The sequence below is a fragment of the Temnothorax longispinosus genome, chromosome 8 (genome assembly GCF_030848805.1).
Source record: "Temnothorax longispinosus isolate EJ_2023e chromosome 8, Tlon_JGU_v1, whole genome shotgun sequence".
NCBI lineage: Eukaryota > Metazoa > Arthropoda > Insecta > Hymenoptera > Formicidae > Temnothorax > Temnothorax longispinosus.
The window spans coordinates 18393730-18537908 of record NC_092365.1 but is presented as its reverse complement, the minus strand read 5'-3'; the positions used below and the strand labels follow the sequence as shown (position 1 = coordinate 18537908).

Here is a 144179-nt window from a genome sequence, read left to right as displayed (position 1 = left end):
TTTGCGCGCGATTAATTCGCGTTTTAATCGCATTTACATTGCCGTTTCAATGTAAAAAAAAGCAACTATATTATTCCACTGCTGCAAAAACGCTATTTTCAAAAATATTGCAGCAATGCACGGTACCATTCAGGGATTCATCAAAGATAAAAAAGATTCCTACGGTATTTAAAGGATTAAAAAAAATAGTTTTATCTTCGACAATTTCCAATATGTATCGAGTACCCTTAACTTCAACAACGGTGACTATGAAAAAGCACGTAAAAATTATATTCGTTTGTTTTTACAAATTTTTTTGTTTTTATATAAATCTATCAAAAATCGAAACGAAACGAAACTGAACGAATATCCCTTGCTTTCTTCTTTGACCTACTTCGACAATCGTACTCGCGAACGTACGTCGAAAGGGGTGAGAGAGCAAATTCGAACGACGGCGCGCAGAGGATCGAGGATGACGAAACAGGAATAAAGGCCAGCGACGACTGAGCGAAAAGCGAGAGAGCGCGGGATGAAGTCAATTACATTATGCATATGACCGGTGGAAGGTAATACAAGAAGCAATCGGCCGGCGATGGAGGCATGCCACCGCTAAATTAACTGCCTACCTAGTTGTGCGCGATGCAATAATGTATTATAGCCGCGGTACTACCACCGGCCCTCTCTCCCCATGACCTCCCCCTTTCGCGCATTCCGACGTGTGCTTCGCCCGTATGTGCACGTCCAACCCTCCATCGACTGTCTCGGATTGGAATTAACATCCCTTCTTTTCTTCTCTATAATTTCTGTTAGACATTAGCGGTGTGCTATCTGCTAATTTTAAGCAACGTTGCATTTTATCGAGCAATTTTTAATTCTATTGCGTATATCTTTGCCTTCGTTATATTTCAAAATAATTCATGGAAGCTGATTTTCGAGCCCTGCGCTTTAAACGAAAACCTATCGCGAATGATTAACGCAACGAACCGTAATAACGAGTTGACTGCTTTATAGCGGAGGGACGTTTATGCCTTTGCGTCTATTTATACTCCAGAACGAAGTGCCGAGAGGCTCTTTATCCGCTTTTAATGAAGACCTCGGCCTCAGTATTTCTTTTAGGCATATGATATTTATGTCACCTAATTATTTACAATAATTTAATTAGGATAAAAGTTTTAATAAGAACGTTTAATAAGAACGCAATTTCAAGCATCAAGATTAACTAGCGTTCGTCTCGAATAATTAAAGCCTCTTTTGGTATTTATGTTAATCTACATTTATGGAATTTATATATCCGGCGTTTACAGAGGGACTGAGAATCGCTAACTAGAGTTGATGAACTAAGGCGGCCGGATTAACTAATCCGAACTTTCAGTGTGATTAAAATATCACTTGAGTTGACAAGATCTCGGGGCAATCCACTTCGCTTGGCAGCTGCAAAAAAAGATTGATAATCTCGAGAAGGGTATAACTAAATAATGGATATAACTATCGACTGCACCTCGGGGAACACGCCTCGGCTGATGTGATGTGGTCAGGTGCGCGTGCAATGTATCCCGCGCTGTTTTATAGTGCAATTCCGCGGTGGGTGCACCGGTGGGGCTCGAATAAGGTTTTAGCGCCTTCGTAATACCCAGTAAAGCTTCTAGTTTATCGCGCGTTTTACACGCCGCGGCAAGCTCGCTCGAATCTCCGGCGGAAGAGTGGAAATTGTGTGTCTCGTGAAGGGTGGAACGAGGGAGAATGGGCGCGCCGCGCCGTTGGCTTCCGTGAAAGTCGGATGAAGGCACGCGAGGACGAGCCTTGTCGGAGAATTACCTAATACCGATCGCTAGATCCTTTAACCTGGGAGATGCGCGTAAATGAAATTTTGCGAGAAAGGCCGGGCTTGGTTTAACGAAACCGGCGTGCTACGCGATAACCGCGTGTTTCCCATAAAAATTTATAGAGTACCGTTTAATTACTTCCTCGTCTTAGGTAATCTCAAAGCTCTAAAAATCAAATTTTTTTCACTCGTAAATATGGATAAGAAAAAATGAGATAAATGATCTTTATATATAAATTATAATTGATTTGTGAAATGTGCATTTTGAGAATTTATATATAATCCTAGCTGACGGGAGCCGAGTTAACGTTTGATCGAGGTGATTGACTTCTTTAATATTCGAAATGGCGATTGATGATATGAAAACGCCAAGTCGAATTGTTCCGGAAAAGTCGCGGGTTCGCGGTGTGAAGCAGAAACATGAGTATGAATAACGAGAGAACGGAGCTCATTGTGTATCGGAGAGCTGATATTATCGGATAACGATACGTGACAGAGCTCACGGGAGAAGGACGGAAACACACTGTTATCGAGGAGATTTATAAATATCTGCTGCTTGATCGCGAGTTAGAACGGCGACGTTGCGAAAACTTCACGTCTCCGCGACAGTGTTCTAAAAGCGCAGAACATATTTTCGCGTTTATACCTGAAGTACATATCACGTAAGCAAAAATTAGAAATGTCAAAGAGACAACTCTCGTATAGCGTTTGGCTTATCATTAATTCGCGACCAAGCAGAGCACGTCTGACAAAACTCGACATGCCTTACGACAGCGAAGCTAAGATTGCGCGAGAGTATTTGTATTCAGATTCGCCGCAATCTAATGGCACTTGACAAATAAGTGTATGTCACTTACCTACAATGTAGGTAAGTAATTTAATCCGCGTGAAGGAATAAACGGTATTGAAAAAATGTCACTCCTACAATAACTATGTTATCGATCTTTTATTATTGGAAAGGGTATTATACACCGAGACACAGCGTTATGCTAACGGAACGCGATTTTACGTGAATAGACGCGCGGCGCAAAGTACACGAAACCGAGCTTAACTCTTTATCTCGATGCGAGTGCTGTACGACCAGAGCGACGAAGCGTGAAAAAGGCTCGCGCGAGCGGATCTCTCGTGAGAGCGAGGCCGCCTGGTCGCCTTATCGCTACCACGGCGGCTTTTCGTTTCGCGCGTGAAACGCCTAACGGATACAGTGCTCTTAAGAGCCGGTCACACAGAGATACGCTCGTCGATCTCGCCGCGCTGAGACCGAATGTCCGAAACTAATCGAACCGAAAATCTCGATCGACAGAACGATATTAATGCCAATGTATCAATTTGCGCTGCGCTCACATTGTTCGCGGCGAGACGAAGCGAACCGGATTAAAAATGAATCTGCAATCGCACGACAAAACGCGCGACTAATTGAAATTGAGGTATTATCGGGCGTCGAGGTATTATCTCCAACGTCTGCGACGAGTAACTTTCAATTGCTCGCGCATGGTCGCGAGGTACAGAGATCGGATTGTCTTACGATACAATATCCCGCGAGAATAACTTAATCGAGCCACAGAAACGTTGCCCTTTTATAACAATTTAATATATTTTGTGAATTGAGTTTTTATTTAAGCTTTCAGAAAATCTAAATTTTTAGAAATTTAGATTTTCGTTTGGAACATATAAAATTGCGTAAATCGGATTTTAAAATTAGCCACGTTTTGTAAAGTCAAGGTGCAATAATATCTTCACACGGTTCTAATAATACACTTTGCGCCTTAAAATAATTAATATACATTGTGTTACATTGTTTTTTTTTTCTCGGACCAGGAATAAGAAAATCAATTACTACGGGCTTAACTCTATCCTAATGAAGTTAAGCCAGCAAAGATCCACCCGCAAGGTCGCCGGGGTGGAAGTTTCTCCGATAGGACGCTCGTAATCAGATCTCGGAGTGCCTTTAATTCCATTATCCTGTATTAATTGCAAAACCGATAGCGGGAGTGTCCTCGCGGTACCATTAAACTCGCGACGCTCGAAATTAAATTGTCTGGCAGCACGGCGGACCGTATATCCCCCGACGTGTCGTATATGTACAAGCTAGCGAAACAAGACGGCGGACCTACCGGTCGCGGCTAACTAACGTATTCATCCCTTAAGAGTGTCCGTGCAACGCCGATGACCTTGAGATAGCGGGATAATTTCCTTCGGCTCCTGGACGGACGAGAGAGCTCTACCGCAAGGCGTGTGTAGTGCGAAAATCAAACGGGTCGACGCCATTTTTCTGACGTGACCTAAAACCGGCTCGCGACAACCGCAACCGCAACAACTGGGGTATATATCTAATGTACATGCGACCGCCGATAAGCAGTCCGCACTGTTTTTCTCTCGTTAATACAGAATTGTAAGATCGGTAACGGGAACGGTGCACGCCATCCCGGCCGAGGACGCGGGCGCAAAATCGACGATCGCGTATCGACGCGACAAATTGCGAGTGTATCGTTAATGGAACGCCGTGTGAAAACGATGACCGCAAGATTAAGGCCGGGATCCTTTTCATAGCCTGGCTCCTTTGCCACGCTCCGCTCGCAGCGCGAGACAAACCAACGGCTGGCTAGCGCGCGATTCCCGTAATAACTTTCGACCGGATTACGCGCGAGATCGCGAGATAAGGCAAGGGCAAATAGAAACTGACCGTCTACCGGCCAGTATATATTTCAGCGACGCGGAACGAGAAATCAATGTCGCTGTGGTCTGTGAGATAAAAAGATGAATATTTATATCTATGTGTAGAAATATTAATTTACTTCTCTTAAACATCTGCATGTAGCTATGCATCAAATGTGCTTAATCTATATATAAAGTTGCTTTCAAACTCGTTCTTGTTCTTCTTCGGGTATACGTCGCAATACGACGTCAGATACGTGTCTAGAATTTCACATAATCACAGTAATTGAGTTTAGAGTAAAACAGAACGTGCTGTCATACGAATTTGGGCGGAAAATTTTGCGGCTTGCTCTGAAAGATGCATGCCTCGTTATTTAATTTAACGGCTCGTTAAATATATCTGGATAATTTGATGCAAGTTTTGAAAATAGTTGGCCGGAGTTTACACAATACCGAGGAACCCGACCGACCAATTTTCTCAACCTGCAACAATGCGGCGGTAGCTCTTTGTTGTAAAACGGCGCGGCGTCGTGACCAGGTAGAGAGATCCTAAGACTTTACTACCACACACTTACTTACAACGGCGCCCAACTGAACGGTACTTTACCGCGTTAATTTTGCATGCCGTTAGTACGGCAGACAAAGTAGTTCACATTGCACCGAATGTAGCCCGGCTTCTTCCTCTTTTTATCATTCTTCTTCTTTTTTTTTAACCCGAGCACGACAGTTTCCCACCCTCCCGTGACTCCCGAGCGAATACCGAACGGATAGAAGAACACTCCAACGACAAAGTGGACAATTAACCCCGAAGAGAAGGTCGAGGAGGGGCATCGCCGACAGATCGCAACCGCCTTCGTGGCCTGGCAGGACAGGCGAACATCACGAAGATCCTCCCCCTTACCAACCTCCCCCTCCCCCGGCCATTTTTGTTGCACCGCTAAGGTGAGAGCGCTGTCCACGGGTAACACGATAGAGGGTGGGCTTATGGAGATCAAAACCCCGTATCGGATTCCTTATGTCTCGCAAATGGCCGCCTTGGATGGTGTTAGTTACAAGCATCAGCCATCTTTGGAGCCCTTCACGTGCTTCCTTCCCGGACCTCCTCAAAGTCCATCGGCGAAAAGCGCTGCTTCTTCGCCACGGTGACTGTCTGTTAAAAATTTAATATCCACCGATAATGCCGGAACATCTTTACTGGCGCAAAGAAGACGCTTGGATTATCACTGACGCGTGCGTCAGACTTACGCAACGGGAGAATATGGAACACTTGAAACAACCTCTTAGTCTTAAGTTGTGGCGGCCGACCTCGTTGATATGTGATTTCGATTGCAAACAAGAATAACAGAGATCAGTCTAAAAGCGGAGCACGCTAAAGATATCTCCTTGATACGCGTCTGGGAAGGGTTATGCAAACATTGCACGAGCTTCCTAGATTCTATAAGTCCAAAGGAATGAGAGGCATGCACATTGCCGTCGAGGTGATGATACTAATAATTAATACACGCGCACGTACACGCAAGGGAATCTCTTCTCCGTCCCTCTCTTTCTCTGTTTCTCTTTCTCCTTTCTCGTCTTTTTGTTTTGCTTTCGTATTTCTCGTGTCTTCTCGCACTCGGTTCCTTCAGTCGCGAGTCGGAAGATATAGCCAGTGAGACAGCAACTCCGTTGATGGCCAGAGTCCAAAGGCAAGAATACCGCTTTAATGAATTACGGGATGTACAGTAGTTATAACGTACCGTCCACATACCACTTGGGTTCGACGCGGCCAATCCTCGAAGGAAGGACGCCCCTTCGGTTTTGCTTGCGTGAGAGAAAATACTGTTCATTACCAATACGAACATTACGAACTTCGCTCCGCGTCGTTTGCATCGGTAATCGAATACGGGTACGGTACACCGTGAGACGTACCATATGGGCGAGTACAAACCTTCAGGAATTTCTAAAAAATATATCATTACTGCCACGTCGAGCCCGCTCGCGTAATTGATGACCTACATTGATAATAGAACAACAATCTTTTTTTTTTATCGTGAGATCTAATATAACTATTCTTAATGGACAAGCAAAAGTATCGCTAACGTTTTTATCTCCCGCCGTTGAAAACTCGTTAAAGATAAATCGATACCTAAGTGCATCTTGTAACCGTACGACTAGCGCGACGTTTAAGACGGCAAGAACGAAGGCACGAGGTATATAAGAAGCGTTCGACGGGAATGAAAGCGCACGTAGGGAACGACCGCGTCTGCCGTTACAGGATCAATTGACGTCGTCTCTATATATTCCACGTCTGCAGCGCAATAATTAATACACGAGGCAATGTCGGAGCCTCATCCCACGCCGCCCTTCGCGGCACAGAGGAGCCGGCCGCGCCGCGGAGTCCAAACGGCAAGAATACCGCTTTAATGAATTACGAGACGTAAGTCAGTAGTTATATCGCGTGGTGGGTACCGTCTATAATACCACTATAGGGGCCGCAAGAGACCGGGGCCGATACCGGGAGAGCGCGCGGGCGCCGGGTTACGAGCGAGAGCGAGATTGATTTCGCAATCGGAATCCAAGAATAGCGGCGCTGTAAAATGGACGGCCGCGTGCACGCGCGTAGCGTACTACCGGTTTTCAGACGTAAATCAAGAATAGCGAAGTGTAATCCTGGCGTAATTTCGCGGCGAGCCTGTATTACGATGCGGGAGATTGTAAACGGGTTTATTAGTTCCGGACCGAAACGCCGAAAACCCCCGTAACTCTGCGCGACGTGCTTTAATGGTGCCCGACAGTGGCGAGAGCCAACACGATCGAGTAGCGGGCTTATTAAACGCGTTTTACGATTTCATTTAAGCGCATGAACGGAGAATTGAACGGTCCCTCGGATTTTGCACTGGCTATTTAGTTTGTCGTTCTCGGTCCAATCTTAAATCAGGTACCATTAAGACATATCTGAATTTATTCCATGATATTTAAATCATGCATACACACACACAAATAATACGATTGTGCTTGGGCTTTATTAAACTTTTCAAAGTTTATATTTTGAAAATTCTTTACATATTGTATAAAAAAATATGTCAAAATCTTCGTGATTCGGGCATAATAAATCATAAATAGCGAAGGAGGCAATAAATGAAGAGACAATAATAATTAAAAAATACTAAGTCTATCGGAATGCCAGATATAGAATCGTTGAAATTAAAGTTAAGTGAATATGATATAGGAAGATAATCTTTAAATGCATAGACATAAGAGGACTGCAGTTATATACAATACGTTGTTACGCGCCAGTAAATTCTGACTTCCAACAGCGCTACTAGAATATAGTGTGTCTATATATTCGTACGAGAAATTCCGGAGCTAGGATCAGGGCTCAATCTTTTTTCTAGGAACGAACCGAGTACCGGCACCACGCGAAAGGGCTTAATGAAGACGCGTTTCCGTGAAACTCGAACTACCGACTACGGGGATTATACGAGACGTACTTCTCTTCTCGCCGGTAACTCGAACCTTGCTTCGTGAATAGGATTAATAAAACCTTATAGGGGAACCGTTTCCACGGAGATCTTAGGAAATGGTTCGCGGTAACTTTTCATTAATTTACGCCCCTCGTAGATTAGGAAAGTAATCCGCGGCGTAACTTCTCCCGAAATTCTGCGCCGCAGCATCCGACAATGTCAAACTTGACGCTAATATCCTCAGCCGCCGTCTTGTAAAAATGCTTCGTGAATATGTTCAAGATGAAATAATTTTTATCTCCTATCAGATACTAGAATTTGCTTCGAAATCGTTGGACAGATCAAGCTTTTATATTAATAAGTTTCGTATTTTATTAAAAGTATTGGTAAAACGACATTAATAATCAAGTTAGAGCACTAATTAAATCTCGAATCTTTATAATCTTCAAAAATGAATTTTTTAATTATTCTTCTATGTTGCACTCTATTGCATTAATTCCATATATCAAGTGTGACGTGAAACCGGCGATAGCCAGCGAAAGTACGTCTATAATACGCGCGTAATCAATGCGGTATCCTGGCTGGCGGTGTCACTCAAGCGTTTCACTGCAGCGAACCATTTTTTTTTCCACTTTTTCGCGTGTCCACGAATGCACTGCATCGCGTCGTAGTCCCCCAAGGCTTCAAAGGACTGGGCTGATGCCAGGGACAAGGGCGCGAATGTAGTCAAATCACATCAAGCTCGCGCCGGTTGACGTGTATATACCGAGGGGAGAAAGGGTAGAGTGTCGCAGGAAGACGGAGAAACCTTCCGTACCCTCCTTAGCCACCCTGTTTTAGTCCCCTCCTACGCGATTCTCACGAGGTGTGTATTCTGTCTCGAAGCCTTCCATGTGTGCCTCGGCTCCTGCCTTTTCCTTTCCCTCATCCCGGGCTCGCTCATCCTGGCGCGCACCGCCGCACTTCCGGTAGGCGTGTAAAATATATCGCGCTTTGTTCCCCGACCCCCGCTTCTTAGGCGACTTGCCGGTGGCGCTTTCGACCCATCGAAGCACAGAATGAACTGCGGGTAGACCCACTGTGCGAAATTGGAAGCCGTATATCTCTATGTAGATGTGGTACAGCCCGTATTCTCGCACCGCAGATTTAGCGCTAAATGAGTCTGTCAAACTGTCGCGTTAATATTGCATACGCTAATCATATTAGAGAAACAAAGTTTGGTGTTAAATAATATTTTATGCTAAATATGACGTGAAGATTTAAAACGGATGCGATAATATCTGAGAATAATTAGACTAAATAGCTTTTTTTGTGGCTATATACACACGGAAGTAAATATATTCAATAGCCGCTTGCTGTTGCATCGCTAAACATTTTTTATCGGTTTTTATATTGCCATCAACGATGATAAAGCGTTAATATCTTCGTGAGAAAACTCGTCGGCGGACGGCGAGGATAAAAATTGCTGCGCACGATGCAAAATAATTCTGTTTAAAAACAAGCGTGAATGACTATTGGATGAACGAGGAAGCTATTGACAGCTGGCGTTTTTTGACCAATAGAACGCGCATTTTACATCGGCGCGATCCATACTCGTCGTAATCATATTGAGCAGCCGGCACAGAACGCGCCCGCATGCGATGGGTTGATGGGTATGTAAACGCTTACTTCCCGGCGCGGCGCGGCGTGGCGGCGAGTCGCAAGGGTGTACGTCTCTCGGAAATCGCAAGAAACCGCTCTAGGAGATTTACACACGTGGGTCTTCTCTCCTCTCTTTCCGGCCGCGGCACGACGAGCGAGTCATTACTCAGCAGAAGGAGGGACAATGTATACCCGGCGAGTAAGAAATTGTTTTCACGCACCGACTCCTCCACCACGCCGATGCGATGTCGGGGACTTTCAATCGGGAGAGCGGGCCGCCGATGATTTTTGTCTCGCACTCGTTAGCGACACGCGTGCATTAATTAATCGCGAACAATCCCTATGCTTTGCACCCCCGTCCTGTCTCACGCTTTTTCAATCCGCTCGCTTCTTCCTCGTTTGTTCACAATCTCATCAGCGAATCACGGTCTGTCGCGCGATACAATTTTTCATATCCGCCCCTTCTCTCACGTGCATAAAGTGTATAACGAGACGACGCGAGAACACAAGGGTGACGATGACGATGCGTGCACGTATGCATGTGAATATACATATATGGTGTATTATAAGATCTGGAAATACCACTATCACATCCGTAATTTTGGTAGCGTCATATACAAATCGACTTCGTAGAATAAAAGTTATTTTCTTTTTTTATGCTTCTTACATATTCTTTGGATCTATATTTTCCGTGTATAAAAGATATTATTACTGAATATTGTTTGTGAAACACTAAAATACAATAGACAATATAAAAATACAAATATATATATGTTAGGTGAACATCTTTTACTATACATTTTTAATATATATATAAATAAGTGATAGGCATTTATGCTTCTTGTCATATGTGAAAACTTTCTTTACTCTAATCTTTGAAATTTTTTTATTAAGATAGGTATTTAAGCAAGTATTAAGTCATCAAAATATCTGAAATCGAAGATTACTGGAAAAAATAACTTGAATTTCTTCTGAGGTACATTATCTTTGAAATTTATCAGAGAACTCTGGTATTGATTTTCATTTTTTACGATACACCCTGTATGCGTTCATGTGCAAGTACATACGCATGATATGTATACGCACATGTGTACATACTTGCAGGGGGAAAGGTAAGAACGTCGGAGGGGAACACCATGTGTTCTTTCGAGTCTCGTAAGAAGAACGCGGGCCAATGATTGGTCGACGGCACCCTTTGCACGCCCACGTGCGTATGCATTACGCGGTGTGAAGGGGTTACTGTACTCACGGGGAGCATGCATCCCCACGAGAGTGAAGGAAAAGTCATTCGACTCCCCTTTCCTTCTCTCTTTGTTTATCCCGATCATTAAAATGGCCGCCGTCACGACGTTCTCTCATTGGCCCAGAGCTCCCTTCTTTCTGCGCCCTTAAAACTCTCCCTTTTCCTCGCTTTCTCTTTTCCTCCCTCTCTCTCTCTGTCTCTCTTTTCACATATCGTATTCATTGTTGATGTGAGGCGCCATGTATATCCACTTTCTCGAGAAGCCTTCTTTTCTTTTTGTGCACGAAACGAAATTTTAGGCTGCACCCAAGAACAATCGAAAAATTTTATACCCTTCCATCCCTTACTCTCTTTCGTAAAGATTCTTTTTAATTAAGATAGATTTAATCCTTCGCTTTAAAACTATACATGGTTTTTATCACTATTATACATATGATATTTCTTGTGTCTTTATCTAATTTTCATCTATTTCTGTGTCTTTATCCCTAAAGAAAATTATTTGTGGATTTTTACTAAACTTATATAGTTGATCTTTGCCGACCTGCCGATCTTACCGGCTCTACCATAGCTGTCATATGAAGAGATGTATTTTTTACTTCTCAAATTTCTTCCTCGGTGCCTACGATTTTCTTGCCTAACACGAATTCTCATACTCCTCGCTTGCTCGGGGCCGCATTCCGAAATCTGGAGCAAGCGCGACGAGGCGCCCGCCGGTGCCGCCTTTATTTGCTCATTTCCCTGGAGCGGCGGCGGCGGCGGCGACTGTGTCGTCCTCGGTAGCAGATGGAAGAGACAGAGGTACAAGAGACGCGGGGAGGATAGAGGAGAGGTGATGGACTGTCACCGATGGTAATACATCGTCGCCTTCGCCTGGCCTCTTATAGACGGGTGGACACGGGAGGGACACGAAGGACGAGTTCACGCAAACACGTGTTACGAACAACAGGTCCGTATGTCTCTACATCCTCGCTATCTCCTTGCCCTTCTCGTCTCGTCTCTCCTGCTCGTTTCCACTCAGTTTCTCCTCCGGCTGAGACGCAGCATCCGTCTGGCAGGACTGGCAGGTAGCTCGTTCGTTCCGTTCTGCTCGGTTCCCTGCTTCGAATCGCTCGAGAGAGAGAGAGAGAGAGAGAGAGAGAGGGAGAGAGAGAGAGGAGTAAGAAAGAGAAATAGAGAGAAGAGAACAGCCGCGGGGCCCTCGGCGGACTACAAACGAGCCGTATTCGCCAAATCCAGCTAACTCGAACCGAACTGAATCGAAGGAATCCGTCTGCCGGCAGCTCTCTTTCTCTCTTCTCCTCTTTACTCCTATAGCCTCTTTCGCTTCTCCTTGAGTGACCGTTTCCTCCGCAGCTCCGCGTTCGCCGTTTCCACCACCCACTGAACACCTCGGCGGGTATCCGTCTAGGAACTCAACGAAAATTAGCGAGGGAGAAAAAAAAGGACGTTCGCTGCCGTGGAATTCCTCTTTCGATTCTGCGGAGACATATACACGCGCAACAGAGCGCGAGGAAATAAGCGGCTCCTATAGAACATGAGGCAATTTTTTAGCACTCGCTGACGCGCAAAAACGGTATCTCGGACGTCCGAATATTTTTAAACACTTTAATACAACCGCACGAATAATGAACGTTAAAATTGGACGGTAAAATCTCTATCTTTCTTTGATACAAAGAAAAAATTGCAATTTTTTATCATATAGCTAATTATGAAAATTATTCTGTTTATAAACTGAGTTATTTTGATTTATTGAAATAACGGAAGAATGATGAAATATTACCATGAAAACGTCACCTTCTGAGTATCTAGTTTATTTATTTGTTAGTTATGAATTTCAATCCGAAGAATATGCGTGTGTATACGGGCTCGACTTAATACACACATCTATTCGTAATAAATGATGGAACGGATGAAGTCGAGGAAAAAGAACGGCGAAAAAGTAGGTTAATCTTAATCGAAGAAATTCGTCCTGCGCATCTTTCTGCCACGTTTCTCCCATCTCTCTTTTTCGAGTCGAGGTCATACCGTTTGGCCTAACGACGCGATTACAAATTAGTTAGGAATGATGAGCGCGTGTCTTTCTATTTCGGCCGATAATAAATTCATATTTGGAATTAATTAACGGGTGATTTAATTATGGCTATTCTTAATTTCTAATCTACCTGGCGACCGTTAATCCTAATAACTCGGGACTCGGGCCCCGATGAATTATACGGAATATTTCGCCGAGACCTGATCCGGGAGTGTTGATCCATACCGGTCGTGCGCTAACTTCTCGCCTGCAATTAAAACGCCTTCGCTGAAACGATAGTTTTTAGAATGGCATAATGTAGATATATTTCACGTCACACCACATATTAACTCTTAACAGACTCGTGTGCCGAGTGTTGACACGCTTAGCGCGTAATTTATCGCCTTATTACGCATTCCTGTGTATAAGAAAAAGAAATGATAATTATATCATTCAAATCTTGAAATATGATACGCGTAATTTTGACAGAGCAGCATTTGCATTAATTGAATTAATGACTAACCGCTTGAATGTAGATCCACTATACAACGTAACATTCATATTTATTCGTAAATTGACGAAATCACTTGAACGTACAGAATTCATTTCGACTGTACAGTGCCATTGTCAATGAAACACCTCTACTTTCATTCATACAAGTAGTAGTGCTAATATATTATCTAAGTATATTACAATACCGTTAATGATACTCATTTCACGTGCACCGCGGGCACTCGAACGCATTCAAAACCCATAAACTAAGCAGAGACAAAACCCGCGTAATTTATCGCGACAGTACCGGCACCTAATTCGCAACACCTTCGTTCGTGGCAGGACTAACGAGAAGATTTACGTTTAAAGTGCCGTCCCGCGGAAATGTACCGGTCGACTACAAATTATATCGATCTGAAATATCGCGTATGCGAAAGACATCCCGGAATTATTATCCGTCGGTGGAGCGAGCGCCAGAGAGGCCGCGGATAATTAAAATCAATAGGACCGATTCTCGACTTGTCATTTCGTGATTTCTAATCGGCCCATAGCAGCGTCGACGGGGCTCCCGACGAAGGCGTGCGATGGTGATAAAGAACCTTCTCTCGTGCCCTTGCCTCTCTTCGCCAACTCTCCCTCTTTCGTGCCACGAAGCCGTCTGCTAGCCGCCCGCTTGCCCAATAAATCCGTAATTTATCGCGCGAGCTACGAAACTCGCTAATAAATCCCTATAGAGAAGGCGGCCCTCCAACGCGCCACGAGAGAAAGTCCCGACGTCCACGAAGCATTGAACTTAGGGCGAAGGAAAGGAGTTGCAGGCTGCATTCGTTGGTACACAATTGTGTTCGAGCATCCATATTTCGAGTGTTTGAAATATATACATGCCGAACGTAAATGCGACTCGATTTAAGGGGACAATCGTGACCGTTTTATTTTTTCGTGAAGACTTTTCAAAGTTGCTGTAAAAAAAAAAGATTATCTTGAAATCATAAAATAAAAGTCACTATCATATTATATTAGAAATTAATTTATCTCGATTTCCAATTTTTAAATAATTTAAATTTAATTTACTTAAATTTGTTGGACCGATTTGATCAAGCTTGTGAATGCAAATAAAGAAAATTCTTTGAAGTTGTTGTAAAGATAATTGTAAAACCATAGAAAAAAAGTTATTATCATGTTATATCACATTAGAAATTTATTCTCGATTCTTATAAACCTCTTTGGTGAATCAATTCGAGCAGGGTGAGACTAGACAAAAAAAGGCTAAGTTCCTAAATCCCTTCGTGAAAGCATAATAAGAAAATAGGCACGACGTCAGCGATATCATATAGTGTCCCCGAACGCTGATATACGATCGTACTTATAACTCTCGTTTATCAACCGTAGACACCTCTTCTAGCTGAAATGAAACGCGGATAACGTTTAGATATGTAATATCTCCCCGTTTAATATCACGAGAATAAGACCGTCATATGACGGACTTATCAGAACGAGGCGCATGTGTGTATTTCACATCTCTTTTTCTCTCGTTAACTTATTGAAAGATAGTTTTAAAAGAAACATAATTTCATTTTTTGTCGATTATGTTATTACATCTTTTTCAAACGTTTTTATCTGCACGACAAAGTTGGATGATTGTTCTTCATAATTGGATCAATTTAGGTTGATTAGAACTATAACAGCGACACCATTTTAAAACCAACACTTAACATCTTTAATCTTCGAGTGGTTATGAAGAAAGTACGATAAACTTTTTGCGTTTTCCCATAGATTCTCTAAATCGTTCATCCAGAAATGAGGTAACGAGGATCGATTTCGAGATCACTCGCACGATCATCGCGTAGCTCTCTGCAATGAGGAAAGAAAGTAGCGCAAACTCTTGCATTTTCCCGCGTATCCGTCGGTGCGGATCGCTGCAAATCGATTCTTGTCTCCAACATGAATGCAAACCGTATCTTTCGTCGTCGTAGCAAACTCTCACTCTCCTCATACATTCTGTTCCGTCATTCTTTCCGTTCGCACAGAGTATACCGTTAAGTTTTACTGCAACGAGATCTAGCGTCAAATTCAATTTATCGCCGGCCGATCGACGCTGCCAAAGAGAGTTATATGCGAAATAAAAGTACACACTTGAAATAATCACAAATGAGCGAGATTGCAACGCAGAGGTTATCTCCCTTGCTCTGAAACAAAAAATCACTCTTTATTCGCAACGTTATCTCTGAGAAGAACGCATATGGCTACAGATAGAGTAACTGTAAGTTATAACGGCGCTCGGAACAGACATTTAATGAGAAACGTAGGAAACCTGAATCTCCAAGTTACATATGTATTTGTTTGTTAAATTTATTATGGCGCTATAAAGTACTTTGGTAAATTATTTTAATTGGAAAAGAAAATGTCATAATCACCGACGTAAATTACATTTCATAAATAATCATGGCATTCGCCGAATCGCCAGAATTCTCGGTACAATTAGATTTAAGAGATTTAGGCAAGTGAGGAAATTATTCGCAATTATCTCTATTGTATCGTGACGGAAGAAGGAATTTAATATTTCTCAAATTGCCCATAATTCGAAGCAATTCCCATAGCAGGGGAAGAACCTGCCGAGTTCTATCGCGCACTTAACGCACCCGCGCCCGCGCCGCCGCGCCGAGACAGGAAGCATGACAAACGAGAAACACCGGAACGGCGATTTCCATCTGGAATGTGGCCGTTCGTGCATCCTCGACTTTAACGTCGAGACTTCGCCGTTTGAAACGGAGGAACCTGCCATTTGTGTTATTATTGTGCGCCGCGCGCGATATCCCAGACAAGAAAGAACGAGGCTACGTGTGGATCGTTAGATATGCGTGCTGCAGATCGTGCTTAATAGTCGCGCCATAAAATTAGTGAAATTAGTATACGGATAGAGAGCGGATAGAGAAGAGAGCGCGTACAGGGGTGAAGGAGGGGTAGTGACACGGAATTCCTGAAAGGGAACCACACCGAAAAATGCCGTTCGCTTCGGCCCGAGACTCACAACGGCTCGTTAATTCCGTCTCATTACCATCTGGCGAATCGACAGCAAATTCGCGGTTCCACCCCGGTGTGTATTATAATTTGAATCCGACGCGCATATATCCCGGGCCCATATACGCCGGCTGAAATCGAGTGAAACGCCGCGTTTTTTAAATGCACCTGCGAGCAACGGAAACGAAACTGAAAGCGAGCATCGCCGAACGTGCAGTTATACTTTTCGATCTCTTAGGAAATAATAGAGAGCTACTCGGCGGAGTGCCGTTAATCTCGATCTTTAAATGGGAACAGAACGGTTTCGAGCGTCGGAGCACATCGCGCCAGGTCGAAAAACGCCAGGAGAGCGCTGTAGAGCTCCAGTGGCCCCGTCGGGGTACCCGGGGGCGCCCGTACCGATAGCCGGCGATTTTCAGTCGTCAAAATATACGTCTATGCCGTTTTCGTCCGCTGGCCGTGGTATCCCATTCGAGACATCGATACCACAGTCGTTGCGCGGGCCGATATACCTGTTGCTGCCAATGCAGCAACAACCCTTCAGCCGCCTGTGTGCCCCGGCCCCGGCCCCGGCCTCGGCCCTTCCTTCCGTTCTTTCTCCGCTCACCGCTTGCGTGCCCGCGGGCCCACGCGATTAGACCTAGGCCCGAGATTAGAGCGTGCCACGCCATAGTCGTCTCTTTCTTTACTCGCCATTTGTTTCGTCCGTTTCGTTTGTTTCGTCGTGGCGAAACGGGGCGCAGACTTAAACGGGGACTCACGGATTCGAATGTCTATTATGGGATAGCGGGAGGCCACCGAAAGAGAGGAGTCGTTCTCGAGAGCGATCCGTGAGAATCGGCTTGGCGCGTTGCGTTTTCGGATCGCGGCGAGCGAGCGAAAGAGCTGTGGTTCTCTTTCGGAAATTATTCTTCGAGAGGGAGTCATTAGACGCGGGGCAATTCTTCTCGAATTCCTAATAACACGGAGCTACTGCTCCAACGATGGTAGCAGTGGAAACGACCGCTTAACGGTATTCGCGAAAGTAGTGCCACTGGATTTATTATCGGGGAGTAGACGAGAGAGAGAGAGAGAGAACTCGTGACCAATAACTGCGAGTGATTTGTAAGAGAGCGCTGTCGTTTGATGAAAGAAATATATAATTATGTTCGTGTAGTTTCACACAAATTATAGGTTGCGCGGAAAACCGTTTTATATTTTTTCCTCTTTAAAGTTTTCGTTTAATTTCTGGTATGTAATTATATGCTAGCAATATATACAAATCCATATTCGCCACTTTATGATACAGCAATCTTTATATAAGTTGCAATATAATATGTAAAATGTTGAAAAAATCTCTTTTGCCAGTTATATAATTCAAAATATTAAAATTTGCACATTACGTTAAAAACAATGATATGAAAAATATTATTAAAAATAATAATATTTTAAAATGAGCAAAAAATTGCTTTCGTAAGTCTTAGGATTATTAAACATATAATTTTCTGACGTCTATTCGCTCATAAAAGTCTTGAGAGATTTTTCTATTTTGATAAGAGCAGAAATTATGAATATTGCTTGAATATACATAAAATGCCTTACCAAAAACCAATATTACTTTTTTTCAATATAATTACCTCAATTTTTTTAGATATTAATTTTTTGCACATTTTACATAAATTTTACTATAAAGTTTCTGGTAGAGAGCCACGTAAACGTACGTCACTAGAAAATAAACAAAGTCGATACTAAGAAATTCTTTGCAGAGAATTACCGACAGCTATGCAAATTACTGTACCCGACAATTAATTACGTTCAACTTGTGTATAAAAATTCGTCAACAAATTGCGCGCTGCATACGGCGAAGAAATATAATTGAACGTTGCGTAATTGGAACTTAGTGGCAATCATTAAGGCAATTTCTACTGCACATGCACATAACAATGTACAACCATGATTATGATCGAGGTGCGGGTGCGACAGCGAGGCAGAAAGAGAGAAAGAGGGGGACAAAAGAATACGGTGAGGGAGAGAGAGAGAAGGAGACGCCCGCGTGATTAGTGTCAACGAGCCGGTGAAGGGAAATTTCTAATTGCATACATGCCGCACGACGTACGAGCGTGAAAAGATATTCCGACGTCGGAAACGTATGTACACAGCCGAGTGCGCAGCGATAGTTAAACCGACAATTATCCACGATCGTGGGCTACGTGGGAAGGGACACGTGGGTTACCCCGACAGCGATTAAAGACAAAGCTGCTCCTATATCTCTTATATCGATGGCACGAAGTCGTTCTTTTCGAATTCTGCGATCCTCCAATCCCGCCGGTATCACGCGATCGTCTCGGATGAGAAACGCCAACGTCGTGATGTATTGCGTGTCGCGTTTAACTACCGAATGAAGATCGCAAAACTTGACTGAAGATTACTAATGTTGCTTAATGATTCTTACATGCGTATAAATGCCACGTTCAATTTATAACGCTGCGCCTGCATGAGATTCGCGAATTAATCATGGAACGAATAAATGATGAGACACTGGCACGCTATGTTGATACCTATCGATTATAGTTATCTTTAAATTTCGTGTAATCTTTTAAAAGTTCAAAGGAACAAGGAGTATGCAGGATTGAAAATCTTAAAAATAATTCTAAGAAAGATTGGGGAAGGTGTGGAAGAGAAATACTTCTGTAAGTGCTTAAAATACTGCTGTAAGACGAAAGGAAATACCAAGAAGGAGAGAATGGTCTCGAGGCCGAATCGGTCTGCATTATTAAAAACGGACGTGTAATTATCGGCTAAAAATGTCCATGTGGAAGCGAGTCTTTACATCACGTATAAGTGTGCATGCCACCCGCTCGGCGCGAGTTACGTCGCGCGCGCGCGCGCAAGGAAAAAACGGCGGGCGCATTCACGTATTGACAGACAGCCGTATTATTATATCATTTCAGGAAGAAGTAAATGCCGGGTTTATCCGCTGGAACGGAAGATACGTTTTAAACTGAACGCTCGCGCGTTCTCGGATGTCATTACGCGAATCATAGTTAAACTCAACGCCGTGGAATCTCGCCGTATCGTGCGAGCGTCCGTAACCATAGGTTTAGCTCTTTGAAATCAATGACTAATCTTGTACACGCACGTCGTCGGTTAGTATCTTGTCACGTAACAATGGCCGAAGCGATGAAAATGATCGTTGAACGAGACGACGCAGACGTCCGTGCGTTAGCGTGATATTATCTGATTTTTTATAACAGATCAGGCAGGAAAGCTTGAAAAGCGCTTACAATCCGTTGCATTCACTCGGCTATACACTCGTGCTAAATAGCACGATCTTCATTCAATGCAATTCGTTAGCGCGGCATTGAAGCAGTATTTAAATTTATATTATTCTCTATTAATTTTCGTTGTTAGACGACGTAATAAATTTTATGTATTTTAACAAATATTTTATTATGAACGGGTTAATATAGTCTCGCTCGGCTTACTTTTCTAAAACATTTTGATTTGTTGATACGTTGCATTTGATTTGTCGTAGGATGATAACCGTACGGCAATATGTCACGTTAAACATAACTCGAGGTTTCATTGAACATCAGTACGCGGCGAAGAGCATCTGGCAATCATTAAGAGTGTTACGAGTTTACATTGGCAGAATACGCGTATCAAATGTATATGTGATGGCAAACTCATTAATCGTCATACGTTGGCAAACGATACCCGCGCGCACACCAATATATCTTAATAATTAATAACCGTCGCGCACATTATTATTAACAGATGGCACTTATGAATATTGACTTCAATATTCAATATTAGATATATGTATTAGATATCGATGTATTAATCTCACTTTCTTTTATATTTTTTATGAAAATCCAACTTGAATGATACAAAGAATAAGATTTTTATCGGGCTTTGCTTCCTTATTCATCGAGTTCTCTAATTTCGAAACACTCGTAATTAAAAAATCCCAGTTATTTCAATGCATAAGGAGTCACCCTTTTTAATTCGTCCTGTAGAATTTATAATTGGATGGAAACATGACAGCACTCTCTGCTTTCTACTTCACTACTGAAAAGTTTCGAGGATTTACGACGTCGTACAAAGGGAGTAATCCAACAGTAGTGCAAGAGATATTAAACGTTCCTGGCTATCCTCGTCTTTACTGGCTTCGAATACAGCCTGGTTATCTGGTCACAGAGTAGGGTATTATAGGTCGCGTTCCTATAATATAAATATCAAAGTTATGGCTTTACTACTGCACGGACTCTAACCGACACGCATAAACCAATTCCACTAACATTTCGGCATATATCTTGATCTGTCTGACGGCGAAAGCGGAATTATTAATGGAACTATTTCCTCACAACGTAGGCGTATCCTTTAACAAGCTTATCCCGCGCCATTTTTCATTGTTACATTGCGATAAGAGTAGGCGCACATGCGCCCGGTTATGTCACTATTTAATTAAAAACAGTATGGAATAAGTTCAATAATTTTGTAATTTTAACCCTAGCTAGCCGCACTTATTTTCGAGTTCCTTAATTCGCCACACTCCGGTCCGTGAGACCGCGCGATTTACAATTAGTCATTTTCATTCTAATTAATATTCTGAAGCTTGTAAATACAGGAATTGTAAATACAGAGTCTGAATAAGACGTTTATGATAATATCAGGTCAAGAAAATGATTTGAGTTTATAAACAGAACTTATTATTATAAAGATAAAATAGAAAATTATGTTATTATATGAAAACCAGAAAATCGAAAAATGTTTGCTGAATCCAAGTATAGCGAGTTAGGGTTAATAATACAAGTTGGAATTTCATATTTCAAGAATGACAAATTTTCTTCGACGAGAAATCTTTTATTTTTCATACTGACATTTTGCAACTATTTGTGCCACAGTATCTCTTTTAATTACAAATATTGGTCAGTATGAATTTCGAAAATTAAGGTCGCAGACATTTAAATATAATTTAATAATGACTTTATCGAATATGAAAGAGAAAAGTAATTACAGTGATAGGTAAACACAGTTCAGCATATAACACATAGATAAGTAATATCTAGAGAGAAAGATAGATGCGATATTACGTTACATATAGTATCCATGTTAAATTAAATTTTCTACATTATGATGTATGCAATGATAATAACGTCAATCATATCCGACATATACGACAATATAATCAACATCTCGTTATCGCGAGGTGCATTATCGGTTCGCGAGCGAACAAATATCGTAATCAGGCTTCGGCTACGTGGCGGCGAAACGCATTACTCGCCGCGTATTGACAAATCAGCCGTACGTCCGGACGTATCTGCCGATCTGACCGGTCTCGAAAGTGTAATTATTAATAACTGTCCGATCTCGATGCTACGGGCCAGTTCGCCGTCGGGTAGGCGTTACTTACAACCGGCGAGACGACATTATCGATTAATTATCGATATTGTTACGCGAACGTGCCGCAAAGTCGCGGATTGCACGGACCGAATTCCTATCTTGAAACTGAGCCGTGAAAAGTAGAGCGCGGCAGCTAGCTTTCTTTAGGTCGATCGAATCTGAGATTTTAAGATTAAGATTAGAATATAAGGGTTTTTTACGTGTAAACGGCACGTTGTACACTAATAATATTTATTACTTACCGTGAAAACGAATAATTTTACCCAAGAAGATTAGGAAAATTAATAATGACATCTAATCAAACGAGTTGGAAGAACAATCGGCAATTCGACCTCGATTACGATTGAGTCACGGTTTAATCATGCGTATCGTGGGAAGGGGAGGATTAATTAAGAAAATTTGCATAATTGTAATCGCAGCTCATTAGCAAAATGCCACGAATCAGTACGATTCACCGATTACGTGCTTCGAAAGCGGTAGCAACAATCAGGATGAAAACAGATCGCCGATTTCGAAAACCTTCGATAGTAATCGAATCTTGCCAGTCGTTTAAACGAGTCATCGGGCTCGATCGTCGATCATGAAAACGTAATCACTCGACGACGTTACCGGGTTACGTGTACAAGCGCGCCTGATTATTTACTCATAGAAAATTCATCGCCGGGACTAATTGCGATTAATGCCACGAGATTAAGATCAGTGGAGATCAGAGGAGATCAAAGTAATGCAATTGCAGCGAGAAACGACAGCGAAACTGCAAGCCAACAACTTGGTATTGCGCGAATGTATCGCTAAACTAAAATTCGCTTCGTGTTGTATTCCTCTGATCGACTTCTGATCACCAGACTTCATCAAATGAAAAATTAATTTGTAATTGTCTAATAAGTCATTGCATAATGGAACTAAGAAACTTCAAATAAAAAAAGTTTACAATAATGCAAGCTAAAATATCTTTCGTAGTTGAAGAGATTTGCCAAAAACCACTGAAAATGGAATCAACCTGATGATATCGCGAATGAACAAGTCGCGAGCGATGTGCACTTTGCATGTAGTATACATATATATAGCGAACGTACACGAAATTATTCTACTTTCCTGAAGTTTTCAGACGAGCGTTCCGACCGGCGTGCGCCACAAACGCGGAGATAAGAGAGTAAAAATAAAATAATAACGAAGATTGAAAATACAGCGAGTGCCGAGCAAGTATCGCAAGTAGAACAAACCACCCGCACGCCGAGAGAAGAAGCGAACAAAGGCTCGTTGTGTGAGGTGTGGGAAGAGGCGGTGGGGTGGGAGGGGTTATTGTTGCTGTTATGGTTTGCACGTTCGTGACTACAATACCCGGGTCCGTGGAAAAGGCGCGCGAGAGGAGGCTGCCAATCGGGCAGATTCAGGCAGTTCCTGGTAACTTTCTCCTCTTCGGCTCTCCGCGCGGCGAAACTCGGCTAGCGCGCCCGAGTCATGATCTCTTATGTAGATCCACTTCTTCCTCTTCGTCCTCTCCTCCTTCACCTCCACCATCTCTACCCGGCGTTCCTGTGCAGTCGCTTTTGCTCCGGAATCGCTCTCTTACTTCATCATCTCGTTGCAATGTATATATACCCGCGATCTTTGGAGACACGCTTTCTCACATTTCTCTGTGTCGACGTTTCGAAGTCGGTGTCTTCGAACCGTCATAAATCTAAGCGGACCGGAACACTATTCTGTGCTCTATTCTATAGTATAGGCAGTTACATGTAATAATAATTTGTATCTATAGATTTTCACGTACAATTAATTCTCGTAAAATAATTTCAGATAAAATATAGGGAAAATTATTAAAGTTTTTTAAATATTCGAAAAATTATAGTTATTAACATTCTAAATTAATTAATTGTAATTAAAATTTTACGACTCGGGCTGGGAGCATAAAGCATTTTGTAGGCCAACAAAAGTTATTCATGCTTCCTGTACAAATAGGCGAGTGTGATTTAGATAGTACGGCTTTGAAGTACAGGCGTTTCCACTTATTACGTGTACTATACGTTTAGCAAATGACAGCGGGATACAATATGACGGTTTATTCTGCTCCGCTGAGATACAATGCTTCAGGTTTGCCCGCTACGCCACAGGGAAACCGGTATATGCAACCGGGCCGCGCGATGCACGGTTTCTCGCAAACAGTTTCCCCCGACACGACATCCATCATCTTTGCCGATATTAGTGTTCCACCGTGGAGATAGCGGATCGGTACCGGGCGTAGGAGAGCACGACGCCCGGCGGGCTCTCGCGCGAAATCGCGCCAGCTATTAACTCGCTATTACCGCTCTCTCGCTCTCTCTCTCTTTTTCTCTCTCTCTGTCTTCTCTTTCTTCCTCAGTACGGTATCCGCCCGCCGGTGTACTCGCGGAGCCCTCGTTAAGAATCGCGGAATATAATTTAAGACGACGAGCCGCAGCCTTTGTGCCCCCGTAGCAATAACTCCGGCGCCTCGGAAACGCCGCGACGTCGCGGCGCGACGGGGAAAGATCTTTATTTATGCGTTATTTAATAAGCGTTTACTTTACGCGCGCGCGCGAGCGCGGGAATACTTACTTTCTTTGGACGCTGGACGGAAGAAAAAGAGGCGCGTGCGAGAGGCGCTAAGGACGTGGCGATTAAAGCGAAATTACGAATGGACGAATGAGCATCCTCGATGCGCGTTGCCGCGCGACGATTTGGCGAACGCCGTTGACTTCGCGGGGCTAATGAAGCTTTTCCCCGTTAATAGAGGATAACGTATGCGCCTATAAAACTATCAGCGACGCTTAGCCATCCGCGCCGTGTCGCCGCCCAGCGCGCGACTCGTTTTCGCCGTTGCTCAACGCGCAGTCGGCGACGACGGCGACCTAAATAATTACAGATACCGGGTGCGCACAATCGACGTTCTGACGCCTATAAGTACACCCGCCTACGTCGACCGCGAGACGTCTACGAGGGGCCACGATTTTGCACTCATCGACTTGCATACGCTTCTAATCGTCTGGATCTCTATGTTTGCTCCGCCGCGCCGCGGTGGCTTCGGGACATTCTCTTGTTACACCGCTTGCATGGCATGCATGCATTAAACCGAAGGACAAAGTATACTAATCAGATATGCTAAAGCCGATCATAGCAATCCGCGTGGTGTGTAAGCTAATAATTGCCGGATCGTCCGTATGATCCTCCGCGCTTAAATTAGCTCTGTAAAAGTGGATTTTGAAAGCGAGCCGCCGCGGCCGCAGCCGTGATTCGCCGAGAAGAAATTACTTATAAGTGCGGGCACAAATGAGCTTTTAAATTACAGACAATACTTATAGATATAATTCACTCTAGAGTGAACCGCGTGTTTGCAAATTCCACAATTGGCTTCTGTAATAACGCTCTCCGGCACAACACGCACAACGAAATTGCGAAAGAAGACATTTCGCTTGTTTCTCTCACCTCGTTACCTCGCGGACCATTCGGCGCTGAAATTTTCGTGGCAAGTTTGCGTTTTAGAGTCATTCACGGCTATTCGCGAGTAGGATAGCGGTGCCTGTAAATGGCATAATTACGCAATCACAATCTCGCGCGAGCGAGCGAGCTCGGATAACGTTGTAAACGAGCGAAACGCGAAATGCTCGGCGCGAATGGCGTCGGCGGCGGCGTATCGGTATAGTAATACTAGAGGTTTAGCCCACGCTCTCGGTTTATCTACCTACCTCGTGTACGATCGGATCATGATCTCGCAGCGCGCGCTTGATCCCCCCGGTCGCACGACTCGAGTGATATCATTGCGGCGTTAAGGAGTGAGTCATTTCCTATTGGCATTAAGAGCGACAATCGAGCGTCGCGTTTAAGCGCGTCGCTGCCTGCGGATAGTTGCCTGGTCCCTCTCTCTCTCTCTCTCTCCCCTTTCTCTTCCTCAAAACACTAACTGGATGGACGGTCGTGCTCGGGCCGGAGGAGAGTTGACCCGATTACGCAATCCCCTTGTTATACGAGGATGTATATACGTAATAACGAGAGAATCTGGTTAGCGCGGCATCGCGACAAATCCGCGGTGCTTTGTTTCTCCCCCCAAGTGGGTGGCAAATCCGCGACGCTCCCGCATCGTGACGGGGGAAAGTGCTCATTAACTCTTAACGAAACGTTAATTGGATGCGGTGTGTCTCGCTTAATTCGTGCAAGTTATTATATACCTTGATGTTAATTCGACGATCTCGCGAATTAATTTCAATTCCGTTTATTAAATCGACGTGACAATGGAACGGCAACATGACTCTGAATTTATTTTAATTGCATGTTTTAAATTGACGCTTCTTTTATTTCCCGATTTTTTTAAAATTTGATCTTTCTGCATAAAATATACTTTCACAACATTTTAATAATTATTAACAAATTTGTAAATTATTACATTATGAAAAAAAAAAACACTTCTATTATTTATAAATCGTTGTTTATAATGCGTTGATAAGAATAAGCTGCTTGAACTTAACGCGATGAAGTAAATTCCATTTTCGAAGAAAACCGCCTCGTGATGATCGAAAACTTTTTTTTTTGCGTACGAGCGAGTACGTGCCTGGACAACGAAATTCGGAATTAACCGAACCGACGGAGCCAATGCAACACTGAAAATGTCCAATCCTCAAGAAATGGCCGCCCCGAGGACACGGGTCACATTGTTCCGTGGTGTACATCCTTTTCAATCCGTTGGACACGTCTGCTTGGTACATGCGGTTACGTACCGACGCGGACGCGAGGAGAATCGCGAATTTTACACCGAAAACAAATCACCGAGGCCCAGTCGTTTGATGTTCGACGGTGCTACGTCCTTCGAGATTCGTCCTCACTGGCACGTTCGTCCTGACATATTCGTCCCCTGACCATGGATGTCCGGCACTTCCTTTTTGTTTTATCGACGATTATTCGTAGCGATAAAAAATTTGTCTAGGTATAGTATTATATCAAAGTCTTTTAGACACATTGGCATGATCATTGATTTAATTTGCGCAAGTATACTTATAGCGTTATGAAATAAAAGGGATCTCTGGACTTTGCTAATCCTAGGCGGTAATAACTCGCAACTTCAACTACTCCAATGAATATACTAGTCGTATCAAATCGGGGCAATTATCTACTTGTCCACTTTAAGCGCTTTAGCCGTATGAAAGAAGGTTCGTCGTAATGTAACCGGCAAGGTCGGTACGCGAAGAGATATTCCTGCGGGTCTTCGTTTGGCGCGTCTTTAGCGTCACTCGAGCGCGATTGCCTGCAGCTCGCAAAATGGACTCGCATTATTTCATCGTAAACGTAGCTCGAAAAATCATTCGCGGAAGCAACCGGTTCCTCCCTCGTCGGTCGGCGAAAAGTCGTAAATGTCCAAGGGAACACACGGGACACACGAGCCAATTTAACGTTTCTGTCAGCGGTGCAGAACTCGCGCGGGACTGTATTCGCGAGTGCAGTTCATACCGGTTAATGCGCCCATTTTACATAGACCGAGCACAACGCGCGGTTGCGTAACACCGGGAGATAACCCACAATGATTACGGAACGCGATCATGCATATGCAGGTCGTACGCTGACTTGAGAAAATTTTACTTGTCCGTTGAAGTTCCTGAAGACCAATAGTCCGTCGAATTAATCGAGCACACTTCGCGTATCGCATCTCTAATCGAAAAAGACCGCAATAATGCCATTCATTAATTCAAAACGCTATGAATATCTTTAGTGAGTTGTTTTCCATATTTGTTCATTAAAAAAAAAAACAGAAATGTCAAACCAGAAATATTGACATATTCTTTTATATAGCTACAGGCTTTATCACGTTCGCAATTACGTTAGGAATAGATGACTTTATTCCGTCCGCAGACATGTCCCGCATATTAAAAAGCGGAAATCCGTCAGTTGGATTTCCGTCAGTTGCTTTTAGGCGTCTTTTACGACAGCAAAATCGTTGCTCGAGAATTGCATTTCAACAGGACGTGTGCGTCGGGACACGTATGCTCCGAGCATCTGGCATAGACTTCGCTCTCGAGTATCTAATAACAGATCCGCCGCTAATTGCTTTTCGAAATGATTTATCGCGAGCGGCTTGTTGATTTAACTTCTTCTCCCGTGTAATCCGACATCGTCGACAACACCGATCGCCGATATATTTAACGATTCCGACGAAGAATTTCTTCGTGACTTCATTCGGCGGAGAGCGAAGCACGATCGTCAGCTCTGCCGATCGACAGCTCGATTAAAGAGCGAAATAACCCTCGATCGAGCGCCTTCTCTCTCTATCTCTCTCTCTTTTTCGCGCATGCATGAGCGATTACCGCGCGAAACTAATTCATATCGCGTATACCGGTCCGATCCGATCCGACCGCGGAATCTGGAGCAACGGGGCTAAGTGTCGACCAATAAATCGAAGCATTACCGATACCGCCACATTGGAGAAAGTGTTCGACATTCAGCACGTCCGCCGACATGCAGCATTACGCCACTATTATGCGGCGGTAGGTGTACATGTACATGCATTAGGGAACAGATACACGTGTATGTGTGTCCGCATACGAGAGACAAAGGCACGGGCATCTCGATGCATTAAGCCGAACTAAGCTAATTAAGGCTAAGTCGCGCGGTGGTGTGCGAGCGCGATATTGCATTCGTGCCATGCCGTGAGTGTCCGTGTAAAAAGCGCGAAGAGTGCGACGGTGTGCTGCAGCGGCATTAGCTTCGGTACATACTCGTTGCTCTTTATGGAATCCCGAGCAGGGGTCGCGCGCGTAAATTCCGCGATTATTATCTTTGAAGTCGAATCTTTCTACACGTCGATCGCGCGCGCTAATTTCCCGACGACGTTTCGTGGGAATAGAAACCTTGTGCTGTCAACATTTATATATATATATATTTTTATACGATAATATATTTTTTGTACATTAATTTTTTTGCATCGCGCCTCTCGTCGTTAAAATATTGTTAAATAGAGAGATAATTTTCAATATATATACCGGAATTTCTTAAATACACATAAGTACATACACATATATGAAATGAATGAAAGATTCGAATATGTAATTCAATTCTCATTCGTTAAAAATTTCTGCTAAAGGTGTAAATGTCTAGGAAAGGTGTCGTCTTTACCTTTCGTAATGAGTGACGATATGGTGAATATTTACATTTGAAATTTTCTTTTACGGTACCCGTTATGACGAGAAGAAATTTAATTTTGAAATATCTTGCATAAATATGTAATATAAATTCTTTTCAAGGATGGTGGAATATTTTATTAGCGATTGCGAAATTGTTCGTAACTTTATACGGTAGACGTTAAGAGTTTACTCATCGATCTTGCCAGTTTCTATCCCCACTTGGTTACAGTCGCTGCAATCGTTACTGACTAGACAAGAGAAAAATTTATACGCGACTTGAACACATAATTCAGGATAAATCATATCGAAGGCCAAGGCGTACAATGGGTGAGCAGCTCGTATGGGCTAGTCGTTATACAAATAAATATCTAAAACACGAGGGCTATTTCATGAGGGTTGCGCACCCCCCTAGTCGCAAACATAAACGCGGCTTGCACTGTTACAATTTCCAAGCCGCATATGGTTTAATTTATTGCCGTGAAATTATCGTCTTTACGCGACGCGCATACCAGTTAAAAGAGGAATATTTTTTAATAAATTCTACAATCGAGATGTAAAACATTAATTTATTTTCTCCAAAATTTAGATAGCAAAACAGCTATGAAAATTATAATTTAATTGAAAATAGTTGAGAAGAGTATTCTGGAACAATATTAGTGGAATAATTTTAGTAAAAATAATATTAGTAGAGTAAGAGTTAAAGTAAACGTTTCAGATATCGATCTGCAAATTTGCACTTCTCGAGACGCGACTCGCCACCGTTTATAGCAGATGAAATTGTATGTTGGATCCTCTCGTAGAAACTCGTGCGAGAGAATGAAGAGAGTCTCTTCCGTAACGTATATACGTGATGTGCACCTGTCATGCGCACGGTATAATATTCCACGTCCACACGAACGGGCGGGATAGAATCGAATATTCGGCCACGAACAAATGGGGCGTTGAATTCGCGCGAGTATGGGTATCGCATTACGTCATGCAATATGTCAGCATAAGAACATAGTCGAAAATATCGTTAGGTTTGATCGAAACACATTTGAAGAAGGTATACAATATGTTATCGTCAATCTTCTGGCAGCACCACAATAATATTTCTTTTGTACGTTTATTTTTATTTAGCGGCGGATCTCCTCTCTGCAAATCCTTGGAATAATAATTTATTTCGAAGAGATGACTCGAGATAGAAATTTACTTCGTGCCACGTGCGCTCCCATAATTTCCTGCCTGCCGTAAAATAAATACGAACGATAATGAAGGGATAGCTAGAATACGCGGGATAATATCGTCGACATTTTCATTTCCGTTTTTTTTTTTTCTTTTTTTTCGAGAACTTTAGAAAGAACGCGGGAATAACGGCGAATCCGTACCCGCGCGATGGGCGTTCGTTAGAGAATATTTCCAGAGTCGGAAATAACGGAACGGGGAAACGATGGAACCGCGAAAAAAATGTCTGCGCGGAACGGGATGGGACTTGTTCCAAATTATTGCCCGCGATTTCTTATTCTCTTCGAATTGTGGCATGAAGAATAAAAGTGGAAAGAAAACGAGAAAAGGTCTTAAATATAACTACACCGACCGCGCGTTAAAAGAAGCTAACCGTCATAATTCTTAAGTACGACAAAAACACCGGGGCGCCAAATGCCGACTTATTTGAAGTTCACTTCACAAAATTAACTCGTTCTAAATTTATCACGTTTTACAGATATTGACAATTGTTCGAGATAAAATTGTCTGATGTTGCATTTTCAATAAATCGCAAGTGAACCAAATTAATTAGCGTTGACGTTCATAAATTACAACTTCAGCTGTCCTAAAAAATATTATATTACAATAATAAGCATGTTTTTATATTTACTACAATTTGATACTCTTAAAGTTGCTTTCTAGTCTGAGATATCATAATTTATCAAACGTGCTCCATACTTCTCGGTCAAGGCTGCAAGGTTCAGATTATCAAGCGATCGTTCAAGGGCGGCTCAAACGAGCACCATTCAGTCTTAAATGCGGCTATTACAGATGACAAGGAATAAAAAGACCGCACCACCATAATCCGGGGCTAAAGTGAAAACCGCGAGAAAAAACGGAGTATCGATCATCATCGTTTGGGGCGCGTCTTGACGCGCACACACGCACGCGCGTGTCCGCTGCATTCAGCGCGATGCATCTCATGCCACAATTAATGTTACCTCGGCGAGCAAAGAGGATTATTAGACGAGAGTGATGAATGACCAGCGCAGACAGGGGCGTATCGCACGACGTGGGGGATGCCGGTGGTTAGGGTTTACTTTTGGGTTACGGACGGGTGGTTGTTTGGAACGTCGCGGCGAGAGGGAGAGAGGCAGGAAGGGGTGGCGGAAGAGAGAAAGAGAGAGAGAGAGAGAGAGAGAAAGATAGAAGAGATGGGGGGACGAAAGGAGGAGAGTCCTACGGTGAGATATTGGAGAATGATTTCATGCCTGCATTCCTCGGACCCCGTGAGCAACGAAGGAGAGATGCGCGCGGGACCCATCTGGAATAATAGAATACCATTTGCCATTGTGTTCCTTTCTGTCTCTCTTTTTCTCGGTCCGGCGATGGGTACAAACGCGCGTATCGGTTACCCGCCCGTGTATGCGTGCGTGGTTACAAACGCGCGTGCTCGCCGTATGTGAAACGGGGGAGAGACGGAGAAAGGAGAGGTATATGGAGACAAGAGAGCGCGCACACCTTCGTTCCCGTAATGCGGTACACCTATGGCAGCCGGGACCATTATGCTTTCTGCCCATCGGCACCGTACGCCCGGGACTTTATGCGACCCGCGCATACGTATTCCATCCGCGTGCATTATGCTACTTCTTCGATTCTCGTGGAAAGCGTCGTCCAACGGCACGCCGCGGCGACAAAGAGTTGTGAAAGAGATTCCGTGGTTCGCCGGCACGAATACGCCGCGCCGTACCGTGACGCATCGCCGTTCGATGAATGTACGCGGCTCTTGTGGCATAATTTGTCGAGCATTTAAATGCGTAATGACGTAATGTAAGCACGTACACGACGGAGGTCCACTCGCGGGATAGAGGAAGCGACGCGACGGCCTGATTCGTGACGCGAACGCGAGTCGCGGTGGAAAAAGTGACTTTACCTGCACGTGTCGGGTGCGCGTGTTTCTTAAGAATGATTAGGATCCATTAGTGGTTAGATAAAATGAGATAACCGCTTTTTAATGTTCGCGAGGATCGCCTAAATGTTCAACGCAAGAATTTCTTTTTCTCTCTTCCTCTATCTACTCTTTCTACTTCTTACTTTAAAATTGTAGGTGATTGCAAACGTTTTAAAGTACAAACGTATCCTTGAAACATTTGTAAAATTATACGCCTGCACATGTATTGCAAACGGGAAAAAAATGTGTCGTAATGAATGCTGGAAACGAAGGGGGTTAATTATAACTTGCACGCTGACTTCTCAATAAAACAGACTTAACGAGCGAGTACACTCGCTCGGAAACGTAAATATTATGCGATATTTTGTATGCATCTATAAAATAATGCCCGAGACTTAGGAAGGCTGTAAAACTTGATTAGTGAGGTCTCGCGCAAGCGCCTCTAGACGCCGCTCGATTTCACGCAGGTGTCTCGTGCGCTCGCTGGTTTATTTCGGGGATTACATGAGGGAAGAGGGCTAGGGTCCCTCTAGATGGATGTATAATAATGGGGTAGTTTCTTAAGATTCCAGACACGGCCGAAACAATAAAGGATGACGGGACGAGCCATTGTCTCGGCGTCTGCACATCGCTGGTTCCCAATGCCGGAACGAAATCGCAGTCGCGCAGCGCGTAGAAAAATATCGCCAATCATCCTGCACTGTTCTTTCATTTACTCGAGTTCGCCAAAATATCAGCAATTAAAATCTTAGATTACTTTCTCCAGATATATCTTCGCGTTTCTTACATAAATATCTAACGTGTTATATTTTATATGGAAGGAAGTGATTTCCTTTTACGTAAGAGTCCCGATCGAAGATTCGTTGCTATTATAACAAGCGGGAGCGCGATCGAGATATCGCAGCGGAAAGAGACGACAGCGATGCGCGCGGATATCGCTTACGCAATTCGCGTGGCGGAGTTCGCTTCGGCCCGCGCTGACACGCGAGGAAGAATAGCGCGTGCAGGCCGGGAAACGATGGCGATGATAAAAGGGAAGCGTAAAAATCGATTTCTATTCTCGCTGGGCGCATTGTGCCGTCGTTGACAAGTTGACGGGCATGAGCGTTGGCTAATGGCTAATGGATCCTTCGGGCATCGCGGCTCGCGCGCTGAAGCGTTTTTCTCGCGCGGGGTCCACAGGTGCCGGGGCGCTCGTTCAGCGCCCCGGTCGATCGATCGATCGACCAACCGACCGACCGACCGACCGATCGAAGCGCATCTCGTCCCGCCTCATCCTCTCTCGTACCTTTGTATTTTGCTCGCGGAAAGGCCACAGGCCGATACGAGGCGATATCGTCAGCGCGATTGACGAAGGTGAGAAGAGGCCCGGCGAGAGAAGAAGCGTTTACCCGCGCGCTTCGGGACGCCTCGAATCAGGATCGACGAGGATCGATGTAACGTGTCCAATCATAGTTCAAGGCAGGGTCAGGAAGAAGAGGCCTCGGATCCTCTCGCGCGAGGAGCGCCGTAATGAAGCGAAATGGATTGGGGCCCCCGATCGGCTCGTGAGAGTGCGTGTATACGCACTCGCCGACTCACACGCGCGTTCCTCCCGGAGCGGCGCGGCGTAAACGTACGCGCCGATATGAATTTGGCGAACGACGATAAATAATGATGATCGATGGCCGTTGAGAATTTCGTATTGTGCGAGTAAAGATCGCGATTACCTCGCAAATTAGGCGTAGCCGGGCTTACGGTTCCCGGGACTTATTAACATATGATAATCCGTTCCGCGCGCGGATCGTTTCGCAGGATCAGCGACCTATCGGCGCGAGTGGGATAATAATCTACGAGCTTATATCTATACGGTCAACTACGTAACAACCGTTTCTACCAGGCGTTACGAAAGAAATTGTTATCTCGCGAAGTATCTCGGATTAGTCTATTACGTCAGAACTGTTCTCCGATCGTCACTTTTACACGTGCTTCAATATGATTGCGATAGTAGATTTTCTTGTAATCATCGAGCTGGCGAGCTTCCCCGAGCGTGACTCATCCCCGCTCTTTCACGTGTGATTGTTCTCGCCCGAGCGAACACAAATTCAAGACACGCCATTCTCAAGTTTTCGTCAAATCCGGATGAGCGCGCTCGACAATCCTGCACCTGCCCGTCTTAAACGTTCGTGCGCGCTCATTTTCGGACAATCTGACGATTAATAGGTCCTCGAGAGAAGAAAACTTTTGAAAGACGCCGCTGCTATTCATAAAACGCGAAGGATTTTACCCGTAATATCCATAATTCAAAAATGATGATTGTAAAATGACTTTCCATTAAGATACGAACGACTAGCTGACGTACAAACTTATTATCTGACAGTTTGATAAATGTCGAGATGCGTGTTTGTGTTGATGACTCCCCAAGACCGATTCAGGTAAACCGCTTGCTGTCATAACTTTTCCGTAGCGCGCGGCGCGCGGCGTGCCGTTTTTCCAAGGAATCGGCACCTGTCTTCCGGAATGCGTCTGCGGTTTCTCGCTCGAACGATCGAACGGGGAGCCCGCGAGAGGGAAGGAAGCTCTCTCTCTGTGAAAAGTGCTCGAACCGGTAATATGTACACAGGATTTGGCTTTTTCCCGGTCTTCCTTTCTCGGCTCCTCGACGGCGGTAAGGTCGACGGTAACCAATATTTGCGAAGCACTTTCATTTTCGTGATGCGTTGCTCGAGACATACGTATACACATTTCTGGTCAGCTTTACACACTACCGCTTTACCCACTACCTTACATCCATTTAATACCTCCATTGTGCCGTGCTCTCATGTGAGGCTGCTTTGCACACGGTACGGAAAAAGACACGGTCCGAGGAGAGCGAGAACCTGAACGGGAAGAAGAAAGAAAGAAAGAGATACGAATGAAGAAGAGTGAGTGCACGGGTAAGATGTGTAACAAACGGATCGCGGGTCAACGATCAAGGACCGGGCCGGGTTTGTTTGAGGACGATTTAAAGATCTCCCTGCGCGAAGCGTGACTCGACTTTATTAAAGCCGTCCCTAAAGCTTGCTCTTTTTTATTTACTTCGCTTTGCTTCCCTTTATTAGTTTCTTTTTCGTCGTCATTTGGAAAATACATTGCACATCGTGTCCCCTGTCTTTCATGTAGACTTAACTTCGAACGAATTCAAAGTACCTACACACATTTGAGATAACATCAGTTCGTAATTTTTCACGTTTGAAGAATGTTAACGACATACAGGGAGAGAATACATAAAGTAGATTCAAATGATAGATCGAAGCTTTACGGGCACACACATAAACGCGCCTGTTTAATCGTCCGTGACAGGGGAGAAAAATCAACGCTTCAAATAATCGTTCGCCACGTCCGTTTTGTTTCTATTCCTCGAATTATCACGGTTTGCTGCTGCTATTATTTCGACTTCGCGAGCGAGAGCATATGGCTATTATTAATCCAACTAGCAAGTAGCTTAATAGTAGTCATTTATTCAATTAACGAACGAATGTAAATCAGCCGGCGATTTAAGTATGCATAAAGGTAACTGCAATTTTCAAGGAAACTATTGCGTGAGAGTAATCCACGCGCTATCTAATCATTGTTAAACGTTTCGCGATAAACCAATGAAATGTCATGTCGCCAGTATTGCGTGTGCGTGCCGCTCTCGTTTGCTAAATCGCTGTCATTCGCGCCGGCGGAAAATTAATCTGAGGAACGCCGGCTTAACGAGGACCATCCCTTATCTCAGGTTTCGGCGATGACCGCGTTAATTATGAAACAAAAAGAACCGGGGCGGAGGGAGTGGAGGAAAGCGTAATGCAAAACAGGCTCACGGCCTCGTATTCCTATCGTGCAATGTGTATTAACGATTCGACGCTTTAGTGGGAGGACGGACGGCAACGTCCCGGCGCGGCGCCATGGGCCCCCGATAGAATTTGAAGCATTACATTAGTCCGACTAATGACCGACATGACTGTCCGTGGGCCGGTAGATACCGGTTCTTCGACATCTCCGAGAGGGAGCATGCCCCGGAGATCGTTGCACACGAGAGAGCAATACGGGGGGGGACGATGATCGCCTCTCCGCGTTGAGGGCGCCACGTACTCGAGTGCATCCGCGGATGCACGTTCGTATGCACGCACGAACACGTCGCGAGTCCTGGTATCGAAGCACAATGGATCTAATTTTCCTATGGAAATTATCGATCTTTTAAAGGGAAAGAGAAATGCGAGCTCTGTTTAGAACGAGTTTAGAATTAGATCGGTCTATTTCCGCGTCCTGATCTTCAAGTTCTTGAAAAAAAATCGCGAGAATTTACGTTACAATTTTAAACCAATGCAAAATTAGAAATAAATCGCGACATTAAGGACGGATAAAACAGGAGATAAAATAACGATACAGAAAATTGTTCCAACATTTCCAAAATTTATTTCAAGCTTCTTCCCCTCAGTCAGCTGAGATATTTCATGCTACATGATACATAAACGATAAGGGATCTCTTTTCAAATGTTTGTCTAGCAGGAGATGACTTCAGATTTGTCAGAGAACCCTGCCTCCCTGATAATCCCACGTTTAGACTTAGCAGGGTTTACCAGGGTTTACCATTCCGGAGCGGCGTCTGTCTCTCGCACGGAAAACGGAACGAAAAGGAGGCGCGACGGAATTAGGAGGAGACGCGAGATCGTAACAGGAAACGCGAGCGAGCGCCGATCGTAAGTCAAGGGAAGCACTCTCGCTCTTAAAAGCCCGCGGAGCGTCGCGTCACATCGCGACACGTGCGCGCTAATTCATAGCTCGCGAGAGAAGAGCGAACCCGTGTCGCGCGTCCTTTCTCTCGCGGCTTAATCGTCCCGATTATATTCCCGAGGCCGGAAATTTCGGACGGCGGTAACGAGGCTTAAGGGACGCCGATGTAATATCAGCGTGGCAGAAGCCGTCGTTGCCGAGATAGTCGTTGCCGTCGCGTCGCCGAAATTAAATTCCTGCTGAGTTTTACGCGAGCCCGTCGACCGCCGGGGCGGGGGATTCATCACGGTGGTTGCTTTTCTTAATGAGTGTCAAAACTGCCCTCTCTCTCTCTCTCGCCTCCTTCCCCCCCGGGGGATCGTCGGTCGGAGCGACGTTTGAGCTCCCGTCGGAGAGCCGAAATAGCGGCCGGCGTTGACGGTGGTGCTTGTTTGATCTGCTTTGTGTCAGTCGCGTGTCCGGATGAACCGATGAAGCAATAAGCCGAAAAAAAATATTGAAACGAAACTCTTTGAGAGAAACCCGGATGAAAACCCCATGAAGTTTTCCGTGCGTATTATTCCATTCGGAAAGATCACAAAAAGGCGCCGGATTAGAGACAACCGAAACGTCATTCTCTACCTGCGAGGAAAAATGACACGTTCATACGAGTATACGTCATGTAAAACGCGTTTGTCCCTTTTATTTTTTGAAAGGATAACAAACATTATCCCAGTTTCAATGAAAACTTCAGTCTCACTACAGATTTTTGAGATCACATTCCGCGTACTTTCTGAAATCAAGCGCGACGCTCGTAAAATCGCACCTTCACTCCGGCGCGGCGCGGCTTCGAAGCGGAGTCAGAGATAAGTCTGAAATAAAGAAGAAAAACTTCTATGTGTCACTGTGTAACCGCAACGTCTCGTCCGCACCGACCGCGGCGAGCCGGGCTCTCGCTTCTACGTGCCGGTGTGAGGGGGAGAGCGATTCTACCGATTCTACCTTACGCCAACGTCTCGCGAGCGAGAACGAGAAGCGTAATGCCGGCGCGTATTCTCGCGGAGGATCGCGGAGCCGCGCGCGGCGCGAGTCGCGGGTCGCGGGGTGGCGCACGGAGCGACGCGCGAACTTCGGCCGGCTTCGGGCGGCTTCGCGCGCGTCCGCCGGCGCTCGGCGCGTCCCCACCCCGCGGCCGCCGTCAGCCGAGTCGGCCGACGCGAGACGAACGCTCGGCCGACAGACGCGTCCGCGACACCGAGCTGCGTGGTGACCGTTAACGCTCAGTCCGCCAAAACCGAGCCGGAGTCTCGCCGAGGGGGTATCATCAACTCTCTCTCTCTCTCGGCCGTGTGCTCGCGCGTGCATATTCCAACTTCGACCTGCTCGGATCGCGGCCGGGCCCCCGCCGCGAGTCGTTGCCGTATCGCGGATTCTCGAAATCTCTCTCTCGCGCGCGCGCGTGACTCGTAATTGGACGGATTTCCTTCCGCCGTCCGGGGGTTTCGTGGGAGAATAGTCGGGAGTGTGCGATTCTCGCGACTCTTCGGGAAGTGCGATTCCCGACTCCGCGCCAGTACGAGGATACTCGAGGAGTGTTTGCGTGGCCCCCCGAGGGGGATAATACACCGTGAGATTTTCCAGTGTGTGTGTGTGCTACAGTGAGAGAGGATTTACCTGTGGTTGTACTTGGAGTACTTGCACCTGCGATCGACGACGCGCGGTCTCCCTCGCGTCTCGCGCGATCTCGCGACGGATAATGTGGAGGTACGAGACGGTGCGCTTGAAAAGTGTAACGGTCGCGAACCCGCTGGTCTAGCCGCGCCGTCGCGGAATTACTCGTTGTTTTTTTTTTTCGCACGCTCCGCGCATTCCTCTCTCGACTTGCACCGAGGGAAAACTCGCTGGATTCGAACATGCGAAGCGCCGCCGTCGCGTGCAATCGCTGACCGGATCGTGTGATCGACGGCGAGCCGACGGGTAGCCTCGCTGCGCCGAGAAGGCATCGCCGTCTCGCGCGTTCGTTGGCGACGGGCCACGCTACGACGGATCGCGGCAGTATCGCGCGTCGCCGTTTCCGAGGAGAGAATCCCGGAGAGAAAAGAGAGAGCGAGAACTGAACCAATGAACTACCTGGCGAGCCGCAGCGCTCCCGACGAGAGAAACACGGGCTGGCCCCATGGGACCGGCGCTATTTCGGACACCATCGACAACGACGGCGCGCCAAGAGACGCGGATCGAGTCTGATCGTTCCGATCTTGAGAGACGCGAGGGTCGCGACTTCATCAAATAGATATCGGATCTTCCCCCCCTCGAGGGCCGAGGATCGTTGAGGCTCGTCTCTCACTCCGGATTCTCCGGGACTCGCCAGGGGCCCCCGCGATGACGGCGTGAAGCGACCGACGGCGGGGATCGCGTCCGAGAAAGGTGCGTGGGACAAGGGAGGATCAACGTCGCCGGGATTAAGGGATAGCGATAGGAGGCTGGTGGTGGAGAGGAGGAATACCGGGCACAGTGTGGAGTGTGGATGTGGTGGAGGTGCGACGGAAGTGGTGGAAGAAGTAGGTGGTTGTGGACGACTGCAACGAGGTCGCGGGCGAAAGTGCAACGGGTGCTGTTGTGCCTCGCGGCGGCTCGCGGTTGGTGCCGGTGGTGGTCGTTGGCCGAGTACGGGCGCCTGAGCGACGGTGCCAGCCCGTCGTCGTCCACCGTCGTTGTTACCATGGTTTCCACGTCCTTCGTTACCCTGGTGTTCTTCGTCTGCCTGCAAACGGTGCTACTGTCGACTGTGAGCAACTGCGCCAAGACGATCAGCATGTACTGGAACACCACGAATTCCATGTAAGTGGTGCGCGCCCGAGTTGTGATTTGCGTCGATTTTCTCGACGGTGATTTTTTCTCTCGACGCCACGACGGCGATCCGAAAATCGATCACGTAACGTCCGAATATGTATAATCCTTTTCGAATGAGAAAGGAGAAGTTTGGATTACGAAGATCCGCGAAAAGTGAGGAATATTTGGCGAGGGACTGCGTGATCGATCGCGCGAAGACCGCTCGGCGGCTAATTTATAACGAATTAAGTCTTGAACTGAATTCCTTATCCGTGCGAGCAATCAATAGGTTTGTTTTTTTTATTGCTGCACTGGACCGCGCTAAAACTTCCCTTCTCGCTTTTATCAAATTTCAAAACATACGTCTATTTCACTTGTAAGTATAGAGAGTAAACACTACGGTGTGGTACAGTTCAGCTATAAAAAAAACAGACCTTGTGTTTCTTCGAAAATGCTGCCTCGCAAAAATCGCTGCTTTTTGTACCTTACGTAAAAAGTCTTGGAAACTCCGTCGGGATGAAATATAAACATAAATCCTCGCGAAATGGGGCAACCGCGGTTAAATCCCACTTTAAATTGCAATTTAGTTACGCTGCAAATGTTCGCTTGAAACATTAAAGACCGTCAGGAATTTTAAGTAATTCCAAGTGCGATCGTTCGCTTCTCCGATTCTAAATACGGAGTAAAGGATCAGATAGCGTTACATATATGCGGCCGGAATATTGGTCGCGTTTCGTAATCCGCGATATTTCCATAAAGGACACGTCGCGCGTCCGTGCGAACGGATTTGGGACGGGAATTCGATTTTACTCCCCGCGGTATACTCCCTCGTGCCTCTCGCGCGCGTTCCAAAATTTTTTCCCGTGAATCCCGTGACAGCATCAGGTCTTTTCCCCGGATGCACCAACATTTTTCTCCGCTGCGTCACAGTGTCTTCTATTGTCGTTAACGAGTCGCACGAGCGAACCGTATCGGCGCGCGTGCCAAGACGTTTAAAAGTCGCCGGGGTGTGTTTGCAAGCGAGCGTTTTGCCGGTCGAATCGATTTCTCACGGCGGAACCGACGACGACGACGTCGTCGTCGTCGTCGTTGTTGTCGTTTCGAATAACAACCATCCTCTCCCGTTTCCACGCTGGGTCTCGCCTCTTCTCTCTCCACTTCCGGCGAGCTTTTATCGCGCCGGGCGTGGTATCGCGTCTGCCAAAATTGCAGCAGCGCCGTGCCGGTGTGTGTGTATGTGTGTACGTGTACGTACGACTTTAATGCGCCGCGCCGGCGAATTGGCCGATCCCCCTCTCGCCCCTCTTCCGACCATGGCGTTTCCCCGTGACGTCCAAATTGCAGGCGATCGCGGAGAAAAAGAGAGGCGGAAGCGACGTGTCAGAAACTGCGCCGGGATTATGGCAGGCGCAATATTGTGGCCGATGCCGCGGTCGCGCGAGCGTGTTTGCGCGGAATCGGCTCGATGCAGATCGCAGGAAAGTTTTCGGTGATGTAACGGCGGCGGTAGGCAATCCCGCGATTGACGAAAGAGAGGTTTTAATTCTGTTTTGCCGAAAGTCGGAGCTTCTTCGATATTAAAAAATTCCGGCGGGCGAAAGTTGGATATTTCCGGAACTCTGAAAATTTTCTGAGCTGCAAGCGCGGAAGAGTTAGCGAGTTGTAAAACTGTAAAATTTTCAAGTTGAGGACACGCCTGAACGATCTCGGACCGTAGAATATCTCGGCATTGTCGCAGCTCCCGAGAATTCTCGAAACGTTGAGAGATTTTGCAGGTCGACGTTAGAGCAAATCATCTCCCTTAATCCCGGTTTCCTTAAAGAATATCGCTTGGCTCGACGCGCTAATGCCTTCCATAGTGCGACACATCGCGGCGTGCAGCCTCTTTAGCGGTAATTGATCGATAAGAACAGTCGAACACGACTCTCGTCTAAACCGAGAGTGGCGGCGCGCAAAGGTGCAACGAATCGCAAATGCATCCGCGTACGTGTGTGTGTATGTGCGTACGCGCGTGCACGTGCAACATTGTGACCGACTTCGTATAGCTGGACCCCTGCGCGTTTGCTTGCATAACTACGCAGTAAGGTTAACCGCTGCAATCTCGTAACGTTTTTTTTTTCTCCTCCTCGTCGGTCGCTGCATAAGGAAACACACGACCTTATACGTGGGTACCTCGTTACCTCCCCCCGATGATTTCTTTCGCCCGGCGTGAAGCGGGGCCTGCGTAATTCGCGAGAGAGACTTTTTGCCCCCCCTCTCTCCCGTCTCGCGGACGACGGGAGACGTATGTCCTCCCCTGCTCCATTCGCTCGTGCTACTCGTATTTCGCGTCTCGCAAACCCGCCGCCGTCAGTCGCTTAACGAGGGCAACGTCTACATTTTTGCGGCGCGGAAAGAAGCCGTCCGATTTCCTTCCCGGCTTCGGCTCACCTTCGATTAACGATCGCAATTAACGTCGATTGATGTTCGATCGTTCCGACCACTGCTCTTAACATTGAATCTCGCTCTCTCGCTTCTTGTTTTCCTTATATCACATCTGATCTAAAAATCTCTCTCTTTCTCATACACGCTTTAATTGTCGAGCGAGTCGCGCGCCCGTTTTCTTGCATTATTCTCGATCGTGATTGCTAACTCGCGTTGCGAAATCGCCGATCGCCGTCGATGGTTTGACGTCTGTCGTTTGATCGCTCGCCTAGGCAGATTAATTTTTATTTTGGCCGCGTGCCTTTCGATTGCATATACCTTAAACGAAACAGGAGCGTTCGCGTTCCAGCGTGTTAAGGTCGGTTGCCGATGGCGCAGCGAAATCCGGGTGTTCTATTCTTCGCTTGCGAGGTCTCTCGGCAACGTCTACCTGACTTTGACGTTCGCGCATGCATTACGAGCCAGTTACGGAGCTACGGAACCCCGCGAGCGAGCGAGCGAGCGAATGCGTGAGTCAGGGAGTGAGGCCGAGCTCTCGGGTACGTGCGAAAATCCATTTTGCGCAGGAGAGGGACGCTGTCAGGCCGTCCTCTTGCTCGTGGGACGGTACGAAGGGGCAGTAAAAAAAGCGTGCACCTCCTTCGCGAGACCGGGGGGAGAAGAAAAAAGAACCCGGGCGCGCGCGCGACGAGAGGGGGATACGTGACAAGGCGCAAAAAAGGTGCCCGGGCAAAACGGGAGGCCGTAAATCTTGGCCTCTTATTGGGAAATCGAAATTCGTTTTAAGAAAGCTGTCGGCTGGCGGGCGCTGCGAGCGAAAAAGAGAGACGGCCGATGGCCGCTTGATTATCATAAATCTGCTTCCGCGATGATCGCAGCGACTATCGGACGAAGCGTAAGCTCCGGACGTTTACTGCCTCCTCGGGAATGCTTCTCGAAAAGGATTGCTCCTCCGTAGGCTTCGTACGGTTTTAAAAGAAAAAAAAAGAAGACGGAAGAAGGAAAAGGGAGAAAAAAGAAAGAGAGAGAAAAAACGCTGGATACGTGCGCGTTGCGCAAACGGTGACAGCGTCCATTACGAAAGTCACGTCTCGTGCTCCGTTTTTTAAATCGCTGCGCGAGATAGGCAGGCGAGATCTCTCTTCGAGTTATGCGTGGTGCGAAGTTAACACGTGCATCTCTCCTCGCGTGTTGTTTTCCACATGAACACGGCCGAAAACACGAGCGATGGTGAGAGAGAAGTCGCGATGCGTCGCCATTGGAGACTTCAATGCCAGCAGTGAGATCAGCGTTGCTAGATTATTGAACTCTCTGCCTCTTTTCTGTCTGCCTTTCTCTCTTTCATCGACGTCGCGGATAATTCCATCGGGTTCAAAGTAACGGGGCAAGAACCAACAATCCCTCGGTGCTATTAAGTCTGTCCTTTTTTTGCCGCATTTTCTTGCAGTCTCTTCGGTTCTTCCCTTTTTTCTCTCCTTTTAAAGTTTGAAAAACGCTTGTTTTTGCTCGTGCTTCTGTAGTATCTATAGCGCCGCAATCAGGTACAAAATGCGAGCAATTTCGCTATTGTAAAGAAATCGATCTCGCACAAAGCGTACTTTTTTTTCTATAGAGAAACTGCTTCTTTTCCTTTGTCGAGCATTGATTTGTTGCTACGTTGTTTTATTCTGTCGCGACGAAACAGAGATATCCGTGACAACAGCTGTGACAATATCGCCCCATTTTTTTTTTTAACGATAAGTTAGCATAGATATAATCGATATCTTCATACGAGTATCAAGTATCAAATTTCACGTCGAGCGACAGGCTCGTTTCCAATATTAGTTTTTTGCTCGATTATTACGTCCGATACGTCAGATCTCAACGACGTCACTATAAGCGATCTTAATGAATGGCGAATGTTGGCTCGATACCAAGCGGCCGCGCCGGGGGATACCCAGAACTCGCGACCGCGGCCTATTCGTCATATCGTCAGGGATTGCCAGCGTCAGGGATATGCTGAGTAGGTGGATCTAAAAATGCGTCATTGTGTGGCAGAGAGAGAGAGAGAGAGAGAGAGAGAGAGAGAGAGCGGCGGCCGGTCGCGCGTCATTCGAAGAATTCGTGCGGTAAATTCTGCGGGTGCACGCGTTCTCCGGCGCGACTCCGTTCCTTTCTGCGAACGCTGCGTGCCGTATCTCTCGTGCCGTCTGTTTAGATAACACCTCGAAAGGTACTCGATACATTGAACAGCGTTGTTAAAGCGTGGACGAAACTGACGTTCGACTGAATTCCTTATCGTACGCGGTGTTGGATTTCCGCCGCGCGGTTTCTCGACGCTCGAGGATTCAAAACTGCGCTAAAATAATAATCGCCTTCGCGGAAAATATTAATTTCCCGCGGCTACCCGTTACACTTTAGCACGAGCCGGCGCGCGGGTCCCGTTATTAAATTGCCGGTGGTGCGGCGCACGGTGAGAAGCTCGTTTTTGAAAGCCGCAGAAGCTTCCTATTATCCGCCCTCGTGTCTTGGGTACCGTGATGCCGTGGTGCTTTACAGCACTGAGTATTAAAGCAACATCGATTTACAGCCACCGCAAATCAGCGGTTTCCCCGAGGAAACTAGTACCCTCCGTTCCTGAAGATTGAGAATTCGCTGGTCGATTCGTGGAAATAACCCATCGCCGGGGCGCACTACCGTCATAGCGAATCACGCGGAAACCCGACGGATGTTTTCAGTCACGCCGAGCCGTAACGGCAGCACGTAGGCGTAAAAATGCTCATATAGGAATCTTAATCGCCGCCGTTACACGAGTGTTGCTTGTCGTTGTAAATTTTAGACGTAAATTCTAGCCGTAAACATCGCATGTCGATTGCGTGAAGCAACAATATCCCTATTGGGTATAATTCAATCGTTTCGGTTTACATGTTTAATAAATTAAACGAAGACGTGAACCGTAAACCATAGATTAGAAAACTTATGGTTACCGTTCAACGGAAAAAGTAATATGTGCATATCAAATTGTATTCATTAATTTTTAAATATCTCCCAAGAATTTCTCGTTGCTCGTCAACACGAAATACATATTACAAAGGCGGCCAAGGTGTACGACGGCTGAGAGATTGGTGTTTTCTCATTTGAACTTTGACCAGAACTTGACGCCGCCAGTCACCTTTCCTCGATGCTTATTAGCAAAAGCGGGTCAGCTAGGATACTCGCTAGCGAACTCGAGAAGAAGGTCGGATGCAGCGTGCGGATGCTGCGCATGTCGCCGCCGGTAGCTATCGCGCCGCAGGCTATGATTACGCGAGCGGTGTGAAATCCTGTACACTTATAGAGGCGCGCGAGCACGCGTCCTTTAAATCGGCGGTTTCCCCGAGCAAAATAGCACCTATCCTCCGTCTCGAAAATTGAAAATTCCTAGGAATCCACGACGATAATCGGCGGCTCGGCTGAATGACCGACGAAATGGCACACCGCGTTTGCGTTTCGTAGCGAGCTACGCAGGAAACGAACGGAGAAATGTCTATTACGCATTGAGAAATAAAAATTTAATTTGGACGATCCGCGCTGTAATTAGAGTGATTACGAAGCGACTCGAAGCCCACGCGACCGCGCGCGAGAAAGAAAGAGAGAGAGAGAAGCGAGAACGGCCGGCGCGCCAGCTTAACGACCCGCAAATTAATTATTCATCATTAAAGCCTAACGGGCTGTCACGTCAAGCCGAGGAAAACGAGAAGCGAGACGCCATGGCGACATTTACGAGTGCGCGGACAGCGCGTAAATATCTCCGTGAACTTGCGAGACACCTTCTTCCTGTCTTATACGTATACTATGTCCTTCGTGCTCTCACGGATCGAGCTGCAAGCAATATATGCTTGCGGACACGATTAGCCATTATAAACTCGTTTAGAGACTTATTTATCTGTGTAATATTTTTTTTAGACATGTATAACTACTGATACGCTACCGGGATTCAATGCAAATCTTGCTTGCTCCATTATAAAAATAGCAACGATATAATCGTAATTTATTAAAACTGTCCCTTATAAACATAATTTAAACATTTTACGCAATACTTATATGTTAGAAATAAGAAAATTTCTCTCTAGAACTTGTAATTATAACTATAAATCAGTGTAAATTACTTTCTAGCCGGCTCGATTTGTCAAAGTAAATTTATATATCGCAAACTCTACTGTCACGTTGACAGTATTTTGTGGCTTGCAAGTGAAAGGGCATACTCTATATTTGAACGTATACCTTTCTATTTTCAAGATCTACTTCCAAGCTATTGACGTTACCGTTAGTTCCCGATCGCTCGATACTCATTCCCGAAGCGATGCAAAAGCGAGTCGAGAATCGAGCGAGTGCGGTGCAATGAGCGTGTTTTCCAGTAATTCAGGAAACTGGTTCCGCGCGTTCGCAGCAGCCAATGTCCACAGCCAATTCCGCGCGACGCTTTATGAACCCGGTTTATACGGGCAAAAAGAAAGTTCTGGCGCGACAGCCACACCCGCTAATCGTCACTCTATATATTGGAGTAATTCGAGTAACGCGTTCCGACGCCACTTCCTGCCTCGAACATGACGAGTCGGGGAGTCGCTCGAGTGCGAACCGCGCGTTATACGGAAAACCGTCGCCTATTACCGGGACCTTATTACTTTTATCGTTAATTATGACGGCGGTAGAGTCTGGAAACTGGAAACCCCCGACACACAGGGCGGAGCGACCGACGATACGGCGCGGTCTCTCCGCAGAAGCGAAAAAGCCAACCATCGCGACGTAATCGAAAGAATGTCGTCGCAGCTGCAGCTGCTTCCTGTCAGGGAGGAGCTGCTGCCGTGACCCACGCGAGTCAGGGAAGGCGAAGGGTTCGCACCCTCGCACCCCCGTGTGTCCCGGACAGACCCCGGCGCGCTTACACGGCTTACAGGATACTTTACGCGTCGAACCAGGACGGGCGGCGACTGTAATCCATAAAACACGCGGTCGCTCACCCGCTAGCAGAATTTACGCCGTGCCTAATTTCGTGTCGCGCCACATTGCACGAGGAGGACGTTACTGTATATATCCGTTTCTGCCGCTGCTCAAGGGTGGCGTGAATAAATAACGTTCCGGACGTCTGACCTGACGTAAGGGCTACGGTGGTGTCGCTTGCGGTTCGAGATACAATGGGATATAATTACGTTAAATGTAAACCTCCCCTCTCTTCCACCATCTCTCTCTCTCGAGGGCGTCGACGTCTCCCCTATCACAAAATTAATTGAGTTATTAAATATTATGATTGCGTTTTCGCAACTGCGATTAGATATAATTAATGTCTTCTCTCCCTCGTCTTCGTCTCATCTTTTATAAATTAATGGATATTATCTTGATATTTCGCACGATTAGAATTGAACTTTAAGTATTGCGTAAATGGTAACCGTGATCCTTGGAATGCCAACATCTCATAAAATTAATTAACTAATTACAATATTATAGTTTTCGAAACTGCATCTCGGCATAATCATCACGCACGAATTGTGTTTATTAAAACAGAAGATAATTATTACGCATAAATATATAACGTAATTTTTAAAATGTAAGAAGACACTGACTATATCTGTGGGAAAGGTAGCGGACCCGACAGTGTTCAGAACGTTAATTTGCGAATCGCGATTTTTCACAATTATGACTATGTCGGAAACGGGTGACAACGTCGAGTATCGGGTACTGGTACGACATCAATAACGAGCGGGACATACGTCGGGTTATAAATTCTCGCCGTAATGCTAAAAACCACGCACCGTTCTCTCCGCGAGATACGAGACGCACGTTCGGGATTATTAACGGTTACATCGACGGACGATCTCCGGTAACCGAAACCTTCGCGGGCTCAGCGGGTGACGCGGTCCCCGGGGAAAAAAACTATATCGCCGAGACTCCGGTGTACCGTAACGATCATTATTACGCCGATTAATTCACGCCCACGTGCGTACGTACATATGTACGTGCGCCGACGTCGTACGTAGACGCCGCCGCGTTATCCGCGTTCGGCACGCGATTCCATCCACGGGAACGTCATTAATAGCTACTTGGATATCGCCGCGCACTTAAAATAATTGCGGGCCTGGCGCGCGCACGCCGATGCACCTCGAGTCTGCGAAGCACACGAGTGCGCGCGCGTATATGTACGTGAGCGGCGCGGGATAATTTCATTCCCACGGGAACCCGCGAGAAGACGCTCGTCGGCGTCCGTTGGCCTAATTAGCGATCGCGGTCGACGAATCTACTTTCCGCACGATGCGTGCAGAATACATACTACCTGAACGCGTTACTCATGAGAATTTTAATGCTGCAATAATTCGGCTACTAGGTGCATAACTAACTAACTCTGGTAATTGTTGTGAGGAAATTATAGACGGCAATTAGCTTATTTTCCGATGTGTTCTGTGCGAGTGACCTGTAATCTCAGCTATGTACCGACAAGGATATCTCTGCAACAGATTTATTAATTTTTAAATTTATAATATTTTAATGTATCATTATATATATGCATTACGCATTGCCACATACGGAGTTTTTCGCGCGATCGAAACGTCTAATCAGAATTTTTAGTATGACGAGCAAAACGGAGTGTGCGAGCGCAATCGCCGAGTCGAGCGATGAAAGATCGCCCTTCGTCCTCTTCCCCTTATGATTGCCATGGCATAGCACGTAGTGAAAAGCGAGTCCTCGCCCCGGCGGCACGGCGATCCGTTCCCTCTTTCTTTCGAGGCGCGAGTCGTGCGCGAAGAGCGAAGAGCCGTGCTAGCGCGACACAATGGCGATTTCCGCTCCGTCACACCCGGAAGACTCGGTGATTTCTAAAGCTCGGTGTGTCGGCGAGAGTGTCGTGGCAAGGGACTCGTGTGCTCTCGTCTAGCGAAGCGACATATCGCGTGAAGTACGAGGGTGGACACGGACTGGAGAGAATGCGCGAAGTGCGTATAAGTGTATGTTTCGCACGCGAAACCGTGGAGGAGATTGCACCTTGGAGTCTCCACGTCCAGATGAAGGGTAACAGAGAGGAACACGCGCGTGTGCGTAACTGTCCTTGATTTCCGTGCGCGATATTCTCTCGAGTTATCCTCATCGTCTCAGGATGAAAAGTTGTGAATGTGCTAAGATTCTAATTAGCGACTTTTAATCCTTCGAGAGAATTAGTGCTTTTTGATTCTCTTCACGGATACTGTGCAAATTAAAGACATTTATTTACCGTAGCTTACGAGAAAATTGCAATCGATAAATAAATCAAGAATCGCAACAGTTTTTAGTTAACCGCGATTAAAGGCAGCTTTGTCGTATTTTCTACGCTTGAAACTTTCCGGCTTCGTATTGCTTCTAAACCGTCCGATTGAAACGCGTGCCCTTCTCTCGTTTTCTTTTATCCTTTACCCTTTTTTTCTCGTCCTCGTTCTACGCTTCCTCGTTTTGTCCTTCTTCCATGTCACCTCCAATCCGAAAGCACTCGCCAAGAGAGACCCAAGGGGCGAGCGGGCTCTCTCGAATCGAATCTCTTATTGTCGACTCGGTAATTCGAGAAGGATCGAAATAACCCATTATACCGTAATGAGCGGCACTTTCACGGTCGTCCCGCGCGCCCGTGAACCTGCACGCATATATATGCGTGCGTTGGCCACGTACCGTCACCGTGGTACACTTGGCGCGGTATAAGTTCGGCGAGCGCCGCTGATCGAGATACGCATATTAAATAGCCTTTAACCGTTCGCGTTATATTACATTTATTCAACCTCGCTCGAAGAAATTACGTGGAAATTGAAGCGGGCGAATTGGCGCAACGCGAGTTTTTTAATTTAAAAACCAATTCTAATCCCATTTAGCCGTTATTGCGCTATATAATTCGCGATTGTTACCGACGTCGATTTTTTTAGAATCGCGCCAGCCACCGTTATATTTCTCTTAAATAAATCTCGTCTTTAATTCCCTTGGTGAGAACTTGTTACGAACGTCGGTGCATATCGGGCCCGCCAAATTATCCCGCAGAGAAACGACATTCGTTCGGCCGAGTTATACGGATGAGGCGGTTCCCCGGGTAGACCGCGAGACTCGAGACTCTTTCGGGTTGCGGCGCGGCGCAAGGTGCGATCTCTCTTCGGCTTCGGCGTAATTGAGGTATACACGCGGCCCCCGCGCGCCCGTTGCTTTTTGTCGCCCCGGGGAACTACTTTCTGTATCTGGAAGATTAGTCTTCGCGCGGCGACGGCAACGGCGGGCGGCCCGGCCGCGCCGCGCCGCAGCCGCAGCAACGTGACTCTCGGTCCGGAGCCAGGCGCGTTGCATTGTGAGAGTATGAATGACGTCGCAATTATTGCGGCTGCACTTTGTTGCCGCCGCGGAAGGCGGAGGGCCTCGAAACGTGGAAGCGTTTAATGAGATAATTTGCGCCCCGAGTGCAGTCCGCGTTGCGCCGCGCCGACTGCGCTGAAATTTCGCCGCGCCCCGAAGTCTTTAATATTTACGCGTCCCGTATTTACGCGCGATGTTCTCGTTGCAAAACGCAGAGAGAGAGAGAGAGAGAGAGAGAGTTACAAAAAATTGGTAAAATCAGAAAAAGGAAAAAAGTTAAAGAAATTGAAAACGTAGGAAAATACCAGATATAATATCTACATAATTAATACTTTGGTATTAATACAAATGCAAGTGTTATATTACAGTAATCTTGCGGTACGATAATTTATGTTTCCAAATCTTTTCAAAAATTAACGTGCGCTAAGATCTTTTAAAACACACAGCTCATGCATCATAAAATTCATAAATATACCGCTATAATCTCTAATTAAAGCAGACAATACTTGCCGCTTCTTTTCGTTATTGCCTATTAAATTAGTGGCATTATAAATTCCTTTATTCGTCCAGGGACTCTCGAGTAAAAACGACCGGAAGTCTTCTTCGACGCGCGGCGCGTAACTTCGCGCCGTTCCGAAACGACCGGGACGGACCTCCGTAGACCGCTCAGATACAAGGCACAGAGAAAGCTCACATTAAGCGAGTTATAAAACGCAAAATATTTTAATGCGATGCAAAGTGAGGCGTTGTCGCCGCGTCGCGTCTCACGCGTTGTTTCCGAAGAGTGCTCCGCACGATGGGAACATAATACTCCTCCAGAGAAATCTTCAGCTTCCCTTCCTGGAGCTACACGCGGCGCCATCTCTGAGGGCAGCCGGAGACCACGGCTGTTCGCGTTTATGACCCGTTCAAGGACCGACGGAATCGCCGGCCGTTGCACCGAAACCACTTTCGAGCAGCGTTTACTGTTATATTACCGAGGCCTATCTCTTGCGCTTAGGCAAACTGGACACGTGCCTAGGCGCGTTCTTAGATTACAGTGTTAATTTTTTAGAGTAAAGAAACATGTCAGAGAGAGGAGGAATCTCATCGTGTAATACCTATTTGCATGGGGGCCCGAGCGTAGAGATAGACGCTGCGGACCGTCAGCGAGGCCTCTTTGTCTCAATTCGAGCCCAACTTCTATGACTAATGCTATCTCTCCCTTACATTATCTCTCGCGTGACTAATATTATCTATAATCGAACAATGGCATTAAACAATTTTTGACTGCGATATCTTCTTGAAATTTAGGGTTGAAGTGCAGGCCTTTTAGCTACCTTTTTTTTTATCAGGATCCATATAATGGAAGGCGCGTCCATTACAATGCAAACTTCCGGTTGTTTGCAATCCTTTCATCTCGCTACGCGGTCCATTGCATCTTTCGTGATCGCTTAATCTTCCGAAAACAAGTAATAGAATTACCCCGTCTTATCTAGCAGCGCGCGCACGCGGCGTCTGCATTTAATCTTTCTCAAGTACCCGCTAATGGCGCCGCCGTGAGATATAAATTCGTATCCTGCCTTTCCGGGCAGGTGTAGTGAAATCGGAAAATCACCCTCTAATGGATCGACATATTGACACAAGTTTGTTTGCTCCGCCGTGTTTTTACAAGAGTTATTATTACAGGCGCCATGCGTCCAACCGTTGTCGCTGTAAATCTTACGGGCGGGTACGCTAATGTAACATAATCTTCAGATAATGAAAGAACAAGGGGAATGCAGAAACAAAGAATACCTGGACTGACTGGCTACCTGGCTTGCCTCGACGATCCTCGATCGGCCTATCTTTCGGCTCTTTTAGATACGGTCTTCTAAAATATTTACGAACGATATAGATCACCACGAGATGTCGCGACAAAGAAAAGCAAGATATGATAAAGTGTTTAGTTTCTATCTGTTGTTGTCAATACCGTTGCTACACTCTGCAGTTGGTTTAGCTTATCACCAATTGAAGCGCCGAAAATGACGTGGCTGGAAAATGCAAGGAATAAATAAAGACGAACGAGATAGAAATTGAAAACTATAACTCAACTCTAAACAATCTGCATTAACTTGTTCCATTACCACGCAACATTATTGTCGTAGTAGCGTTTTAGCTCGTCACGAGTAAACGTCTGCTCGTTGGAGCGTGTTCGTCTAATGCGAAGCGAATCGTGGAAGCTCCCAAAACACACGGGTGGAAAGAAGGAGAGCATCTGGATGGATGGAACGCACTACCTGTTCCGAACGCGACCGCAGGCCGTTTCTCTCTTCGGGATCTCCCCCTATACATATATCTACGCATATATTCCTTTTTTAATTTCGGGCTTTTCGAGACGGTGCAGGATTAATGGGCCCCGCGATATACGGAAAGCGAGAAGGGCGATCGTAGCCGGGGCCGTAGCCCGGTCTCGCAACACCCCGTCCCCGTCCACCCCGGGTTGCTGGGTTCCACGAAGCAGGAATGCCATAATCTAGATAACCCGGCATAATAGAATATCCCAGAGCCGGACGGACTGGTCGCTTTCTACCTCGTTGCACCTTCACCTTTTCTCTCCCTTCCCCGTCATCGTCCTCCCATCTGGCCCTGGCTCTCGTCCTGCTTTTCCACGATGGTCGTCAACGACGACGGTCCCTCCTCCTCCTCCACCTTCCCTTCCTCTGTCTTTATCGTACCTTGACGACGAAGATGAACCATTCTCCCGTACTTGACAAGAGATGAGGAATGCGTCGACCAAGCGGATCGATTGTGTACGTCCCGCAGCCGGGACATGTGTTTTCCACCGGTCTACCGACCACCGAAACAAGGAAAACTCCTGTCGTTACGGGATACTGCTGCGGGAGGGAGCGATCCTATCGGGTTTCTTCTTGGATCAGGAGACAGCTTGTTTACGCGGGTAGAAAAATTTCATGAATGCCGCCGTAGCCGAACGTAGTCCGTGAGTCGTTATATTTTCTTGTTCACAATTTTACGAAACATTGTCCGTTAAATCGGAAAAGCTTTTCGGTTATTATCCATGCGGTCCATGTAAACAGTGTAATTGCCGCAGTTACAAATGTATATATAGGTATAAACGGGAAACTAACTTTGTAGAATGTACCACGGTAACGTAGAGAAACTTGCCGTCTCCTTGTTCATAATACAGATCAACGTCACCATTGACAGCCATGATTTAAAACGTTTCAAAGGCGTTCGAACCAAACAAAGAAGAGCTCATCGCTTATACTCCCGCTGTGCTGGAAAAAATTCGTTAGTCTCACGGGTATTTCTGACAGGGCGGAACAATTTGTGACAAGTTTTTAAGAAATTGGAATTTGGACATTTCTTAAAGTTTCTTAAAATTTCAACCTCATGGGATACCGGTCGTTCTGACACATGCGTCGCTAACAAAAAACTACAGTCCGTTCTAGAAAAATTTGAAAAGAAACTAAATATCGATTCTCCGTGAAATAGCGTACTTTATAGTTCGTTGAAAAGAGCTGTGACCTTTCTGCGCAAAAAAAACTCACAACGCTTAGGTCACCGCGTTGTTTTCGCGATACGAGCGAAAGAGAGCCTTACGTTTACGGGAAGTTCGTGGAAGATCGTCGTCGCCGCGAGAGAGGAATTTGTGAAGAGAATTAAAATTTTCACATTCAATGGGAACATTGCCGGGTCCCCCTTTTCCTCTCCAGAATTAAAGAGCGAGGAGTGGAATCTCGCGGCAGTTCGTGTCTCGTCGCGCCGCCGCGTCGTGCCACGATCGTTTGCTTTTACGTTTATGTCGCCGTTGCGAAATCTCGTTTCCAATTGTCTTCCACGTCGGATGGGCGATACGGATCGCCGCTCGGTACGGCTCTATTTAGATGGACCCGACCTCCGTCCCCGTCTTTCGTATCTCGAGGCACACGGAGAGATCAAAGTCTCCCCGGACGCGTTATCGGGAGAAAGCCGATGGTAATGAAGCGCTTCCGCGGAGGTAGGAGGGTCTTCTCACGGTGATTAGTCGGTGTAGCGAGTCGCGCCGTGGCCTCGGTGGCTCCTAGATCCGGGGTTCGAGTTACTTGGGCCATCGTTCGCGTAACGTTAGACCGAGTCTCGATCTGCACGTTGTCTGACTTCCGCTAATGCTGATAGAGCATCGCCAGCTTGCCGTTCGTCGGATCCGTTACCAGATGAATTACTGCGCGCTAAATCATTCTCGCAATGACGGACACCTGGTCGGATATACGTGTGAGAGAATTGTTCGTAAACTCCCAAGCGTTACAGAATCACGTTGTTGTTGCACGGATAAAAACAGTTCCTCGTATTTCATCTCGCGCATGACTCTGAATCACAAAATGACATAGGTAGATAAACTCTTTATTCTTAGACATCTTGAGTCGTATATATAATTAAAATATAACATTACATAGTTAGAAAGTATAATAAAGACGTTTTAAAATCGTCAATTTTCTGGAATTGAGCGATTCGTATCAATTATCTTAGAATAATGTTTTTATTTTAATCCAACGGAACGGCAGTATTTAATATGCTGAGAAAAACGTTACAGATCAGTCTGACCAGCGTCTCGATTAACTTTCTTTCGATTTTCTTCATTCAAGCGCGTAACGCATGTTAAAAGGTTCGCTTGTGAGCGTGACGGAAAAGGGTTACGCTCCTGCACGGACCAAGCGGACTATTCCCTTCAGGGCAATCGTGAATGGTCTACCGTGTTGGAAGCGCTTCTCTCCCGCCGTTTGCCATCAAGGGATGGAGAAACCCTCAAGATACAGCCCACGATCATTTGTAATATTTAATTACGGGCGGACCTGGGAGAACCTGCCCGGGCTAGTTTAGATTAAGTCTCCGAGTTTTGTGGCCTCCACCAACTTCCCGCTTCGCTTGTGTAGACTTTGTTCCACCGGTTCCACGAATCGCCCGAAATCTCGAAATCTGTCCACAACGTGCCCGTTCTCGATACCAACATTATTTGGCAAGAATTGTAACCAGTGTAAATTTCCACGCGCTCCGATTTCGAAAGCGTTACACGCGATAAATCGCGACCGCTGGCGTAAATTACATTTGTCCGTATCTCCAGGATCGAAAATTAATCCGATCGAGATTACAGCGGCGTCAAGCCGTGATTTTCACGTACCGCTACGCTTTCGGCAGGATTTATGCGGCGATCAACTACTAATCGAATGACGCGATTAACGGCGGCGAGCGCCGCCGCGGTAACGTCCACGCGTTGCGCGTCGGCTTATTACAGGAGACGGCCGTCTCTGTAATTTACCCCTCTGTTTTTCCACGAGCTGGGTACGAATAGTTTTAATGCCGCGCGTAGCGCTGTAATTTAATCCTCCTCTATCTCACCATTTATCTGCCTAATGTAACACCGCGCGTTGCCTTAATAACTTCCTCGCGCGCGCGCGCTCGAGAAGCTGACGAAATTTGGAAGGCTGCGGCGTGCCATCTCGAAGATACGATCCGAGAGCGGGCAGAAGTGCCGTTAATTCGTCGATGCCTCGGATTCGTATCTCGTCTTCTTCTCCTCCTTCCTCGACAGACCGGAAAAGAGTTCGCGGTTTCGTTATCTGTAACGGCTCGACGTTACACGGCGCGCGCAGTTGCCTTTAATGCTCGGCAAATTGTCGGTTTTGCTCGATACGAACGCGCGACGCGGCGTCACTTCCCGGCGGCATTCTTCTAAAATTGTCGATAACTTATCGAGAATTGGCGGTAATTTCCCGTCATATGTGTACGCTATCGAGCGAGGAACGATTTTCCCCGTTCGTTCTCTCTGTCTCTTCTCTTTCTTCCTCTGTCGCCGCAACCCGCGCTCATCCTCGGCTTCTAAACCGATGTATAAAATGTTGCTTCTCTAATACGATACGTTCTTACCCCGAGGTGGTAACACTCCGCCGTAACATCCTTTCCTCCTTTCTCGCATCCCGGCCGTGCGGGAGGATAAGTATCCCTTCCATGTATCGCTCGAGAATCTACGCACCGATTTACCAATAACGACAGGGTTAAAAACCAATGCGAGTAAGTGTATAGATATACATTGTATTTTCATGACATTAAGTGAAACAATAATTTCATACACCTAGTTGATTTAATAATCTGTTAGTAATGAATTCCTCGAGATGAAGTTCGCGATCCATCGTGTTTTAATGAAAATTCGATTCTTGGCAGTAATGTAGAATGCTAAGAGAGAGAATCAACCTCAATTTCTTCCTATCTTAATTTTCAAAGTTAAAGCAGTGAAGCAAGTTTTGAAGAATGAAACTTCCGTTAAGAAATGAACTCGTTGACATTCTCCGCGAGAAACACGTGTTAAGAGGACGATTCTTCTCCATGTACAATAGTCGAAAAGCCGAAAATCTCTCCGTTGCACGCATCATGATGTACGTTTGTCCGGGGGGATCATTCTGGAGTGGCGCGTTTGTCGTGCGCCGTGCGCTATTCATTCCTTTATATAAAATCCCGAACACGGGGAGAGACGCGAATGAGCTGCCTCAAAGACTCCACTATGTTTACATCTGCACCGGCAGCCCTGGGATTTTCGTGCAGCTGAAGTATTTCGCGGCGGCTGCGACTTCGCGTTTCTTGAATGGAGATCGAGAGAGACCGAGGCTGGGGGATTTACGTTTCGCTGAATGAAGCTTAAACTTCGATACAATGCCCGGCGAACGGTACCGGTCTTCCCGTCCGCGAGCTCCCGTCCGAATACGTGTACTAACGTGTACTTAAGCGCAAGGTAAACAGGGAGCAGCTCCCGCGGAATTCTCTCTCTTCTCTTCTCGTCGTCTAGCGCAAACATTTCGCTCTCGATGAACTATTCTCGAGACGATGGACAAACGTCTGCGGATCGACTCCGCCGTTCCCCTCTTCCACCACACCAGTGGCGGATTAATGTAAGAAACCTGTCGGGAAAAGGGAGGAGAAACCATATTTTCACATTCAGGATATGAAGTATGATTCACGACTATCGCTTGTTTATTCATAGCCTCGCAAAATGTATATACCGAGCGCGCGACTCTCATTTCTTACGTTGGAGTACATAATTCAAGGGACGAGTGAAAAGGTTTATCTTGAGAGAAATAACACCGACTGGAGAAATAGCTCTGAATGTGATTCGATCGCGGAACATAATGTTCGATTAAATTCAACAGGCGTGAAATAAGTCTTGTGCCTCTTGCATCAGCCTCTAATGGCTATCGCTCAATTATGATTTCTGTCGTAACACATTGCTCCGATCTCGATTTCTTCCTCGGAACACAATAACAAAGTAGCTTGCATCATCGACGCAACGTGTTAGCGATACTATCAGTGGCATACTATTCGATTACGCCGCGTGCTTATTTTCATTTCATTCTTAACACATGTGTTCAGTTTTGCTACGCGATACTACTTCAATCATTTGGTAAACTTCCGAACGGATATGTATGAATCTTAATACTTTAGCATAGCGTAATACTATATGTCCGTTATACATTATCGTGGATTTCGCTTTCTTCCCAACGCGTCTTTTCGCGTTGATACTCGCGCACGATATTTTGGATGCTCGCGCACCGTATGATCACCTGCTACATTCACGGTAATATTTTGTATATTACACGCGGGCCGAGATATTATACGTGCGAGGGATGTTATTACACCGGGACGCGGGTACGTTCCCCGAACGTGGTCCCGGGAAAGGAGATCGAGCCGGTCTTTTCGGATCGACCGTGATCCTGCGAGAGGATGCATCTCGGAGAGAAAATGTGCCGCGTAATGCGCCGCGGGCCCGAAACGAGGATGACCGGGGAGAGACCGATGAAATGGAGGACGACGCACACGGGGTGGGAAGGAAGATCGGCAGATGCGACTTCCCGGCCGCAGAAGAAGAAGCAGCTGCACCCCGCTATGCACCCAGGCCGTATCGTCCTTCTCGCGTTATAGGCTGTGATTGTACCCGCCTATGACTGCTGCACCTTCCGAACGAGATCCCGTCTCGATAGTTTCTCTCTCTCTTTCTGTCTCTCCCTATCTCCGATTCCACGATTTCAGCTTGCCATAAATATCGGCCGGCCCGAAAAACATGACTGTGATAGGTATTTTGTAACATGATCCTGAAAGAGACGCCTGCTTTCCGTGTACCGGCAGCAACGTCGTAGATTTTATATCGCGTGCTCCGTAAGCCTTGAAATAAAATTTATTTCTATGTATACACTTGTACTCATTCTGTACATCTTATTTCTATTCTTTTTATTTTTCATATTTTTTATGCATAGCATAATTTTAGCTTACTGGATTTCCTATAATTTATAATATCAGACTTTTAATTTTCGCATATATTCTCGTAAAGGATTTAGAATTTGTTATTAAATCTTAAATTTCTATGTATATTTTATTATTATCATACACTCTGGCTTTTAGTAATTATCTGAGATTAGAGAGCACATTTAGTAAATAACATTCTCTGTATATATCCAATTGCGAATATATTTCTCGACTGCTGCGTCAGTATATCCATTTCCATGCGATAAGAATATCCCTCGGTTTTCCTAGTCCAATCTTATCTACTACGAAGCAGACAGACACCTTCCGAGAAGGATCTGCTGATAAAAATAGCTCCAAGACAGATGTGAATGTAAATGATTTAATATTTCATATAATAATTATTTCTATTATTACAGTACAATAATTTTATGCCAAACTACGAGAATTTTAAATTTCGCTCATCATATAAGCGAAAACCGAGTTAAAATTAAGCCATCTTTGTCAGCATCGCTGTCACGCCGTGAATTATTGAATTACTGGTTGAAGTACCTGGCTGTTGGAATTTGGAAATATAAACTGGTAGATATAAGAGATGTCGATCTAGTATCAAGTTACGCGCGGCTTACGACAGCCATATCTTCCATTAGTATTAGTTAGTTTATCATGAGCTTCTTTCGAGCGAAGAAGATAAGGCAGGATCAAACCTAATTGCCGCGTCGGCTAACGTCAAAGTGTGATGCATTTACTTACTCGCTCACAGTCGTAAACACAAAACGCTATATAAATATACGGAAACAAATGATAACGGCGGTGGTCTGGCACGAAGGCGAAATGCGGAATCCTCGAGGTGACGTCAGTGGCATCGCCCTCTTAATTAGCTGTTTTGCACACGGAATTATAATTAGAACTAGGAATATCGAGTTACGCGGTTCGTCTGATCGCCGTGAAGGCAGGTGCGTGCGAGTGTACGTGCGTGCGAAACGCGTACGTGGCCAAAGACGCGCCCGACTCAATTATATCTTGCGCGTCGCGCACGCTTACATAGTACGCGCATAGTACGCATTTCGATGTGGCGTGTAATTAACGGCGCATTTTAATGGCGCCTCGAAGGACCCGTCCTGCATACTCGCGTCTCCATATAGCGTCCCGCCAGCAGTAAGCCCTGCAAAAAGATCATTCGTGATTCAATTAGCATAAATTCATGCCATAAAATTCATTCAAAAACACCAACAATATGAACAATATGATTCAGGACTCTAATCACGATATGATTAACAGCGACATTAATTATTGCATTCTACGATAATTTATTATATTACATTTTCCCTTTGATCTGCTTCCCTCTGTTCGCTATCTCGAGGCATGTCGTGCACCATTTCACTCTATGCCGTACATAGTCGTGACGCCGGAAGATCGTAACGCATAAGGAGATGCTCTTATAAGTAGGTGCCAAAGCAACATGTTCTTAATTAGCACAGCGTTTCCGCGAGACTCGGGAATTATATCCTTCGTCGCGCGACGCGAGAAAATAGGCGAGAGCGCCGACCGACTCGGGAGAATTGGTCGAGCAAGAGAGGAGATGAAGGAGGAGGAGGAGAAGGAGGAGACGGAAAAGAGAGGAGAACGAGAGAGGAGCACCGGTTATCGAAGGTTCAATCTTCGGGCCATGGGGCCGGTCACTATATGGGATTCTGGGGGATACGGGGGGAGGTAATCGATTACCATGGGACCGATCTTTCTCCTCCTCTTTTCTCCCTGCCCTACCTTCCCACCCACCCCATCGCAAGCGCGCGTAGCCAACGCCAGAATTTATACCTGGCGGCTGCTACGGAGATGCACCCTCGTCTCTGAATGGAGGCAGGGCATTCAACGGCGCCGCGAACTGTGAAACGAAAAATATATGGTTTCCGAAGGAACAGCCGTAGGTCGATTCTCGAGGGCGAACGTAGGGAGAGAGACGCGGGAGAAAGGGGGCGACCGGCGAGAAGAAAGATGCGCGCGCGAGACGCGAAGAAGGGTGAAATGGATTCTTTGTATTTCGGAGGCCGCCACCCGTTTCTGGATATCCATAATTGCACCTTGCGCGATCGACGGAGATTCTCGTGATTGATGATGCAGTTCATCGCCAGGCTCGACGCGCACTTCTCGGAGTTCTGTCTATAAATATCATACGATAAAATATCGTAAGATCACTGATGGGCTTTTTAAATCCCAACAATATTTTAGCAAAGGTCGGCAAATAATTGTTTATTAAATCTCGCAGGATTTCTGTATCGATTGTATAAAAAAGTTATTCCTTTCTCTGAACAGAAAGTTGTTGAAATCTTACTGGAAGCTGCATGTGCAGCTAACGTTTGATTGTAGCTGTAGTTATAAAAACCGTAATCTCTCGAGCACTCGGTTCCGCTATTTGTATATACGATGTACCATGGGGGCGAACGGTTCCGCCCATCGGCGAACATCTGTTGTTAAACCGCGCGATCCCGAAAAATTCCGGCAACAAACCACTTCAATATTAACCTCCGTGACAATGCTGGGCAAACAATACCGCGCCACTTCTAGCCGCAATATTTCTTTTCTCCGCGATGCGATGCGTCGAGTCCCGACAATAGATCTCGTGTTCCCCTAACGTGGAACGATACGAGTAAAGTGTGTACCGTGACGAGGATGTCCCTCGCATCCTTACTTAAGATACCCACAATCAAGTGGGCCATTATTTGCTGAAAATTCGACGATACGGCCGAAGGGATAGGTAGGGAGGACGCGGAAGAGACGCGGGAGGGAAAATCTCCGAAAGGGAGACGCGAACATAATCTGAGATACCTGGGCAGCCGGCCTGGAAATCCTCGGGGATGCCCAGGTATACGCGAGTCTTTCTACACGGCTAAACCTTGAAAATCGAAAATGACTGCCGCTCTATACGTTTGTCCTCGCCGGACAAAGGCGAGCGCATGGCCTTGTGCGAGCGCGCAGAGGTATACGCACCGTTCAAGCCTATTCATCTAAGTCTAGGGGATATTAGGATTTATGTCCGATCCGCTCCTCCTCGATTCTGAGCAAAGTTCTATGATCTTCATGGCCACTGACTCGTAGAATCTCGTGAAGAAGAAAAATTCGTCAATATATTTTTAAATCACGAAAACAGAATTTTAAAGGACAAGATAACTTTGAAATAGATTTCGTGATTTATAAAAATATATTATCTTTTTACTTTTTTTCTATCTCTATTCTCTTTTATCCAATTTTTTCCGTCGATCACTTCGCATCGTCCAGGTTTATATATCTGCAGTAATTATTAATCCAAATCGTATTTTCATCGCCATCGATCCGAACCACTTTGAAAGAAGCAAGATCATATCTCCGGTTCGGTGATTATCCTTACGGCTTCTCGCTTGCGAACTCATTCTTCAGCCTGGACCTAACACGAACACTCTTTGCCAGTAGTGCGACCTTGGACGCGAACGATACCGCCTCATGAAAACTGCATCGGCACGAGTATCTAAGGATTGCGAAGCAAACAAGCCGAACGCCGCGCCGCCCCGGCGCGTTGTCCTTCGGAGAACAAAGAGGTGCCTCGTGGCATGCTCACGCAGGACTTCAAGGAAGCACGCACCGTTAGGAATCTCCCCTCTCCCCCCTTCCTCCCCGCATTTGTCTAGGGCACTGAGATTTATACCGCAGCTACCCCGCCCCGAATCCGCGCAGACCAAGGCCCTTATTCACCTTCCGGGCCAACAAGAACGACCGAGATACTCGTGAGGAAAAAAGGGGTGTAACCAGGGAGAGCAAGCCGAGGGGGGAGAAGGTTCCTCAAGGTTAATTTCCGTACCACTTGCCGGCCCCGTATTGGCACAACCACTTGCCTCCGTCGCATAAATATAGGACCGTACCCCACCGCGCAGATTATGGGACCCGGATTTCAGAACTCGGGGTCCTTTCCTTTATTCTCGAGGGTACCGCATGTGGTGGCCAAGTCCCGAGAGGGCGGTTCCTCATCTTTCTGTCCTTCTCTTCCCAACGCCGAAGACGAAGTCGTACGTTGAAAGTCACGTGCGGAAACCGGGACCGAGGTAAAAAGTCGAGGGAGGTAAGACCTCGGCCCGGCTCAACGTCAACGAGGACGATGGTCCCGATGTTTACCTTGCTCCTTAGCACGTCGTAAAGGGATGACGAGTCTATTTCCTTAGAACAAGTGCTGGCGACGCTGGAGATTATGGCAGGTACGAACGAAGGCGTGATTTATGCGCGAGGGCTCTTCGAAGGAATCGAAATGTTGACAGACGGGCCGGAATGTGGCAAAGAAGTTTCGTCTCGTCGCGCATTCGGAAAGATCCCGTCGAAAATAAAGGACAACAACTTCCCGTTCACGTGTACAAGCAATAGTAAGGCTATCGTATTAAAGACTGTGCGAACCATCTTCCGTGGTCGCGTGAAAAGAAATGAAATATATGCAATTATTACGGAAATCCATAGCGTAATGTATGCAATAGCGTGATGATTGACGAGAAAGGTGATTATCATAATTACCACGGATTATACGAAAGAGCCCGTGGTAATTATACTTGATAATTATACTTAGCTTGTGTTCATTAATTTAAAGAGTAGTGCCTTAATTTGTTACGTTTAATCGCTTAGTTTTTACGCGATTACTTTTCATAGTTGTTAGCAATTATATGCATACTTATGTATCATTATTATTATGCCAGACTCTTACGTTACACTTTCTCGTACGACGCAACAACAGGTCTACTAAGAACAGATAGGTATCTAAGGAAATTATTTAAATATTCTGTTTTTTTTAATTTCTATACTAAAGCGTGTATACACGAAGGTCTCTGGTCGAATAAAATTTATCGATAATAGAAATAGAAAAAGAGGATAAAAATCGATAAGTGATAAGGTATTTTAGTAAACACAACGCAGCATGTAGCAAAAAACAGGTGTGCAACGTATCCTAAATAGCTACCGATAATAAATCGATAATCAAATATTATCTCACAAGAAACTAAATTTTCCCCCAAAAAGCGATAGTTATCTTATAGACGTCTTATAAGTTAACGGAAAAAATAAGCAGAACCAACTCTAACTAATATTTATATTTGTTACTAAAAAGTTGCCAAAGAAAAAAATTTATTGCTCTGTAAGTTTTCTTAAAAAATGATGCTAAAGGAAGATTAAGTTAGCAGACCAGAACAATATAACGATATAATATATTGTACATAACAGTAATATAAGAATTTGTTGCTAATTTACTGCTCACGAAATATACTAGTCTTGATTTCGTTGCTCGCAAAATAAATGTAAACAACAGAAAATCTCTCTGCGTGCAGGTAGTTATAAGAGTAAATTACCAGAAAAATATTTGCTCGCTTATATATATTTGGTACTGAGATATTGTCTGAAATTATTGCTCTTGAAATATTCAAGTTTCAAATTCGTTGCTTGCGAAATAAATATAAACAATAGCGGAAAAAACCTCTCAGCGTGCAGGCAGTTGTAAGAGTAAACTACCAGAAAAAAATTGGTTGCTCCGGTTGCTCGCTTAAATTTGGCACTGGCGTATTGTCTGCATTTGTTCTGTTCCCTTTGTTTCGCTAACTTATAAGACGTGATGTTGTAACTTCCTAGCTATAGCTGTACTCCTGATATTGAGAAAGAAATCGATAATTATATCACGAAACATATTTTGGATACGTCTCAGAAACATGTAATTGTAATTAATTATTCGTTAAGACAATTCGAATATGTTAGAAAACATGTTTTATTCTGGTTTCAATATATAATTTAAAAAGCATAAAGGAAATCTCACAGCATACAAAGATATTCAAAGTTTTTTTTCATTTCCTACAATTTTTTTGGTTCACATCATTTATAAGACAAAAACATAATATAATAATAATGAAAATATAAATTAATGTAAGTTACACGTAAAAACAAATCTGTGATAGACACAAGAATACATTTTAATTTTAACTTAATATATAATTACGAATCCAAAAAATAAGAATCATAGATTATATACTGCCGTAGAATACAGATTGGAGTCGAGATTAGAATGTACATTCTTTTTCGACTTGTCCTAGTTAGGCCCGGGAATCTAACACGCAGGCGTGGCGCACGTGCATGTCTACATGTAAAACGCGAGAAAGCTGAGATTTCTCACCGATGGCGATCAGAACGGGAGATGCATCTCGTCCCGTTGTTGGAACGCGGCGCGGCGGGGCCGGTGATTTTCCGCGGCGCGGTCACGCGAATTCGTGACTGTACGGCCGCCGCCGATGTGTCACGCTGGTGTGAAACGTCCCGGCACTAGGAAGTGACCCCGAACTGTCGCGACGGCGACGGGCCGGCCGCGCGAGCGCGTACCTGCTTGCACGATGTCCACGAACAATGGAGCTATCGCGGGGATATCAACACGACGGCGGAGTTCGCCCAAGAATCTGACTCCGGCTTCGAAGCGAACCGGGGCCCCGACCCCGGGCCCCGGGACCCGGGGGACGCGGGTTATCCCGGTCCGTATCGGCCGGACAGAAATGTCTCAATGCGGATCTCCGAAGTCGTCGAGCGAAGAAATCCGGCGGTGGTCGTGGCCGGTCATATCGCCCCGGAAGACATCGAACTCGGGGTTGCCCCCGTTGCCGCGCTATCTGTGCGCGGGGAGGATAGCTTGACATCGCAATTGATGCACGTGGTCCGACCGAACGGTCATCCTGCGCTGTCGGGACATTAATCTTGCGCGTACCGAACGGGATAAGAAACGAAACGGGAAGCTACGATTCGACATCGTGGATTTTATCAGCGTGTAACTTCTAACAATGTCGGTATTTTCTTTCTTTTTCCTTACGATTGTTCCTTGATGTTGCAAGTCTGCATTCTTATCTGCAGATTGCTCGGTCCATTTGACGTTGGATGTTTTCTTATAAAGACGTCGACGTTTTATAAGTTCGATTGAAGTTTTTTTTTTCATGGTTAATTATTAAATTTTAAATGTAGTTACAACAAAATGTAAAATAAAATTTTATTATTTTCTTGAATTTCTAGAGCTTAATCTCGATTAAATACGTGCATTTATAGTTGTGATAAATGAGATATGATACTACTATCTATGGAATTTTAAGATTTGATAACTTTAGAATGCCAGAATGATATAACGATGTTTTTCTAAAAATAATTTTCTAAATCCCAATATTGAATACAGGAATAATCAATGAATTTAGATCAATATTTTGAAAATTAAACTTAAAATATAAATATTCATCTAGAACTACTGATTTACATATATATTCATCGCACATATTAATTCTCTTAATTCTTTTTATATTTAGCCAGTCTCCCATAATAAGACAGTTATTTTTATAATTATTGGGAAACAAAATGCATAAATATATGGATCAGTTGTAGTTTTATCCCTCGATAAGACGATACGGTATTACCTTCCAATTCCGGTCGAATTTTATCGAATGTAATTATTTTTTTCGTCTTTAATATACCATAAGGATCAAGCATTCCCACAATCGTAAACCTCTCGTCGACTTTCCTCGTACACGGACTCGGTATCAGCCATAAACCCGAGGAAATCGTAACGTACCAAGGTCATCGCGAGTTCCGCGCTTTCTTCCTAAATTCGGAGACTAAGACCACGGCAACGGCGACTCCGCCCAAGAGTGATTTCTCCTAATCGACTTTCGAGAGCCCCATAAACCCAACGATCGTAAAATTAAACCGTCGTCAAATGTCATCGTGCTGGATCGCTCGGTTTCTTGCTGCTCTCACGGCGCGCCGTGTACAAAGCGAATAGCTTGAAATTAGGAAACGTGCAATTAAATCACTTTTAATGTGACCGAAACATCGCATAGCTCGGCTACTTTAAAAAAAAGGGATTATACAAATTTATGCGAGGAGGGACACAATTTGCCCGTTAATCAATAATTCTTGTTACTCTGTTGAAGGCAATAGTCATTCGACGATCATTGAGAAATATAATTTATAGTAATATAAAACTTCCAATTCTCTATGAAAATTCATTGAACCGCATTAATCGATCTAACATTTTAAACTTTGAAAGTATAGGTCGCTCTTTTGCTTTTCGGGGTCTACCATATATCGATGATTGATGATCGTTCCAGCGCGTACAAAAGCAACGAACATAAAAATAATAGCAGTTATAAACTCGAACAAATGTTTAACGCAACGTGGCATTTCCAACTGCAATAAATCGACGACATAAAGTTTTCGGCTATTAATTCTCATAGATCAACCTACGAAAAATAGACGTTGTCGCTATACATATACACTATAAGCAATTTGTTTGCAATGTCAATTATCAAGAGTTACAATCTTTAAATTCTCGTAGTGAATTGTTTTATACAAATACATCCTCAGGTTTAAATACGATACTAATTATCCCATGATTTTTATTAAGGAAAATTTTATACAGTTTATAAGCACAATTTACCAATTTTCCTTTAATCTTTAATATCATAAAATTCTGTAATCATTATTTTTTTTTTTTTTTTTGCAAAAAGAAAAACCGGATTCCAAATTAATCAAGAAATGTTTTATTTTAGTATTTCACTCAATAGATAGAAAATGTACAATTCTACGTACACTGTTTCCTATCACGCTACATATGCAATTCGTAATATCTTGTATCGCGCTGTATAAGTCAGATTCGATCGTTTTTTCTGCATTTCCGAAATCCAGGAGATCAATCGACGGCGCTAATTAAGTGTCAGATCGCGACAGCGGCGGCACCGTGTCTCGCTCGTGTTATCACCTGTTGAGCCGCGGCGTGAACGCAAAGGGTGAAAAGCGGTAGCTTGTCGCGCCTTTCGACGTCGCGTTTGATAAATCGACGGAGGAGCGCGCGGCCGCCGTAGACGACGCGCGAGCTCCAAAAACATGTGCGCGCTCCGCCTCGCCTCTCTCTTGTGCGTTCTCTGCCGGCGAACTATTTCTTTCGACGTCGGCCCTCTGATCTCTCTCCCCGGCCGACACCGACACTCCCGTCCGTCCGGCCACTTTACTACCTCCGTCCCGCGCCTCGCGCCACGGAGGCGGTGGAGGCGGCTTTTAATAGGACGCCCGGCGTCGTGGCGCGCGTGGATCGATGAACTTTGGCTATATAGGCGGGCTAGAAATCCTCTAATAAAAGTCACGAAGTAACGTCAAAGTCAGGTCCGTTCGCCACGTTTCGCGGCCAGCATTTTGCCACGTCGTTGTATCGAAACGGTGCCACGAAATGGATCGTAAAGCGAGAAACATAAATGATCTGATAATCAACGAAAGAATTTTATGATGACAAAAAATAATTTCATACAAATACGAAACGCGTTTTCAACTCTTTCTCATTTATTTTTTTTTTTTTTGCTTTTTTCCTCAAGTAAAGATTTCCGTAGCGTAACTTTCTTCACGAAATTACGTAGCGAAACGTGGCGAGCACTATTCGGAAACGGAAATGTTACTTCGCGATTCTTATTATCGGCGAGAGCTCGTCCGACTCTTGAGATTGATCGAGAGAGATCTTTCTTGAGACGACGAAGGGTTTTACGTGCCCCATTTCCCTCGGAAACATCGCGCTGTGCGAGTTGGCGACAAGAAGATACGGATAATGTTGTACGATAGATAAGAGAAATGTAACGACGAGGAGAGGCGGCGAGTGATGCTCATAAAATGGATTATATTCGTTACGGGTAAAAGAAGAGACGTAAAGAAAATGGGAAGGACGGTTGGAGAAATACAAGATTAAAATTTTGTGATGAAAGTTTAAGAAATAATGAAACAGCTACTTGTTTTTTAATAAGATTTTTACGTAAGTTTTTCATTACAAGAGAGTTGGAATGTTTAATCATCTCTTGTTAACATATAATGATGCAATACAGTCTCAACGTCTAAGATTTTCCTGTAAGTTAAAAAAATATTAATAATTAATATAAAACGAGTCGCTTAAGAAGTCCAAGGCAAGAACCTTGAATTAGTAGAGTAGAACTCCGATAGTGATTTTCTCATCCTGACAACCTGAAAAATTACATTCATTGCGAAAACACCCGCTCTAACTGAATAAATTTCGTATCTCAGGAACTGTGATCTTATCGAGCGTGTCAGTGTTTCATCGTGTTGTGCCAGCACTATTTCTGTCGAATGCGCTATAGTTTTCAAGCGACTGACGGCCAGTGATTCACCCCAGTGCACTTGAATGCCACTCCACGCGTGAATCATCTTTTTACATTAAATACGCGACTCGCGCGCGGAGGCGACTTCGCGCAAACGGTCTTGGCAGCTCGTGACGTAAGAACCATCGTCGGTCTCATTAATCCGTTAGCGAGCGAATCGATCCGGATCGTCACACGGAACAAACGAAGCGAAATGTTACTGTCGATAATGGATTAGTTCGAACAGCCACGACTAAAATGGAATTCAACAAATTATCGGTCGTTTGTCGGTACTTTGTTCGCGATACAGTTAAAACTCGTCGACGCGAATGGAGTTTTATCTCCTCCGAGGGGGATAAAATCACCCGACGCCTCGTTAACTAACATTCCCCTCGCCACCGCTCCGGTCTCCCAGGCTGCATTATACCAGGACTCGAGGGCAGCGTTTCTTTTCCGTCCTCTTTTTTTTCCAGCAACGCGCTCGCGCGATGATTGCTCCGCCAGCCGCGGCAAAAAGACGCGAGAGATTGGCGTAACAAATGTGCGAGATGCGAATGACGCAACTATGCTGTAGCCGCTTTTTCCCGGACGGAGGAAACGCGCTCGAATTCCGGCACTCGTTTCCGCCTATCTTCTACTTCTTTTGGCTCTCTTTTTCTCTACGTGTATACACATTATCCTAAGTAAAATTGGCGAATTCGATTATTATCTGAAAGGAATTTAATTTAATATTAAGAGAAATTAAGATAAACATTTGCTTACTTTCCCGGAGGGAAGCTTCCCCGTTTCACTTTTACGTCACATTCATTTTTCATCACGGAACACTTTTCCTCTACTTGCTATTTTTCTCTCCATGCCAAAGGAACATGCAGTTACATTGATTTTTTTATCTATAAATTTGCAAATTTTAAATGGCAATCTAATAATAAGATAATTTTGATATTGATCTGATTTAAAAATTATTTTAAAGACTGCTATTTAAATCGCGCAAATCTATAATTCATGTTTTATTAAACGTAAACTATTTTCACTCATGGAGCTGTCACTCTTGTATCTGTTTTTAAAGCATTTAGTAAATAATTCAGGAACGAGATTAATTCTCACATATCAGACGAATTCGGCTAACTGCTCTCCGTGTGTTCTCTGTAAATCCCTACTTAGCCCGATTACGAGAATAGCTTGCGCGAGACGAATCCGTCGGGCGACAGGCGACAGAGACTGTGTGCGCGCGCGCGCAGGAAGAATACGATAAATATTTGAAGTTAACTAATAATAACGTCGCGAGTCGCCTTAATGGAGAGAGACGTACGCCCAAAGACGCCGACGATGACGAGTCACCCGCACGCAGCACACGCGAGACGCATTTACGTAACTTAATGTCGTGCATTAGGCGGGCTGGGCTCCGCTCGTGGGGCGCTAGGGCTCCGTCGTGGCCTTCGTCCAGGAAGTTGTTATGGAATCACATTTACATCGCTGCCGTTTTTGAATATCGGTCTCGTAGCAAGAAACGTTACCGTTTTGCGCTGCAGTCGCAAATGATAGGTGTGTAGGCGCTAACGACCAATTATTGCATCTCGCAGCGAGGTAGCACGATATACATGCGTGCGAAACATGAGATGTATTGCCGTGAGAGATCTCCGAACCGCGCGGCACTTGAAGAATGAATGGCTGCGAAAATACAGAAGAATTGAAGGGTCCGTGAATCGCGTAAATCCGCCTTTTCAAAGAGCGGTTACCTCGGCGGTTACTGGAGAGCCCGATGCTTTCAGGCGAACCAATCCGAGAGAATTTATTTGGCACATATGTGCGCAATGTTATTTCAGATTGAAAATCAAATAGCCAGATTTAGCGTTAAGGATGAATGAGATGTGAATACATGTCCATCACGCTGAATATACCGGCGTTGCTACGCCCACGCAAATTTTAGATAGCTTATTTATCGTAAATTAACGATCCGGACCGATTTTTGCGTTAAAAAATTTTTGTTTTTCTGATAAGCTGGGGGAAACGCTGCTGCAATCATTTCATCTGCTAATCATTTCTCATGATTGAATAAAATAATTCTTCGATGACGCGCGTGGGCGCGTGCCAGCGAGCTTTTCTGCCAGCAATATCGCGGCGATGGAGAATCGACAACGCGGGAAGTGCGCGCGCGACAAATCCATTGCACGTCTGCCTCGCGGCGCGATCGACACCGACGGAAATTGGAAAGCGCAATGCGAATGCGACTGTCGGGGTGGGTGTGACAAAGGGCCCGAATGTATCGGTCGGAAATAAAATCACCCCCGGGGGAACCAATCACAGCGCGACGTACGGTGCTCTCTGCGGAGCACTTGCAACTGTCGGCCAAGCCGGGCAGGTGCGAAGGTCCCGGTACGCCCTTCCGAGAAACGGACTTTAACGATTCCGCGCCCCGGAACGCGTTGTATCCACGCCGCCGTTCGGATTTCACGCGGAAAATTAACGCTCCTGCCCTTTCCTTTTGTCGAGCGATCCTTGGCGCGACAACACGCGAGAGCGAGAAGTAATTTTTTTTTCACTATTTGATATTCAATATTCTTGATAGTCAAGAACTAAATATGGCGTCATTTAGAGCAATAAGCTAAATTATTACGTTAGCAGCTTAATCTTAACTGTGGAATAAAACAACATATTAAGAGCGATAAATTCACGTGTCGACGTAAGTGCGCGAACTAAATTTATATCTTCGTTTACGATTTGCGGTCCCGCGAACGTTACGACTTCGTGCGCGTCGCGCAAACGGAGAGAAAGAAACGTACATCATACACGGGCACAATGCCCGTTTGAGGAATGAACATGATGAATGAAAGAGTCAAGCGGTGGTCCCGAAGCCGTAACGTCCACGCTCCGTGTTCACGGTGTCCTTTTTGCGCTCGCTCCTTTCCCCCCTTTCTTTCTCCCTTCCTTTCTTTCTTTTCTTCTTTCCGCGCGCTCGCTCTCTTCGCGCTCTTTGACGCGGCCCCGGCTTTGATATTCCTGCCAGAATACCTCGCCTACAGTTAGTGCACGAGCGTCCGTTTCATCTGTGTCTCTCTCCGCCTTCTCTTCGCCGGCAGGAGCGCATCCGTATGTAAAGCAATGAGACTCAAGCTCCAAGTTTACAGCGCTCTGTCAAACGATCTCCGCGGAACAATCGTGTCCAGACATACTTATTAAAATTTCTAATTGAGAGATGGTGAGAGAGAATAGGAAGATGCGCAAAAGCTGGTCCCCGGGCAGTCATCGAAACATCGGTAAATTATTATTCAATACAAATCTACTTAAGAAAATTGTTCCCGGAGCGTGTAAAAAATAATAGTACTGATATAAGCTATGAAACTTTGCCAAGCCCCGTCCCTGTATCCCCTCGTCTTGTTTTCTTTCTCCAGCCTTTCTGCATTTTTCTTCCTCTATGCGTCTCTCTCTCCTTTACGACGCACGTGGGTATATGCTTTTCTCACCCGACGAGGTTTCTCACCGAGAGGCTTTGTTCCGCCGTCGAGCTCGCGCGCGCGGGGTTGCGACGCTTCGAGAATTGCGCGCGACGTTCATCTCGCGCGCCTCGCGGAGCGGAGCCGCGGGATCCTCTCTTTCAATTTGACGACACGCGAGGGTCAAGGATCGGAAACGAAAGGCGCTCTTTGTGGACGAATGTATCGCCTCGTTGCTTGCTTTCGGTCCCGGGCAGGTTAACCCGCTCCTCCGCTTTGTTCGCGCTTTCGTTTCAACATTGTCGGCGTGAATCCGGCGAACGGCGCGGATCGTGACGATTGCATTAACCCTCCCCGATGCACTCCGACGATCGAAATAACCTGCCTGCGTGCTACATGTAATTTTCTCGTTGCGCGCGCGCGTAATAGCGCGAACGTTGACTTGTTAACGGTATACACGAGCGGTAATAAAAATTCATTTTGAGTTATCTTTTTCGATTTTATTTTTGCGCAAAGATGACAATTGAATGACAGCTAACGTCCCAAATTAATTCTATATCGTAATCATATAAAATCATTATACATACGAACAGCAAAATGAAAGCGGTAAAAAAAAACGCAATTTTAGTTATCGACGTTGAAATTAGAGGAACAGAAAATTGCCATCGCCGAATGGCTGAAATCCGCAGGAACGATTCGAAACGATGGTGAACGTTTGGAACACGCCCACTTTTTCGCGATTCCAATTAGGAAGACCCTCTCGCAGGGCTCGCTTGGTAGTTGATTGGCGTCGGCTAGACAGTGGTGGGAATTAATGAAGACAGTCAGAGGTGGAGTGTTATGGCGCGGTGTCGGCGACCAAATCCACTTTTGCACTCGTACGGAAATCACTCGGAAGATTGCCACTCGACCGATGTCTCTCGGCGATAATGCGATATTAAAAATTATGTGTAGCATATTTGGCTTGGTTTTAAAATTATTTTTTTATGCTTAAGATTATTTTAAATTTATGTTTAGTTTGTCTTTATCTCTCAACTTTTTATGTCTCCCACGTTCACGTTGCGAGTGCTACGAATATCATAAAAATACCAGGATTAAGCGTAACTAACAACCGGTTAGCATATGATTATTATTTTGTAACGTGATCTGAGAAAGGAACTCTCGAAGTTGGAGTTAAAAGCAATAATCTTGCATTAAATCGTAAATAATGTTCCCAAAGCCAATGGACATCCCATACTTAGTCATCTCCATCAATAGAGAGATGGCGATCACGTTTTCCTAACTATCCGACGCACCGTTATCCTCTGTCGCAACGCGCCGCGTCGAACCGACGCCGGGGAATCGCCGAATAATACACGCGTTCAATAATATATCGTTAGGAACATCCACCGTGTACGGGGATCGCATAGAGACGCGCGACTATTAAACGGGAGGCTCCATGTCCATTGCGTAGTATTTTCGAATCTCGGACGGGTCACTGGCGAGGTGGCATACATATTCATGCCGAGTGTTTACCTAAGGCCAGAAAAGAACTGTTAAGAACCGAGGCGAGGTATCACATTAATACGAGGGTACTCGAGGGATCCTACGAATACGTAGGTATATGCAAATGACACCGTTCCTCATGGGAGGGAGATCCTTTAAATCACACATCGGGGCTACCAATAACACGTCCGGCCGACGTGTACGTATAGAAGAGTCGTTCTTTGTGGCGGCTAGAAGAAGAGAATGGAGGAGAGAAGGAGCGAATGGCGATCTTATTTTATAGCTCCTGGTGCCCGGGATGCTCGAGAAAGAGGAGATAAAAAAAAGAGAAAGCCAACGTCAACGACGAACGGCGCGGAACGACGGAAAAAGGCCCGGATTACCGTCAAACTTTCGCGATTAAGAGGAAGAGACGCGACGAGATGCCACTCGCCCTAACCACCGGTCCCTAACCCGGCGCATGGCAATAATCGGACGAGTAAAAAATCCACCGTAGAGGAGCGAACGTTTCGGGCGGGGCGAAAAGTTAAACACGTTTGTGACTATACGTGTTTCGGCGGAAACGGCGATAAAGCTGCTCTCGCTCGTATCGCCTCCTCCGCGTACATTATCCGCGACGACGACGGCGACGACCTAAAAACCTCTTGCTCTTGCTCCGCTCTCGGGGGAGTCGGGGAACTCGGGGCGAAAGAACGGCGCGTTTTTATCACGAGTAATTCAGGCTGCCACGTACATATACGGTCTCTAATAAATTCGTGAATGGCCACGCCGCGAACGAAACGTCCTATACGCCCACGCGCACTCACATGCACGCGCACACGCGTGTGCCCGGACGCCCTCGTGCGCGCGCGTCCTCTCGGGCCGTTGTTGCGCTTAGGGTACCGAGCTCGACCGACCCCGGGCCGGGGATACCCCGGAGAGAAAGCGGAAGAGAGAAAGAGGGAGAGAGAGAGAGAGAGAGAGAGAGAGAGAGAGAGAGAGAGAGAGAGAGAGAGAGACGACGAGCGAGAGGGAGCGGATATTATCGCCAAACGTTAATTTGGCCGAGGTCCGGCCTACCTTCCAATTTTCGAGCTCTTACACGCCCACTTACGAGATTGTCCGTTAACGCTCCGAAACGTCGGGACGGCGTATATTCGACGCGTTTCCCTAACGTCGTCGTGCACGTCTCCCGTGACAAGCGTGGCCCCGTACAGGCGCGCGAGAAGCGCTTATTTCTCTCGTGGGGAGCTTCATATCACATCTGTATATCATATTGTTTGACAAATTTAGGGTCGATCACCTCATCATATTCCTGTAGCTGAGAACGGCTAGAATAAATTCCAAAGCTATCAATTTTGTCGATTGTTTTTATTTTTATAATCAGGAAAATAAATGAAATGCAGAAGTGGAGTTTAAATAAGATTATATGAAAAATTTATTTAAATTTCATCAAAAGTGACATTTTGCCTAATCTATCATATACGGAATAATAATTATATCGTAAGGTTTTAATATCGAAGAACCGAATTAAACTCTATAACAAAACTTTAAATATATCTATGGGATAGACATATATGCGATTTGTGCGGCTCATATCATCCGCGGCCGATTGTATGCGATCCAACTGCGGAAGCGCACGTAAGATAGCGTGAGAAAATAAGCAACAAAAATCTCTGTACGCCTTACCATGCGTGCAGTATGTACGTGTTTGCCGGCTCGAATAAACTCTAAACACGTAAGAACTTGTGCGCTACCAGTGCACGAAGGCAAATGCACGTAAGAAAGAGCGAGAGACGGAGAATAAATATGGTTATACACGTGTAAAGTTCCATGTATCGCGGCTCGGACGCGCTCGTGATGCGTCCGCAAAAAGTAGACGCGTCCGACAGTGCGTGCATCTATAAACGGCGAACGAGGAATCGAGACTCGCGTAAGTGAAAAACGGCACACAACACCCCAACGTCAACGCGGTGAAATATGCAGTACGTTCGACGAAATCACAGACCGCGCCAGCAACGAGACAAGGCATTCTCGTGCGTGCATATAATGTAAATATATAAATCGAAGACATGTTGATTACAAATAGACAATAAACGGTGAGCTTTTTTAATTTTACAGATAAATTATAAAGCATTTTTATGTATGTATTAATATAATATAATATATATAAGTGTACTGGTGGAGCATGAAGTCTTATCCCGAACCCCTTCGCGACTTATAATTTTATTGAATGACGGCGCAGTTCTTGCGCCGATTCGCGAATACGAAATAGGTCGACGCGAAATAGGGAGAGACGTCGCTGGTTGCGTACACCTCGACTTACCGAGCGCGTATTAGCGTGTGCGAGAGTGCTCGCGGTAAGAACCGGTTATATAGGAACCGTCCGCCACCTCTTCTCTCTCTGCACCTTCTCCTCTTCTTCCTCTGCTCATCCGCCGACCTTTCGTTCCTCCACATCCTCCCCGAGTATCCTCATCGGCGAAACCGCCGCTACATAATGCAGCGACGCGTGCGTATGTGTGTGTATGTGTCTCTGTGTGTGTGTGCACGCGTATACGGCTGCTAGGCTAAGCGCATACCCGCACGCGTGAATGTACAGGGTGTTCGAGCTCGGCTAGAGAGAGTGCCAAGTCAAGCGAAACCATGATCGCTTCAACGTGAAGGCGTCAATAACGTTTGACTTGTCAGTGATTAGAGTGACTATAGATCTCTCCCATTAATTTTGTATAAATTTTACTTCAGCATGATATAAAATGAAATTATTCAATCAGTGCCGAAAGGTACCTACTTAGGAAAAGAGAATGGTCGTTTGAATTTTCACTTTGTTCATGAGAAAGTTGCCAGTTCAGAGGAGTCGCGGGTTCGTTTCTGAAACATCCTGTATAAGAAGCCGGTACGTATACTTGCGCGATGCTTCGACACCATGGGTGCCTGCCTATCTGACGTTGGGTGCTTACGAGGGCGAGTCTGCGTCCGCGTCTTTTCTTTTTCTCCCTTTCCTGACCTGGCTACCGACAGGCCGTAGGGACGCTGGTCTCTGCGGCCCCTCTCGCTTCCCCACAGACCCTCCACCGGAGGCGTCGGCATCTCGCGAATGTTTCACGGATAGTCCTGGAACTTGCTGCACGGAAACGGCGGTATGCGTTGCATCGCCATAGTCTGCGAGAAATATGATCTTCCTCGAGAAGCATTCGCCGTACGCTTCCGAGACTTTAAAGTAGATTTTTTTAGCAAATCGCGTGTTGAAATTTCGATGTGCGATTTCCAAACGTGCATTTGCGATAATAATGCATTTTTTATATAGAGATATCTACCATATACCTACTATAATTTACTATCATCCCACTATAAATAATATTCGGACAGGGAAAGTTTACCGTGTGCCGAATAAATAATATTATAAAAATATAGATATATAAGTAATATTTGGATAGGGAAAAAGTTACCGTGTGGCGAATAAATATTATAAAATCTTATTTGCGTTATTTCTAATGTTAAAATAAGGTAGATTTGTGTTCGCGCGAATCTTGCTAATTAATCTGTTTTTATGTTACAGATTTCGAATAGACAACACAGATCACATAATTGACGTGAACAAAAACAACGCAATGTTCGAGTACGATCAAGTCAATATAATATGTCCTGTATATCCGCCGGACTCGTACGTCGATGATGATGCTGAGAAGTACATCATCTACAACGTAAGTGGATTTTTTTAATATTTCTCAATATCGACAGCCGAACTAACCGGCAACAGAGCACCTTTCCCTTCGATGCATTTATTATAGATAACGGGTTCAAAACTATAACGTGTGAATGTCTAATGACAACACCACAGTCATATTGGACATAAAAAAATTGTCGATCGGAGTCTGCCAATGTTTAGACAGCTGCTGCTGCTACTTGAAACTGGTTCTTAACCCGCTTCCATTATATATCCCCAAAACGACATCCGCTCTTCAGCGAGCGTACCACGCTACCGAAATGTAGATTTATCGATAAACTGAAAGAAATACTGAACATATATACGTATCTACACACACACAAGCATACTGAACAATCTCACGACCTCCTTCTCTATTTTAATCTCGGTTCGATACGTAAATGTCTTATCTTTGGGTGAAAACGATAAGATTTAAATAATTTATCAATTATTCTTTTTTAATTAGTTATCTTTTCCATCGCTTCATTTTACTTGGAGTACTTTTATCTTTATTCGCCACAGAAATCTTTTTAAGTAATTATTTTCGGTTAAAAGTTAATTTTGTTCTAAAAAAAAAACTGTGGCCGATGCCAAGACGAAAATCGTGACACCGTATTCCCGATTGATACGTTTTTATTACAAACTTTCGTTCTCCCGATAACCAATTCCAGATACCGCGGCAGATTCTCGGCTTTCACGGACGTGGCCATCAAACATTCCGGTGGCGTCCACCCTCTCGAGCAAAGCAAAACCTCCCAAAGACCATTCCTGCGTCGTCGGCGACCTAATCGTTTCGATCCACTTGATTGTCCCTCCACTCTCCGCCATCCGTTGTCCCATTGTCTCCGCCGTTCTTCCTACACGACGATTAGCTTCAACAATGAAGCCCTCTTCTGCAGAAGAGCACGGGAATCGGTTCGCCCGGGGGGGAAACGCTAAGATGGCACCTTTCACAGTAGTCAATCAGCGATCGGTGTCGCCGATCCGCGTGTCCCCCCTCCCCCGTGTCGCCGATCGATTATACCGTCGCGACTGATCGCACGATTTCTCTTGGGCGTTTTGCAGGTGTCCAAGGAGGAGTACGAGACATGTCGGATAACGAACCCGAGTCCGCGGGTAATAGCGGTGTGCGACAAGCCGCGCAAAACGATGTACTTCACCATCACGTTTAGGCCGTTCACGCCGCAACCCGGGGGCCTCGAGTTCCTCCCGGGCCACGATTACTACTTCATCAGCACCTCGTCCAAGGACGACCTCCACAGGCGCATCGGCGGACGGTGCACCAGCCACAACATGAAGGTCGTCTTCAAGGTCTGCTGCGGCAACGAGGCCGAGACCTCCTCCTCGGCGACATCGCGTAACAACTGTAAGTATTCGAGATAGATCGCGCGTCGCGTCGCGCAAAAAGTCGAAGGGTACAGAAATTGATTCACGAGCAGAAAGGAAAATTATTTTGATTTGAGCACTTGGAATACGAAAGAGTACTGATTCCAAAATAGGAGATATCGAATAGCGATGGATTTCCTTTGTTCTCCAAGATCCGAGAGGCAACAATTCGCGTGACGATTCGCCGCGCGAGTTCACTCGCGTGCGCTTCTTCATTTGCATCGCATCGCGCGCCGCCCGCGAGACGGTGCCCGAAACGCAGGCTCTTCCTTCCCATGGAAGGCATCAATATTCGCGCGGCAATTATGTTCTAATTTCTCAATTATCATAATCTAAAATTACAGGCGTCATTTGCACGAGGGACACCGCCTTTTCATTCCGCGCGTAAATCACGCTTTTAAACTCTTCACGCTTTCTCGTTCCGCGCGACCTCCGTCGGAGACGCGCGCTCCGGGGAAAAAAAAACGTAGGAGGGGGTTCAGAGGCACGAAACAAAATGGTTCATAAATTCATTATCCCGTAATCAGTTACGTTAGAGGAACGGCTACCATAACAGGCGGTGTACTTGTTCCTTCACCGATTCGTTCGCCATCCTTTCGAGCTCATTTCCTTCTCGTCCTTCCTCCTATCCACCTCTCGCCCCCGTCTCTCCTCCTGTCGTCTCCGTCCTGCCGTCCTCTCGTCTCTCTCTCTCTTAAATAATCCCTATCGATTATAATCCTCACCGTGCGTCATTTGTTGCGGCCGCGGGGGGACCAATTCTGTGTCCCGGGGCACAATAAATTCTACCATTTCATTTCGCCCCGCTATTCTCTCCCCAATTCGTTCCGAAGCATCCTCGAAGCGTCTTCCCGCTCTCCTTCGATCCCTCTCTCGCCTCCCCCTGGACCCCCTTTTCTCTTCCTGCCACCTCCGCCCCGGCAGAGACGATTCATGCGCCATAATGACCAGCTATTTTGCTGGCCGGGAACTCTGAACTCTCTCTCTCTCTCTCTCTCTCTTTCCCTCCTTCTTTCTCTCTCTTTTTCTCTCTCTCTCTCTCTCTCTTTCCTCAACATCTCGGGCATTGAAGATTCCACGGCGAGACCCGACCTCGCGTTCACGGTAGACGTCGAGAGTTCGCGCGCGGCTACTTCTACACAATTATATCGCCGGGGGGTGCACGTACCTCCACGGCCGCGAGTTTTATTTCCGATGGGTTAGCAGGTACTGCGCCAGGTTGCGGGCTCAGAATAACGCGAAGACTATCGGTGGGCATTCGCGATGGGAAAGTGTGAAGATGACGAAGGTTGCCTCTCGCCGCACTTAATCGTAGTTTCTGAAACTTGTCCATACTTCTTTATACATTAAAATCGATTTGAGGACTTTTTTGCGTTTTTTCAAGAGTATGTTTACCTTGAAGATTAAAGAAAACTTCGTTTTTTGCATTGTAAGATTTATAGATCAGCATGTGGATAGGGAAGTCAAATATACAAAACGATTTCATACTCCTTAAAAATATATTATTTAAACATACAAAAAACTTTTTTGAAGTGTATGAGCAGAAAATATGTTTAAATGCATAAAACAGATAACTATCGGAGATACAATAGATATAAATATTAGAAATAAATCCTTTGCAATAGTACTAAATACTTTATTGAAGTATTTTTCTTGAAATATTTTTTTTATTTAAACATTTTTATAATTAATTGCACACACGTACACAGACTCCTTTAAAAATATACAATTATCTGCTAACACATGCAACATGCTCCTCTCTAAGAGTATTCATACAATCACACTGAAACCGAAGTATTAGGAGAACCAAAGTTTAAAATTCCAAAATGTTTTTGGTGATAAGATATTCAAACGTCATGCTTCAAGCGGCTATTTCGGCGATACGAATTCTCCTTTCTACCAAGCCGCGTAGAAAACAACTCGTTCTTCGGTCGCCGATTGTTCCTCGACATCTGCGCACGGTTCGCGACCGAGTCGAAGGTACAGAGAAGATATAATGCGTAATCATCTAACACCATACCATCCGTTTTCCAGCCGTAGCCGTGACCAGCAGCACCGTGCCCAGCAGCAGCTCGACGAGCACCGCGGTTTTGGGCGGCGGAGCCGCTGGCGTGCCGCCCCCGCCGCCGCCGCCGATCGTCTACAGGGGCGGAGATCGATTCTACCCGGGGGGCAGCATGCATCATCATCACGATCATCATCAGACGGGCACGGCGGCGCCGACCCTGCCCCATGTGCCCCCGCCGGCCGTCTACCCCGTTCATCCGCATCAGCCGCAGCAGCCGATTCACAATGGACCGCCGTCCTCGATCACGCCGCCCAAGACCTCGACCGGTCAGAAGAAGAAGAACAGTACGTATCGTGTCGTCACCGTCGCACCGCTGCCGTCTGTCTGTCTATCTGTCTGTCCGGCGGAATCTCGTTTTGAAGCGCTTCCTCGCGCGGCGGCTTCGCTTTTGTGCCTCATATTTGATCCGAGTACCTTGGTACCGGCTCGTACCGATACCGGTCCGGAGATCGGTAGAGTCATCGGGCAGTTTATGAAAGTCGGATTAATCCGTCTCTGATTCCCTCTTCGCTCAATCAAAGAGCACTCGACGTAATTAAGTCACACGTGTTCGGAAGTGAAATACGTCTTGGTAATTATTGATGATCGTTGCAAATCGACATTAATTGACAGTCGAAGCATTGGCAACGTGTCAGTCGGGTTTCTCTTAGTGCACTCACTTGAGCTTTTTTTTATGATGAGCGAACGGCCATATCTTCTATTATATACATAATGCTAGCCTATCTGCTGCATATCCAGAGTGAATTATAGTAGAAATAATAATGATGACCGCTGTCAATCATTACCAGTTGCAAATTGTGTTCTTCCGAATTATCGCGCATTTTACGCGCTCGTTCTAGCTGTTCATGACTGACAGGGGGATTTCTTTATTTCTGTTCAATCGCAAATTATTCCTTAAAATAAAGAGAGAGAAATAGATTTACATATTTATTTAACGTCGCGTTTATGCGCGAGATAAGAGCCGAATCGCCGCCTTTACTTGCAAATGCGCGCCGTAAATACTCGCGCCTCTGCATACGCCAGGTGGAAGGTCGACGAGGCGCAATGTCAAGATGCGATCGGATGAAAACCGAACGAAAGCAGCCATCTGTCGATCCCAACGCCGCACGCCCTTCTTCGCGTCGACGTCTACGATATAATTTGACTTCTAAATGCGCCGCGTACGCGCGCATTTGCATTTCGCCGATAAGCCGTGCGCGGATAGCCGCTCACCCATTAACGGTGCCGTGTTTCCGAGACGCGGCACGATAGGGAATACACGTTCCCAAGGTGTCGACACGAAATTGCCAGGGATTTCGTTTCCCCTCTCGTGGTTCTGCACGAGGTAATAACCATTAAAATTTGAGACGCGACTTGAACATCCGCGCAAAGAAATTGTCAGTGGCGCACCTCGAGATATAATCCCATTCGCAAGCCAATCTCTATCGTAGATTAAAAACATATGTATAACAGTTTTAAAATTTTTATTGGTCTTCTTAAAAACTCGATCAATTAATTAAAAAAATTTTGGGACTTATAATTAGCCTCAAATTAGTCTCAAGTGACGTCATAGAGTTTACTTGAAAAAAGAGAGGGTGCGAAGAATGAAATGTATGAATTATATAATTCTGTTTTACATCCTTCACTTTTTAATCTCGTATTTAAGAGGATCGTCTCTCTAATACCTTTTTAACAACTTATAATATCTGCGTTTCCTAATACTAATACTCTACCTTATCGCGTAATTTATCAATGGCTAATGATTTCTTCGCTTTTGTGTTTCGCAGAAGAGTATTCGGATCATCCGAACGAGGTGGTGAAGAACGAGGAGCTGACGTACAACGGCGCAAGCTCGTACGCTCGTACGCACGCTCGGTACGCGCAGAGCCTGATCCTGGCGACGTGCAGCCTGCTGATGAGCGCGTTGCTGCAGCAATTGCTGCGGTGAAGCGACAGCACCGGCCACGTACGAGAACGTCGTATATCCCATGCGTCGAAACCCCTTCTTCTGTGATTATCCTACGTTTAATTGATTTCTTGAGAGGCGTGCGAGACACACACGCGCGTACCTCGGCCGTCCCTCGATCGTAGTGAGAGACACGCACGATCCATGGTCGCGCCGACTCGAGAGATAGCAGAGAAGAGAGAAAAGACGGAGAGTACGAGAGACAGAGAGAGAAAAAAAAGACGAAGATGAAGAGCGAGGAAAGGAGAGACACGTCGAGAAAAGAGACACGCACGACACACGAGCGGCAACGCCATATTAACTACAATTAAGGAATTAGCGGGGTTCTAGGGTGGAACACTGTAGAAGGACGAAGACGAGGAAGCCGAGAGTAGGACGGGAAGTAGCAGAGAAAGCGGAGAAGAAAAAGCGGGAAGAGAAGCGCTACTACTAGACACTACTTATAGTACACGCCCACTATTATCACTACTATAAATGGTAGTCGTATTGGTTGTCCTTCTTATCATTACGCTAACTGTAGGTATTTATTCGAATATGAGAAAGAGAGAAAGATGTAAGCGAGAGTCGTGGCAGCGTGCTAAGTATCCTCAACCGAGAGCGAGAAGTGTACGCGAGAGAAGGACGCGTCTGTTATATATTAGTAGCAGGGCTGTTGTATGTACGCGAATAATGTCAGATCGCACGTCTTTGATTCGAGCGAATCTTCGATTCCACGGAAAAAACTGCCGCGTGAACTCGGCAATCGACGACGAACGGTCCTTCGTTAAGGGGTCCTCGCTCGGGGCCGGCAAGGAAAATAGTTTGTCCTGAGCGCGATCACGCGAGCGCGCCGTGCCTCGAGAATAGAGTACCTGAAAATCCTTGAACGCTTTCGGTTCGCGGCCAAGACGGGGGCGTACGATCGCGATCCTCATCGCGAGCGGCTTTCGTAGAGATACTTGAACTCGAAGTCGTCGACACGACGCGCTGTAGTTCTTCGATGATTGGACGATCTGTATCGGACAAAAGATCGAAAAATTAGGAGGAATCGTCTGGGATTAATCGTCTTTCGCGCGGCATTTAAATTCGAGCCGATCGCCGCGGCCGCCCGGCCAAATCGCAGGACGCCGAGGACGAAGGATCATTCGAGTTCGCATGCGAGATCGCGAGTAGGATAGTTAGCACGCGTGTAAATAAATTCCTAATGAATATGTACAAGTGGCTCTTGTGGCCGCCTGGGTAACAGGGGGCCGGGGAGATTTAAGAAAGAGTGCCGTATTTCTAGGTAAATCTTATAATATGAAACGAGAAAGAGAGAAAGAGAGAGAGCATGGATCAGACAGAAAGTGTGAGTGCGTATGTGCATTATGCAACTATGATATGAGCACCGTGTTGCTCATCGAACAAATCGACACAAGCCACGAACTTATGCGAATTTCTGCTACACTACAACAGGTCTAATTGCATCGTTGTCACGAGTCAAGGATAGCGTATAGTATCGTTGATTCGAGCCGTTGGGTAAGAAAAGTAGCGTAGAGAAAAAAATCGAGCGAGCGAATAGAGAATATTGTGCGAGAGAGACTGAGTCGCGAATCGAGTAAAAGACAGATTTGTATAATAGCTGTACCATACTGAGACTTCTATCTATAGATCTGTATTATATTTATTATCCGCTATCATTACGCTAACGAATATTCTACACTCGATATTCTATATTTGCTAGTGAAATATCAAATTTAATAGCGAACAAATTAACGTATTGTCGGCGCCCGGGGGTGAAGCGGCGATCGCGGCACGAACGAGCCCCCGGAGCCAACCACCCCTCTCCTACCCCGTCGTTTGTTGTTTTCCTTCGTTCTTGATTTCGTTCAGAGTATCATACACGAATCATGTTTCTATTCACACTATACACAATGTCTAATCAGTTCAATCATGTTTCCGATTTATATTGATTCCCCCTTTTCTACGTTTTCTTTTTTTTATTATTCTATTTATTATTCACATTACCAGGGAAAAAGACTTGCGCGTGTACACGTATCGTGCGTACACACTCGTGGATTCACCTTTCGCGTGTCGCGCACGCATGCGTGCGTGAACGCGGTATGCAAAGGACGAAAGACGAAGCAGTGAGTAATTTTCCGTTCGTGTCCACAAAAAAAATACAATTGCGAGCGCGACTGCACTAACGAATTATTGTAAATACGAATTTACGCAGGAAATGAGTACCGTAGCGAGACGAGAGGATGTATGATTGCGTGCGTGCGTGTGTGTATGTATGAGAGAGTGAAAAAAAAGATCCTTATTCACAGAATCTTAAGTAGCGAAATGAGAAACTTTACGCGTTGAAGACTACTCGACACGGGCCGATTCGCTTTCGGAAGTTCATTCATAGTTCATCGTCCTCATTCGCGTCTACGATCGCGATTAAGTAGTCGAGAACAACAAATTCGCGAATAAACGAAAGTTCAGCAGCGGTATTGTAAGTCCGAGCGTCACGCGCCATCCATCATTTGGTTTGTATTTTCACTTCTGTTTTGTTGCCGCAATTAGCGACGAGCGAGCTGGTCGACGCAATCTTTCATGTTCCCGATCGATTGTCGATTCGAAACTCACATGACTGCTTTAGGTAAGCGACGTTAAGTAAGATGTATTCGCGGACAATCATTATTGTACTTGGAATTTTGTTAGACTAATGACTTGTTTATGTTACGAACATTCATCCTTGATCTTCCTGATTGAAATGTGCCGATGCAATTATCGTATTCACAATCGTATCCATCCCTCAAGCATACGTTTTATTAATAATAGATATATGTCAATTGTTGCATCTCGATGGTCCTTTAGATGTTCATTTAAGCTATGGATACTTGTGAATACCAACGATGCTCCTCGGTATTTTTCAACCAGGGTCACTGTACCGTAGGTGCACGTAACGTTTTTACGGAACCTCGGATTTCACCTTTGGACGCGCTCGCTCGTTGCACCACAATTGCATTGTTGGGAATCGCGAAAGTGTCACGAGACCGCCGATCGCAAGTCGAATTTAGTTCTAAGCGACGGCGAAATATATATATCTAACGGGAATATAACGCCGCTCGATCGCACGCGAAGGGCGAAAGGGTACGTGGATTCACGAGCGCACGCTGGGTACTCATTCGCGCGAACGATATAAGTGAATACGTTATAACAGTAATATAGACTCGAACTATTCGATATAGAAAATAGACAAGGTCGCTCACTGCAAACTCATTCCTCTTTTTTTATTTTGTTTTGTCTCCCTCCCTCTTTTTCGTTTCCGTCATCCATCCATCACGTCCACAACCACGTCGTACACCCACACGGACCCGTGCCGCAGACCGCGAGACGTGAGGCGTCCTGCTGCCCCGACGAGGAAAAGAAAAAAAAAAGTATTTTTTTAACAGCAGATAGAGGGAACGCATCTGCGGTGGGTTTGTTTGTTCAGAAACGTATGTAAATAGATGTAACGCGCGAGAGGAGGATTCGACGCCCGCCTCTGTATTAACGAGTCAGATCTATATTTCGGTCCGCGCGCGATCCGCGGACCCGTCGATGCGATTTAAACGCGTGTAAATAAACGTCCGAGGTAGGATTAAAAAAAAGAAGAAGAAGAAGCGAGGGAAAAACGAGAACAGGATACGCTTCACGTCCTCCATCCCGAGGAGGTCTGAGTTCCCGTCTGCTATTACGTTCGGTAATGCCACTTCACTTACGTAATCATCCACTCGTGTGCGTGTGCAAGAGAACAAGAAAGGACGCGAGGCTCGCGCGCGGATGTCTCTCCCGCTCGAGGGGCGAGAGGGCCCGCGCCCGCGCGCGTTCTCACGCGTTAAAAGGGGGAAAAAATAATAATAAAAGAGACTTGTTCCTCTCTTCTCGAGATCGAGGGTAAAATATCCGCCGCGCTGACAAGCACGGCCGCGCGGTTTCTAATGAATTAATTATAATTAACGACTAAAAAAAAAGAGGATAAAGCGAATTTCGAATAGACACACGCGTCTCTGTAAATAAACAAATTAACGAGTAAATAAACGGTAAACACGATGAAATTTATATTAAAGTGCATAGCGAATACGAGATAGGTTTCTAATAACGGTTTATTATAAAAATAACAAAAAAAATGTGAATGTATGTTGATGTCTAAGATTTTTAACGAGGACGGCGGACGCAGAGCGGTTAATTGTAAACTACGATTTATATTCGTAAACCGAAGTACGCGAAGTACTGATTAAACAGGAAAGCGAGGCTCACAGAGGGCGGAGCGACACTTAGCCAGATCGTGATTTCTCACGTTGCATATATTATTTTGTAACCGGAGCGTACAGGACCCATACATACACTCTCGACATCACGGCTATCATACGCGGCATCTCTTTATCGTGATACGACGGACTTCCGTTACAAGTCGTCGAGGAGTCAACAAATTTTGATTAATACTCCGTGTACAACTAATCAAGCAGGAAATGACAAAAAAGAATGCTAAAAAATGATATTTTATTCGGTTTCCTTTCCGCGAAAGCTGATCTCGAGATACTTTCGATCCGTAGATCCCATCAATTTCGCTTCAAAGCTGTCCGGCGCGCGCGTTTTTAATAGCGACTGATCCGTTTTTGCGACACTCTTTCCTCGCACGGACGATTATTTTGTCGAGCGCGGCGCGTCCCGTGATTAATGAGACGGGATCCGCGCGCGTCCGCGTCCGCGGTGTACATCGGAATATTAATTAAAAATCTCGCCGGTGTCTACGAGCAGGGCTCGTTAACGAGCACGCTCGTCGTTTTCGTGCGGTGCTCGTCGGCTCGGTGCCGCCGCGTATGGTATCCTTGGAACGGGACCTTTATAGATTGCGTGTGTTCACCAGTATGCACATTCAGTACCAGTCGTTCATTACGAAGCATTACAGGATACAATACAAAGTAGCGTAGCGTTCATAACGGTAGTCCACTATAGCGAAATAGTATTTAAACGAGCAGCCGCCGGTTGCAAAAAAAAAATAAGAAAGAAAGAAAACAGGAAAATCGCCATAATCAATCCGAAGAAGAGATCGCAGGTAGCGGGGCGCGGAAAAAAAGGGGTAAATAAGCGTAAAATGAATTTTTCGTGTAAAGGGCAAACGTAACGAGCGGACGCATTACCATCACGCATCGCGCAGACACGGAGAGCCGGAGTCGTGGAAACCGCGCGGGGGATCGCGCATATACGCGTGATACGGGGAAAAAGAAAGGCAGAGAAAAGGGTAACGGGGCGAGAAAGAGCGCGGGGAGATAAGGGTGAAGCACACGGTATATCTAGAAAGCCGCGTTCGCGCAAATGCAATGTGCGCACCGTGCACGCACCACGCGTATATGCATGTACGTGAATGCGTGAGAATGAAAGAAACGGGGAAGGGGGGGGGGCAAGAGGATGTACGTGGTCCTACGCGAGGGAGCGTAGGCTCGTCGATGTTACACAATTTATGTAGGTATATTCTATATGTATGTCGATATATAGCGCAATATATATCGATGGCAAACGAAAGTAATTTAAAAAGTGGAAGGCAAAGTTAGAAAGATATCGGGCCGAGGGGGAGAGGGGGAGGGGGACTAGCGGTGTCGTATTTTGTTTCGAGATACCTCGCGCGAATCATCCCTATTTGCTCGGGAAAGTCAGGGGGCGAGGAGCAAAAGACGGTTCGGAAAACGGGACACTCTTCGCCTTGCCGCGAAATCGTGTGTCGATCGCGTTTGATTTCTCGCATTAAAAAATCCCGATGTTTCCGCTTTCGATATTTCCTTTCGGGGATTTGTTGCCGCGCGACGAACGTCGCGAACCCAGAATTGCACAGTTTCGGCGATTAAGAGGGGAAACGTGTTTCTCAACTTGAGCAATATTATTTATCTTTCGATTTGATAAGCGCTGGTTGCACCTTGCTCTACGCTAAATTATTCTTGTAATTTGCGGTAAATCGCGCGTTAAAGCTATAGAAAGCGGACCGTCCTATCTTACGATCCTGCTCTGTTAGTACAAAAGAAATGGTCGCTGCACGGAGATATGCACGATCTATTCCAGTTGCGTCGTATAAATCGCGGGCAAATGTTCGACAACTAGCTCGTCACTTCGGTTAAGCAAATTCTAGTCTGTTCTTCTATTAATTCTATTTTAATCGCTCGTTATCGCATAAGAAAAAGCAGTTTTTTTGAAACGAGACATTGCATCATGTAAAAAAGATCTCTCGCATCTATCTTCCCATTTATATTCGAAGATGTTAATACTTAAATATACATATCGGCCTCGGACACGTTAAAAGTTTCGTCGGCCTATAAAAAAACGTGAGGTCTAAATTTTACTACATTTTGCGCTTTCTTCTTATTTTAGCTGAATGCTCGAACCCTGACCACTATACATCACGCCATGAAAAGAGGCCTAAGAGAACTTTCGTCTTAAAGAAACGTTTCAATTTGCTATTCCTGCTGTATTGTTATTAAATCTATAACTACAGAACACGCTATTAATATAAAAAGTTCGTAAATAATTTTGTTCAATAATATAAATGTAATATATTTTTCATTCGTACGTACATATTGCGTCAACTATAATCGAACAAAACGACTATCCCATTCGAAAAGCAATTCTCCCCGAAACAAACTGCCATATTTAATTGATTACCGTCAATTTCCGATTCAATACTTCATTCGTTGCTAGCAGAAAAAAGACAGATAAGAAGAATAAAAAGAAAGGAATACGTTTTTCGCAACGATTTCGACAGGTATCAATAGCATCGCGTGCGTTTTGTAAACAACGAATTTTTTAATAAACGACTCGTTTCCGCCGAAGGCTACGCAATACCCTTTACATCTGAGAATTATGGCTGTTAAGCTAAAAAAAGCTTTAAAAAAAAAGCGCGAATATCGTCGTGATAATTTTAAGTTCGCTTTAATTTTAGAAATAGCTGACAGATGGATATTCTCCGCACACGCAAGCTATTTTCTCCTTCTATTTTCCTTTGTGTGTACGAACACGAGAAAAGGCAACACGCGACTTCGCTTTATTCGTGATAAGTGTATAATTGACATCAGTCGAACGTAAATCGTTATTCGCACCGTGAGGTCTCTCAGACACCGTTATGTAAGAAATCGCAAGCAAGAAATAAGGTAGTCACGGTGAGAATAGTTACGTGCGCTTTCAATGGTTCATTCTTTCCTGCGTTGCCGCACATCCGACGAAAAGTTTTCGCGTTATCGCTTAAGGAGTTACGTTACAACGCGCATTTGACAATTTCCCAAACGACAATTTCGCAGAACTAATCGCGGCTGGATGAATGTGAGTAACCATCCTCCCGGAATGTAACACCGATCCATATCTAACGTGCAACGAGCGTCAATTGCATACCAGAGACACGTCTCTCTCCCCGCGTACATATTGTAATGTAACTCTTCCGTCGCGTCTCGGCGAGACGGAAGAAAACCGTCGGGGGATACAAGCTGTAGCGAAACGGAGTTGGACGTAGATTAGGATTTCCGATAGCAATAAAACGAACTCGCTCTCGACTATCGTGCAATAAAGCGAACAATGTCCATCGGTCACGGATATCTGTTAGGGAGAAAGCACATTTCAGTTGCGATATAGGAATAAGCGGAGGAATAAGTGATTTATCGAGCGCGGGAGCGAGGACGGAACCAGGAGCCCGCCCAGCTCCGCTCCGTGCGTAGGAAAGAGCGTCGTCGTCGGGTTCAGGCGGTTTTGTCAAGCGCGAGGCTCATTTATTATTAGATCCTAGATTAAAGGCGACTCTTTGATACTTTGATAAATCTGGCTGGTTTCCAAGGCGAGAGAGAGAGAGAGAATTTACGAGGGAAAGAGACTGGCAATCAGGGGGGACGCGACGGCCCCGCGAACAGCAAAGGGAAGGGAAAGAGGAGAGACGCGCTACGCCTGTCGCGGAGCGCGTCAATTTACACACGTATCAACCGCGTCAAAGGCCGAACAATTAAATGAGACGGTAACCAAATAAAAGAAATATGAAAAAAAAAGGATTGAGAGAGACCCAAATGTGCGGAGAAAAAAAAAGGAAGCAAACAAGATCCGCCGAACAAGCCCCGAGTCCGCCTCGCGGAAATTAACGCCGGCCTGGAGATAATTAGATAAACAGGGAGAGATTTAATCGAGCGTATTTTTACGGAAGACGATATGTCGCATGAGGACCCTTAAAAAAAAACGCACCGAACAGCACCCTCACGGCCTGGAGAGAGAGAGAGAGAGAGAGAAAGAGAGAGCACGAAGCATTGAAAAAAAAAAAGAGGGAAAAACGTCACGACGGAAGGGTGGTATGCCCCCAATTAAGGATGGCCTATATATCGCACTCGTTTGAAAACTTATCGCAAGAATGCACAAGAAGTAGCGTACGTACACTCGCTGTACTACTGTTTGTTGACTCGAATAAATATGCGGATTAAAGTCGGTTTGGTTTATATGTACACGGTGAGTCCAAGATTCGCGCGAACGGAACGCTGGTGATCGTTCGAACGCTGGAGGCTGGGGAATTGTCTCGTTAACGGGAAACGTTACTTGCCGTGGTGTCCATCTCGAGTCGGAATAAAATAACAACAGTGAGGAAAACGCGGAGAAAATCGTTCAGGACGAGCACGAGCGTTCCATGTTGCGATATTGTTATTATACGAATGTACTCAAGACGGTATGGTATACAAGACTAAAACAAGACCTAAAATAGGGACATAATATTTTATAACTCAACTTTTGTACAGAATAAATACTTGTACTGTGGACCAATATTTCTTTCATTTCATTCACATTAGAACCATCGTCGTTGAGTGCACAGATCTCTTATCGCGTTAAGTTTGTCGATATTATAAAGGCAACAGTCGTTCTTATTTTTATATTTAACACAATTATTATTATAAATATTTCTATCGAATTAATTTTATTAAATTTTTTTATGAATATAATTAAAAGTAAAAGGTAAGTAAAGTGTTCAATAATTTATAAAAAAAAAAAAAAAAAAAAAACAACATAAAACTAGTCTATACAGGTAGAAATCTACATAAAATTGATATAAAATTTATTTATTTGTCTTTTGCTTATGCACTAGTGGTATAATAACAATAGCATTCCTCGCTTCAGGTATTCGCCACCAACCTCCATTTCTATGTTCTTTGCCTACACCAGCAATAAGATGATTCCCGTCGGGAGTGAATGCAAGCGCGTTTATGAAACCCGCCAATTTCACTTCAAACAATGGATTTAACGATCTAAAGTTCTCACCGCATTGCCACAACTTGACCGTACCGTCCCGCGATCCTAGAAATCGTAATTGATTAATTAGTACCAAAAAAAGGAACAAATATAGATGCAAATACAAAGATAGAACATGATAATGCACCTGATGCTACTAAATCTGTATTCAATAGTGTGGCGATACTTGAAATCCACATCGGTTGACCATTGGTTTCGTCCTTTCCGTGCGCCTCCGGTACCGAGCACAACGGCTTCTTCTTCATACACCCCCAAACGCAAAGTTGTCCGTCGTCACCGCCGCTGAAAAAATTCTCCTCGTTGATGAGCTTAACCGCGTCAATACTGCTGCCGCCGTTGTGCGCGTTAAATATTAACTGCGACTCTTCGACTATTTTCCATATCCTAATAGATCCGTCGAAACCACCGCTCGTGATGGCGCGCTCTCGTGAAAGTGCGTCGATAGATGTGATAGCGCTCTGGTGCCCGAATCTGTAAGAGAAACGGCAGTCAGAAACAAATTAAAACTAAGTAAATTCAGTATATATAAAATAAAAAGCTATTTAACTTGCAAAGTTACTTACAAGGATTCAACATAAGCCATATCGTCTAGATTCCAAACTTTCACGCTCTTGTCTTCAGATGCGGAGTATAACGTGTGAGTATCTTTACGGAATATCAATCCGGATACGGGACCCCTGTGACCTTGTAGATTCTTTATATGATTAAGGGTATCGCCACAGAGCACTTTTATATCTTTACATCCACTATCTCCCACCACCTATAATAAAAAAGAGACTCGTCTTTATGCGCAATTTTTTTACAAACTAAAAAAAAGAATTTATTTAAACTTACGAAAAACTTTCCATCTGTGCTAATTGCCAAACATCGTACAGATTTCATTCCAGGCTTCGTCTTTCCTCTGTTTCCTCTAATAGCTTTTAATTTGACCTTTTCCTTTATTGACCCTACAAATAATTATCAATTTAGTTCACAAAAAATAAATATACAACAGATAAGAGTAAACAATAAATATCATCGATTATTTTTAGAACTTTATCTATTATATATCTAAAGTTAAAATTTGTGAACTTACATTTAGCTAAACTGCCATCCTTAGATCCCGAATATAATATATTGCCATCGCTAGAAAGGCAAATACAAGTAATGGACAATTTATGTTCTTTACATCTCAATGTTGTAAGCTCACTGTGGCCAACATAATTTATCGCTATAGTTTTCCTTAATCGGCCCTTCTCCTCCAGATATTCCTCGCGCAATCTCCGTGCGACTGCACCCTCTTCAAATTCTGCTCTGTCTTTTTCTATAATGTTGAAAATAAATTTATTATATAAAGCTATTTCTTTCTCTTTTCAAAATAGCACAGATCAAACATAAAACATTTCGTTAAATTATATGTACCTTCTTCTTCAATTTCTTGAAGACGTTTCTTTACAAGTCTCACACGTTTTTCTTGCGCAGTTTCTTCCTCTTCCTCGGTTTCACTTTGTGCTTCATTTCTGTAAAAAAAAATCTTATAATGCTCATTGAATCCTTTCAATGTATTTGATTATCGTTACCTTAAATTTTCTTCTGCGAGTTCTTCATCTGTGCTTGCGATACTCTCGTTGTCGTCAAATTTAGGCTTCTTTGATTTCCTCAATTGTTTTGAAGTCGACTGAGCTTTGGATGTCTTACTAAAGTGGCCATTGAGCTAACATAATAAAATTATAAATTACAAATGCTATTGATATATTCTACACAAGAACAAAATTATGAACATGAATTGAATTATAGATGTCAAGATTATTTAATATTTTGCTATTTTATAATAATTTTTTTTAAACAAATAATCGATACAATGTGCAAACAATTAATAAGAATCAGGAGAAATACGAAATAATTGTGTTATCTCGAGCGAACTTAATTCTAACCTCCAAGCAAGAGAAAACGTAACACTTTCGAAAAGGAAATAAGATAAATCGGAAAGCTTACTTTACGCTTCTGTGGGCCACCTCCTCGAGCACTACTTCTTATAAAAAACGACATCGCAGTAGCGAAAAATAATTGTCGTAAATTAATAGCTTCTTCAAACCACGTGCGTCACGAACAGTTGTTTTGAGCTCCGCATAGCCATCGCCATTTTGCAGGTTACATTTAAGCCCGTATCACATAGCGGGTTGAGATTGGATTAAAATTTAATCAATGGCCGTGTTCAGCAGACACAACTGTTGAGTTCGTCTTATCAACACTCTGCGTTGATTGGTTGGTTCTAAAAGTAAGAGCCAATCACGTTCGACTGCTACTGAGCGGCTTGGTCTGCTGAACGCGCCTAATCAGAATAAAGAAAACTAATCTCAAATTTAATGAAATTTGTTCTGATTGATCAAATTTCAATTCAATCTCAATTTTAATCTGCAGTCGCTGATACGAGCTTTATTATGTAGGTATACTTGCGGACAAAAAAACTTTTAGCATTCGATATTTTATTGGAAACTTTTCTATTGAAGAGACATAATTAGAAAGAAGATAGCACAAATTCTAAACTTTACAATTTCAAAAATTTTATTTATTATTGTTCTTTCCTTATCTACATTTAGCAATAAGATTAAAAAATCTACGACCATTATGCTAACACAATTATACATGTAAAATAAAGAATGAATAATATTAGAGTGCGTTCAGGGAACTTGTAATCACGCATCACGCTGTAGACGCTAGTTTGGGCAAGGCGTTGGCGATTGTGAGCTACTATGAAGGGCATTAACGCAACGTTATGGTGTCTCCTAACAACTGATTTTAAATATGTTTATTGAATAAAGTCGAAGAAATTTATTAACAGCAGTAGCACTTATGGGATGCGAGAGCTAATAGATTCATCATCATTTGAAAGCAATAATAAAGAACTTGAAATTTTTTGAATAAATATTTATTTTAAAAAATGTATCTAGGTTGCAAAAAGTTATGTAGAAACAATAGTGCGTTAACTGATCAAGAGTTCAAGGCTCCTCTTAGATATTAGTTAATAATGTAAATAATTTCTTTTTTTTATAAGATGAATTTCTTATTGGATGTGCTAAAATAAAAATGCTTATTACATTCAAAATATTTTGAAAAAAGAAAATAATATATATTTAAAAATAATAAATATAAGTAATTAACCAACAATGGAACAAATAATAATAACAATAATTTTATTTAATTAGTCTGAGAAAGTTTAATTTTAAACTGCTTTTGAGATCCGGCGTCCTGAAGATATATATCAACACAGTCCATAATGTCTATATAAGTTAATGATAAATCACGTATAATAAAAACATATACAATGTTTATAAATCGAGACAACGCTCACCAGCGTTTACAGAGCTTAGAAACGATAACATTGTTTAGCATTACACCACTTCGGGTAAAATAGCGTTTGTAGTATGAAATTTATGTAAAATGAAGTAAATAGCGCTAATAGCACTCACCCAACGCACCCTTTTAAAGATACAATACATAAAATAAATACGTTTTATACATAATAGTCTTCCTATTATAATAAAAAATGTTTTGCATGCTGCTATCTATATAATTACTGACATAATTAATTCATGTTCTCAATATAAATGCCATTTATTTACAAAAGTCATTCAGCGGACACAATTATCACACGAATTGCCATATGTTAGCTTACCTTTTGGTATGCCAACCAACAAGTGATTCTTAAGTGTACACGTTTCTGGAATTAATTTACCGAGATGAACTTTGTACCCAAATTGTTCGGCGAACAGTTTTCTGTCCGTGTCTATAACTGTCATACATCTATAGCCTTGCTTAGTCTTAACATTCAGTTCGTCATGCGTTTGATCCGCTGCATGACTCAAGTATGAGTATTCTTTATTGTTAACGCACTCCTTGAAAACTTCGCTTCGCGGATACGTTAGCTGATGGCAGTCCTGCAACGAGCCGTAACAGCAAGGGCAACACACAAAAATCGCGTTCTTCCGTATGCAACATTGAATAACCAGGTCCGTCGCCAAACCGCAAGCGTGTAACGACGTGCCGATGTCGAAATCTCCCTTGAAATAATCCAAGTTACACTGGCAAAACTTTACGTTCGTCAAGCTCAGCCTTTGCACCCTCTTCTTGGCTCTGTTCAAAGACTCCTCTTTGTTTTCCAGTAGAATAACCGTGCAACGTGGCAGCAAGTATGCTATCAATATTCCCAAATGGCCGCTACCCGAACAGAAATCTACAATAGTATCTCCCGCCTTCGCCAATTTCAGGACGGGTTTACACAAATTCTGCAGTTGCTCCTGCTTCCGCCGCAGCCTCGAAAGTGGCAACGAACCGCCTTCTGGGGTGGCATCAAAAGGAACGTCGGACCAGTCGAGGTTTACTTCCACGCCAAATGGCTTAACGTCAAGCTGCATTGAAATCTTCATGCCTTCGACCAACTGCAACGAATGTTCTATATCATCTTGTCTCGTGTAGATGCGGTTTTTTGGTTTGTAGCGTTTAGGATCGCTCTTGTACAAGCTTTCGTTTACTACAACTGGAAGTGTATAATGGAGTGCATCTGAATTATGGCTCTTTGATAGAGGTAGACAACTTAGGCATTTTATTATGAAGTGATCTTCTAACATTCTGTCGTACCATTTGGCTGTTAAGGGTACCAGTTTCGATATCATCTGGCTCGAAAATGTATTCAGTAGAATGTGCATGCATACAAATATAATTATGTCGGATAAGGTAATACACGCACCTTCCGCATACGTGTGTTCCGGCAGACCGGTCTTATCCTGCCTAGTTATATCGAGCGCAGCAAACTTTTTGCACATTTTATACTTATACAAATTGTGCAATCTAACCGGCTGAGACATGTGGCATTCGAATCTGGCTAAGCTAACGGGCAGTTCGGATTTTTCTAAATCCTTCGTATCTAAAGACTTAAGCGTTAAAATTAAATCGATCTCGCAGAATTTAGTCCACACGCTTGCCTCGGAGCAAGCCATCAAGCAGGAGCCCTTGAAGCCTAACAACTTATTACAGTCATGCGTTGAATACTCCGGACTTGCGCTTTTCACAATCTGTCGTAATACCGTACACAAACCAGCCATGCAGCTATCTTCATTTACAGCGACATTCGGTAATTCGCACGAGCTCGCGTAACAAGGTACCTCGCTTACATTGACAATTTCGTAGACAAAATTCGTGAGATCTATCGTGTACGCTTGTTCGGTTAAATCCTGCTTACTCGGTATTAGCTTGATGCTAATTGAAGACTCGCAATACTTTATAGTAAAAAGAGTTACCACCGTTTCTATCGGAGCGAGGCACAAGTCCGCCGTAGAATATATCGCTAAATACACTTCATTCATTTCTCTGCCTCTCTGTGCCTTTTTTAAACGAGCGGTAGAAGTGTACTCTTCTACGTCGACTCTGGACTCCCAGCATTCACACACTAATTCGCAATTGTTTAGCTACTTTCCTGATTATTCTCTGTCTCAATATGATCTCTCTCCAATATACGGTGAAGCAAGAGACGATCGCCGCAGCAAGCATGAAACCCTCGAACTTCCAGAATGCCCTTTCCTCCAGCCAAGCCACTTTGTCGCAACTGCAATACAAATATGTGGAAATGCAGCATATAGAGCTAAGTAGATATAGCAAATCCTGGTAGTAGTTAAAGCGTAGTCCTACCTTCTCGTTATTGTTTCACCGCTCTTGCATTTCAGCACTTCCTTATATCTTGCGTGAACACAAACGCCGATGCTCTCACTGGCAATCTCGAAGGCCGTGCATGGATGGCACTCGGATATCACCTCGTACTCCTCGCCAGAGATGCAGGAGGAATTGTTCTCGTAGTTGTCAACGTAAAGCTTGCTCGAGCTGCTCGTCCAATGGCTCTCGATAATTAGCGCTAAAACCGTTAATCTGTGGGGAATGCAAAGTTACACAAAAAATTAAGTCGGTCCGTAACGTTTTGCTCGATGCAGTTACGAGCCTGTGCCAATCTGTTATTTAGCACGGAAAATATATGAGATACTAACCCTCCTAAGAATGTAATACCTAATAACATTCGCCTCTTCGTGCAAGATTCGATCATCTCGGATTTCTGCTTTCGATTATCACGCTCTTTTTTTTGGAGTTTGTTCTCTCGGCTGAGAGAAACTTAGTGCCTTCGGCCCCACCCTGGAACCATACGACACAACGATTGACAACGATGCTTGATCCGGATGATTGTCACGCTCTACTCTAATTGAGGTTAAGGGTCCACTGCACAGATGATATACTCTTGCTTGAGAAAGCGTAGTACTGTGGCTCCCTCGCAGCCTGAAATCCATTCGGGGTTTCAAAAAGAAGAAGAAGAAGAAACAACAAACAAACACTCCACAGACTCCACTGAGCATCGTTCTTGCATGGGAAGTGAAACCAAGTCAAAGTTGATAATATTCGGACACGAATCTTTTCGATAAGATGCTCCGTAAGTAAAATAATATCGTTATGAAAAATATGCCCTCGCTTATAATGAAAAGATGTGAGCAGGGATATTAGTTATTATATATTAGTTATTATATGCTGTACTAACTCCTAACATTTATTTTTGTAATATGATTCGACTTATGACAAAAAACTAGTATATCAACTTAAATCAGAACTCTATCTTTTGCTATTTATTATCGCGTGTGATCTCACTGCATATTTTTATTTACTTTGTTTTATTTCTTCTAATATTATGGATTACTTTATTGCACTGCCAGAAGAAATCTCGGAAGAGACCACCTGCGAGCCTGCGTACCAAGGATACTTCGAAGGTCATCACAATGCAATTACAGCTTTAAGCTTTCATCCGAATGCTGATCGACTCATATCGAGTAGCCTGGACAAAACAGTAATGATGTGGCAATTGAGACATTCGTTGCCGGCTTACAAGTTCAAAGCCCACGCAGAAAGTGTCTTGGACGTGTGCTATTCGCCAAACGGAGACCTTATGGCCAGTGCTTCAAAAGATACATCTGTGAGAATTTGGGTTCCTAAAATTAAAGGATATTCATTGGACTTTAAAGCTCACAGCTCTGCCGTGAAATCAGTACAGTTCAGTCCAACTGGAGAAGAGGTATAATTCTCGCATTTAATTAATTACAATTTATCACTGATCTTGCTGTAAGTGACTTACATAATTATTTATCGGTATGTTTAGCTGGTCACCGCATCGAACGACAAAAGTGTCAAGTTATGGTTAGCACGTCACAGAAGATTTCTCATGTCGTTTATAGGACATACGTATTGGGTCAATTGCGCTAGGTTTTCTCCCGATGGTAAACTTTTGGTATCGTGCAGCGATGACAAAACGATAAAAGTATGGGACATTATCAGTGCGCGATGTATTAAAACTTTTAACGAGATAAAAGGTTTGTTGAGCACATCGTAATTTCGTAGTTCAGAAATATAGAGAAAATTTTTGCTATGTTAGCCCCCGCTACATACGTGGAATTTCATCCAAACGGCACAACTATCGGATCGGCAAACGAGGACGCGTGTATTAAACTGTACGATCTGAGAACAAATTCTTTATGTCAGCATTATGCCGCTCATAAAGGACCTGTGAATATGATCAAATTCCATCCAACGGGTAATTTCATGTTAACAGCTTCGGATGACTCGACAATGAAGGTAGGTTTAAGACTTTAATTTTATATAGCGATTTCAATAAATTATATTATTACCACATTTACTGATAGCAATGTCGGCTAGATTTTAGATGTCCTAGAAGGCCGTCCAATTTATACTCTCAAGGGACATCATGTTGGCGTAACATCCGTAGCATTTTCAAAAGACGGTAAGCTTTTTGCTTCTGGTGGCACGGACCGACGAATTCTAATATGGAAGTCTAATTTGTGTATGGATGGCCAAATCGGAAAGATTCCTACACAGTTAATGCCTTCTACCATCAAATTGGATGATATGAGTGAAAAATCGAACAGCGACGAACGTAAAGAAATTGTACACAAGAAGCGGAGCCAAGAAAAAGTAATTATTTAATGTGCAAATATAATCTATTAAACTATACAAAGAGACGATTGCATTTTATTAAAAAAAAAGCTTTATATTAGACACCGTTAATTTTATACGATATTTTATTTCAGTATTTATCAGACACGGTTAAAAAATTGCATCTGAGATCAGACGACAGATTTTGTGAAGGATCATCAACAAGAAAGACTAAACCTGAAATAGTCAACGTGAGGAATATTGAATCTTCTGAAAGAGATTGTGTAGCAAATGTGCTAATCCCACAAGATCAGTCATCGCCTGATGCACCTTTGTCTAATCAATCCATTAAAACAGTAGAAGCACTCTGTGATCAAGTACAATCATTACATGATACTGTTAATGTACTAGAACGACGAATGACAACATTAGAAGAGACGCTTAACTACAAGCTTCCTTAGCTGTTAGCTTAGCATTCCAATCACTTGGAATAACGTGTGTCTGATGTGTATGTATGTGTGCAATGTTGACTTAATATGGAAAACGGGGTTATAATTGATAAGTTTTATCAATCGTGCATATTACAAAGATCATGAAAATTTACTGATAACTAGTATTCCAATGCCTTATTTTATAGATACTCAGTTTTTGTACTTTTGTATATATACGAATAAGTAATTAAAGTGTGACTTTTTTTCTTTTTATAGGAAAGATACAATGTAAAAAATATCTTTGTTATAATATATGCCTGACATATTTAGCAGCACCTGTTACAATCACATCACTCTTCAAATTACTCCTTTTCCTCAATGGGTCTCTAAAAATTGGCATGTTTTTCCCGTTTTCTTGATTATTTCCAAAATCTCATCCGAACCAAGCGCAGTGGTCACGAGCACCTTCTTCCCTGGTAGATCTATCTTGATGTCGTCGACACCTAGGTATCATACAATATATTTTTACTAAAATTATAATTGCATAATTTCTATGTTTGACACTTCCACCTCCTTACACAATGTGTAAAGAGGTAGAAGTGTCAAACATAGAAAGAGGTGTTTAACCTCATCTCATACGTTACGTTAATTTTTGCAGAATTAACGTTTTCAAAGGTCGATAAGATATTTGTGGAACCCAAGCGTGCATGCACACACGGAAACACTTTCGATCGCAAATATTCTCAAGTACCTACCTGCTTTTTTCCTGAGCACGTTTTGCACAGCAGTCGAGCATCCCTCGCACGTCATTTCAACACTGAATTCGTGCACCTTGTAAAAAGATCGCTCGTCAAACGTCGTCTACATTGTTTTAATTTCATTTGAGACTATAGAATATCGTTTTGTTGTTACCTGAGCTGCCATAATAACGAGATACCTCTCCGGGAATCGACGTGTCAAACGAGTTATTTCCAAATCGGGTGGACGAAGTGGGATGTGGGTTCGCTGTTAAAAATGTCCATGCAACACTAGCAACAGAATCTTATCTGCAGCTGTACCGTAAACGATAACGTATGTATGTACATACATATATCGTGCGCTGACCGTTTCTAATTGCAAAGTAACTGTATTTTACTATTTATACCGAAACGACTGGTAACCATGCTCGATAAAAACAATCCCGAAAAAATCTGCGAGAGAATATCCGGTTTACAAGTCGATGTCACAGCACAAAGATATTTCATATTGGGCGCGTTCAGCAGACCAAGCCGTTGAGTAGCAGTCGAACGTGATTAGCTCTTATGGCTCCTGCACACAGGACGCGGCAGCGCGGCAATGCGGCAACGCGGCACCGCGGTAACCAATTACCGTCTTGCCTTTCCGTTCTACTTCTGAAAGTAGCACGGAAAGGCAGATGGTGATTGGTCACCGCGTTGCCGCATTGTCGCGCTGCCGCTTCCTGTGTGCAGGAGCCATTACTTTTAGAACCAACGAATCAACGCAGAGCTAGCAGACACAACTGTTGAGTTCGTCTTATCAACGCTCTGCGTTGATTCGTTGGTTCTAAAAGTAAGAGCCAATCACGTTCGACTGCTACTGAGCGGCTTGGTCTGCTGAACGCGCCCATTAATTTTGCGTAGGACCGCCGCTTTTTTTAAAAAAAGCACAAATATTTGTCTCAAAACATTAAACGCGTTGTCGTTATTAAAAATCATATTCTAGGGTTATATTTACTAGAAAAGTTGCTTTACACATGTACTTGGTTCTTTATTATAGACAAGAATAGCTTAGAAGTTAAATTCTTTCAATTTTAAATAAAAAATTCGTGAAAATATTCCTGTGAACTAATTTTGATCACGTAAATACACCCTTTTAAAAGTTAAATAACTAATGATTGTATGTAATTACTAGGAAAATGATAAAATATTATCATCTTCCTATGTAGTTCTTCAATCTAATAAGTACTATATATAAATAAACACTCTCAGGGGATTCAGTTTTTATTTTCATCCTTGCATCTTGACATAAGGTAGAAAAGTATTACGGTTGAATGCCTAGTAGTTGTCAAACTCTCTGTATACCTCAGAACTGTCCTTTCAGGCTGCGGCTACGCGAGGAACGAGCTTACATCCTACTTACAGCATGGATTTTGCGAGCATTTCGGCTAAAGGATGAACTTGTGATACAGATTTTTTTCCAGATCGACTATAATTTTCCCTACGTGTTTTCTTCTCTTCCTGTTTTGGGACCGCGACGGAAGTTTTCTATTCCTACAACTTTTCGATGGCGAGTAGCGAGTGAAATGTACAAATGTGTGGTAAAATTTGTCCCTGTTGTATCTATACGATTGTTCTCACGAATGAGAACATATAGACTTGCACGGACGGCGACGGGATTATTGGATGCCTTGTGCGAATGAGAGATCTTATCACAGTAATCAGTTCGGCTCGTACTGAGAGAATACCTGCTTTGCTCGTTTTCATCTAATCGGATACTCTGTCGATCATCGCTCTCTATCATGCGTGTACCACTCATCCATACATTTGTCTATAGTCTAATTTTGCACACTCAGTCATATTGCTCTATGATGTTAGTGATAATCCTTAGTCGTTACACAATTTGTTAATACACTTTTCGATACGCCTATCGAATATGGTTTTTGCTATTTTTCCGCAGGGATACACGATGGGATCATACTTACTGTAGCTCGAAAAGCTTTGTCCTTTCCGTTCATCCCGAATGATAGCATAGTTGTACCCTTTTTTCTCTCCCTTCTTGTTATTCGCCTGACACATGGAAAGGGGGGGGGGGGGAATTCATACAATGAATTTTACACCGACGAGGACCGGGGTAATTTATAAATATCGCAGCTTGTTTTACGCTTATCGATGGTTATAGGGCCATGTCTCTTACATTTATTCGCCCAAACGAAGCATTGGGATTAGTGACAACAATGCGGCTGAAATGCAATTTTGTATAACAAATTGTACTCGTGACGAAGCGGGGTTTAATAGTATTTTAGCTTTAGCTTTGGCGCATTTGTCAATCGGATCGGGGACGATCCGAAAGACACATATGGGGATTGCAATATACTGGCAGTCCGTAATTCGCAATTTCGGAGACTATCATTCCCCAATTACATATACATATGTTTTTACAATGTTATGTGTATTAATTAAGCGGTGTAACGAGACTCGAGATCTTTCATTAAAATATATATCCGTTCTCTCAGTAAAAATATATGAGGAGGCTATTAGTTCGGTCTTGATGAAAAGACGAGTCACAGATACATGCAAACCTGCGCGAGAGAGCTCCGTGGAATGCTACGGCATCAACGGGTGTGGGAATAATTTGAGCACGACGTTATGCGAAATGATCATCGATAACTGAGACTCGTTTTGATGGTAATCTATTCTATTTCTTAGTATTCGATGTAAATGCGATGCAAACACGTTGCGATGTAAATCATAAAAGTATAATCTCGAATGCTGAACGCAAGAGTCTCAATGGATTGGAAGATGGTAATATTCCAAAAAGAAAAATGCAATTTTTTTTTGTACTAGTAAAGAGATGCGCTTTGTCGCAAACGGTGGTATATGGCGTGACGCAATTCTGGAGATAAAAACTGCGATTACTTCGTCATATTGTTCACACTCAGTCCGTCGGACTGACCGGATTATAGCCTGATGGCGGGTTAGCGTGAATCCAGCGTCAGAGAAAGCTGTAAGTGTTCTGAACCGCTCTGCCAGTGGACGAAGCCGAGCCTTGTTGTTCCGCAATGGTACTCTGTTGCTCTAGTCTCTCCAACGATTCCACACGCGTTCTTATAGAACCACCATAAGTGCGTACCTATTTTATTAACATCTCGTTAAGTATCGATAAATATTCTTAATCTTGCTATCTTATCAGAAGTTTCTCTTAAAGTTTCTGGATGTTAGAACTAATATAAAATATACACATATCTCAATGTCAGAAAAAGGCTTGTCAATATTTCAGGAAATAAAACTAATTGTTAGTTACGGTATAAAAGAAATTTAATTTTGTGATAATTAAAAAAATTACATGATCTAGATTCACCATAAGAAATATTGACGAAAATTTTTCTAACATTTTTGCAGAAATACATATAAGCAAATAGGATATTTCACGTCCAGAATATTAATATTATTCTATTCACTTAATATAGTGGTGCTTTTATATAACTTCCTAATATTAATGTTGCCAGTGATTTAATTTTAAAAGTATAAAATTTAAAATTATATAGGGTGCTAATTGGATATAATGATTTCTGGACGCTCCTTTATTGCTTAAAGCAAGGTTGAAACATAAATCTCTTATAACATAATGAAGCACACCAGAAATTTCAAGAAAAAGCTTTTACTAAAAGCGAGCTCCTTGTCCCACGGTCATGTTTTTCTGAATACTATATAATTCTCACACATTTATATCATTCAAAACTTTTCACAAAAATTTCATCACATGGCGATAATTTTGCATATTTAGGCGAATGATATACAAATTTAATCAAATCATTATTTAAAAAATAATAAATAAGTAAAAGATATAAAAGTGTATTGTAACATAACATACCTTGGATAAGAAAATTAGAAAAAGTATACATATGAAAGTAAGGAATTTTTAATAACACATTATTTGCCCTTTTTTGGAGTATATATTTTTTGAACATACTATATTAAATAAATTATAACAAATATCAGATTTTGTGGAAAAAAGAATACATAAATAGGGGTTGCGTTGCATTTAACTTTGTATATCAATCTACACAAATTTCCATCAAGTTTCCAGCGAGTTTACACAAATGCAGACACCGATTAAATCTGTCCTGTCATCATCGACCATACGATAAATATGGGCGCTCTTTAGCTGGTTATCTACTCACTGTCTGTAGATTAGACTTCAGACTGTGGGTGTTGGCCACTCGCGCTCACACAAGAGGAGTTAGACTTCCACTGCAGACTCTTACTTCTCTGGGCTCCAGAGCTGCCGGAGGTCTCCTCTCTTGCGACTGTTGCACATTCGAGCCACTCGCCACGTTATGGTGTCCCGATCGCGATGCGTGGTTCGTCGCCACTACATACTCTGTTAAAGTAACATCCGCAGTCCCGCCAGATTCGAGTGGTATCGCATTCTGGCGAAAGTGTTCGAGCATATCGTATATCGCAGGAAAGCATAGATGTTGGACTCGGCAATGACCTTGATCATTTAACGTCATCCGTAAATGCTGTAATGAAAATAATACGTGTTTAATGATGAAACATTGTTTAATTATTCATCGTGTTATTAAGCGTTGAAGATGATCTCTGTAGTTACTTTTGCTCTTCCTTGGAAATTAAAAGTTAACACAAATTCGCCTTTTCTAGTCTCGCTCTGCCGAACCAGGAACACCCCGTGACCGTTAGCTGCACTATGTAACACAAGCTGCGCGGCGTCCGAGCGAGGAAGGGTGCCATGAAACCACGGGTATTCTCGTAAGCTACTCGATAAATCCAGCTCGCCTTCATTAGCAGGCACTGCGGGCAAACAAATGTATGAATTTTTTTATTTATTCCGAATTATACTTGCCTGACGACGTTCATTCTTGTAATTCGCACAAATTTATTCCTTACTTTGCTCGATTTCTTGCTGAGAGGAACATAATTCTAGATTACTACTGCTGCGCATATGGAGTCTCGGTGGTAATTCCGGCGGATTGCCCTGCGAGTCGTCGCCGTGTTCATGACCAGCGGATCGGAAGCTCTTACTCGCCGAGTTGGCTCGTAATCGATCACTGTCGGATCCGATAGCCAGCGAACCGTGGCCCAGGGAATCGCCTAAAGAATCACCCGGTCCGGAGCCAGGAACGCTGGAGCTTTGCTGCACCGTTCGCATGCAATACCTAATCGTCGCCAACCACGATTTCATGTCGTTCGAGTCGTGCGCCTCGATGACAAATTCCATATTTTGGGTCTTCAGGACGAACGTGTTCTCGTGATCCGGCATTTCCAGCGCCGTGGTCTCCCTCGCTTCCGTTATCGCCGAGCAAAAGACGCCGCTCCGCGGTTTCACTGCCTTCGGCGGGGAATAGAACTCCAACATGTAGCCACCGATGGCCTTTATCAAAGCTAGCCGTGACTTTTCCCATTTCTGCGTCCCGTCTATGTTCTCCCCCATCAAGGAATTAACGATTCCCTCCTTACGGCATTCCACCACGATTTTCGACAACTTTGCCTTGGAGTGTTTATCCTTGCGGTGTTCACTGTAGGACAATTCGACCTCGTCGCTCTGTTGCTTGTGGAAGAAACTCTTGCCCTTTTTAAGTCCCTTAAAGGACAATCTGCGGAAGAAAGGTTTGTGGGCGGGCTTCGGCGACACTGCCTCCCCGTCATGCTCAGAATAGTCGCTGAATTCCTCGTGCGAGGACGCACGGACCGGTGCATTAGTATTTTGGCTCGCAAGGTTTACGTCTCTTTCATTGGCTATCACGCTCCTAGTGTCATGCAACGATAGCGATCTAAAAAAAAAGATACAAGAACAACGTTACTATTATACGAATAATATAAAAGCTTTCAAAAAAGAATAATTATTCAATAAAATGTATACGTTCTTATAACATATAAGTAATAAAACTGAAATTATAAACAATTCCTTGTTTAAAATAAAAAGCTAAATTATAGGTTTTTCTATCCTCTCCTTATACGCCATTTAAAGCCATTAAAATATCTTTGTATTTTCTACATTTTTGTGAAATTCATAACAAACACAAGCACCTAATTTGCAAACTCTAACTTATTTCTCATTTTCCTTCACAAATTATTATTTAACCGAAAGCTGCGCACGAAACTCAAGCCTTTCCTCCGATCGTTCGCCATTCAGGCGATTACTCCAATGTTTACTTCCTGACGTGCGAGACTAGTACTTACTACGTTTACGCGAGCGTTTACTTCTGTAGTAACTTACGACGTAATTCCTTCGCGTAAACGGGATTTTGTAGTAATTTACGATAATTTACTCCACGTAAACGAGTGATATATCGTAAGTTACTACAGAATAAGTAACGCTCGCGTAAATGTAGTATAGGTTAATGATCTCTCCACTACCGCTCTATACTCTACGTGACAGCCGTGCGAGACGGCCGTGCGTAAAAAAAAAAGGCCGCGCGTTCGCACCTCACGCTCTGCCGCAGGTACTCGCTCTCGAAGTGCTCGCAGAAGCTCTCGACGAACTTGCGGAGGAAGTCGCGATGCGAGAGATTGGCACGGGTGCTCTCGGGCAGGTTCAGGCTAACGTAGGCGCAGAAAGCCTTGGCGAAGTCGGAGGCTGAGGCGCGGGCGTGTCTCTCGCAGAACTCGATCCAGCCGGTCGCTGCTTCCGGCGACGCGGCGGTCGCCGTGGACGACGTGGCCGTCGTCGTAACCGGTGCCGTCGCCGCTGTCGTCGCCGTCACCGTCACCGTCGCCGCCGCCGCCGCCGTCGTCGCCGTCACCGTCGTCGTCGTCGTCGTCGTCGTCGTCGTTGTCGTCGTTGACGTTGACGCGATCTCCGTAGCTATCGTCGTCGTTGCCGACGGCGTCGTCGTCGTCGTCGACGTCGACGTCGTTGTTATCGGCGACGTCGTCGTTACCGTCGCGCTAATCGCCGGCGGTATCGCGGTGCTCGCTGTCGGCGTGCTCGCGGCGTAAACACTCATTACCGGCGTCTGGCTCGCGTAGGGGGCGGAAGATCTCCCCCCCCTTGTGCCGCCACGGCTGTCCCGCTGATGCTCCGAGGGTCCCTTCACGATCGCGAACGTCGTCGCCGCCGTTGTTGAGGGTGACCGTGACCGAAGGACATAGCACACCCCGCGAGAGAGTCTTTCGCTCCTCGTCTCCTCGTTAAACTTCACTCGCGTCTACCGTCTACCTGCGACGGCCGCGACAGTCTCTCCTGACTCCTCTCCCTCCCCGTCTGCCCTATCTGTCTCTTTCGTCTGTACCTCCCGCCACCGCCGCCGCCGCCGCCGCCGCCGCCGCCGGGTAAACGATAGGGATCATCGGCGACTTTTGTCCGAGATTTCACGCCGGCGACCGCGCGTCGATCTTATCGCGCGCGTGCCACAGTCAAGGACTCGCACGCGTGATACTCGCGCGTTCGTAACCGTCGTACAGGCATTACGAAGCACACGACCACACACACGCGCGAAATGCGTGATATATAAGTACGCGCGACTCGCGAATACCACTGCAGCGGCGCAGCGCACTCTGCTCTCTCTCTTTCTTTCTTTCTCTTTTTTTTTGTCTTCTGTCTTTCTCCGTTAAGGCGGTCGCGTGGTCCGTGGTCCCCGCTCTTCCGCACATGGAAATCCACATTTACATCTTCCCCGTCACCCTATCAGAATTGGGCGTGCTCGTATTTGTGCACCTGCAATCTTGATGTTAATTATTCGACCTTATGTAGCGTGGAAAGATTTCTTATATTTTCTCAGAAGTTTTCTAAGAATTTGTCATATTTTAGATATTTAGATTTAGGAAAAAATATGTAAAATTTCTTTAGATTACTGTCAGAAATAATTGGATGAAGATTTTTAGAATTAATTAATATTTTCAGCATTTGTATGAAAAAGCTTAAATTCTAATAAATTGTGCGGATTTTCTCATATTTATTCAAATTTCTATGAAGATGTGTGTTGATGTGAATTTAATTAAGATCTAAAAAATTTCATTATTTCTATGAAAATTTTAATTAATATAATACGAAAAGTTTTGATTTTTTTACCAGAGATAAATATATGTCATCTATTTAAACTTAAAATGCTCTTTTTTCATTGAAATGCGAGTATTTCTCAAAAATTTGATTTTGCAGGGGTATGATTTACTTATTATAACAACAGAATTCTCTCATGAATGCGAATATGAAAATTTATGAATTCGTATAATTAGTTTTGCGAGGGAAGCCTCCGTAATGTCTGTTCTTTGTAGCTGCACTATATTGTACTTTCTCCACTTTAAATGAAATTAGATACGTATGGTGTGTAATTAAACATTAAAGAGAGGAAGAGATGAAAGATGTTAGTCGTTGAAGAGAGGAGAAAAAAATATTTAAATAAGTGCAAAATATATCAACTACAAAGAACAAATCTACGAACTCACTGACTCACTCGGTAAAACCTAAGTAGACCACTTGAGGGACTCTCCGGGAAAAGAGTCGCCCTCTTGCGCTATCACCAAGCATCTCATTCTTCTCGTATGGTAAAGGAGAGGAGTGTTAACCCAGTCAATATAGCCCGAAAAAGCCGCTGAAATGGAATTAATTCCGGGAAGCGATTTTTTTTTTTTGATTGTTTCGGAGATTGCTCCAGGGTTAGGATCCTGAAAATCCGGTTTTAGACTACCCATGACCCTCCGAAACAGTAAAAAAAAAAAAATCGCTTCCCGGAATTAATTCCATTTAAAAGTCTATATTGACTGGGCTATGTTTGTTTCAAACTAGAGTCGCTACCATCAGGCACAGTGGCTCCTCTGTGCGAAGGCAAAAGGCAGCGAAAATCAATAAAAAAGCGCCTGTGCACACTGCGCACGATAATTGGAACAGAAAATACTTTAGAAAAGTAACAACAAATTTGTTTAATAAATGTTAGATATCATCAAATTTACTAAATTGAATAAAAAACTGAATTTTTACTGAAATTTTAATGGAATAATAAATTAGGGGTCAACTGAGAGAGAATTTCAAATACGTTTCCAGTAACATTTTATTATATTTTCACTTTTCAGTAAAATAAAAATATTTCCAGGTATGGATTAGGGTATAGATTATCTATACAATATAGATTAATAAAAAAGTGATTAAATTTAAGAATTACTACTTTGACGAAAAATCTTTTTTACGACCCAAAATACACAAAATGTAAAAATTTTAAATATAATTAAATTCGATATATAAGCTTATAAAATTTATAAACGTACTTTTCGGAATGGATTCCGATCGTAATTATTCTGTTTTTTTTTTCCCTAAAAAACAAATAATAGAAATAACTAAACAATTCCGAATGGAATCCATAATTAATATGACCGAATTGTTGCATCAGTAAATAAAATAAAAATGGTAAAATGTTTTCCATCGCAAACGCACGCAATTTTATTAAAAATATTTCAACTACGGAAGCTATTAATTTGTCTCTTTTGAAGGTCTCAGTATATCGACGAGTGCGTACTTCAGTCTGGTATTATTTACAATAAAATAAAATCATAACAGTGCGATCGTTGTAATGGCGATAGATTTAATTAACGGAAAACATACGTGTGGGAATATCAAACTCGAGCAGCACATAAAAATTGATCTGATTTTGGATCTATGTTGATTGCCCAACTTATATTATATGTCTAAAACATGTAACAATGGACCGGATGTTGGCGGCGTCACGTTTGTTCACCGACGGCCATATGATTGGTGAAATATTGAATGTTACATTTAGCCAACATTGTACCAACGATTTAAAAATGATTCAATCGCACAAAAACATCCCTTGTAGACAACTTTTTGGAACATTATTTTACTGCTGAAAATCTTGATTACGTGCAAAAACTTAATTAAATAAATTGATATTATACTTAGAAAATTTGCTTATCACCGCTGAATTTGATTGAACCTGAAACCCCTGATGGCTCTTGAGTCAGTCACCTTCCGCACTGTGCTACAACATTGATTGATGAAGACGTTTCGTATTGTCTACATATATGTTACACTTCTTGTTAGCAGACAGATTTTCTCTCTTGAAGTAACCGCGAACGAAGGCAGCGTCTTCAATAGGTCATCAAATCAATCGCAATTGCGGGATTCAATCGCAAATATTCGATTTTCAGAAATGAGATTTAATTAACATAAATAAGCATAATATATAAATCTTGAAATCATTGAAATCTTGTCCGCTAAAAATAAAATTTAAACTAAATATTTGCTTAATACGGAAACAGTTTTTAGTTTGCTGGAAAACGTGTTCGAATTTTCGAATGCCAAGTCAGAGAGGAAATGATTTCGGGACAAATGAAAGAGCTTGCGCTCATTATTCAAGCAGTCGTGGTATACGATATAAACCGTGAAGTTTCCGTTAGTTCTAATTAGTTATGCTGCTTACATTACTCTCATTGTTGTTAACGAGATTATCTCGTGAGTCGCTTGACTTATTGGAAAGCGGATTAAGCGGCCGATTACACATTACAGAGATATGTATCAAGAAACGCAGTATCCGTGATCAAAGAGCGGAGAAACAGTACCGTTTCCCGAGACGCATATCTCATCGTAGGGACGATAAGTATCGATACATGAACCCCTATATAATCTCTCGCTCTTGATGGAATACATATTATAGAAATCAGGCTATAAATGCCTCACGTAACGTGACAGCATCAATTTGTGAGGGATTTGTGATACAGACATGATCGCATGCATGCATAATATATGAAAACACATGCAATGCATTATTTGGCTCAATATGCTCCATCACGCTTAGCTATCTGGAAATTAGAATTCGCGGCCATTTATTTGTCTATAAGAGAATATATTATAATTATGAACGTATTATAGTAACAGCTGTATAGTAATATGAATAGTTGCTATTTATCGAGTATCGTAAGCATTTATTGATTGCGGCGCGTAGGAGCGGGATTTTAAGAAGAACGACGCACGCACACACATCGCGCGACACACACGCGCTCGAACACCGAGGTGAACGGGCGCGCGCGAGCGTGTTTCATATGAAAAAGTACGGTTTGATTGTATACCGCCCACGCTAAGCAGCCGGGTTTGACGCATGCCATTTAGCCGGCGACGCGTTTAGGCACCCGGGCCGTAAGCGGGTCGCGAGGTTCTAGCCCGGGAAAAAAAGATTATATATCTGATTGTATATAATCTTTTTTTCCCGGGTCATTTCCTATTCTATTCAGAAAACTCACTTTTTTCCCTATTTTCTTTAACATATAATCACAGTGATTCTCTCAACGGAATTTACTATCGATCATTACACCCAGATGTTTCATTATCTCGACACGCTCAATTATAGTTCCATCCAAACTTTTTACTATTATGTCTGCTTTTATTTCTTTCCTTATACTTCTAACTTTCATATATTTGGTCTTATCTGCATTCATTTTTAACATATTCACATTCATCCATTTTTCAAGCCGAGCACCATACTTAGTTTTATTTATTTAGTTAGTTAGAGAGACAGAAAGAGAGAGAGAGAGAGAGAGAGTCTGTGGAATGCAATTTGGTTTAAAATGCACTTATAGAATGTTTTCACTTGGTAACTATTTTATTTTGCTTGACAACGGAGATCGGGACGTTAGTGGCCTTGCATGCACAAGAATTACTGTGAAGAAAATAATTTCAAGGGTCATCGCCATTTGGAACTTGTTGAATGCAGAGAGAGAGAGAGAGAGAGAGAGAGAGAGAGAGAGAGAGAGAGAGAGAGAGAGAGAGAGAGAGAAAGAAACGGACGATTGCAATTTAAAAAATTTCATATCGGAGAATAAAAAGCGATCTACACGAGAACATGACAAATGAATTTGATTACACATTTGTTACGTTTGGCAGTAATAACTTTTTCGGACGGTCAATCGTGTGCCCAAAACTGAAATGTTAAGAATGTATGTGTCGTACAGTCCTTGCTAAAAGTTAAACTTTCAATAAAAGAAGACTTTGCATGTATGTCAAACAACTCAAAATTTTTTATATGTTAGAAGGGATTACCGTTAACAGTTTGAGCAAAACATATATTGTAACACGCGTCTTTATAAATGTAATGTCATTTTGAATGTGCAACACGATATCATTTCATAATTATAGTACTATTGTAAAGCTGTAGAATATCGTGATATTTTAAGATATCCCTTGTTCTCTATTAAGCCTATAACTCGAATTGTTGCATACAGCATTTATATAAAAAAAATGTATATAAACTTTTTTTTAAACATATATAACATAACTTGTAAGAAGAGCTCGATTTTTAAAGATGGAGTTTTTGGTATTTTACAACTCTGTTCTGTCGATTGCAAACACTCTTATTGGAAAAAATTTTCCACATCCCTTGTGTATCACGAAGTCGCGATTGTACCGGCGCCGGCGATCTAGATCAACTTAATTGCAACTGATACTTTGTGCGATATGTGCGGCAAAACTTCGGTATAAAAATTAACTTTGCTCCTACTTTCATTCGGCATGCGTGGAGAATAATTTTCGTAATTTTTGTAACAATTCGTCGCTAAATAACTCGCGCATCGGACGTGCGAACGCGAATGCTATGAGCAGCAGCTACCAATCTGGAAAATAAACCACACTAGTTCCGAAGAATGCGCCACGTCGGTACGAGAGTGCATGCATTCCTGTTTGGTTTAGCAAATTGTGAGGACATGAGATTAATTATAATTTATTATTAATATAACAAGTTATTCTGTCTCCTGAGTACTTCCACTCGCACGACACGGCACATCGGAGATTCTCTAACTGAATATGCATCATTGTGGATTTCGGATATATGAGACACTTGTGCTTTGTGACCATGCTGGAACATTCCCATGAACCACAAGGATGTCTTTGATTAACATATGACGAGTCAAATTGACGATTAGACCGCACTTGAAAAGGGCTCGAACCGAGAGCCGAAACGTAGTGAATACTATTTATATTGTTGCCAGTTAGTCGAGTAATAAAAGAATATTTTTGGTTTTTAATCTCTAGCGGAGGAAGTTATTCTTTATATTATTCTGTTAATTCAATTTTAACATAAATTTTTTTAAATTAAGCGGTCTGATAGATCATGACATACTTTCTTTGTAAACTTTTTGAATTTTTGCAATATCTTCAAAATTGAAGAAAATATGTCATACCCTTTGAAGTTGCCGTCATCAAAGAAACTTTAGCAAGTTATAACTTTCTCAAATTTAGGTTTTTTTAAAAAATTCAAAAAGTACTAAAAATCGGCTTAGATTCTCTACATTAATTATGGATACCGCTTAATAAAAAAAAATGTTAAAACCGAATTTACTATCCTGTGAACATATACCATCTCGCATCATACTATTGATCTCTCATATATATATTGATCGTATCAATTTATAATGTGTATCCAAATTATGGCATAAAATTACTGAAATTTTTTAAAATGCATTATACAAAAAACTACTTTACCAAATTAATCAGAAACTTTTCTTTTTTAAATCAGATCAGCAACTTTTAAGTCACATCTATACGTGTAAGATAAAATGAGATTGCAGAGAAATAACAGTGATACGAGTGATAACAAAACTTATGAAACCGAGTATTTCGTTTGTAACAAATTTCGCTTTGTAAAATGTAATACGAAGCCTGGTCCTGCGCCTAGCCCATAAGCATGCAATTTTTTTCAAATAGACTATGGTTTTCAAAAATAAAGGTAGGTTTCGTATTACATTTATTTTACGGTTGACGTCATGATCTCACATGATGGCAGCAAAAGCTCGAGAGCCTTAAATGATCTCAAATATTTTTTATTGTTACGGATAAATCCTTAATTATAAGTTTTGTGTTATCTTCGTAGAAACTATTACTTTAAAACTTCGTTACCCGACTTATTTTCAGTTTTTATTATAAATAAACAGTTAATGATAAACAATAGTTTTATCTTATAGAAGAGGCAGGGACGATAAAAGCTGATTTCGTCCGTTTTTCGCGAATCGTTTCGGTTCCGTCCTAAATATTTGAAATATAAACATCTACGTAATCTTAATGGTTCAATTTGGCGGAGAAAACTGCTTTGCAATTAAGATATGTCTAATCACGGCCGAGACACCTGTTGGCGTTCTAGTACTGTATAGAGTATAAAAGTCTCACCTTTACTTTCATTTCACCCCCCCGGCCCCCCTTGGCCACCCCCCGGCCACCCGGCCCCCCACCCCGGCCACCCCCCGGCCCTTCCGACCCCCCGGCCCTCTCCTACTACCTGTGCGTTTCCTAGATACACGCGCCGTTCATCCGCTTTCGCTCTTCATTCAAATCCGCGCACAGTCGAGCCAGTCGTTCGCCCATCGCGTGATCGACTAGACGGAAGATCGCGAGCTACGGGCCGCAGGGGGAAGACGAGACCAGACGAAGAAGAAGAAGAAGATCGCTGATCGTAGGATGAATGAAGGTAATATGACTTCTATATTAAGTTGGACCTCCCACCAGCGCAAATCAAGTGCTAAATATTGATATTTTCTTAAAGTACAATGTCTCGGGATTATTTTGGGACCATAATCACGCAAGCACGTAACGAATTATAGAGCGCTGCGCGCGCTCCATGAAATAGATGAAATTAACACTCTAACATTCTCATGTTGTATTATTTAATACAACTATCTAATTTTTTGTTTTTCTTATAAAAAAGGTGAAATTAATTTAGCTGTTTTGGAAAATAAAAACTTATATGGTCATAAAATAGAGGTAAACAATACATACAGTTGTTGGCCACTCTACAATGATTGGCCATATCTTAAAAAATTAAAGATTATAAAGAAATACTATTAAAATGTTTAAAAGTGTTTCTCTTAAAAGTGTATTAAATATTTTGTATTTATAATAAAAAACATTTTACTAGTATTTTTTTTATAATCCTTAATTTTTTAAGATGTGGCCAATCATTGTAGAGTGGCCAGCAACTGTACTGTTTACCCCTATTTATTTTATGTGTTATGTAAATATATAGGATGATCTATAAAATATTCTGTGAAATATCCTATGCACATTTATAAAACATTTTATTCAAATGCTTATAGAATATTCTAGCTATAAATATATGCATACAATATTATATAGAATATTCGATAGTCTTCCGATTCTGTTACAGAATCCAACGGCACCGTCGTCACCAAGGTCGTCACACAATATTCCGAGGGGGAGAAGTTTTCCCCCGGTATATATGTGTATTGGACCATATTAGGAATAATTTTATTCCTAATATGTGCCGGTGCACTATATATTTGGCGTATACGTCGTTGTCGTATACGCCAAATAACATATCGACGACGACCCTCGACGGTGCCGGAGCCAACGGGGCCAGAGATTCCGCCGGAGCCCCCGGAAACCCCCCCACCGCCCTATCAAATTTTTGGTCCGCCATCGTACAGTCGCGCGATGGAGAGTGGGGCCGGGATTTGAGAACGGCGGCAAGAGCTTCGGTAACTTAGCATAATTTAACATCTATAAAACTGCCATATGAATACGGGCCCATCGGCAGAAAATCGCGAAAAGATCAAGAAACATGGTGGTCCGTGATTCCTGTCTTTTTGCGCCGTCATCATTGCAACGAGAGACCGAGTGAGATTAGATTAAGGTAATTAATGTAGAATTCTATATGCTAATGTTTTGAGCAGAACGTTCTTTGATTTCTAATAAGAGGATTTATATTTTATTTTTTCTTGCATAGATAAACAGAATGTTATCGGAAAGTCATCTAAGCATTTTGAGAAGAATCTTCGGAAAGATGAACGTAGAAACCAATTGTTGCAATTAAGAAGAAAGAAGCGCGAGCAAGTATTTGCGCAGAAGACAAATCTCGGTGGTTTTTCTTCGTTCTTGTCCTGTTCTTGTCTGCGTATTATAAAGGAATATTTTTATATATATATTCCTTTATAATTTATGTTACAGGTAGATTTTGGAAATTGCGCAGTCTAATCAACATCGCGTATTTCAAATTCGACATCGATGACATCTCCGGAGAGTTAGATGCAAAGAGACCGGTACCTTTCCGCTTGACGCCCAATATCTTCGAATTTCTCACAACTATAGGTCAGTCAGACACAATCTTAATCTTCTCGTCTGTCGACGTGAAAATAAAGATATCTTGATATAGACATCCCTTGTGCTTGGATAAATTCAAATGTTATATAGAAATACTTGTAGTAAATCCGATATTCATTACTGTGCAGACCGTTGCCAAATTCTTTCAGGTTTCACGATGTTAATTCTTTTGCAGGAGTTTGCGGACCATTGACCGCTAGCGCGATCGCCACAGCGCGCTGTTTGGTTCAGCCCACGTTCCAGCTGCATGCTATACTTCGCACAATTTTGCGGGATGAAGTGATCGCGGACCATAAACGGCAAGAAGACGCCGAGGGCACATCACAAGAGCCGACCGATCTAAAGGGTGAACTTCTGATAAAGATGGTGAACCACGCGGTCAACGCGATTGTTGGTAGACTAAATTCTCTCGCGAATTTCGACGGCATTGACAGTAAGGTCAGCACACTAGTAGCCGCTGCCAATAGCCATGACAATCTCTGCAGAATGGATCCCTCGTGGCACCCATAGCTGTAAGATACAGAACGTTTGGCCTAACAACACATTTGTGCTATAACGAGAAAAGGATTTAAATCATTATAGCATTATTCATTTTATTTTCTTGCCCATATACGTTCTTATATTTTATAACACTGACGCTAGCTTTCAGGAAGTTATTGAAAAATGAAAGATGATAAAGAGAAGTTAGACGCTAGAAAAGTATTATTTATAATCTATACATATATATAGATATATGAATATACGTAGTTTATATGCATTATAACATTAATTTTGTACAACGTAAATCGAAACTATTTGTAAACTGCGAATTTAATTCTATTCTCTAACTCTTACTCTGTATATGTATTATATTGCTTATAGATTCGGTTTCACTATATATGTTTGCTAATGCATAGCACTTCAATGTAACGTAAAGCTTCAGTTCGAGTTCCTAGTAAGTAAACTATATTTTAAGAAACTTGTGCAGATAATTTGTAAGAATAGTTCTTGCTAAGAAGTGGAATATAGACCTGAGATACATATAGTACTTATTTATTGTAAAAGACATGAACATTATAGGATCCCAGTGAGAAACGATACATCGGATCGACGTCGATTAGATATCGAAATCTCAAAATCGATCTTCACATCAATTTTGATATTCAGGTGGTCCCAGTTTCGAGCATTCATCGATATCGAAATCTTTGAAAATTCGATATATTTCGTATGAGAACTAAAGCGCTTTTATAACGTTTTTTGATGTCATGATAGAGTCTGCAAACGGAGGGATTCCAACCTCTTTGTTTGAAAAGTTATTTGATCTTTATAAAAAATATAGCAATCGAATCAATGTCGAAACAATGTCGACTCGATGTCGATTTGAACTTTAATGAGGAAATTCACCCGACATAAAAAAAAATTATATTTATTTTGAAATTTTATTACAACTTTTTAACTAAATTTGTTTCTTAAGATGCAACCTATGATTATAAATATTTTCTCATACTTAAAAAACACACTTACCTTGGTGGGATTCGAACTCGGGACCTCTGGATCGTGAGCCAACTGCCTTACGTGGTAGACTACTTCTTAATTTGATGTAAGTGTTATATATAGTCTACATATGCGTCATAACCAGCACAAATATATAATTTTTCAATAATTTTTAAGAAAAAAATTTATTTATTGTGTTTTAAATTATACATATATATATATATATTTATTTATTTATTTATATATAATTTATATAAATTACATTATACAATACTAGCTGCAAGTTACCCGGGCTTCGCCCCGGAAGACATATGTAATAAAACACGCAAATAGTCTCTCTCTCTCTCTCTCTCTCTCTCTCTCTCTCTCCCTCCCTTTCTCCCTCCCTAAACAGACAGATCCCTGACAGACAGATAGACAAACAGTCAGGTTTTATATATAATAATTTTTTAGCACATATGGTAAGTTTGACATTTATTTTATACGTACTTTGACCGCAGGGTTTTCCAATACATTACTTATGTTTAAAAAAATGTTATGTGATAGAAAAGGTTCCGATAAGTTAAAATTAGAAACGCTAGCTAAAGATTTTTTACAGCCGCAAGATTAGGTAAATTTTCACGATTGCACGTGAAAGTAACCGACTCGCCTTCACTCACTGTTGCAGACTGCGGGAATGTTTGCATATATGTGATCTTGTCATAAAGTTCACGAGAGTTGCGTTTTATTACAAAACACAAGCTATAAAAACATTAAAAAATAAATGGAAAAGCTAATCCAATATGAAGTGCGAATGCAGGATAAAAAGAACGAGTATAGTTATGTGTGTAATAATCTAAAGAAATTGTTATTTTTGGAATAAATCTTGATAAATAGAAAATTTTACAGTTATTTCTATCTGAATAATATAAAAGAATTATGAAATATTTTGTATACAGCTAATATGATAGCTGGTTTTACATATTTATAAAAAGCATACTAATAGGAAAAGCTTGACAAACACAAAGACAAAATCTATTGTCTATTGTCTAATGCAACACTGCTTTTAATGACAGAGGAAGAGGATGGCAAACAGGGTACACTCTTACAGCTCTACCTCCGGAATGTAGAAGGTCGTGTACTAATTTTACTTGCTCCTTCGTTTCTCCAGTGCCTACAAACAAACACTCAATGAGGTTAGCAAATTAAATATAAATTATACAGATAATATCATCGCCCTTATCAAATAAATTGGTAAGTTCAGAAAACATAAATGAATCTTAATTTAAATAAGATCTATTTTAAATACTCAAAATAAACTTTATAATTTATAAAATAGAATTACTTTTATTCTTAGTCAATTAAAAATTTGTTCGCAACACAATAATCTCATTTTTTAAAGTAATTTATCTAAAAGTATCGATTCTATTTTTTTGTTACAATTAATTTAAATTATTCGCGATAGTAGTGTATTTATTGTGTTCAACTCCGTGAAATAATCTTTCATCCTTCAATGTAATATGTTTTTTTTACTCAGTATTTAATAACTTATTCATCTCATACCTTCTACGATGACCACGCAACTAGTTTCATCCTTGCCGTGCTTGTTGGAAGCTACACAACGATATTTGCCGCTATCCTCCGGTTTGCAGTCAACGATCTCCATCGTGACGACGCTGCTCGGCATTGCTCATGGGATAATTATACTTGGACAATTCCTCTCTGTCCTTATACCATTTCACGGTGGACATTGGATTACCGTTCAGACAGCAGAGCAGCTTGCAAGTCTGTCTGATCTGGATGACACGTGGTCGTAGCAGGAAGGTGAAGCTCGGTGCCGACTTAATCGTCTCCAGCCACACGTTGTAACCAAGCGGTTCTCGTCTGTGTACAGGATGCAACTCGGGCCTATACTTCGGAATTTCTCTCGGCAGTGCTGAAAGAATGAAATGAAAGGATCATATACATAGAAATATTTATTTCTTAGATTTATAAAGCAGTTAAGAAATGAAAATGTTGATCGATATTTAGCATCGATTAGACAGCCTAAATATAATTAGATAATTCATCAAAGTATAAATTAGATATAGAATAAATTACAGCTATCTGAAAGTATCTAAAAATGTTACAAATATTAAGCTACGTTAAAAATTATAATTTTCTCAGAGTAAACGCTATGTAATCGCAAACGTGTATAAAATTCTAAAACGCTTACGTTGTACATTAAGGAAAACGACCTCCTCACGGTAACCATAATAATTCTCCGCGCGTATAATATATTCTTCTCTGTCTTCCAACTTGACTCTGTTAATAATGAAGGTGTAATCGTCGCCGTGGTACCGCTTCATGAATTTGACGGATTCCCGTGACTCCTGATTGTTATGCGACCAAGACAGGGTCGGTGCTGCAATCGCGATCGCGCGACAAGTGAACTTCACGCTCTGTCCTTCGTAGGCGAACGCGCTCTGCGGCTTGATGACAAATCTGGGCGCTGCTTGTCGGCGATCTGCAAAAGTATAATTAATTTAAGCGTTGCACATTAGCGAAATTTTAATTATTTTCTGTATTCATCAAGTAGGTCATTATTTTTATAAATGGAAACATGCAGGATTGATATTTCCTGCATTTTTTATAATATAGATATCTTTTTTTTTAATTGAATATCCGGCCCTTACATAGTACAAACTATATAACCATAGTATTAACATACAATCGCTTGCATACAATCGCTTAAAATTTGTATATAGTTTAAAATTGAAATGTTGCGCAATTCAATTGTCTCCGAAATATTTCATTGCAACGCGATATTTTCAGAAAAGAGTTTAATACGCTGCATTTGTTATAATTACGAAGTGGCAAAAAATCTACTTACAGAACATAAGCCAGTACACCGCAGGCCCACATATCGGTATAAAAGCCTACCGGCTCGCGTTCGACAATCTCGGGAGCGGCAAACTTGCGGTGGTACCTGTACTGATCTTCACTACTTCGTTCGGATCGAGTTTTGGTAGCCAGACCGAAATCGATCAGTTTCACATTCGTACTGTTGCGAGTTGGGCACATGATGTTCTCAGGTTTGATGTCTGGAAATATAAGGTATAATAGGCTTAAATTGACAAATAATTAAAATATGTACTTCCATAATATGTGTCGCAAGAAAGTCGTTAAAATATGAGTCTTACCTAGGTGAATGATATTCTTCTCGTGCATATGCTTCACGCCCTCGCAGATCTGCCTCATGTAATTGATGACTTCCGCCTCGGACATGCGGTGTAACCCTCAGCCGTGATGCTGTGATGCAACAGAAAGAATCGTGTTCATATTTTCATATATGAATTTCTTTACCAGTAATAAGTCGAACGTTCAAAATTGATCGATTTGTTCTCACGACGATCCATCTGTTTACTCTGCAGCACATGATCCTTGATTGCAGCTTGAACGCATCTACTGTGGAGTGGATCTCCTCTCTCTACTGCAACCGAGTTTGCAGCACATGATCCTTGATCACAGACTTCATATTTTTTATTCGACCGAGGAAGTTGAAATTCTTAACATTGAGATGTGTGCACGATTAATCAGATACGGGAAGTCAACATTGTTTATATTATATCCCGTGTCACTTGTCAGCCCATTTCTTGCAAAAGAAAAATTCACTGGCACTAGGGCACTACTGACGAGCTGGTGCGCATTCAGAGTGCACATTAAAGCCGTCGTGCACAAACCAACGTATATATATAAAGTATATGTTTAATATAAACGGATTAAATTATGAAATCCTCAATATTCTTTATTGCACTATTTGGTAAAATATATACTGGGTATTTTATCATTATCGAAATATTTGCAGACTTTAATGTGCACGTGGTGCACTGAGCACTGAGTGCGCACCAGTTCTGCCAGTGATATAAGGCCCTGGATTGGGCCTCCGCATTCGCATGATGGCAGCCGATGCGCGGTACGCGGCTGCGCGCTTGTGTTGTGGTTAGTGTTATATAGATCTCGATCGTTAGCATGAAATTAACCTAATTTCTGTCAACTTTATATAACGTTTAATATCGAGGTAGAGCGTTACTTTTTTCTGCCAGATTCTTTCGTTTCGTGCAAAAACGCGTCGATTGAGCATAATAATTGATCATCGATACTTGAGCATCATCGATATTTGAGGTAAGGCCTTTAAACTCTAAACTAAAGAATTACCATTACATATACATACAATAAAAATGAAGTTCGCGAATTGATTCAAATGTTATAAATTAGTGCAAAACAAAAGGAAACAAAGTCTTCGTCACGTTCAGCTTTTTCTACAGTAATTTGTTTGTGCGGAGTGAATCAAGAGTGTGGAGTTATATGATGGTGATCGTGACCGTATAAACAAATTATTATAGAAAAACGTGGTGAATACTTTGTTTTCTTTACTTTGTTTAATTTGTTTATAGCATTTGAATCAATTCGCGAACTTCATGCAGAAAACAGCAGAGAAATTAAGTCCAAAAAAATTTATTTTTTTGTTTTTTTCTTAATTCATATTTATTTATATAAAATGACTTAACATATGTACTTTTATTGTTTTAGAGTATAGAAATGGGTTGGTCTTGACAACGCCACGCCTACTGCTGTAGGAATAACACTCTTCCCAGCTCTCACTGCGTACGCACCGTACGTTGCGCACGCAGCATCCTGGTCAGCGTTCGTCTTCTAGAGGGAGGAGCATTATCAAACCGTTTTGCCTGTAGTCACACACTCAGTAAACAAATAAAGAACCGTTTTTGGCACCTTTAGCGCCGAAGAAGCTCAAATTTAGGTAATCATTCATTTCACTATTGAACTTTTTCATCTCACTTTTGTGTCCTCATTATATTTCCAGTTATTAGCAACTTTTTACAATACTAAGTTAATTTCCTGTTTAAACATATACAATTTATAGTCTATATTACTTATTAATAATTTGCTTTTATGCACACAGGGACTTGAACAAGAAAATACATCTGCAAAATGGAGCAGGGCTCCTCCGCCACCTTTGAATTTACAAGTTGACACATTCATTCCAGCAAATTGAAATTGACCATTATAGGTAATAATATTATATAAACATATTATTTAAAACATATTTCAAATATGTGTTAAAAGTATAAGCTGACCAGCTGGAGCTTTCTCCGGCATTTCTTGTATGGTGAGCGTCTGATGATCCTTGTAGGTCGACGACAGACGGAATTCTGTTTCAAGCGGATTGCCATCTTCATCAGTAGTCGGATAATTAGCAGAGTGGGGGAAAGCCTCCAAGGAAGTCAGATCTGAATAGGCTCTCTCCAGGACTGTCTTGGTGACGTCGCAATAATGGACGCTCCTCACAATTTTTGGTCGTACCAATGAACATTTTGTGACGATACCCTCCAGGCACACTAAGTTACCCAGGATGGCATTCCCGGAAGGGGTTTACCTACATACAGCTCCTCTCACGATTATTTTATAGAGTTTACAGCGTGACAAGTGTTGATCATCCGCCGCGGAGATGGATACGGAAATCGATCAGAACCTGGAGCAGATAACGCGCGAATATGTCGACTTCCTGGACGACGTGGAGGATCAAGGCATATACGCCACAATGGTTAAAAATATGATTCAGGAAGAGAAGTACAGACTGGTTGTAAACATCAACGATTTGAGAAGAAAAAATCCTGTCCGCACGGCGAGTCTGTTAAACAACTCCTTCGAGGAGCAACTGGCGTTTCAGAACGCTCTGAATCAATACATCTCGAGCGTGGACATCGATTACGCCAAGGGCAACAAGGAATTCTTCGTAGCTTTTGAAGGCAGCTTCGGAAACAAGCATGTCACACCGAGAACGCTCACCTCTCGTTTTAAGAAATTCATATATGAACACGATTCTTTCTGTTGTATCACAGGTTTAATAAAAATGTGTACTTTCTAGGTATTAGTCCGATATTATACACTGAGATCTTACACTCTAAACGCGGTATTATATCATTTCCTTCAAGAATAAAAAGAAGATGTCCAGCATAAGGATATTACGGGATTACAAAACGGAAATGCACAGACTCGCGGTTTCTCCAACTTCTACGTAAGGTAATAACACAATTAAAGAAAGAAATGATTGTCTTGATATTGATAATTAATCATTTCTGTTAATGTTGTCAGACCAGGGAAAATGATTACTTGCTGCCAACGCATCAGGGCCACGGTACTGATGAGCAATTCGAATTAAGGAGCGACCGTACGCTTTGAAAGTGTCGGCAAATTCCGTGTATGGTTTCACGGGTGCGCAGATGGGAAAATTACCTTGGAAATATTTGCTGTAAGTTATCAATATTCTTCGAAACATATTTAACAAAAGGAGCATTGCGAAATATTTAATGGAAAATATAGAATATTTATAATAATTATAATTGCAGAGCGTTACCGCTTATGGACGCACTATGATAGGACTAACAAAGCAAGCGGTGGAGGATCGCTTTCGAGTAGAAAAACGATGCGACAGTCATATACGGCGACACGGATTCCGTGATGGTAAAGTTTGGCGTAAAATCTATAGAAGATGCAATATATGGAACTCGGTAGAGAAGCGGCCGATTACGTGACGTCTAAATTCATCAAGCCATAAATCTGGAGTTTGAGAAAGTGATGTATTTTTCATATCTCTTAGGCCCGGTTTCACCAACGTGATTTAATCGACCGATTCGTTGCCACTTTCGAGGCTGCGGCGGAAGCAGGAGCAACTGCAGAATTTGTGTAAACCCATCCTGAAATTGGCGAAGGCGGGAGATACTATTGTAGATTTCTGTTCGGGTAGCGGCCATTTGGGAATATTGATAGCATACTTGCTGCCACGTTACACGGTTATTCTGCTGGAAAACAAAGAGGAGTCTTTGCCCTTGCTGTTACGGCTCGTTGCAGGACTGCCATCAGCTAACGTATCCGCGAAGCGAGGTTTTCAAGGAGTGCGTTAACAATAAAGAATACTCATACTTGAGTCATGCAGCGGATCAAACGCATGACGAACTGAATGTTAAGACTAAACAAGGCTACAGATGTATGACAGTTATAGACACGGACAGAAAACTGTTCGCCGAACAATTTGGATATAAAGTTCATCTCGGTAAATTAATTCCAGAAACGTGTACACTTAAGAATCACTTGTTGGTTGGCATACCAAAAGGTAAGCTAACATATGGCAATTCGTGTGATAATTGTGTCCGCTGAATGACTTTTGTAAATAAATGGCATTTATATTGAGAACATTAATTAATTATGTCAGTAATTATATATAGATACTCATGCAAAACATTTTTTATTATAATAGGAAGACTATTATGTATAAAACGTATTTATTTTAGGTATTATATCTTTAAAAGGGTGCGTTGGGTGAGTGCTATTAGCGCTATTTACTTCATTCTACATAAATTTCATACTACAAACGCTATTTTACCCGAAGTGATGTAATGCTAAATAATGTTATCGTTTCTAAGCTCTGTAAACGCTGGTGAGCGTTGTCTCAATTTATAAACATTGTATATGTTTTTATTATACGTGATTTATCATTAACTTATATAGACATTATGGACTGTGTTGAAATATATCTTCAGGACGCCGGATCTCAAGAGCAGTTTAAAATTAAACTTTCTCAGACTAATTAAATAAAATTATTGTTATTATTATTTGTTCCATTGTTAGTTAATTACTTATATTTATTATTTTTAAATATATATTATTTTTTTTTTTCAAAATATTTTGAATGTAATAAGCATTTTTATTTTAGCACATCCAATAAGAAATTCATCTTACAAAGAAAAGAAATTATTTACATTACTAACTAATATCTGAGAGGAGCCTTGAACTCTTAATCAGTTAACGCACTATTGTTTCTACATAACTTTTTGCAACCTATATATAGATACATTTTTTAAAATAAATATTTATTCAAAAAATTTCAAGTTCTTTATTATTGCTTTCAAATGATGATGAATCTATTAGCTCTCGCATCCCATAAGTGCTACTGCTGTTAATAAATTTCTTCGACCTTATTCAATAAACATATTTAAAATCATCAGTTGTTAGGAGACACCATAACGTTGTGCTAATGCCCTTCATGTTCATTAGTAGCTCACAATCGCCAGCGCCTTGCCCAAACTAGCGTTTGCGTTTACAGCGTGATTACAAGTTCCCTGAACGCACTCTAATATTATTCTTTCTTTATTTTACATGTATAATTGTGTTAGCATAATGGTCGTAGATTTTTTAATCTTATTGCTAAATGTAGATAAGGAAAGAACAATAATAAATAAAATTTTTGAAATTGTAAAGTTTAGAATTTGTGCTATCTTTTTTCTAATTATATCTCTTCAATAGAAAAGTTTCCAATAAAATATCGAATGCTGAAAGCCTTTTTGTCCGCAAGTATACCTACATAATAAAGCTCGTATCAGCGACTGCAGATTAAAATTGAGATTGGATTGAAATTTGATCAATCAGAACAAATTTCATTAAATTTGAAATTAGTTTTCTTTATTCTGATTAGGCGCGTTCAGCAGACCAAGCCGCTCAGTAGCAGTCGAACGTGATTGGCTCTTACTTTTAGAACCAACCAATCAACGCAGATTGTTGATAAGACGAACTCAACAGTTGTGTCTGTTGAACGCGGCCATTATTGGTAGAATCTTTCAAACAGATGTCAACAACCACGCTATAATCGATTAAAGTTCTAAAAAAAACATGAGTTTCTGAAGTGATTGAAGTATTCGATACGCACGAATTTACTTTTAATCTAACAATTAAGGTACTTAATTACTTCACGAGCTGACTGCGCTCGGTCGACCACGATTTTCTAATTTTATAATTGCTCGAAACACCGCTCTTTTGGAAAGCATCTTTGTAACAGATCGACTTATATTTTTTCATTTAAATAAAAATAATTTTATTTTTTGGTACCAACCACTTTATTTTGATTTATTTCTGAATGGATTATTAGGTTTATTCTTTTAAATTACTTGGGAATTGTTGAGTAGTAAGTACTCGTCGTAAGTATGATCAGAGAGAAATTTCGAGCAGTGGTCATGCTCGCGTTTTGGTCGTAGCCGAATCCTGTCGGTATGTGCACGTTTTTGTGGTTCTCTTCCGTGCTATGTCCACTATTTTGTGGTAATGTCAACAATTTTGGGGTTCTCTTTCATGTTATGTTCACGATTTTTTGGTTCTCTTCCGTTAGATTCACGATTTTTTTGGTTTTATTTCCAAAGAAAATAAAAAAATCGTGGACATAGCACGGAAGAGAACCACAAAAACGTGCATATACCGACAGGATTCGGGTACAGCCATAACGCGGGCATGACCACTCTGACCACTCTCATATCTTTCTCTCTGGTATGATCTTATTTTACTTTTTATTATTATACTTATTATTTTATTATTACACATTTATTATTATCATATATGATGACTTTAAGTATAATAATACTAAAAAAGTAAGATCTCTGTTATATGATCATATCATTGGCTGCGTTTAGCAGACAAAGTTTATTGTTAAGCGATTCTTTATTACGATTGGTTTCTACGCTTAGATCTAACGAGGAACTAAAAGTAAGAACCAATCATATTAAAGAATCACAAGCTGCTTTATCTGCTTGGCTGGATGGATTCCTAAAATCTCATTGATTGTTTTAACTGTTTTAAGTACAATATTAGGACATTTTAAGGCCCTTGCGCAATGCCGGGCAACAGGCAATGGGAACAGAATTTCAGAATGTCATAAGACACGTCATATTTTCTGTTCCTCTGTTGCCTGGCGGCTGGCATTGTGCTTGTGCAAGCAGGGTGACAAGGGTCTTTCCTCTATCTATGGCTGATCTATGGCCGCGGAATTGGTCGCGTTCGGGCGTCCTCGGACGTCCTCGGGCCCCCGCGAACCTATGTACTTGTTGCGCGTTCGCGACGTTCGCGTGCGCACTGTGCGGAGCTTAGCGCCGCGGAGCCGCCGTCCAACGCAAGGAACGGAGTCGCAGACGACGCAGGACACGCACGTACGCACGCGGGACGGAAAACATGGCGAGCTATCACAAGCCGGAGCTGAAGACCATCCAGGAGCTGCGGGACATCGCGAACAAGCTGAGGATTCACGCGATCGAGGCCACGCAGGCCAGCAAATCCGGGTGAGTCTGCCTTCTGAATCCGCGCCTCCCTAACCATCAGCAACGTCGGCGACAATACAAACGAACACGGTCGTCCCGGCAACTCGCGACCGGCGAACGCGACACGCGACCGCCGGCTGCCGGCGCCGTCGACCGTCGGTGGCGTCGGTCCGGGTGACGATGATAAGCGAGAACGTGCCGCGCGCGCGCGCGCGCGCGGTTGCGTGACATAGGCTGCGGTCCACCTGACGCTACAAATGCTTCGAAGCATTCCTCTTCTCTTTTCTTTCAATAGAAAGAAGGAGAAGAAGAACGCTCCAAAGAATTTGTAACGTCAAGTGGACCGCAGCCATAATATGATGTAATCGCAGCTTCGGAAACTCCCGCGTGAACGTTATCGATCGACGCGACCGTTGAACGTCGCGCTTCGTTTGCACTTTGTGCGTATAACGACACAAGTTACTCATATTCGCTACTCATCCCGGCGTCTCGTGAGGCGGTGAGGAGACGGCGGGTCGAGAAGGGGGTGCGGAGGGCGGAGGACAGCTAGAAAGAGTCCGACACGCGTTACTCGCGGTCGCGCGCTCTCAATGCATTTAACAATTAGAGAATTAATTAAGAAGTATTTATATCCTTAAGGAATATGTATCTATGTATATGTAGCTTGACACGTATATATTTATGGTCCAATAGCATCCTCGCGACTTCTGATAAGAGCGTCGCGTTAGTTATCGCCTATAAACGTAACGCGGCTAGTTCATAATTAATACGAATTGAAGCGCGAGAGCTATACCTACGTAACGCGGCGAACGCTGATTCAGCCCGGTCGTACGATTTTTTTAACAGTCAAGTATCATTCGCGTTGTTCTGTTCTCCGGAAGGAGTTTTGATCTTCCGTGTGAAAACGATCGAGAGATCGAGCGTATTTCCGTGAAAACGGAGCCTCCGAATGTGCATCGAGATCAATCGAGATCAATGTAGTTTCTGTTTAGATTCCTATACTTTGCAATCGGGCGAGAATGAGATCTCCTTATTCGTCGGTGCATGATAAACAGGAAGAGTGCAGTCGATGTAAATTACACGTTGTGTATCTGGAGCACGGATAGATAATCTAACTCGGTACAGTTTCATTGATCGACGTGCATGCATCGAACGGAAGAAACGGAGAGTGGAAAAAACATACGCGCGCCGCGTGTCCTTTTTGAACTTAGCAATTTGCGAGCGTGACATGTGATTTATTTACTCATAATACTTAGATGCTATTAGATTTACATCGCGTATTAGATCGAGCTAAGGTGTAAAATTCACTCACGCTATATCCACGATTTTTTCTTATCGCGCTGCCGCCGCCGCTGGTATGTCTTGGCGGCGATCTAATTTAAGAAATCGCTAGCTCATTAGTTCTTCTTCCACCTGAGACCGTTTAGCGCGTTCTCACGCTCGACGACCCGCGTTTCCAGTATTTTCCCCATTTTCGTCAAAGTTAGGGAGGAATTAATGGTTTATCATGCCACCGATTGAAGTGAGAGGTATTATTTCATAAAAACTAAAATTCAAGAAAGATTTTTATACAATTTATTTATCTATTACATTCAGAGTTAATGAACTTTTTAGACTTAATGATATAAAAATGTCGTTTGACAACGGAGGGAAAAATTGCGCCGTATATGTATATCTTGTAAGGATATCGACTTGATGACTATCTTTCCTCGTTGATTGTTACTTTATATCCTTCAATTTGTGCACGGATGATTGTAAGAACTAGGTAAGAAGTGAAAAAGTCACGCGCTTGCATTTGTCGAGGTCACGCAGCGCGAAGGAAACGTGATAATGGCAGCGTGTATTAGGTTTTCTAATAAATAATTTACCGTGCACAATTTAAACAGTGAATGTATTAATATAAAAAAATTTGCATGAATTTTACAAAGAGCAAAGCGTTCGTTGAGGTGGTTATTGACTCTTCAGTGGACGTGTAGATTGTAAATTACACCTTACATTATATTTATGCTACAAATATTAAACCAATTAGTATTTTTTGTTTTCTGTTTAATATATCTTGAAGTACATTAATAATATAACAAGTTGAAACTTTAATTTTAATGTTTCTTCGATAATAATCAGTTCTGTATTGAAATGATTCGAGAACACGCGTTTTTTCAAGCTGTTGTGAAGTGTAGGGAGTGTAAAATACACTCAGTGGAGGGTTAATTAGAGCAGAATATTGTATTCTCAAAGTCGAAATTTATTTAAGATATATGAAGATTTTCTTACGTAAATTCTTCGATTCCTTTTGTCTTTTTCAAAAAATAAAATAACAGAAACTTGCGTTTATGTAACGTACCTGTGTCTAAATACATTTAAATTGCTGGTATGCAAATCAATTGCTCTACGAATGGCGAACGTTCTGCGGAACTTTACTGTGACGTAAAGTTGCATTTACATACCTTGCCGAATGACTATATACATTATCTACAGTACGATTGGCGGAAACAAGGTGATAAGATCCTGATTTTCCGCACGTTGTCAGAGTTTATCGTTTCGAGTCACGAAGAACCCGAATAATTGGGATAACAATTAAGATAGAGGAACGCAAGTACAAGTGTAATTGATAGCACCGTTATCAGTTAAGGTATAAATTCAAGTAAATGTTATAATTGAAGTGGAAGGATTTACTTGGAAGATGATACTCTGAGATATCAAGGAAGAAACTGTTCAATGTAGAAAGCTCCTCGCGTTAGTATGTTGTTTTGTTTTGGGACACCCTATATATTCGGAACGCTCTATATATCGTCGTCGTCCTCGTCGTCGTCGTCGTCGTCGTCGTTGTGACGAGTTGAAGAGGTAGGGAGATAATCGCGCGCAGTCGGCTCGTTTGCCGAAACTCGTCTCGCCGGCAGTCGCGATCGAACGCTCGTTGTCGTCGACAGTCTCAACGAACTCTTGGGCGTTAATTTAGTTCACGATGGTGCGAGACACGAACATGGAAAAACTCCAAGATATCGCGAATAAGCTGCGTATCGAGTCCGTGCGAGCGACTGAGGCATCGAAAAGCGGGTATGGCAAGAGATTGTAAATTATAATCAGCTAACTACTTGTCTGTCGGACTATCTTGAGTATATCAGGCTCTTTTCCTTACTCAGACAAAATATTATCTGTAATTTTTAATCCGTATAAGTTATATAACTTAAATAAATTGTACAAAACGTAAAATCACTATTGTGCATAGATTCTGTGAATTTGGGGCGATTTTTCTTTAATGCGGTATAAATAGCGAAACTCAAACTCTATTTGTCTCTATTTTTTCCGTTTCTTAGACGACTTTATGTTTTGACTGAAATTATAAATAGCATAATGATAGAAGATAGATTTTATAACATATTTTGTAACAAACATTTATCACATTCATGAATGTCGCAATCGCAATGCTGCCTCTGTGACCCTTCACGGAAAGGGGGGTCGCGTATAATCGAAGATAGGACATTCGGACGATAGATGACTTGTCGATCTGACCTTGCCACGACAGCAAATGATTTTAGAAAAACAGATATCGTTCGATTACGTGAACAGAATTATCGCCTTGCGAACGAATATTTCGAAAAAGAATTATCGCTTGTGAAGAACTTTTTTTTTATTAAGACAGTCTGAAATTATAGTTGAATTATTCGGGTTTATTTAATTCTATATAGATTTATATTTTGCTTTGCTCCAGACATCCAACATCATGTTCGTCCATGGCCGAAATTATGTCCGTCCTCTTCTTCCATACGATGCGTTACAAAGTATCAGCACCACGTGATCCGAACAGTGATAGATTTGTCCTCAGTAAAGGCCACGCGGCTCCAATTCTTTACGCAGGTAAATTTACTGATACTTTATTAATTATTGTAGTCACACAGTGAAATTATTATTAATTAAATATTTTAATACATTTCAATATAATAAATTCAATAATATTAATTGTTATAATTTGTTTTAACATTTGCTCATATATCTTTAAATAATTAATTGTTTTATGATATACTTTATATTTCTATTTTATTGTAGCATGGGCGGAAGCAGGCTTGTTCCCGTCTAGCGAGTTACTGAACTTGAGAAAATTTGACAGCGATTTAGAAGGCCACCCTACCCCGAGGCTCAATTTTGTAGACGTAGGAACCGGTTCACTAGGACAAGGTCTCTCAGTTGCCGCGGGCATGGCTTATGTTGGAAAGAATTACGATAAAGCCAGTTACCGGTATGCTATTTGATTTATATTTATATTTAATAAATTATTGTTTTTATTAATATAAATTAATTATGATATTTTTAAATGATTTGAATTTGCCACAATTCAAATTCATCTTTTTCTCTCTTATAATTCCTCGATAATGTACAATTATTTATCTTTCAGTGTTTACTGTTTGATTGGTGACGGAGAAGCGGCCGAAGGTTCTATCTGGGAAGCTCTTCACTTCTCATCCTATTACAAGTTGGACAATCTTTGTGCTATCTTTGACATCAATCGTCTTGGACAAAGCGAACCGACCTCGCTGCAACATAACATGGAAGTTTACCGCAAAAGATTAGAGGCTTTCGGTTTCAATGCTTTAGTCGTGGATGGCCATGACGTAGAAGAATTGGCGAAGGTACAGTAATTATATTAATTAATTGATACGATCTTCTAAGCGAATATGAAGTCATGTGCTTAACAAGTCATGTTGTTTTAGGCCTTCCATGAAGCGCAAAATACAAAAGGACGTCCCACTGCCATTTTAGCTAAGACTTTTAAGGGCAAAAACTTCCCTGAGATCGAAGATCAAGAAAACTGGCACGGCAAGCCTCTGGGTAACAAAGCGACTGAAGTTATTCAGGTATATTATACTCTAATATTAATACATTTATATAATATACAAACAATATATCGATATTATAAGAATGCATTAAGAATTTATTACGATATTTTTTAAATATATTTCTTATAATTTTACAGCATTTGAATGGGCTTCTGAAGAACCCTGGTCCTCTCGCACTGCATCCACAAAAGCCACTTGTAGATGATGCTCCCGTTGTAGATATCAGCAACGTTACATTGGCTTCACCTCCAAATTACAAATCAGGCGAACAAGTAGCTACTAGATTGGCTTACGGCACGGCTCTTGCAAAGGTTTGTACATTTTTTATATTTTTAACGTGTGTGTCAATAAAATACATTCTCAAAGTGTATATATCTTTTGATTGTTTTATTTCAGCTGGCAAAGAGTAATCCTCGTGTCATAGCTTTGGACGGTGATACAAAGAATTCCACTTACGCCGAGAAGATCAAAGCCGTTGATCCGGCTAGATTTATCGAAGGATTCATTGCCGAACAGAATGTTGTGGGTGTCGCCATTGGTACTGCTTGCAGAGACCGTACCGTCGCGTTCGTATCCGCTTTCGCGACGTTCTTCACCCGTGCCTTCGATCAGGTGAGACGCAAACTATATTCGTGAAATTTAACACGCAATAATAGTGGAAAGATAATAAATAAATGCATAATTAACTTCTGTTACAGATCCGCATGGGTGCGATATCTCAGACGAACGTGAACTTCGTCGGTTCGCATTGCGGCGTGTCTATCGGCGAAGATGGACCTTCGCAGATGGGCTTAGAGGACATCGCGATGTTCCGTGCGATTCCAGGTTCTACCATCTTTTACCCGAGCGACGCTGTGTCTACGGAACGCGCCGTCGAACTGGCGGCTAACACCAAGGGCATCTGTTTTATTCGCACTTCTCGCCCGGCCACGGCCATTTTGTATAAGAACGACGAGCCGCTGGCTGTCGGTAAAGCCAAAGTGGTTAAATCTTCCGCTAAGGATCAGGTGCTCGTGATCGGTGCCGGTGTGACATTGCACGAGGCAATTAAGGCGGCCGACGAGTTGACCAAGGTTGGGATCAACATCCGTGTGATAGATCCGTTCACGATCAAACCCATCGACGCGCAAACCATCATAAAGAACGCCAAAGAGGTTGGTGGCAGGATCGTCACCGTTGAGGATCATTACGCGCAAGGAGGCCTGGGAGAAGCGGTCCAGTCCGCGGTCGCTTTGGAAAGAAACGTAATAGTAAAGAAGCTGGCCGTGCCGGATGTACCGCGTTCCGGCCCGTCAGCGGTACTGCTCGACAATTACGGCATCAGTGCCCGTAACATTGTCGCGGCGGTGCAGGAGATTGTGAAATATTAGTCTCGCAGCTACGGATCGCTGGTTAGATCGACGGGGAGCTGTTTATGTACGAACAATATTCTATTTTTTTTTCAAAGCACAAATCTCGATGGAGTATACATGGACGAAACATTCCATCTTCTTTAAGACGTTTATATACAGGAGAGCAACGATTGAAACTGGTATAACTTCGGTAGAGTTAAATTTCTCTGATGCTGTAAACTTGTAGCATTGAAATCTGAATCTAACGGAAGTAAACAAGTTTCAAACTCCGCTCTGAAATGCCTAATGTACATTGAATGTACATATATATTCAGCAAAAGCATTTATTTTGAGGCAATCGATTATGTAGTCTATTGACCGAAAGAAAAAGATATCTTTATACACATATTTACGATTTATATAAGAGAGCAAATTTGTAGAGCAAGTTTGTATAACATTTTTCTAACACAACGAAGTTTGTTTCTATAAGGAAATTCTATTTTTGATGTTTCATATATACTAAAAATATTTTTACTTTTATTACAAAGCACAAGAGTGAAACATTAAAATGTCTTTTGGGATTACTTTTATAGAACATTGAATGGAAATAGAAACTATCTTTCGAAAGGACTGTGACTTCTATTTTCCTTTATTTCCGCTTTGCGGAGCTTGTACTCGACATTTTGAAAGAAAATATTTAAGTTGCTTTTCCTAAAGGAATTTAAAATTTATATTATCGTGTATTATTTAATCTAAACATTACACATTACATTTCTTTGTCACAATTATCGAATAATTCGTTATTTATGACAAGCATAAATTTTGATTTCGTTCACGAAAATGATACTCATGAAAGGAACATGTTTGAAATTAAAAAAAAATATAGCATACTAAACAGAACGGGCAAGCGAGTTTACATTTATCATTTTCTAATTTAAAATGTAATTCTTAAAGAACAAGTAGAAGTTAAAAAATACATCTTATACATCAAAATAAAGACATCTTATGTGCCGATTTTAAACGTGGTGTTGTCTGGGACACGTACACGCGAATCAATCCTAGTTTATCAATTAGCTTATTTTCAAATTTTAACAATATTCGCGGCGTTCAATTCAGCTCGCGAGCGGAGGAATTTCCAAGCGTTGGCAAGCCTTCGTGGCCGACGTAAGACTCGATTACCGGCGATATCATTGGCCGCACGGTTTTCCGAGACGGTCGAACGTGGCGCCACGACTCTCCGCTGGCGCTGGAACGCGCGGAATGGCGGTCGGTCGGTTCCGCGTTCCCTCGGTCAAAGTCGGCCGCTCCAGGACTGTGATGGCCGTCGGATGCTCGCGCGTCCCGCTCATGCGCACAACTTCCCCTTCCACGGCGGGGGGAGGGGGGGTCCAGCCGGTATCGCGTGCTCGTATGTACGATCACATACGATGATGGCGTACGTGACACGTTTGCTCGCCGGTGTGTGCGCCATGCCACCACTGCCACCAGGGACGCGATGAGGACCTCGATCATCTGTTTTATAAAGAAATCATCGGACAGACGAAATGTAAATACAACCACAATTTTATTTTCTTTTCCTCTCGCGAGGCGCTCTTTACAAGGGAGTCAAGGGACAGAACTTTACTAGAACGCCATTGCAAACTTCTATTTTTATTCGAAAGTGTTTCCAAATATTCTAACCGAGGGGCCTATGCTGTAAACCGTTAACGTTATCGTTACGTGCTTTTCACGCGGCTTTTCTGTGGTATGTTAATTAACGTTTACGGAATAGGCTCAATCAGCTGCGTGCCCTCGTGCTTTCTCAGGTTCTTTCCCCCTTTTTTCTCGTGCTCCTTTTTGGAAGATATAAGGGAGACACGGTAGGAACGCGGTAATAGGAACGGTAATTCTCATTCCGTCGAGTTTTGAGGGAAAACTCCGTTAGGCTAAAAATAACATTTCTCATAAAGACGATTCGCGCGAGAGGTGTTTTTCTTCGGTTATTCGAGAGACATTTGGTAAACACCTCGACTCTCGGCGGTCTCGGCACGCCCCTGCGTGTCGGCTCACGGCATACACAGGTATACACTGCGTACACACACACGGACGCGCATACACAGGCAGACGCGAAGAGACATACGAGGCGCGCGCCAGTCGCAGCGCCCTCGCGCGCTGCTTACACCCATTGTACGCGCGTGCGTCCCACGTTCCGCGATTCGCGTATCGCCGCTGTATCCCCGAAAAAGATGGCCGCCACGAAAGCGTACGGTGGTGATGTTGACGTTGTTCGCACCGAGGTCACGTCACGTCCTCGCGCAGCGTGAAGATAGCCGTGCGTGCGTGAGTGCGTGCGTGCGTACGTCCGTCCGCGTGCGCCGAGTGTGGACCGAGTGCCGTCGTGCCGTCGAGCATCGTCGCGGGCGACGAACAGACGCGAGAGCGCGAGAGAGCGAGCGAGAAAGAGAGAAGAGAGTTGAAGAGAGAGCGAGCGAGAACGTGAGAGCGAAGGTGGTGCCCGTTGATCCCCCGTCGAGTGCCGTAAAAGATTCGTGTGCGACCGCACACGGTGTTTCTCACCCTCGGACGTGTCCCGGGGACACGGCGGAGATCGGCAACGGAGCGGCCAGGGAAAACCGACCCCGACAGATAGGCGGCCAAGTGTGTGTCTGTGTGACGAAGGACGAAGGAAAGAGAAGACGGCTCGGGGAGGAAGAGAGATAACGAGTGTTCCGAAACTCGTATACGTGCCCGTCGCGAGTGAGAGTACGTAGGCCCGGAAACATCGGGCGCGCGTTTTACGCGAAGAGAGAGAGAGATAGATCTCGCGCGATCGGAGCATCGCCGGAGAAACGAGAGAGGCTAAGAGACGAGCGAGTGAGGGAAGCGGCGCGAGAGGAATCAGCAGGAATCGCCGCCGGGCTGCTGGCGCGTGGAAAAAATCCGGCGAGGGAGAAACGGAGCGAGCGACAACGAGTGAGAGAGAGGGAGCGCGAGAGCGAGAGAGACGGAGATAGAGATACGCGTAACGTCGAGTGTGTCGCGCTTAAAGCTCCTAGCCGAGTCATCGGTGATCGTGGGTGGTGCGTGGTGGTTTCCCCGCGAGTGAAACAAATGCGTGCGCGTCGTACGCGAGCTACGAGGCCGCCAACCAAGTGCGTCGCCGTTGCCGTCGCCGCCGCGTCACCGTGCCATCTCGCCGTCGCGCCAGCCGGGCCGAGCAGCCGTCGCCGTCGCCGTCAGCGTTGCGACCGCTCGCTTTTACGCGCGATCCGAGCCTTCGTGTCAACCGAGGGACGGCCATATTAATCCACCGCCGCCGCCACCACCACCGCCGCCGCCGCCGCCGCCGCCGCCGACGTCGACGTCGGAGTACTACGCTTCCTGGTGCGCCGCCCGGAGTCTCGTGACGAGTTATCCGGCGAGTGTTTCTCTCCCGCCCCCTCCCTCCTCCGCCCTTCTCCCATCACCCTGCCGTGCGTGCGTGCGTGCGTGCGTGCGTGCGAGTGTGTGCGTGTGCGTGTCGCGCGAGGTCGCGAGTATATCCCGGGGGTGTCTCCCTCGAAGCTTCTCCACACGGTTTTTCCATACGGGGGCTTTCGTTATCTTCTTCTTCCTCTCTTCCTCCGCCCCCCTGCCACAACCACCGTCGCCGGATGACGGCGCGTGTACGTGGTGCGTGCGGCACGGTACCTGTGTGTACGACGAGCGGCATAGTCGACGAGGTGCGTCCCGTGCCGCCTGATGTCTACGCATCGTCTTCGTCGCACGGAGACAGCACAGCGGCTCGCCACCCCCGTGTCTACCCCTACCTCCGGCAGCAATACCACCCTTCCTAGGCCCTATGGTAGCCACACGGTGAGTACACCCTGCACACACACATTTCCCGACGCTCGCGCCGCGCGCCGCCGCTGTCGTCGTCGTCGCCGTCGCCGTCGGCGGCGGCGACCCGGGTAGCCCGAGCGTCTCCCGATATGTAACCTCTCTTCCCTCATGCACGAGTGGACCGCGAGTGTGTATAACTGTATACGTAGCCTACGTACAGGCACCCATTGATGCCGACTGCGGACGTCGCGATGACGCGCGACGTCTTTTTCGTATTTATGGATGCACGGAGCGGCGCTCGCGCGTGTGCCCCGTCGAGAGTCAACGTCGGGCTAACGTAACCTCTCTCTCCCATATATGTCCGCGAAGCACGCGAGCCGCGTTCGTATTAGGGCAGGCTGGCATGGTCGAGGCTCCGTCAGTGCGCGATAGGCGACCTTCTTCCTCGTATACGTCTATAGATATGTGGAGCGGCGCGTTGAGCAGCCTGTCTCTGCCTGCCGATGTGTTGATACGCGGCTCACACGTGACGCGATCTTTCCTCCTCTGGTATATTTATAGACGCGCCGTCGTTTACACGTGTCCGGCTTCGATAAGATAATTTCGGATTCCGGAGATGCACGGGGGACGACGTGATGTCCGAATAACCGTTGATTAGACACATTCGAAATTTCGGTCAACGGTGAGCGTCGGACTTTACACGCGTCCGCAAAATACATAGGATTGCATCCCGGAACTCGGTTCCCGCTGATTATATGCATCAGTTGCATCACCGAGGGACGTCTCGCGCGATGTAATCTCTTCCCCTCTCTACGTGCGGTATATCGCCTTGGGCGTTTGTCAATGTTGATTAGACGTATTGAGGTGTCGTCGCGGCGTGTAACCTCCTCGCCGGCATGTTCATGGTTATGCAGAATAAGTAAGACTCGCGTTAGAACAATGTTTGATTGGGTATATTGAGCTTCGAGCGGCGTAACCTCTTCCCTGGTGCATCCATAAATACGCGAGAATAGCGGCATTCGCACGCTTGTCAATGCCAATGCCACGTATACGATGAACGTTCGGTTGACGCAACCTTTCGAACCTTGAATTATGCCACGCTTTTAGACCTCGCATCAGCATTATCAGAGTTTATCTCAGCGTGAGGGAGGAAGCTAGTTGAACATCCGTTGTATCCGAATTGTTTTTACACATTTTTGTTCTTTATTCATATCTGTCTCCGTTTGAGAAACGTTTTCATGTATCATCGATTAGAAGCAATTAGAATAGGTAGAAATATCCTTGCGTTGCTCTCAAGCTTGCTCTATTGAAGTGAATATATTATTGCCTTAAAAATAAAATGTGCAATACAACACATTTCGCTATTTTACACTTATTTTAAACTTTCGCTACTTTATAAGGAAAGTGCACTGTTTTACGATAGAAGGCTTTATATATACAGATGACTTTTTTTATTTCGTTAAAATTATCTGTGAATTTTACTCGTCACGCACCGTCACCTCCGTCACGTGTCTCAGGACTCGATGCAATTCCTTAAGATAGGGAGCTGTAAGTACAATGTTGAGATAGCGCGAGCGAGTGCATTATTGAATTTGAAGAAAATATTTAGTATCGCGATATGTAAAGGTGTTGTCTCTTATTCAGAAAGTTGGACGCGCGCGATCCGAAACGTATCAAAGGAATACATTAGATCGTTGAGGCATTTCGAGCCCGCTATCTCGCACGCGGGATATTCCAGAAGAGATTCTGCACGCGCAAGAGAATCTATCCTCAAAGAGATTTTGATCTTTCCGTATCAAACTTTATGTCCGGCTGCTTGCTAAATTTTTAATTCTCCATTCAAATTACTTAAGGTACAGCCCCGAGAAGTGAAACCCGGGGAACCCCTGTGGCTGTCAGAACTCGAGAGCCTCTGGAAATCTATAAATCAAATTCCAACGATATAAGTACACAGATTTAATCGTACCATCAACATGTGTTCATAATTTTTTTTTTACTGTTTTAATCGCGCCTCGCGGTTCTACAGCGCGATAAATACAAACTCTATTGTAAACGACGAAAAGAAATCTTTATTGCTTCGCCGTTTGAAACGGATTTTTATTTTTAATTATCAAATCACTGCATTCTTGACAAATTAAAACCGTCTCCGTCGATAAGATGTTCTACATTTCTTTTTTATCGGATATACGAATTTATGCCGTATACGTAATAAGTGTCATTAGTCAAGGGCCGTAGATCAAGATTGTGCGATACATTTAGTAAACATGTCATATCATCGGTCGTTCTCGTGTTCGCCTACGCGTGTCTTCCTTTTTTCCTTTCTTTTTTTTTTTTCTACGAACGCATAGGAGAGATTGCTCGACGATTAATCATCCCCCTTCCGACACTCCGGCCTCTTTAATACCGCGTGCGTCCCACTGCACCATTTGCCCTTTTACTTTAATTCACGGTGACGAGGGTTACGCTCCCTTTCTCAGCTTCATTGTTTTTGACTATATTAAATATATTTCGCACGCGCCAGCACAAACTTTATAATTAAATTTAATAATTATCAGGAAGCAATACGCGTCTAAACCGCAATGCACGTGTAAATTTCGATATAAATATCGAAATTTGCAGCATGGCTTAAAAAAAGCCCGTTGTTAAAAAATATATATTCTCTTTAAAGTTTTCCCAAATCTCTATTAAGTTACTCGCTTTTGCTCAACACAATTTTATTAGGAGGATATACCACGGCCTTTTTCAACGAATTATTTTATCGAGAAAAAGAAAAAGAAAGAAAAGGACGATATATACATATATATATGTACAAGGGAACGAAAGAGATTTTTATTCTCGCGAGTGTGTGGTGGGCATTAACTATTTCCACCACGCACCGTGCATTTTAATCCCAGTCTGCGCCGCCCTGGCAATTAGGAAGAATTACTCGGGAACTGGCGTCCCGCTGTAAATACCTGCAACATCGCGTTGTTTTAATGCAGCGGGAGGGGGTTGGGCAGGGAGGAAACACGCGTGGTGCGCGCGCGGAGTGGCGGAAATAAAACGTGTGGCATTAATTTATCGAAACGTGATGTGCTATTGATTCCGTTATTGTCGCCAGTCATTGCGCGCGATGCACGATTGTTCCGGGTAGATGAATGCGCGAGGCGATTATGTTTTTAGCGCGAGGCAAAAAAAAAAGAAACATACGAGCGAAATGAATGCCGCGTTTCACGCGTTTTAAAATCCCGCGTCGTGTAACGTTCGTTGGGCGAGCACGGTAAAAAATACGGGAATGATTTTAGGTAGCTGATCCGTGAAATGGAAGAATTCTGTCTCTTTTTTTTCTCCTTTCTTTTGTCTTTCGGCGTAAAAGGATAAATAGTACAGCATAAACAATGCAAAATATAAATGGTACGAATGTACAATAACATACGAGAAATAGCCCGAGTTTCTGTGTGTTTGTGTGTGTGTGCGCAAAATCACAAAGCAAAAAGGTTTCTTTAGTTTCCAGAGAATTCTAGTTAGGCGGTTAAACTGGCTTTCTTTTTTTTTTTTTCAAATCAGCAATTCAATTAAGCACTATCGAAATTTTAAAAGATCCGAGGCACCGCATTATTACGCTATCAATTGAAATGAACTGATAAATTAATCATACAGCAGTCATATTTATGACTAAAACATGAGGATATATTAAAACGAAACTGCGCGCGGCCCGTGTTTGAATTCATGTCGGGCGAATAGCGGCGCTTCAAGGCAATGTAATATTCGGTCTGAGAGTAATTATTGGCATCGGAGATTAAGCGGCATTAATAGAACGGCGGTGGCAAAGCCGTGCATTGTTTCTGTATCCCTAATTACGTCATACGACCTGCATTCGGGATCGTGTACTGTAGTCGAGACGCTTTCCGGAATACAGGAATGAATGCCGATTCCCCAGGTCGCCTTCCACCGGGAACGCGATTATACAATGCGAGGATCGCCATATTACTAAACATGTTTAATTACTTTCGGTATTTTACTCCTTTCGGCTTTCTCTCTGTCCGAGTTTTCCCGAAAATATATGCTGCTTCAAATACGAAATGCGCGATAAAGCGCAGCTAGAAAAAAAACGAACTGGCCCAATTTCTCAAATTTCGAGGCCGAGAAGAGGCCTCGTAAAATAAAAAGGAGATCTCGAATCGTAAAATAAAAAAGAAGCTTCGTAAAAAGTAGATTCTACAGAACGCGCTCGATTATTGATGAAAAATGGTGGACACAGCTCTGAACTGTTGTGAAACTTTGAGATAGATTTTTTGATAGAAGAAGTTTATAAATGTACATTTTTATAGAGATAATCAAATAAATACAGAAAAGTATAATTCAATTCGCGCGATTTCACCGTGTTCTGTGTCATGCATTTATATACATGGAGTAAGTCCCGCAGTTAAAATAGCTTATGCAATTGAGCGAAAACAACGTCGAGGATTATGCAGATCGTCATGGATTATTGCATGAATTTATCGGAAACTGCGAAGGGCTAAATATAAACTGCTGTCGATATTACGATGACGATTGTTTTTACGGGAACGCGTGATCTCTCATTTATAGGTGTTATTGACTGATAATCGAAGAAAATTGATGGATAAATCTAGTATTTAAACTCCGGTCGCTTTATCTAATCGCAACGCTTTAATCTCGCCGTACGATAATAGCATTATTCTACGATGATACAATTGATACGCATTTGCAACAATAACCTGCGAGCTCTCCTATACAAAATTAGAATCCGCGAGGGCAACGACGCTAGACGTAACGCTATATGTTTGCGATGTTTAAAGTTTATAAGTTTAAAGTTAAACTGCTAAAGACTGAAGTTAAGTGAGTTCTAATTAATTCTGTTCCGTCCCCGTTTTTGTTCAAACAGAGAATAGAGAAGGAAAATAGAGGAAATTCAAGATACTCCTCTCGCATGAAAACGTCAATTAGTACATTCGTTGTACAACATAATTCATTAACCGATACAATTTATTTTAACGTGATGTAATAACATTCTGTTCACATCCGATAAATATTCATTCTAAATGTCCACATTATCAAATGCGATTTTATGTTAATTTCAACATCTGTCAAATAATAATTGTGCATTATACAGTAATAATAACAGTAGCGAGAGCGAGCATAATATTTCCATATGATATTTCCATAACATTCTAATGTGAATTTCACGGTTGGTGTGGGATCCGATATATTCGCAGAGGCAAACTATTTCGCGTAACAATGTTTATAATGTAATAATTTTGCAACGGTACGTTGCGTAACGCGTTGAATCCGACGGTGGTAAGCGCCGAGAGAACTGCTTCGAAATATCTCGGGGAAAGAATTCCCGCAATTAAAACTGTATAGCTACCCCCCGCGTATGTGATTCACGACGAGAGGAATTTTATTATTCTCGGCGTAGGCGGGATAGAAAAGCCACACATTTCACGGTTTCCATTTTATTAACTCGCACAATATAAAATGTCAACGACACTTTATACTATAGCGAAAATTCGAGTACATTTACCGCCCACAAGTGGTGTGTAAATCTGTTTCTATATTTTTCGCCGAAATAAATAATCT

At 43.4% G+C, this 144179-nt stretch overlaps 9 protein-coding genes and 2 long non-coding RNA genes across 16 annotated transcripts in view; 6 read left to right on the top strand and 5 right to left on the bottom strand.

Moving 5' to 3' along the window:
• The first annotated feature begins 37901 nt into the window (after window positions 1–37901).
• Window positions 37902–91386, top strand: Ephrin (ephrin). The gene is made up of 5 exons (XM_071786993.1): window positions 37902–39500; window positions 77078–77222; window positions 78290–78590; window positions 80645–80962; window positions 82445–91386. Exons 1-5 carry the CDS (start codon window positions 39187–39189, stop codon window positions 82603–82605), a joined length of 1239 nt encoding a protein of 412 aa, XP_071643094.1. The 5' UTR covers window positions 37902–39186; the 3' UTR covers window positions 82606–91386.
• A 277-nt stretch (window positions 91387–91663) lies between these two features.
• Window positions 91664–94009, bottom strand: U3-55k (U3 small nuclear riboprotein factor 55K). The gene is made up of 8 exons (XM_071786991.1): window positions 93844–94009; window positions 93429–93562; window positions 93271–93368; window positions 92945–93172; window positions 92704–92816; window positions 92433–92629; window positions 91997–92340; window positions 91664–91914 (listed from the first exon to the last, which is right to left on the bottom strand). Exons 1-8 carry the CDS (start codon window positions 93895–93897, stop codon window positions 91676–91678), a joined length of 1407 nt encoding a protein of 468 aa, XP_071643092.1. The 5' UTR covers window positions 93898–94009; the 3' UTR covers window positions 91664–91675.
• Window positions 94010–94954: 945 nt separating this feature from the next.
• Window positions 94955–97211, bottom strand: Gstcd (glutathione S-transferase, C-terminal domain containing). Its single transcript, XM_071786990.1, has one exon. It carries the CDS (start codon window positions 97209–97211, stop codon window positions 95481–95483), a length of 1731 nt encoding a protein of 576 aa, XP_071643091.1. The 3' UTR covers window positions 94955–95480.
• A 76-nt stretch (window positions 97212–97287) lies between these two features.
• Window positions 97288–98095, bottom strand: Jtbr (jumping translocation breakpoint protein JTBR). The gene is made up of 3 exons (XM_071786994.1): window positions 97884–98095; window positions 97534–97767; window positions 97288–97450 (listed from the first exon to the last, which is right to left on the bottom strand). The coding sequence occupies exons 1-3, from the start codon at window positions 97937–97939 to the stop codon at window positions 97288–97290; spliced, it is 453 nt and encodes a 150-aa protein (XP_071643095.1). The 5' UTR covers window positions 97940–98095.
• A 66-nt stretch (window positions 98096–98161) lies between these two features.
• Window positions 98162–100588, top strand: Poc1 (Proteome of centrioles 1). The gene is made up of 6 exons (XM_071786992.1): window positions 98162–98317; window positions 98595–98950; window positions 99035–99245; window positions 99308–99507; window positions 99589–99864; window positions 99981–100588. Exons 1-6 carry the CDS (start codon window positions 98311–98313, stop codon window positions 100284–100286), a joined length of 1356 nt encoding a protein of 451 aa, XP_071643093.1. The 5' UTR covers window positions 98162–98310; the 3' UTR covers window positions 100287–100588.
• A 1650-nt stretch (window positions 100589–102238) lies between these two features.
• Lnk (SH2B adapter-like protein Lnk) lies at window positions 102239–108488 on the bottom strand. 2 transcript variants are annotated; one of them, XM_071786987.1, is made up of 5 exons: window positions 107423–108488; window positions 105884–106767; window positions 105588–105787; window positions 105241–105498; window positions 102239–104105 (listed from the first exon to the last, which is right to left on the bottom strand). In XM_071786987.1, the coding sequence occupies exons 1-5, from the start codon at window positions 107941–107943 to the stop codon at window positions 103968–103970; spliced, it is 2001 nt and encodes a 666-aa protein (XP_071643088.1). In that variant the 5' UTR covers window positions 107944–108488; the 3' UTR covers window positions 102239–103967. The 2 variants fall into 2 exon arrangements, with proteins under 2 accessions (XP_071643088.1, XP_071643089.1); XM_071786988.1 differs by having other exon boundaries at window positions 103964–104105; window positions 105157–105498; window positions 107423–108487.
• A 7954-nt stretch (window positions 108489–116442) lies between these two features.
• Window positions 116443–118064, top strand: LOC139817512 (uncharacterized). Its single transcript, XR_011733247.1, has 3 exons — window positions 116443–116577; window positions 116671–117032; window positions 117220–118064. It is a non-coding gene; the product is annotated as an uncharacterized lncRNA (long non-coding RNA).
• Window positions 118065–118974: 910 nt separating this feature from the next.
• Window positions 118975–122317, bottom strand: LOC139817345 (twitchin-like). 2 transcript variants are annotated; one of them, XM_071785348.1, is made up of 6 exons: window positions 121885–122317; window positions 121679–121787; window positions 121369–121602; window positions 120712–121002; window positions 120060–120432; window positions 118975–119670 (listed from the first exon to the last, which is right to left on the bottom strand). In XM_071785348.1, exons 3-5 carry the CDS (start codon window positions 121373–121375, stop codon window positions 120149–120151), a joined length of 582 nt encoding a protein of 193 aa, XP_071641449.1. In that variant the 5' UTR covers window positions 121376–121602; window positions 121679–121787; window positions 121885–122317; the 3' UTR covers window positions 118975–119670; window positions 120060–120148. The 2 variants fall into 2 exon arrangements, with proteins under 2 accessions (XP_071641449.1, XP_071641447.1); XM_071785346.1 differs by having other exon boundaries at window positions 121369–121579.
• Window positions 122318–122502: 185 nt separating this feature from the next.
• On the top strand, window positions 122503–126169 carry LOC139817346 (uncharacterized). Of its 3 annotated transcripts, none has more exons than XR_011733209.1 (8): window positions 122503–122660; window positions 123069–123297; window positions 123460–123567; window positions 123691–124580; window positions 124653–124809; window positions 124907–125068; window positions 125158–125670; window positions 125849–126169. It is a non-coding gene; the product is annotated as an uncharacterized lncRNA (long non-coding RNA). The 3 variants fall into 3 exon arrangements; XR_011733208.1 differs by having other exon boundaries at window positions 122504–122660; window positions 124907–125021; window positions 125158–125452; XR_011733207.1 differs by having other exon boundaries at window positions 122504–122660; window positions 124907–125021.
• A 2272-nt stretch (window positions 126170–128441) lies between these two features.
• LOC139817926 (transketolase-like protein 2) lies at window positions 128442–135428 on the top strand. 2 transcript variants are annotated; one of them, XM_071786226.1, is made up of 8 exons: window positions 128442–128656; window positions 132345–132490; window positions 132680–132869; window positions 133026–133260; window positions 133342–133485; window positions 133605–133778; window positions 133864–134079; window positions 134166–135428. In XM_071786226.1, the coding sequence occupies exons 1-8, from the start codon at window positions 128550–128552 to the stop codon at window positions 134835–134837; spliced, it is 1884 nt and encodes a 627-aa protein (XP_071642327.1). In that variant the 5' UTR covers window positions 128442–128549; the 3' UTR covers window positions 134838–135428. The 2 variants fall into 2 exon arrangements, with proteins under 2 accessions (XP_071642327.1, XP_071642328.1); XM_071786227.1 differs by lacking the exon at window positions 128442–128656 and adding an exon at window positions 131523–131689.
• Window positions 135429–136307: 879 nt separating this feature from the next.
• Window positions 136308–144179, top strand: part of LOC139817925 (uncharacterized) — a 62591-nt gene continuing 54719 nt past the window's right edge. Inside the window, exon 1 of the mRNA XM_071786225.1 lies at window positions 136308–138632. Within this exon, the coding sequence (XP_071642326.1) occupies window positions 138519–138632 (114 nt within the window). The 5' untranslated portion in view covers window positions 136308–138518. The remainder of the gene's footprint in view (window positions 138633–144179) is intronic.

Bases quoted from the DNA above. Each gene is read 5' to 3' on its own strand.
- Ephrin (XM_071786993.1), top strand. From the start codon at position 39,187: ATGTGGTGGAGGTGCGACGGAAGTGGTGGAAGAAGTAGGTGGTTGTGG. The intron at 39,501-77,077 runs GTAAGTGGTGCG...TTTATGTTACAG, and splicing joins TGGAACACCACGAATTCCAT to ATTTCGAATAGACAACACAG. The intron at 77,223-78,289 runs GTAAGTGGATTT...GGCGTTTTGCAG, and splicing joins AGAAGTACATCATCTACAAC to GTGTCCAAGGAGGAGTACGA.
- U3-55k (XM_071786991.1), bottom strand. From the start codon at position 93,897: ATGTCGTTTTTTATAAGAAGTAGTGCTCGAGGAGGTGGCCCACAGAAG. The intron at 93,173-93,270 runs GTACATATAATT...TCAACATTATAG, and splicing joins TCAAGAAATTGAAGAAGAAG to AAAAAGACAGAGCAGAATTT. The intron at 91,915-91,996 runs GTGCATTATCAT...TACGATTTCTAG, and splicing joins TACAGATTTAGTAGCATCAG to GATCGCGGGACGGTACGGTC.
- Gstcd (XM_071786990.1), bottom strand. From the start codon at position 97,211: ATGAATGAAGTGTATTTAGCGATATATTCTACGGCGGACTTGTGCCTC.
- Jtbr (XM_071786994.1), bottom strand. From the start codon at position 97,939: ATGATCGAATCTTGCACGAAGAGGCGAATGTTATTAGGTATTACATTC. The intron at 97,768-97,883 runs GTTAGTATCTCA...CATTCCCCACAG, and splicing joins GGTATTACATTCTTAGGAGG to ATTAACGGTTTTAGCGCTAA. The intron at 97,451-97,533 runs GTAGGACTACGC...TTTGTATTGCAG, and splicing joins GGTGAAACAATAACGAGAAG to TTGCGACAAAGTGGCTTGGC.
- Poc1 (XM_071786992.1), top strand. The intron at 99,246-99,307 runs GTTTGTTGAGCA...TTGCTATGTTAG, and splicing joins AACTTTTAACGAGATAAAAG to CCCCCGCTACATACGTGGAA. The intron at 99,508-99,588 runs GTAGGTTTAAGA...AATGTCGGCTAG, and splicing joins CGGATGACTCGACAATGAAG to ATTTTAGATGTCCTAGAAGG.
- Lnk (XM_071786987.1), bottom strand. From the start codon at position 107,943: ATGAGTGTTTACGCCGCGAGCACGCCGACAGCGAGCACCGCGATACCG. The intron at 106,768-107,422 runs GTGCGAACGCGC...CTTTTTTTTTAG, and splicing joins TACCTGCGGCAGAGCGTGAG to ATCGCTATCGTTGCATGACA. The intron at 105,499-105,587 runs GTAACTACAGAG...TTTTCATTACAG, and splicing joins ATTTCCAAGGAAGAGCAAAA to CATTTACGGATGACGTTAAA.
- LOC139817345 (XM_071785348.1), bottom strand. The intron at 120,433-120,711 runs GTAAGCGTTTTA...TCATTCTTTCAG, and splicing joins CGTTTTCCTTAATGTACAAC to CACTGCCGAGAGAAATTCCG.
- LOC139817926 (XM_071786226.1), top strand. From the start codon at position 128,550: ATGGCGAGCTATCACAAGCCGGAGCTGAAGACCATCCAGGAGCTGCGG. The intron at 133,779-133,863 runs GTTTGTACATTT...GTTTTATTTCAG, and splicing joins ACGGCACGGCTCTTGCAAAG to CTGGCAAAGAGTAATCCTCG. The intron at 134,080-134,165 runs GTGAGACGCAAA...CTTCTGTTACAG, and splicing joins TCACCCGTGCCTTCGATCAG to ATCCGCATGGGTGCGATATC.